We start from the raw sequence: 144,179 nt of genomic DNA, 5'->3' as shown, positions 1-144,179 counted from the left end.
TTTGTGTGTTTCTTTTTATAGCTGTATTACACACGTGTAATCAATTTTGCATGTTTTTAGACATCCTGTGGAATTGGATTACATGTCTTCTTTCATGACTTCCTCTTTCAATATTACACTCCAGTGATTCACCCGTGTTATTCCTTGTCGCCGTATTTCATTGATTTTCGTTGCAGAATATAATCTATTATATGAATGCACCATTAATTTCTAATATCCAGTTTACTATTGATAGGCATTTGGGTTGTTTCCATTATTTATTACTAACAATGCTGCTATGAACACTGTCTGTTTGTTGCTGGTTTGCGGAAATTTAATTTTGACTTGGTTTGCTAATTTAAGGAATGTTTCTATTCGTATTTGAGTGTATTTTGCCTGTAATTTTTCTATTTTGCGATGACATTTTAAAGTTGCTATCAAGATTATTCTTGCTTCATAAACTGAGTTAGAGAGTGTGCCCCTTCTCATTTTTTTCTTTTCAATAATCTGGAATAGATTATGTAGGAATGGAATACTTGCATCTTTGATATTTGGGAGAGTTGCCTATAAAACCATCTTGGCTTGGTATTCTTTTTGAGGGAAGATTTCAAACTACTGAGTTTTCTAGAAATCAATCTATTTTGTTTATATTTTAAAATGTAGTGACATAAAGTTATGCATAATATCCTCTTATTTTTAACCATATATTCATGATGCCCCTTTTCTCTGTAGCATCTGTAATTGTTCCCTCTTTATTTCTAATATTGTTTTTTGGTAGCTACTCTCTGTTTTTCTTGGTCATTCTTACTAGAAGTTTGTCAATTTTGCAAACTTTTTCTAAGAACCAAACTTGAGCTTTGCAGATTATTGCATATTTGTTTTCTATTATGCTGATGTCTGGTGTTACCCCTTTAATTGCCTATCATCTCTTTCCTTGGGCTTTATTTTGCTGGGTTTTCCCCCTCACCTCTTAAGGTAGCTGGGAAGCCAGCTGTTGATTAGTACATTTTCAACCCAGGTCATCGGACTCCAATGCCCATGCTCTGTGGAACTCACTGTACCATGTGACCTCTCAATCAGCAAGTGCTTATTAAGTACCTACTGCGTACCCATTATTTGACTAACTGCTGTTAAAAAAAAAAAATTGATCCAATTCCTTATTCGGGCCAGATGATTTGAGGTTAGTCACTTCTTATTGAACTTGACACCCAAGTTAACTTCATAATATCTGTCTAGAAGGGAAGTCAGCTGCTGCACATTTGTTGATATTCAGGTGGCACTTGAGATACAGAAGTGAAGTTTTTTCCTCTGCTGTGAAACATGAAGTTGTGCCTTAACCCAGATGGGTGTTCCCATGGTAAACTGTGAACTATAAAAATGCTCTCCAAAGTCAGATTTTTTTTTACTTATGTAAATATACAGCTGAGAATAATTTTATGGGGTATGTTATAGAGGTGAGATTGTAAATTCATGGTACTTATGTATTACCACCTTCTTATGTTTATGTACATAGCCCTCAGTATTATTTTTTTTTCCTCCAGCATTTTCAAATGCTGAGTGGAGTCCTGTGCTGGCTATTGCTGAGGAAAGGGAGGGGGGGGGGTGATGGAGGGGAAAGGGAGGGGGAGTTCTGACTTGACCTGATTTTTTGGTGGAGACCACAAATTACACTTCGAGTGACCACCATCTGGCTGTTAGTAGGACCTTCCTATTTTAAGGGACTTAGAAAGGGAGGTGAAAAGAGAAGGAAGTTGGAGGGGAGCAATGACATCATCACATCTTCTTCCAGACCAAGCTGTTCCCTACCAAGTTCCCTCTCTGCTGGGAGATCAGGGCATGGTCTATGCATTAAAAAGAAAGCTAAGAAAAGAACCGAAACTTCTCTTCATTTGTACTTCCTGTTCCTTTCCCAGCTTTCCATAGAAAGTAGAGAACTGCCCCAAAGCCTAGATTGGTGATAATCATTTTTCTTCCAGTTTTGTGTATATATGTGATGGATAAATGACCTTAAGTGACAAGGTAGGCAAACATGGAACAAAAGAAACTTTATTTTTGTTTTGTTTTGTTAATCCTCACCCAAGGATATTTTTCCATTGATTTTTAGGGAGAGTGGAAGAGAGAGGGAAAGACAGAGAGAAACATTGATGTGAGAGAAACATATTGGTTGGTTGCCTCCTGCATGCACCCTGATCAGGGTTGTGGCCGGGGAGGAGCCTGCAACCAAGGTACGTGCCCTTGACCGGAATTGAACCCAGGACCCTTTGTCCACAGGCTGATGCTCTATCCATTGAGCCAAACCGGCTAGGGCCAAAAGAACCTTTATTCAGTGTCTGTCGTATCCAGAACATTGTCTTAGATGCTAGGTGAAGGGGAAGAAACTAAAAATGTGTAGCCACTACTGGTAAACAAGACTCAGTTGTAAGGGTCACCTATTCAATTGGGAATGGGAAGCTTTGGAATTATTTTCTCCTGGCTTTCAAGGAGAGGTGGCATAAAAGAACTGGAATGGAGGCCAGGAACATCATCTCACCTCATTCCATCTCACTTCAAGTTGGCTCTTGCCCAACCTGAAGTGGCTGTTCCAGGGAACATGGAGAGTCAGGCTGGATACCCTCTGTGACACATCAAGTCCCTTCCTCCTTCAGTTCCTGGGAGATAGGTAATAGCTGAGGTCTTCCCTCTCCTTTCCTTTTTTTCTTTAAGACACCAGATGGGATATTGTCATGCTCTGAGAGTCATAAGCCATTCCACGAAGTTATAGACCCCTGTGGCAATAGTCATGACTCATTCTTGCCAAGAATGTCAGTAGTTTGCATCTGTCTAGTACTTCTGACATACACTGAGCGATCTGCACTTCCTGGCATTAGGTGCCCTAGTCACAAACCACACAATTTTGCAACAAGACCATTCAGTAGGGGCATTCAACTGGGCCACTTTCAATATGTGTATGGTGTGTGCCTATGCGCGTGCATGTGTGTTGTGTTGTGTGTGATGGGGGCTACACCCCCAGCTTCCTCGTGGGCCTTAGTGATGCCCTTGCATTAATACAGGTGTGCACTTCATATCTTTTGTGCACATACAGTCCATCATATTCAGTTTTTTACTTTGAAATGAACCAATTTCCCCACATGTGTACTGATGAATGAGCACTAACAGGAGGGAAGAGAAATATTGAATTCTGGCTGGCTGAAACAAGTGCAGAACTTCCAGTATTTCTTCTCTAAGTAAATTGCAAACAAAAGCTTCTTAAGATTGTCTGAAAGTTCTAAATCTCATTGATTTTGAGATAGGTTGGTTGACATTTATGGTTGGGTTTGGTTGTGATGAAGTCTAGAGAAATACCGACATAGATGAGTGTGTTGCCGTTAAACAGAAGAGGTTGCCTAAAATTTTTCTATCTCTAGTTTCTCTTCTGATTTCTAGTTTCATGTTTGGTCATTTTAAATGAACACGGTACTATTCTATTGATACCATTTGTCTTTTACCAGGTCAGAAATCTAAGTCATTTATGGTCTAATTACTATGTTCCTAGAAATGTGAATTTAATAACTGGAGAGAAGGGAGCAGTCTTGAAATAGAGATATTATAAGAGGGAGCTAATAATTGGGGTTCAATAGACTATTACACGTTATAATGTTGAGATTATATTTCTTGTCTTCTTAAGTTTCCTCCAAAGAACACATCCTAGAATTACACTATTTTCACTTCCTTTTGCTTCTTTCTGCCTTAGAAGTAAATCCTGGGCCAGTAGCTCAGTCGGGTTCCTTAGTTTGATTTTTCTGAAGGCCTTATTATACATGATTAACCCTGGAAAGCCTTCCTTAATCTAGATAGCTTTTCTTCCAGGGCTAGATGAAAGCTCCTCTGATTTTCTTCTTTCTATCTGTCCATTCATCTGTCTTTCCTTCTTTCCTCCCTGTTCTTACTTCCATCACAGTACTAACCACATTATATTGTCATTGACTGCTTGCTCATCTAACTCCTAAAACTAGCAACTCTTAGAGGCAGGGCCAATGCCCACCCACTATTGCATCTCAGCCCCTGTCAGCAGGCCTGTGGTATAATAAGCATGCCCTCATTTTATTTTATTGCTGTGATTGAATGAAGGATAGTAGGGTGGAGGTCACTATTTGAAGACGCATCTGAGAATGATATGGATAGTTAATAAAGCTATCCAGGTGATTTAGAAGAAGGGTCCATTTGACAGCAAAGGCGATTTCCTTGGAAGATTCCGCTTTCTTCCTCAACTATACATGGAGTTATTTGCTTATTTTCCATTTCTCCAAAGGTGCATCAACTTTGCAACGTTTTCTCGTAATTGCCCATCATTTCTGTTTAGGCTTTCTTCTTGATACAAAAATGGAAATTTTGGCTTAATTTTTGGATGGTTTGTGAAAATCAAACTTACCAATCAGATTTCTGGCTACAGAGACTGGCTAGGCAAAGGAAAGTTTGTTGCATTATGGTTTATTTAAATTAACTGTTTTTGCTGTCTGTGCTCCATTAAACATTCCTTCCTTTTATTTAAACATTTATTATTATTTTTAAAAAATATTTTTATTGATTTCAGAGAGGAAGGGAGAGGTAAAAAGAGGTAGAAACATCAATGATGAGAGGGAATCATTGATTGGCTGCCTCCTGCATGCTCCACCCTGGGGATTGGGCCCACAACCTGGGCATGTGTCCTGACCGGGAATCAAACAGTGACCTCCTGGTTCATAGGTCAATGCTCAACCACTGAGGCAGGCCAGTCAGGCTCTTGATTATTTTTTTACATGTTTTCATTTTACACATATTTATTTACAGCCACATAGGTAACTTGACTGCCACTTTGGAATAAGTAATTTAACAAAAGGAGAATGCAAACAATATTTCTTCTCTTCCTCAGACTTTTCCTCTTACATTGAACTGACTTCTGAAACTCTACCTACCCCCTTTATGAAGCTTTACTGGAACAATATAAGGAAGATAAGATCTTCTTCCAATCCCACCCTATTCAAACATGCAAATCACATCTGTTCACTAAAATAATACCTGTATAACATGTTTGTTTGTTATTATATAGCTCATAGAAAAAGAAAATGGAGGTGAAATGGTTGGTACATTGTAGTTTGTCGGATATTTAAGATTGCAAATTGTAATGGATAAATATTGGTTAATATTGGCTACTGCTTATTGAGCACTTGCTCTGTGCCGAGCATTGTGCTGACAGTTATCAAGTGATGGACTCAGAATTCAGTCCTGAACCTTTGCCTGCAAAGCCCATGTTCCTAACTGCTGTGTGTTAAAGAGCTCAGCACCGGAGGAATTATATTTAGTTTTCCCTGCCACGTTTCCAGAGAGGTTTTGAAAAGTAATAATACTAGCATTCAATTACTGAATGTCTACTATGCCAGTTAATGTATTGGGATCTTGTTACATGCTCTTTTTTTGTGGTGAGGAGGTGAGACAATACTAAGGAGAATTCATCGTTAGCCCCATTTTGCAGGTGCAGAAATTGAGACGACTCATGGAAATGAAAAAATTTGTTCAAAGTCACAAGGCGATTAGATAGCTCCGCCTGATTCATACACAGGTTGTGTTCTTGCTGCTGCAATATACTAGAGATGTTCAGAGAGGTGTTGAATGTATGAGGTCAGGAAACTAGGTTGTGTACTGAGAAGACTGGGTATGGGTGCTCTCAATGATTGATGAGAAGAAAAACCTTCAAATACCTTTTGTCACGTAGAAGAAGGATCAGGCATCTTGTTTTGCTCTGAAAGACGAACGTGTCTCTTATAAATGACCCAGATTCTGAAATCACAACCGCAGTTGCTTGCACCTCGGAGTTTTATTTAATTAAAAGTAGAAACTGACTCTATAATTTAAAACTACTAAAAACTAAATTTGAGCTTTGTTAAAGCCCAAGTGTCTTCTATTACATGCATCTTCTATATATGCATTTTTGTTGTATTAGAAGGAATGACACTTTCAGAAAAACAGAGGTAAAGCCTGGAGTTTGTTCCATGCCTGCCTCAATGAAAACAAAAATAATCTCATCGTTCTGCTGTTTGTCCCTCTAGGAACAAGGTGTCCATATTTCCAAAGGACCTGGTGGGTGGGAGAGGAGAATCGCCTTAGAGTTCCAAGTCTTCATAAGGCAGAGGACATTGGTTAAGGCACCCCTCGCACCTACCGCAATATTGTGGCGAGGAGGTGAGAGTCAAGTGCTAGACAGGACGTTCTCGGAGCTTCTTAGAGGGGGCATGTAATGTTTAACGAATGAAACCTCGTGAGAGATTGAGCACCAGCTAGGAAGTGATGTGAGGAGGATCGAGACCTAGACAGTGGGCTGGTCACTTCCCACCGCAGTGCTGTGGCTGCTGTTACCCGGGCAGGGGGAGCTCTTCAGGATAGACAGGCAGCGCCCAGGGCAGGTCTGCAGGTGGTTTTCTAATATGGACTTTGGCATGGTCTGATATTGACTGGGTGCAAGGGAAAGACCAGGTGAATCTTACTGTGGGTGCCCTGGCACCTGTGGAGGAAGGGTAGAAAATTTGTTTCCCCTTACATAAAAGGACTTTGCGCCCTTTGGTTCTTATTGGCACTGTAAGACGGCACAAGGCTAGTCATGAAGGTGCTCTGGAAGGCTCTTTCTGGAGCCCACTGATTCCATCCAGAACGCAGAACCAGGTGAAGCATGAGGAACTGCCACCCTCCCTCCTTTCCTTCTGCCAACACATACTCATTGAGTGCCTTTTGTATAGCAAGTACTTGACAGGTGCTGGGAATCCAGTGGTGTATAAAACAGATACAGTCCCTGCCATCTGAGAGGTTACAAACTAGTAATAATAAAGAAATTTAGCCAGGCCAGCGTGGCTCAGGGGTTGAGCGTTGACCCGTGAACCAAGAGGCCACTGGTTCGATTCCCGGTCAGGTCAGGGTACATGCCCAGGTTATGGGCTCAGTCCCCAGTAGCGGGTGAGCAGGAGGCAGCTGAATGATGATTTTTCTCTCTCATTGATGTTTCTATCACTCTATCCCTCTCCCTTCCTCTCTCTCTAAAAATCAATAAAAACATTTGAAAAAAGAAATTTAATTAAAAATTGAGATGTGTATATAAAGGATACATAAAAAATTTATAACAGAAGGGCTATATTTAGATTGGTTCGAAGGAAAGATTATGTGAAGGAGTCCCATGGCAAATTAGCTCTGAAGAACGTATGATCTAGAGCAAAAGTTGGCAAAGTAAGGTCTTATAGGCCAAACCTGTTTTTACGTGAAACACGGCCACACCACTCAGCTGGGTCGCCTATGGCTTCTTTTGCTACACTATGGCTGATTTGAGTAATTGCAGCAGAACTTAGAATATTTACTTTTTTGTATTTTCTATAAGAAGTTTGCTGATCTTGGTCTTGGAAATACTTGAAAATAAAGAGCTACAGTACTTAGTTTGACACAGACATTTTCAGGCTCTGTGGGCCATAGACTACATGACCGAAGCACAAAGTATTTAGACAGAGTAGAGTAGGTCTCTTCATGAAGTAGGCTGTAAGTAGACAAGAAACTTCCTCTGAAATTTGGAATTGCATATTTCAAATGGCTTTTCTGTTTGTGGAGAGTGTTACGTTATGGTAGTCACCAGCTTTGTATTTGGATTCAAGTTATTTTGGATTCAAATTCTGACTTCACTACTTAGAAGCCATGTTACCTTCATTACTCTTCAGTTTCCTCATCGGTGAGACAGAAATACTCTGAAAATAAACCCAAGAACTGTGGTGTTGGGTGGGGTTGGAATTAAAGCTATAGGATTAATCTATTTATTTTGTAAAAATACATTTCTTATGAAAATTATAGGAGTCCTTAGGGCAATGACTGACATACAGTAAATGTATAATACATAACACATATTTTAACTATTTTTAAAATATATATATTTTATTGATTTTTTACAGAGAGGAAGGGAGAGGGATAGAGAGTTAGAAACATTGATTAGCTGCCTCCTGCACACCCCCTATTGGGAATGTGCCCGAAACCAAGGTACATGCCCTTGACTGGAATCGAACCCAGGACCCTTCAGTCCGCCGGCTGACACTCTATCCACTGAGCCAAACCGGTCAGGGCTTGACTATTTTTAAGATACAAAACTATTTTGCCCTGGCTGGGTAGCTCAGTTGGTTAGAGCACCGTCCTGATATTCCAAGATACAAAACTATTTTCATAAAATCACATCAATTTTGTAATGTCATCCCATAAACAGTGTATGTAGTCTTTCTTTGTTTTATGTTAAAGCAATTTTTTTGAGTAGGGAAGTAATTTATTATTAATTATCCTTAGAATGACAAGTGTATGTATAAATTACAATTATCAAAGTATACAAATGTAAGGAAATCAGCACAGGTTTGATTATTCTCCTCAACTATAAGTTGTAAATGGGATATGGAGGGAGCCACCACTTGGTGTAAGATATTTTTATGATGCCTGAGGATAAATAAAAGTAGTGACTCCTAAGTTACAATTTAAAAACTTATTATGAAACTGATTTTACAATACTTTGAAATTTTTAGCATATTTACAAAATTAAATTCCTTTTACTCTGGAAATTTAAGGAATTTGCCCACAATGCCTCCCCACCTCCTTCCCCCAGTGACATATATATTAGGGGGTGGAGGTGTGTACTTCTTATGGAACTCCCATCCTCACCTCCAACTGCCTACAGCTTTGCATATCTCTAAATGCCCACCAGTGCATAGCTTCCTCAGTCTACAACCTTGACCTATATTAATCCTATAGCTTTAATTCCAACCCCACCCAACACCACAGTTCTTGGGTTTCTTTTCTACTGGTAATGAGAGGGCCTATTCTTCCAGTCTTTTCTTATTTTTCCTCTCTCTGTGAAGTCTACAGTCCTTGTACTGACCCATCCACTCCCACCACCTCACCCTAGCCCGTTCTGCCCTGAAGTTCTGGCCTTGGTTCCAATTTCCTCTGGCTCTGCTGTGCAGGAGCACATGGGTGCTGAATGAATATCATCTGAAAAGCTGGGACGTGAAACGGTGGCAAGGGTGAAAGCTGACTGCCTTCCACCCATCCTGCTCAGCTGTGCCCTTCCCTGTTCCAGGTCTCAGTTCCCTGTTGAGCAAGGGTGTTCTCACCACGCTGATCATGAAACTGGCACCCAGCCTTCCCTTCAAATGACTATTTAGTGGCCAGCAGTTACCCCACAGCAATGTAGTGAGCATTGCAGACTCGCCAGCAATGCACGGCGAGTGAGTGTGTTTGCACCACGGTGATGGCCTCACAGCATCATCCTACATAATAAAAAGGTAATATGCAAATTGCATTACTCCGCTACGCCCATGATTGGGCCGGCTGGAGGTGCGGGGGGCGGGACTCAGGGTGGCCGATTGGCTGGCAGTAGGAGCGGGGGGCGGGGACTCGCGAGTCCCCGACCTCCGCTCCTCCCGCCGGCCATTTAGGCCGGCGCTGCAGAAGGACCCATGGGGCCGGTGGAAGATGCTGGTGGCGGAACTCGGGATGGCCGATTACGTGGCTGCCGGCACCAGTTTTCCGCCAGCAGCAGTTTTCCTCTGGCCACCCGCCGATCGGAGCGCCTCCCGATCAGAGTTCCTCTCGGGGTGGCTGGAGGCGCTCCAATTGATCGATCGATCGGGTGGCCAGAGGAAAACTGCTGCTGGCGGAAAACTGGTGCCGGCAGCCAGGTGAAGGAAAAGTCTATTGCACGAAACTTCGTGCAACAGGCTTCTAGTGAGAATCATGACTGGCCTGATTTAGTGCCACTGGGATTTAATTTTGTGTGAATCAATGCTCTTTGCCAATTTTCATTTATGCATTCTTTTGTTCTTATAAGAACTCTGTGAAAATTTAGATATTAACTCCTTTCTCTTCATTAGAAACATTTTTCTCGCCCTAGCTGGTTTGCTCAGTGGTTAGAGTATCGGCCCAGTTGAGGCACATACAAGAGGCAACGATGTGTCTCTCACATTGATGTTTCTCTCTCTCTGTCTCTCCCCCTCCCTTCCACTCTCTCTAAAAAAAAAATCAATGAGAAAAATGTCCTCGGCAAGGATTAACACACACACAAAAAAAAAAACCCACAAAGCAAAAAAACCCCCACATTTTTCTCAAATTCATTATTTGTCTATTATTACCAACTAATTATGTTGTCATTAATTATGATATATTTTGTCGTGCAAAGATCTCTCATTTGTATACAGTCATATATGGTCATCTTTTTTTAAAGGCCTCTGGATTTCTTGCGTTTGTTAAGATTTCCCTGCTTCTAGATCATTTTTGTAATTTCCTTTATTTTCCTTGTAGTTTTTATATTGCTTTATCTTTAATAATTATTTCTCTAGTCTGCCTGGAAGTCATGTCTATATACATATGTCAGTGGTCTAAAATGTACCCTTTTTAAAGAATAAACAATTAAGCCAGCACTGTTTATTAATTATAACCTCCCCTATTGAATTAAGCTACTGTCTTTGCTATTATATTATATATATAATATGTAATATTATATGTTATCTTGAGGTTGTCCACACATTCTCTTTTCTTTTTCATTGATCTACTTATTCCCATGTTAATGCAATTTTGATTCTATTACAGTAAATTTTTGTTGTATGTTCTTATATCTGATAAGATAAATTCCCCATATAATTCATTCATATAATACTTTTTTTTTACTATTTTAAGCCATATGTTCTTATTTGTGAATTTACATTCATGGTAGCTAATTATTCCCAAGTGCCCGCTGGGATTCTAATTGCAATCGCATTAATTTATAAAGTATTTTAGAAAATATTATTAGCATATTACACGTTCTGTTCAGTGAAGGACCAGACTCACACTGATAGTCTAAATGTCGTAATGTGCGTTTTCACCGCCCGAACTAAGCTCAAGCCTGCGGTTAGGACACTGAGTGAAGGAGAGGAAGGAATGTCACTAACAGCCGCAGAGAACCTACTGAGCGCCAGGCTCTGGGTCATGGCGTCTCACGTAACAGCATCCAGCTCACAGTCAGAAGGACGCTAGGCCCCTTGAACTCCAGAGCCCCCTGGCTTGCACTCTGTCTGAAGTTTTCACAACCACACAACTTTATATTTGCACCCAACATAAGTGAAACACTGTTGCTGCAGGTTGGTTTGAAATTTCAGAGCTTGGCTGTTTAAAAACAGGAAATGCTGTTGGATGAGGACAGGCCATGTGTGCTCTGTGTGGTTTGCCTCTGTGCTTTGGGTCAGGTTCTCCCTTTTGCCTTGAACACCTGCCTCCTCCTGTAATCCAACCTACCCTGTTGGCTTAGCTCCCTGTTCCAGGAAAATGTCCCCATTCCAAACCAGCGAGACCCCGCCTCTTCTGAACTCCCACAGGCCTGTGCTTTCTCAGGTAGCATTTATCACATTCTTTATTATACTATGGATAATTATGTATTTTTTTACCAAACTTTTACCAAACTGAGCATCTGCCTTGTGGTTGTTTGGGGGTGCTGGAGATACAATGGTGAGCAGGTGGTGGATTTATCATTGCTTCCCACAAGGAACGTCACGCCATGAACCGAATCTTGTTCCCTTGTATTTAGAGCATGCCTCACAGTGACTCATACGTAGAATGTGTTCAACCGCTGTTTGGTGAGTGAGTGAATATATGATAGAGATTGGCCATGAGAACAATAATTCTGGTTAAAATATGATTTTCTCAGTTCTGTATCAATTAATTATCATGTTTCCCTTAGCTTTTATTTTTATTTTTATTTTTATTTTTAAAAAATATTTTTAGCCGAAACCAGTTTGGCTCAGTGGATAGAGCGTCAGCCTGCGGACTGAAAGGTCCCAGGTTTGATTCCAGTCAAGGGCACGAACCTTGGTTGCAGGCACATCCCCAGTGGGAGGTGTGCAGGAGGCAGCTGATCGATGTTTCTCTCTCATCAATGTTTATAACTCTCTATCCCTCTCCCTTCCTCTCTTTAAAAAAATCAATAAAATATATTTTAAAAATATTTTCAATTGATTTCAGAGAGGAAGAGAAAGATATAGGTAGAAACATCAATGATGAGAGAGAATCATTGATTTGCTGCCTCCTGCACACCCATCGGGGATCAAGCTCACAACCCTGGCATGTGTCCTGACTGGGAATTGAACCGTGACCTTCTGGTTCATGGATCGATCTGCAACCACTGAGCCACACTGGCCAGGCTCCACTGAGCCACACTGCCCAATATACTTTTAAATGTTCACCCTTGTTGTGAATATACTGTATTTGTTGTTTTTCCCCTTCAATTGTCCTTGGTCAAATTTTCCCAAGTTTGCCAGAATTAGTTTTTCATTAAATAAACATTTGTAGTGCCCTACTATATTTCATGATGTCATTGTGATAAGAATTGGGGATAAAATGGAGATTAAAATTAAACCCATGTCAATAGGATTTTAAAAAATGAAAGTTGGGTCAGTTTTTTCCAGGTGGCATGTGGGCACAATATTTTAAAATATAAAATCAGGAGATCTATATATATAAAAGCTTAAGTGACCGGCCGACCGGCCAATAGCTATAACGCACACTGACCACAGGGGGCAGACACTTAACACAGGAGCTGCCGAGCTGTGATTCTCAGGTGACGCACCCGAAACCAGTGAGGAGGGAGCCCGATTCCGGGGTGCGTCACCCGAGAACAACCCTCTCGCAATTCGGGATCCCTTGAGGAATGTCGAAGAGCCAGTTTCAGCCTGATCCTCACAGGCCAGGCCGAGGGACCCCACAGGTGCATGAATCCATGCACCGGGCCTCTAGTATACTATAAAATAGGTAAAGATATCAGTCGGGAGCCTAAAATAAATTTAATATTTGATTCCTATACTTAAATTGGGAAATGAACGAGTGTAATTCTGAACATTGTAGACTTGTGGATGCAATATTTATTATTAACAAAATATGGGAATAAATCAGAAATAATCACTACTCCCAATTCTTTATTCTTAAGAAACAAACTTTTAAAAGAATGAATATTACCAGGATAACTCAGGTTTTTTTCCTATATTGTAATAACATAAATGTTTATTTTAAATTTAGACACTTAATTTTGTCTTGCCCAATATACTTATCAATCCAATAGAAACATGGGTCCGTATGGATACTTATGTGTTAGTTTAATTAGAAACTGTGGGTATTTACACTGATAAGATCGACATTAATTTAGTCAACAAATATTTATTGAGCATATACTATGTGCCATGCAGGCTTCTAGGCACTCAGGACACAGCAGTGAACAAAACAAAGATCCCTGTTCTTGTGACACTTATATTCTAGTGAGAAACCCATGATGGAGTCAGAAAATAAATCAGAAACATCACAAATAAGCAAATTATGTAAGACGATAGGCAGCAAGAAGTGCTATGGGAAAATAGTAGACTAGACTGAAGGAGTTCAAGAGGGCTGGGGGCGGTGGGTGAGGGCAGGCTGCAGTATAAAAGAAAGTTATTGTAAACATGCACAGAATTAAGCAAGGAGAACTATGCCCCACTGAAAATATAAGAAAAGTGGAGTTGTAGAGTGTTATCAGAGGAGATCCAAAAAATGAAGGCATGGGGCTGAAAAATAAAAACTGTAAGCACTGTTAGAGATACATGTGTTACTCAGCTTGAAATGAATGGGGATGGGGGCGGATAGGGAGGCCGGGGGGAGGTCAGTGGGGGGAAAAAAGAGACATATGTACTACTATTTGTAATACCTTAAACGATAAAATAAAATAAAATAATAAAAATAAATAAATAAAAACAAACCAAATTGCAAGAAAGAAAGGAAGAAAGAAAGAAAGAAAGAAAGAAAGAAAGAAAGAAAGAAAGAAAGAAAGAAAGAAAGAAAGAAAGAAAGAATCTGGGAGACACCATGACTTTGCAATGGTCCCTCTAACTCCACTGAAGACACGACTTGCAAAAATGCCCTTAACTGTAACATGAGAAGTATAGGTTACCCATGAGAGGGAACTGCCTGGTAATGAGAACTCTTGTGTGTTAACGTGATATATGGAGAGATTAAGGGAATGTCTTCGGAAGGACTTAAACTTGATGAATTTAAACTTCTAAACCCACATGGAATGCACTTAATAAATATCTGCTTTTACAATTTTTAATAATGATTATAGTTCCGGAATTATTTGTATGCTGTTTCAGTTACTTAATAAACAAATGCTGCCCTATTAGTAGAGAAATGGAGTAGACCTTAAAAGTCCCTTCAGTTTGTATGGTTCCATCATGTCTTTCTTAATGGTAAAAATTTCTATTAAAAACTGTGAACACTCAAAAGGCATTTTCTTATAACTAACACATCATCATGGCAGATGTACATATACATCCTCCTTGTCTCTCCCCCTCCCCCATGCGCCCTCTATCCCTCCCCCCACCCTGTCATACTTTCAGAAGCTTTGGGACTTCCAACACAGGAATTGAGGTTTTGTTTTCATTTCCTCTTTCTCTGATTTACCATAAGGGAATTAGATCACTGGGCCAATTCTTCCAAATAGTTTCTTGGAATAAATTAATGACATCATGTATGAGTCTATAGCAACCAACTATAGCAGGAGCAGGAGGCATCTAAACCCATCAAGGATTTTAGCTTTCTTTTTGGTGAAGGGATGAACAATTTGTTACAATCAATATAGCAGATTGTTGTAAGGCTGTATCCTGTTTGGAAATGATCTCATCTAATATGTCTGCTGGTGGTTAGCAGTTTTCTGCCAAACAGGACTATTATGATATAGCATTATTGTTAGAGCGCCCTCAAAGTCCACGCCACAGGATTCCTCCCTGCCCATAATGCAGGGTTTATGAGTGAGACGTACTTGTCAAGGCTCTTAAACTCTAAGCCTAATCCATACAGGGACTTGTTACAAGTCATCTAATTTCTTATGTTTGTGCATTCTTTTGACCCTGGGATTGTTCTATTAGATGGACTGCTGTGTGTATAATGATAAATTAGAGAGAAAGTCATATTTTTTCCCTTCTTTATGGATTTAGAGTAGAAGCATGTCTGAAAAGATCCACTTTGTAATGATGCTGTTTGAATACAGTTCAAGTGTCGACTCTAGAGGCATGCCTGCTTTTATGGCCTCCCTCCGCTGTCCCCATAAACAGATAAACAATCTAACTCTGAAGTCATGCGCATTTAGAAGCTGTGCTTCCCATACGGTGGCCACGAACCACACGTGGCTACTGATCACTCGCAATGTGCCTCGTTCGAAATGAAGAATGCCACAGTGTAGAATACACACGAGATTTCTAAAACCCAGTTCTAAAAAAGATTGTAAGGTACCTCATTAATAATTTTATAGTGCTTGCATTTTGGGGGTATATTGGTATAAATAGAACATATTATTAAAATTAATCTTAACCATTTTTCTTAATTTTTCTGATATAGTTACTATACCATTTAAAATTGCATATGTGGCTTTTATTCTATTTCTATGGGACAGCACTCCCAGCTCCCTTCCATTACCCTGGAGTAGGCCTTTGAGACCAGTATTGATTACTGTCTGCAGCCCAGGGAAAGATTTGTGTCTGTGTGTGTACGTGCCTGTGTAGGGGGCAGGAGTGGAGACCAGAGAATGCTCAGAGGGAAAAAGAAGGAACAAAGGAAGGGAAGAGAAGTGAGCAGTTTCGATCAATTTCCGTCTGAGATGCCATCCACTCTTACTTAAAGAAGGAGGAGGAGCTGGGCCAAGTTAGTTCCCCTCAGGGCAGCTTCGTTCTGTGTTTTGGAATAGAGTGAATCACTGGGACATCAGACTCATCTGAATTCAAATGTAAACACAGGCAAAGCCTCCGTAACTTCAGCTCAGCACACGTCACGTTTTGAGAACCACTGTCATCGCTTTCCTTATTAGCAAAGATCACCGAGACCTGGTCTGTAATCCAAACTGATCATTCTGATTTGGACAAAGGGTGTAATGTGTTCTGTGCTGCAACATTTCATAAGAGAGAAATTTCTGGCTGCGATAGAACCTTTTAATGGCTTTAGAGTGTGTAGACTCGAATAAACACCTGAAATAATATGGTGGTTTTTCTGGAGAACTAGAAGATTTTGTAAATCACAGTGCATTTGTGAAATGTTAAATTAAGAGCTAGCAGGCAGGTTCAACTTGTTCAAGAGGAAAAAAAATGGGTATTGTAGAGATTAAGCCCAGGTGACCCTCTAAGTTAATGATTTAGTGTTTAATCTGAGACAAATCAGTTTTACTACACTCTTGTCATAGACCATGAAACAGCAAATTTGAATCATTTCACTGTTTTATTAGCTTAATTAATGAAATAGCCCGTGTGGGTGAGCCCAGTGGAAATAACCATGAATCGAACTGTCATTCAGGTTAATGGAAAGGGAAAACGGGAGGACAAAGAGGCTCAGATCCGATAGAAATATAATGAAAGCCACATATGGAATTCAGTGTTTTCTAGTGGCCACATTGATTCTGCAGCCCAGAGAAAGATGCATATTTGAGTGAGAAAGTTTCGCAGAGAGAAAAGGGTAAGGTGGTCCTACAGCTGGAACTTTATAGCCCCATGTTGATAAACTAACTGTACTCGTAGCTTATCATAGAATTACGTCATCTCCTAGGTGGAAAAGGAGACCTGACCATCCGTCTCTCATTTCAAATGAGATCAATCAGGGCCGGAGACGCAAAGCAGCTCACGGCAAGCCCCGTAGCCAAAGTGGCGGAGGTAGAACCAGCACCCAGTTTTGATGCCCACTAGGCGGTTGTCCTTGTCCCCGCTACTGTGTGGTGCCTCCATATTATTAAGTCATGCGTTTCTTTGTTCCCTGCTCTCTCAAAAGAACATTTGGTATCAGGCATCGTGCTGTGCGTGGCCTTAGGGTACAGTGATGAGGACGACAGTCCTTGTCCTCATGGACGTGATAGCGTAGGGCGCACAAGCCATCCAGTGGTGCCACAGATGGACCTCCAGCTTCTGATGCGTGTCACCCCCTGCCTTTGCTCCGTTTTCCTGGCCAGCAGAGGATAGTGAGACTGCTTTCAAGGACATGTGTCACAAGCCCAGAAGCGCTTCAAGGGGTAAGGGTGTTGTTCCCTGCGTTCATGGAAAGAAAACACTCGCAGGAGGCAGCGGAGACCTAGTCTGAGGAAACCACCTTAAACTGTATCTTGAAGGAGAAGAAAAACGAATGACCTCCTCAGTTGAAATCACACTGGAAACTGCTGGGTGACTGAGTGAGGAGCCAGACTCGAGCTCCACCGTCCTGGGGGAAGAGAGGCTGTTGCACTCACGTCTGTGCATTTGCTGACGAACCCCTCCGTGTGGACCCTGGAGCAGGCCACGTCTGGCAGCCACGGTGCTCGGGGAGCTCCCTGAGGCTCCGGGAGGCTCGCTGCTCCAGGACTGTTTTGACTCCGGAAAGGCAACTATTGCTCCTGAGAAGACTGATTTTGAACAATCAAGTCATTAGATCAGCACAGATCTCCCGAAGGATAATAGTATGACATTTCATAAAGTTGGAGCCACAAATACAGAAATCCCCCGTAACTCACTTTTCATTTTTCATGCATTCCCTTTCCATCGTTGCTCAGAAAGGTGAACATTTGACATTGCCAAATCAGGATGTATGTCTGGTGTCTGCAATGAGAATGCTCTGCATCCCTGGCCGGGTGGCTCAGTTGGCTGGAGCATTGTCCTGTACACCAAAAGGTTTCGGGTTCCATTCCCAGTCAGTGCACATACCTAGGTTGTGGGTTTGGTCCCCAGTCAGGACCTAGACATGAGGTAACTGATCCATGTTTCTCTCTCACATCCATGTTTCTTTCTCTCTCTCTCTTAAAAAATAAAAAATCCAATAAAACCTATCGTGGGGTGAGGATTAAAAAGAAAAGATCTCCGCACTACTTTTCCATGATGAGTCTAAGTCATCATAATTGTTATTTTAGTGACTGGGTAATCCTATCATGATTTACTTAAACTTGTTATTAAACAAGATGTTTCTTGCACTTCACTGAAAATAACTGTGAATGCTTATCAGTTCACAATAAATTTGCGTATTAGCTTTAGGTGTAAAGGCACTTTCAGTGGACCCCTGAGGGAGACAACATATGCTGATGCGGAATCATGGGTCCTCAACCACCCAAGTGTCTTTTGGCTTAAAGCAATCATGCAAAACTGGTACACACTGTGGGCCCAGCCAATCCAGAAACTAACAGGAACGCTGTTGGCAGGCAGCGCTGCCATTTCTGTAATAGGTCAGGAATGCAGACACTGTTTTTATTGGTACGTGACTGATCAAGTTCTGTGTTTTAAAAAAATGATCTGGTCCCTAAGAACCTGAGGACTGAGTTGTATACTGCCCTCTGCCCCTGAGGAGGGGACCATGAAACTAACCAGTGTCACCTGCCCCATCAGGACGAGGTCATGGGTTTCCACCCAGGCCACCCAGGCCTCTTTGGAAGGGAATGGAGCACAGGTCAATTTGATTTTCAGGTCTTTTCAGGTGAAAAGTTACAAAATAAGGAAACCAAGACAGTTTGTCCTAGAATCTAGGACCTAGATTAAGGCAGTTACAACTTCTGCTGTAGTTGGAAGTTTTAAGTAAGGTTAGGTCCTTTTTGAAATTAAATCTGTGTGGGGCCAGGAATTTATTTTATCCTATTATTTTCACTCTCATTTGATGGCCCAGTAAGGTGCGTTATATATTTACTACTATATGACACTGGGCAATGACTTAAACTTCTTTGATTTTCAGGGGTGTTGTTTCTATTTTCTACCTGGGAATGATTACTTCTGGCTTACCTGTCTCATGAGATTGCCGTGAGAATCCAATGGGAAATAAACTGTAAAATCTTCTCACAAGTGCAAGGTGGATGCTACTCTTAATCACTGGTAATGACGATGGGCGGAAAGTCCCCCAATAGCAGCATCAGATAGTGCGATGCTCTGTGGGTGTGTCAGGCTAGGGTATGATGGTGCCAGTTAACAGCAGTGATTTGTTCTGCAATGTAAACCTGGCCAAGTCATTCCACTGTCTGCCTTTACTTGTGGAAAACATGTTCCCGTAGATGCGGATAAGACTAGGCAAGGTGTTCTGAACTCACAAGATGAAGGTCACCCATAGATCCATTGGGGGGAAAATATTCCCTAATATTTTTGTGTGTTCCAGTAACTAATTGTACCAAGACCCGAGAGAAAGTGTCATCAAAAATAAAGGACGTCTCTGTGGCTAGAGGGGCATCTCTCTATTTACTTGAAAACCCAAGCTTGCTTCTGATTGTGTCCAGGCTTTGTGGTAAATGTTTGCCTGCAGGGAGTCAGCCACACAACTCCCCACAATGTCAGCGAGAGGCACATGACCCAGTTTCTGTGGTCTGAGCTGAAAGAGCGCCTGAGTGTGTGCAGTCCCACCGCTGCCTGTACAATTACATAGTGAACGCCTTTTCAAATTCACATTTTAAAGAGGAGATTAGATCGTTTTCATTTGTTTTGCTTAGGTTTTATGGTGTAATTTATTTTCCCCCCTGAGGTCATTTCAAGCACCATCTCCACAAATAGTTATCAGGGGATTGAGATTGGTCTTAGAATACAAATCTCACCCATATAAAGCCATATATTTGACCTGGGATGAGAGGAAATGATTGGTCCTGTCCTTATTCTCTCGGTCTGACTCTGCCAGGTACACAGGGAGACAGATGAACACTTTCAGGCTGATTGATGGAAGGCATATTTGACCAACACAGCTTCATGGTGTTTGGAAAGAAGCAAATATTCTCTCATCCCTTATCTGAAGTCTGAGAACACCATCCTTACTTTGGGAAGAGATGGGAGCATGGGTCATTGTCATTTTTGTAAGGCTTTGAAAAAAACTTTAGGTGAAGGAACCTGCTAGAGAAAAGAAGGCTGCCACAGAGGAAATACAGTCCACATATCCACTGAGGACCCAAAAAGGGAAGGTGAGACCCACCAGGGTTACCTCTGAGGCTTTAGGTCCGGACAATGACGATCGCTTCTGAAGTGAGTGGGGAGAGTTCTGCTTGTTTGGGATAATGTCCTTAGGAACCTGCCCGAGGTGTTGTCTCCTTATCCACATGCCTCTTGATAAAGCGCCATCATGGTACTATTTTCATATACCACTTGGAGTAAGTACAAGGGTTCGTTTGTGTTAAGTGGGTGAGCAGTCAGAGGGGACATTTCTTAACCTGATAGTGAGGGAATGAGGTCATTAACACCCTAAGCATTCAAGGGCCATGGTCTTCTATTGTATCTTTTCTACCTGTTTTTTTTTTTTGTTTCTTCTCAAAATGTGGTCTGTAAATCACCTGCAACCGAATCACCTAATGGGCTTGTTTAAATGTATATAGTCTTTGGTCCAGTCCTAGACCTGCTGAATCGGAATGTCTAGGGCAAGGTCAAGAATCACAGTTTTAACAAGCATCATCGTTCTGATAAGCATTTCCTCTCCCCCTCCAGAAGGGGAGTGGGGTGGACTTTTGACATCCTATTAGAGCCCTTTCCACTCAATATTGAGTCAAAATCTGCCACACGCTACTTTGTTTGTTTGTTTTGCTTTTTTAACCATTATTTATTGATTGTTAACCATTATTTATAATGATAACTAACATATTTTTTCTTATTTCTCCCCTGTATTTTTATTTTTTAAATTAAAAAAAAATTTCAGTTACAGTTAACATTCAATATTATATTGGTTTCAGGTATATAACACAGTGATTAGGTATTTATATAACTTATGAAGTTATTCCCCCCAATTAGTCTAGTTGATACCCATCTGACACCATACATAGTTATTACAATATTGCTGACTATATTCCCTGTGCTGCTCTTTACATCCCTGTGACTATTTTGTAACTTGTACTTCTTAATCCTTCCCCCTTTTTCAAGCAATCCCGACTCTAGTATCTGAATCTACAGGGAACAAATCCAGTCCTCTTTTACATTGCACATCTTCCCACCCATGAAGATCTCCTGCCTCCAGGCTGTGAGATTCCTCGTTCCCTTGATTTTCTTCCGAAGTACTCTGCCTTCTTTTTTCTTTATTTAAATTTTTTTTTGTGTGTAAAATATTCTGCTGCTTAGCATGAGAAGAAATGATAAGCTCAGAGGAGCGTATCTCAGAATCCATCTATGCCTGTCCTTGTCCTTGTTATTTACACTCCCTTTCCCGTGGCTCATCCTCACCTGCTTTGTGTACAACTGCATCACGCCACTGACTCACACTGAGCTCACAGTTCAGTGAAACCCCGGAGTCATGTTTGTCTGTTTATTACATTTTCCAAGCAATTGAAAATGTTTGAGGGCAGTGCCCTAGAGATTTTCCTTTGGGAAAGCAGTAACCTCGGCCCTTTAACCAGCACCTACCATTTAGGTTGTTTAACCCTCTGATTTTGCTTATTTCCGTTTTCAACCACTCTACATTTTTTCAGCATGTCAATCAAAATCATGCAAGACTTTAATAACTGCCCTGCTAAAATCTAGATACAGGATGTCTCCAACAGCCTTCTATTCTACCAATCTGGTATATCTACCTAGAGGAAATGAGGTTAGTCTGCCTTCACCTGTTCTAGTAAACACCACTTCCTTTTCTCTGTTGACAAACAGTCTTTGACTGTTTATGGACAAGTCAAGAATTCATGAGGTGCACTGTCTTAGCTGGCTGAGGTGTGCAGCATTTTCCTGTGTGGTCGAAAATTTCTATCAAAGCAATATGTTCACTAGAAACCTCCATTTACTTGTGACGTCTTTTCTATTCTCTGCATTGAGTTCTTGTTTCTTTGTATTTTCACCTAGAGCAATACCATTATAATCCATCCTAGGGTCCGTGTATCTCCATGAGGTATATGTTTGTTTGTTTTTTTCTTGGCTTATGCCCTTTCTCTTTGTGGTAGGTCTGTGTCCACTAACACAGATATGATTTGGTCAGGAGATGAATACTTTAGTAGTTTACAAAATGCAATTTGGGGACTTCTAAGTAATCCTGGGCCTTGTTCTCATAAGGGTTATCATTTATAAATGGCAATAAATATTTGCTTAGGTGGGTCATGAATAAATAAGATTTTTAATAAAAACCAAAACTTGTATTACCATTTCATTAAAATGGACACCATCCATTTTTAATTCCAGCGAGGGAGTTTTGTTTTATTTTTAATAATGTCATGTCACAATCCATTTGGCCTTCAATCTACTCACTCATGAAGTGAGTGGTTTGAACTAGATGATTCCTATGGTATACTCAGATTCTAGAATTATATGATTCTAAGCTTTAAGAAGAAAAGGAAAGTTAAAGCAATTTAAAAACCAACACACACACACACACACACACACACACACACACACACACACACACAGATGTGCCTGTGCTTGCATGGAAAACATGAAATCTGAATAAGGTGGTTAGATTGCAACCATGTTAGTTTCTTGGTTAATGCTATTATACTGTAGTTTTGCAAGATAATCCCACTAGGAGAAACTGGGTGAAAGCACTAGAATATCTGTATTATTTCTTACAAAAACATGTGAATCTACAGTTTTCTCAAAATAAAAAGTTTAAAAATAATTAAACCATAGAGTGTTATAACAGGACTTTGGAAGTAAGTAGGCCTTACTTGATCCTCACACTAGCTTAAACAAGTTATTTAACCTTTCTGAAACTCGGCTGCTTTGTCAGCCTTAAAGTGGAAATAATAATTCCTACCCAATGGATTGTTGGAAGGATTCTATGAGACAGTGTGTGTGTGTAAGCATCTCATTCGGCTCATACTCCATGACCCTCTTCAATAAATGTTAGTTACTCTCCCCTGTGCTTCTGATCCTTTGTTTTAGGGAAGAAACTAGGACAGGCAGCCTTGCGGTAGCTCTCCTAACAAAGGCACATGACCTGAAGCGAAAGGTAGTTCAGAAGCATACATTAGTGAGATGAACCCCATAGCCGTGCAGTGAGTAACGCTGTTACATAACTTTTGCAAATCACCAGGCAGATCAGCTAACATGGTTTGGCGTGGCTGACCGATAAAATAACAAGGCAGCTTCCAAACCCAGCTTGAGTCGGGGAGTCCTGACAAAGCAGCCAGTCAAAATCCAGGATGAATACATGGCCCTTGGAGCGCTGGTGTTTCATCTGACTCAGACATGTTGTAAATCTGCTTCAGTGGAAAAAACAAAAGCGATTTCTCTCTGGCTGGTCCCCCTAAATAACGGTCCCCGTGGGGCCTAGAGCAGCTTTCCTTCCCTCAAAAAATCCTTAATCATGTCTCCCGAATATGAGTTTTCCAGGCAGCTGCACAGATGAGAAGCAGGGAGAGACAAGGGAGAGATGAAGGAGAACAGACGTGTGCTGGTCCTGAGGATGTGATTGTTGAATGCATGGCCAAGATGTGTCTCCCACATGTTTCCTAAAACGTTCAGACTTTCCCAGGGCTCTGTCCTTGCCCCTGCCCTGATGAACGTTTCTATCAGTGAGATGGCGAGGAACACAGAAGGCAACCCTACCAAATTTTTTTTATGATACCAAGGTGAAAGGGAGTTTGGGGACAGAATTACAATTTTTAAATTATTTTGTCAGGTTCTGAGCTGACCACAGCAAGCTGTAATTTAATAGAGGTGATGTTAAAACCTGTACTTCAAAATCAAAAGCAAAGTACAGGTTAGGGAAGGTTTAGATTGAGAAGGTTTTGTTTTTTTTTAATGAAAAAAAGGCATAAGGATTTTATTTGACTACAGAAAGGTATGATTCAACAGTACGATGTGGTTGTAAAAAAGAGGTTAGGGACCTGAAAAAAGAGAATAATCTTTCTACCTTATATAATTTGCATTAGCAAGACAATACTTGGTGTGCTGTATTCATGTTGGGGCCAAATTTAAGGAAGATATTGATAAATTGGAATTGGTCACGAAGGGAAAGAAGGAAAAAGAAGGATCAAATTCAAAAAATCCAAAAACTGAATTCTTTCAAGAATGGTCGAAGGAAAATAAGGCTATTTAGCTGTCTTTTACAGTTACCATATGGAAGAGGAATAAACATCTATTTTGCTCTGAAAGACAGAAATGGGATTAATGAGAGAGAGTTCATGGAAACAGATTTTGGCTCCGTAGAAGGAAAACTTTTCAAATAATTAGAGCAGTTCAGTGAAAAAGGACTATTTCATTTAAATTGTGAGCTTCCTGTCACTGGAAATATTCAAGCTAAGGCCGGATGAGTGTCTGTCTGGAATTCTGAAGGCTCCTAGCATTGAACAAGAGCTTGGGGTTGGTGATCTTTAAGATCATTTCTAACTCCCAGGGTCTATAATTTAAGTAAGCATGAATGCCAAGGTCACTTATGACACGCCAGAGCCACTTTTTCAACTCTTGGCTCCGATTCTGACCAGCTGTGTGACCTTCTGCTAAGAACGGAACCATTTCTTCTTCCAGTTTCCTCATCCATAACATGAGGGAGCTGGGTCGAACGACGTCTGAGTTCTCCCCGGCACATCTGTCCCCTGAAGCATCCTCATAATTACAGTGTGTTGGGAAAGTGGAGTTGGAGCTGATACATGCCATTTGTTGAAGTCCATTTGCAGGGAGAAGGCTTTTAAAGACCCAAAACCATTGTTGACTGTGGGGCCACGGAACTGACGTCTCAATTGCCTGTTGGCAGGAGAGTGGGTGATTGTGATCCTAGAATTTATTCCCGTGAGATCTGTGGCAGGAAGTCGATCAAATAACTGATAATCTGGTTCCTCTCTAGCACCTGTACTTTCTGGCCGAGTTCAGCAATGCCTTTGCAAACAACTTGAGAGAAATGAAGATCGTATTACCATCGCAATATAGTTCTATTTCGCAAAGCAAACCTTTGTTCTTTATTTTCTCAATGATCTGGCTGTTGCTATTGAGCTTTGTTTATAATCATAAGAGCCAGTATCCATAAAGCAACTTACCATGTGGCAGAGACTGTTCTTAAAGTTTTATATAAATTAATTTAGTCAGTTCATAAACTGAAAATCTAATGACAAAGCAGTAGATTAGATCCTTTCCCCTATGGTAAAGGAGTAGCTAAGGTCCATTAAAGTCTGTCTTCATGGTAAAGAGTCCAGAATTCAGATCCACACCCTCATTCTTTTAAGCTTCAGTCCTGATGTTCAATTACTATAATTTCCTCTGTGGTCCATTTGATGAACAATACTTCCCTTCTCTGGCTATAGTAAGGTGTCCTAGCGTCCACTGCTGCTACATTCTAGCTCTTCCATCTATTCTTTGACTATTCTTTGACTTTCACATTATTGCCTCAAATCCCATTTCTTCCGTTATTTTCCCCCCAAAGATCTTTAAAAATGGGAGTGTCATCATTTGCTCTGACGTAGATATAAAAAGTATGGACAGGCCCTGGACAGGTAGTGAACTTGGTAAGAGTGTCATCCCACCAAGGTTGTGGGTTCAATTCCTAGTCAGGATACATACAGGAGACAACCAATGAATGCATAAATGGGAGAAACAACAAATCTCTCTCTCTCTCTCTCTCTCTCTCTCTCTCTCTCTCTCTCGCTCAAATCAAGAAATTAAAAAAAAAACTTTTTAAGTATGGACAGGATTTCAAATACCTCCTCCTCTTACTGAGATCAGCAGGAGAAGAAATAAGTAAATTTATGTTTTTTTGTAAGGATGGAAGAATTTAAAACTCTATTCCCAGGCTCTCGGGTCTGGCAATACTCACTCCATCCAAGTACCACATTTTGTTCCATCTTTTTGTTTCCTTAGGTTGGAAATGAAAACAGCTGTTAGAAATAAGAGCACATGAGTCAATCTTGAATCTCAATGTGATAATTACAGTTTCCATCTCAGTTGGTAGAGCCCCTCCCAGTGTACTGAGCCCGTATCACAGCCCCCTTGCTGTCAGTTTTATACCAAGACCTTAATTGTTGTTTTCCAAGCCTTTAAGATTAAACACTAAATCAGTTGCCAAACCAGAAAAAATAACAAGGAAGAAAATACTTCAATTTAAAAACTTGATTCTTAGGACATGGCTTCCACCCCCCGCTGCCCCGATTTAGATTTTGACCAAAATCTCTATGTTGATATTAAAAATGTCAGTTACTGGTTCACATTTTTGAAGTGGAGCTTCTGGTCTTCTTGGTACCCTCACTGTGAAGAATTTTTCTTGGAATCTTTTCTTTCCTTTCCTTTTCTTTCCTTTTCTTTTCTTTTCTTTTCTTTTCTTTTCTTTTCTTTTCTTTTCTTTTCTTTTCTTTTCCCTTCCTTCCTTTCTCTCTCTCTCTCTCTCTCTCTCTCTCTCTCTCTCTCTCTCTCTCTCTTTTCTTTCTTTCTTTCTTTCTTTCTTTCTTTCTTTCTTTCTTTCTTTCTCCCTTTCTTTCTTTCTTTCTTTCTTTCTTTCTTTCTTTCTTTCTTTCTTTCTTTCTTTCTTTCTCTCTTTCTCCCTTTCTTTCTTTCTTTCTTTCTTTCTTTCTTTCTTTCTTTCTTTCTTTCTTTCTTTCTTTCTTTCTTTCTTTCTTCCTCACCCAAGGATATGTTGTTGGCTTTTTATTGATTTTAAAATGAGAGAGACCAAGGCAGAGAGAGAGAGAGAAACATGGATCTGGATGATGCTCTAACCAACTGAGCCACCCAGCCAGGGCCTGCTTGGACTCTTTATAGAGGCGATGCCTTGAATTTTATTTTCTCTTTCCCACATTCCTGAGGCATAGAACCTAATAAGCCAATCTCAAAAGAGACATCCACAACCTATTAATTGATTGTCACCTTTCAGAGCAGATGGGTCCTCTTTTAGTTCTGTTCAGTCCCCATATCAGCCACTCAGTCCTTGACTGCCTAAGGCTCGGAAAGTCCCCCATGAATCAGCTGACCAATCTAAGATTGCCCTGCAGATGCAGAACACATTGTGACCTACACAGAGGGAAGAAGCAGGAGGCAAGAAAGTAGGCCCTTTGAATTGCTTCACTTTGCCCACTTTATTTCTCCTTCTACAATTTGATTTCTTTGTTGTGAGATGATATTATTTTTATAATTCATGTCCCTGCTAAGATATCTATAATTCTGTTATCATTGTGGACAAGAGCTGGTTTTATGTGTTGAAAATTGTTTTGGTCAGTTTGGAGTGCTGTAACAAAAATACCATAGTCTTGGAAGTCCAAGATATGGTGTTGAGGTGGGTAGTGTACAGCGTACAGCCAGCAGGTGCCCAGGTGCCTGAGACAGGGAAGCAATGAGCACGAGAGAGAGAGAGAGAGAGAGAGAGAGAGAGAGAGCTCAGTAATTGATAGAATTAATCAGCTAGTCTGCTGAGCAAGTAACGTGATCTGTACCTGCAAATGAACTTTGAATTCAGTACTTGCTTAATTTTTCTGTGTCCCATAATTCTGCTCCTTATAATATTCAGGTAGTGCTGGGTTTCTGAACCATTACGCTTGAAGAACCACGGACAGATGTAAAATACTTTTCTTTGCTCAATGCTCTTACCTCTTTCTTTTAGATTACATGAAGCAGACGACGTTCGAAGCCCAAGCCTTTTTAGAAGCCGTGCAGTTCTTCCGACAGGAGAAAGGTCACTATGGCTCCTGGGAAATGATGACTGGGGATGAGATCCAGGTAACACGGAGCTCAGAATTTTGAATCTGGTTCTCTGTCTGGGAGGTGGGAGGCCAGGGTCATAATGAACAGTCAAACGAAGAAAGTTGTAAGAATGGGAAGATGTGGAACCAAAGACCATTTCTCTCATTGTCTGGAAGCTTTTGGTCAGCACCCAAAAGCTTCCAACAGACCAACAGACCAGACATGAGCTGGGGCAATTGGAAGAACTGCTTCTATTTTTTTCTATAAAATGATTATTCTTTTTAAAAAATATATATATATATTATTGATTTTTTACAGAGAGGAAGGGAGAAAGAGAGTTAGAAACATCGATTAGCTGCCTCCTGCACACCCCCTACTGGGGATGTGCCCAAAACCAAGGTACATACCCTTGACCGGAATCGAACCTGGGACCCTTCACTCCGCAGGCCTACGCTCTATCCACCAAGCCAAACCGGCTAGGGCTAACATGATTATTCTTTCAGATGACCTTCTGCTTCCAGAGTAGAAGCAAACGTGAACAGCATGGTTGAGTGCAAAGTGTGTGGTGGGGATTTCGGGCAGCAGACTTGGGTTGGTTAAATCTTGCCCAGTTCTTTAACCTCTTTCCGTCTCAGGTGACTCTTCTGAAAGAAAGATAATGTTTGCCTTTCAGGGTTGTAAGAATTAAATGAGATGCTTTGGGAAAGTATTTGGCACGCAGTTGTCTTTATCTTTTAAATGACTTATAAATGAAGTAATTCAAGGAGACACGTTTTAAAAGCATGAGACAGTTTTCTGTATGTTTCTAGCTTGCCATTCTCTGTGGTCCAGTATAATTTTCCATGACTTTAATTAAATGCCAGTCATGGGCTAAGCACCATGACTTGGTCCCTGGGGCATTGTTACAGATCTCCAAGGCAACCATGCTTCATGATGGGAGCCCATCCTCCATGAGGACGCCAATCACAGGGCTGATTCGGCAGGAAGAGGATGCTGGGTCTGGGCCTTATTTAACTAGAGGCACACAGAGTCCATGAATGGTTTTCTTTAATTTCCCCTCGTCTCCCAGAGGTGCCTCTTTTGGGAGCCAGTAAAATTTGTTATTAGGGAACGATATTTGGAAGATGCCAGATGGTGCCCTGCCTTTGTATAGTCATGAAACATCCAAAGCTGAAAACTCTTTCACATGAAGATGGAACTGTCTTTATTGTTTTACCATGTGACTCCGAATCTTCTCCTCTTCCCTCTACTTCTTCTTCTGGTGGATTCTAAATTTTTTTAAATGTATTTTTTTCATTGACTTCAGAGAGGAAGGGAGAGGGAGAGATAGAAACATCATTGATGAGAGAGAATCATTGATCAGCTGCCTCCTGTATGCTCCCTACTGGGGATTGAGCCCACAACCAGGGCATGTGCCCTGACTGGGAATTAAACCATGAACCTCCTGGTTCATAGGTCAATACTCAACCATTGAGCCACACTGGCCGGGCTACATTTTTTATTCCCCACCCTGAGATTATTCAAGAACTTTCACCAATTCTTAGTTTCTGACATTTTGGGGAAGCACATCCTTTATAAATCTGAGAGGATTAAGGACCAACCATACTTATGCCTAAAAGGAAATAAAAGCAAAAGGGGAGGCTGAAGTATTTGACCCTGATTGGTCTGTCATATGAACAAACATATTGAGTAGATGCACCAATGTTAAAGTGCCCCTGTGCAATACTTTTTTATGTTCACATCCTAATTCTATCTGTTCATCTTACCAATCTCATGAGGTGGGTAGAGCAGTTACTATTATTTTCATTTTGTAAATGAGAAAATTGAGGGAGGCCTATAGCAATTAAGTGACTTGCCCAGTTTTATTCATTCAACAACTGTTTGTGGAGCTACCATATGCCAGGTGCTCTGCTGGGTGCCAGTGATCCAGAGATGGGCAAAGCAGAACGGGCCCTGTCCTGTCCTGGGGAGCTGATGGATTCGGGGTCACCTGCTAAGGGGACAATGGCCAAGGAAACGACAGCTTCTGACTCCTAAGCCAGCGAAAGATCAGCACCAGCCCTGGGAATATACTAACTCACACAATTACTGAGCTCCTTGCATCAGGCTGTGCCACTTGCTTCATTTTTTTCTTTCATTTGCAATCTCATGTCCGTTCACATTCCTTCCCCATGCCATTGAGGGCAGGCACTTCATAAGTCCTTCCTGTGGGTTGAATATTGAGTCTGTTGTGTCTGCTTTTGTTGACTTTCAGCTTTTTGCTTTGGGCCGATATGTGCAAAGTGCTCTAGGGTGTGAGGGAGCTAAATGACTCATCCCCTGCCCTCTCAGTGAGGCAAGACCTACCTAGAAACATCCAGAGAGCGAGGCAGCCTTAGAAGTGTGGGTGGGTACACATGTGGGGCTGTACATATATGGGCATCTTAAAGCATCCGCAGAGAGCAGTCATAGGAAGGTGCTAATGTGGAAGTATAAAAATACCCTAAGTGGAAAAACCAAACCAATGAAAAACCCGAGAAGAGGTCAGTAAAAGCTGGAGTTAATCGAGTGACCCAAGAAGTTTTGCTCCCCCAAGAATCTGAGCATCTTGGGTGAAGTCATAGACTCATAAAACGTGAGTGTTGGAGGGGAATTTCCAGATCATTTGTCCCGGACCCTCCAGGAGAGAGAAAGAACCTCCGGAGATGATAGTTGGCGGGAGTCACAAAGCCACTCTGTGACAGAAATGCCTTTTGAGCCATGTCAGGCTATCCCCAGAGAAGCCGGTGAAAGGTAATGGCTTCCAGAACTTTCCTGGGTGGGGCCTGCTGAGGGCAAGCTGCACTGTAAGCTCTTCTACACAGAGCTGGAGCAGTGCCTGTCCTCAGACGCACAGAAGAAAGAGGTCGGGGGCCCAAAGCAGCTGCCCAGTAGTTGAAGGATGTGGTGTGGCGTTACTGGGTTGGAGAATATGACATCTTTTGTTTAAAGCACTGGGCTTATTCGCGTTGTTTCTACTAAGAACTTAATCATAAAATTGTTCTAACCCCCTCTACCCTAGGGGCCTGTATTCGTAGTTCCATCATTGTTACACTATTATCTTCACAGTCATGACTCACACAACAAGTTTGGCAGGTCCTCATGGCCATGGTTATTTTAGGCAAGTGTCCAGGCAAAGCAGATCTCTCAGAATAACTTGCCTGACAGACTATTAATACAGAATATTAATATAGACAAAAATACAACAGTTCCCCCTTATCTGTGGTTTTGTTTTCCAAAGTTTCAGATACCTGTGGTCAACCATGGTCTGATACTGAATGGAAAGTTCCAGAAATAAACAGTTCAGCCAGTGTGGCTCAGTGGTTGAGCACGGACGGATGCATCAGGAGGTCAGGGTCAATTCCCGGTCAAGGCAGTCAGGGCACATGCCCGGGTTGCAGGCTTGATCCCCAGTAGGGTTTGTGCAGGAGGCAGCCAATCAATGATTCTCTCTCCTCATTAAAGTTTCTATCTCTCTCTCCTTATCCCTTCCTCTCTGAAATCAGTTAATAAAACATACTTGAAAGAAAGAAAGAAAGAAAGAAAGAAAGAAAGAAAGAAAGAAAGAAGAAATAAACAATTCATAAGTTTTAAGTTGTGCACCATTCTGAGTAGCATGATAAAATCTCTCACAGCCCTGCTTCTTTCTGCTTGGGATGTGAGTCATCCTTTTGTCCACCGTATCCACACGGTGCATGCCACGCGCCCATTAGTCACGTAGTACCCACCTCCGTTATCGGATCAGTTATCAGAGAGAAAGATAAGAGAGAGAGAGACCACATTCACATAAACTTTTGTTAGAGTATATTATAATAATTGTTCTATTGTATTATTAGTGATCGTTATTAATTTCTTACCATGCCTAATTTGTAAATTAACTCGATCACTGCTATGTATGCATTGGAAAAGACCTACTGTATCCAGGGTTGGGTGCTACCTGCGGTTTCAGGCATCCACTAGGGGTCCTGGAATGTATCCCTCCGAAAAGGAGGGACCACTCTATCTGTACACCAGTAAATATATTTTCTACTTGTCAGCATCAGTGTATCAAATGAGGTCATGAGGGAAAGCATTTTGCAGAATGTAAGGATTTTGTTATTTGGGGTATTTATTATTTACCTTTAAATGATCAGTGGGCCTGAGAAAGCAGCATTGCCACAGGATAGGGCGACTAAAATACAAGAAAACTACCTACATTTTTTAGGCCTTCTCCATAGTTTCAGGGTTAGAGGAAGAGATACAGCTGGGCTCCGCACCCAGAGGCTCTGCCCTGCCCTGTGGCCATCCCCTCGGCCCCTGCCCTGGCGACTCCCATACCTTCCTTTTTTTCCCTAGATACACTTCCTTTTCAAGTGCTGAAGTTATAAAATAGAACCAAATTTCTTGGAACATTACACGGGAAAGACGAAAACTCTAAGCCCACCCCAATGGGACATTCTTTTACCTTGTAACATTTCCCCTTTCATGCTGATGTGCAGATTGAAATCTCTGCAGAATTTTGCAATCTGTGCAAAGGGATGAATCAGGGCAATTAATATCGTTAGGGCAATTATCTTGCAGTTAACGCTTCTCAGCTGAGGTAATAGTTCCCACTGATTTTAAGTTCTGGCTTTAGTCTCCTCATGCTCTTAGCTCACTCGCCCCATGCCACACTGTCATCACTCTTGGGCAGATGTGTTCCAAACAAGAACTGCCTCCATTGAGCAGGTGAGGGCCGGGTGAGGGGGAGGTCCATGGATCATGAATTACCGACTTGAATCTGACGGTTGGATCTGCTGGCTTCCATGGAGTTTGCACAAGGTTAAGTTCCTAAAGATGCTGGTTCACCTTTTGAACTCCCCAAGAGAATGGTTAAGAAAGGTATAAACATCCCCCCCTCCCCCAATGAATTACCAGGACTAGTGGAAATCCTGTCTCCATCATGCTCTTTGTCACCCCACGGAGTTCCACATCTCAGATGAGGGGCCCCCACTTGCTGCATTGACCCAGGAAACCCACAGGTGCGGGGGGGCTGACGGATGGCTTGCCCACCTCCACGCTGGGAGTGCTCCTCCTTCGTTCAGCTGGACCATCACACCCCACTGTAGCGGCCCTGGTGAAAGGCAACGTCCAGTGAGCTCATGAGTGTTTCCACCAGCATGAGGCTGGGCGATGACCTCAGAGAAAATCTTAATAATTCCCCAAGTTTAATTTTAATTTCTATGAGGTCGATTATTTTGGAAAAATATTATTTTAAATTCATAGTGCAGATGTCAAATGATTCTGTACTTTTGTGCCTGCCTCCATTCCCCAAATGACTTGTTTTGTTTTTTTGTGAATCTTGGTCTGCAGCCGGGTGAAGTATTGAAAGCTGAAAGCTGAGCTGTGAGCCCTGAAAGACACAGGGCAACGTGAATCTGAACAATAAGACAGCTCGGAGGGGGGGGGGGGGGGGGGGCGGGTGTATGGGCATGTAAAGAAGAGGGGCCAGTGTACTTGGAGTATGATGTGGGGACCCGTGGAATCCCGCTCAGATTCAGAAGAAACAATTTCACTGAACCAAGCAAAATTCTCGAAGAGACTTGGGAACACTTTCAAAAATCACCTTGAAAATGTTAGGACTCCCCACCCCCCACAACACACACTTATACGCTGCTCATCCCACAAATGTCTCGTTATTCCTAAGTGTTGTTACTCCCTTCTTTTTCTAAACTTGAAAGAGAATGGAGGTGGGGTTCAGGGGACAGTGAAGTCAAAGAGCATGAAGACACTTAGAACCTGTGGGCGTCTGAGGAGGAACAGTGGTCTCGGGGGGGATACAGACAAGGGCTCAAGCCACCATGACCAAGACTGGCCCCTTCACAGTTTTCCTCAGGACGCCCTTATCCAGAACTGAAGGGTCCCCTCTTTTCCCAAATGCATGAGCTTCCTCTGGTTCTCGACAGGAGAAGTTTGATTTGAGGAATCTGTCCTTTCGGATGGGGAAGCATTAGCAGGCGTTCTAGTTCCTTGTGGATGTTCACGAACGTTTGCCCTCTGAGGTTGTCTTCACTGACCCAGAATGAACCTATTAACCCAGCAGGTGTCATGTCGCTCGGGGCACCCCCCTCTGCAGCTGCAATGGGGATGGCCAGTTGGCGTGATGCTCAGTTTTTGCCGTTACCCACTCACAGGCGGGGGGGCTGTCCCCCTCTTCTGCTCGGCAGATCCTGAGCCACATGGTGATGGAGGAGCTGCTGCCAACCCTTCAGGCAGACCTTCTGCCTAAAATGAAGGGGAAGAAGAATGACAGGAAGCGGGCCTGGCTCGGGGTAAGTGATGGCATCGCTCCGCCTCGGTGCTACTCAAAATGCACCTTCCTGTCCCTTCTCCTTTTAGGGCGCCTTTTTCTTGTTTAAAAACGAGTTCCTTCCCTGGCCTACGTCGAGTCTGCTCGGTCTCCCTGAAATGAGGACTAACCCGAGCAGACTCTGTTTCTTGGAAAGAAACATTCGAAGGAACGCGTGTGCCGTTTCGTTGACGTTGTGGTCATCTGTGATTAGCCCTCCTCCCTGTACTTGACTCCGTCGAGCTCTTACTCACCACAGAGCCCCGATTTGTGTGTTGACCCCTGTCGCAGCTCCTCGAGGAGGCCTACAACCTGGTTCAGCAGCAAGTTTCAGAGGGATTAAGTGCCTTGAAGGAGGAATGCAGAGCTCTGACCAAGGGCCTGGAAGGAACCATCCGCTCAGACATGGATCAGATTGTCAACTCAAAGAACTTCTTAACTGGGAAGATCAAAGGTCAGTGGAGACATCCACGTTCCTACTAAAGGAAATAAGCTGTTCATGGAGGGTTGCGTCACATGGTTAGGAGTCATGGTTTCAGAGGAGAATTAAGCTGAGGGAATGGGGAAGAAGTGATAAGGGCTGTCATAGGAGCCTGCTTAGAGGTGCTGTTAAGGGCCTGGCCCTCCCCATGGAAACTTCAGTGAAACCAGCGGGAGGAAACTTTGCGTCCTGCCTTGGGGGTGGAGAGGGGGGGGGGGCTGTGTATTCTGATACCACCTGCACCTCCCCTGTGGTGGCACTTCTTGGCTTATGACCCATGCTCATGATCATTCTGAAATTTCCATTGCATGCATTATATGTCTTCTCTCAAAGTTAATTGATAAAGAAATCGTTATTCTCCTGGCAAACAAAGTTGCATTTGGGTATCAAGCAAGTCATTTTTATTTTATTTTTAAAATTATATCCGTATTGATTTCACAGAGGAAGTGGGGGAGAAAGAGAGAGAGAGAGAGAAACATCAATGATGAGGGAGAATCATTGATCAGCTGCCTACTGCACGCCCCCTACTGGTGATGGAGTCCACAGGTGCCCTGACCAGTAATCAAACCTTGACTTCCTGGTTCATAGGTTGACGCTCAACCACTGAGCCACACCAGCTGGGCGCAAGTCATTTTTAGAAATCATAGATTGTTTGATATTTGAATCATGCCATTGGGGTGAAAGGGTTTTTTCCCCCTAGTAATTCTATGACCTGCTTAATATTTCATATACCAAATATTTACGCGTTATACACAATATTAATAGTATTGGTCATCTTAGATTCTCAGAAAAAAGAGGCAGTATGACCCTCCATACCTCTGTGAACTAGTTCTGAGAATTGAAATAAGAATGTGACCATTATTGGCACATAACTTGTAAGCAAGTTATGTGCCAATAAAAACTTAATAGACTTGAAGTTCTGTTTCTGCACATGAGGACGTGACCTTGGTCAAGCCATCTAATATCTTCAGGCCTCTATTTTTCCATCTGTAAAATGGAGGATTGGCCATTCAGATGAGTGAGTACTTCCTTCTTCAGTTCGATGGTGCAATGACAAGGTCATGTGACTAGCTCCTCAGAGCTAGCATCCCAGTCCATGGAGCGATTTCAGGCCTCTTCCAGCTCAGGGTTCCTTCACGGGATCGCTGCTTCCAAACCTGGCCAACCATGAGAATCACCTTAGCCCTTAGCAACAACAACAACAAATAATAATAATACAGGTCTCCATGGCCCAGCCAGACTTCCTAAAGCAGAATCGTTACTATGTTCTTCCTCGTCTAAATCAAAGGGCAGCATTTGCCTCTGGGAAGTGGGAGCATGGTTATATTTTTTCCATCCATCTTTCTCTGTGTGTTTTTTTTTTAATATATTTTTATTGATTTCAGAGAGGAAGGGGGAGAGAGAGATAGAAACATCAATGATGAGAGAGAATCACTGAGATAGAAACATCAATGATGAGAAAGAATCACTGATCCGTTGCCTCCTGCACATCCCCCACTGGGGATCGAGCCCACAACCCGGACATATGCCCTGACCGGGAATCAACTGTGACCTGGTTCATAGGCCGACGCTCAACCACTGAACCACACCGGCTGGGTTTCCCATCCCTCTTACTGATTTTCTGTGCTCTCTACATTTTTGTCACTGCACATGTTGTCCTCGATTATCAGAACAAAAAAGAATGCTTTTTAAAAAATTGGGGGTGGGAATGGGATGTGGGGGTGACAAACTGAAAGGAATTTGCTTCCATTTGCCCAAGAAACGACTGTACTTGAGTTTTTAAAAGTCTCTGGAGAAGGCAAGAGGGGAATTGAATTATATTATATTGATTGACTCTTAGAGAAATTAATTAAAACAATAAATTGTTGTACACAAATAATTAATCATTATGGTGTACACCTGAAACTAATATAATGTTATATGTCAATTATACCTCAATTTTTAAAAAAAACTTAATAAATTTTGATTTTAGAAGGAAACTATGTATACGGGGTGGGCAAAAGTAGGTGTACAGTTGTGAGTACGAGAAACACACAGTTTGTTTTTGTATAATTATTTACTCTTGTATTATATATTTTTTCCATACGAGCAACTGCACACCTACTTTTGCCCACCCCTGTATATAATGACAATGACGGATGTCTGGCATTTTTTGTATTAGACACTGCATGCTTATAGGGACCAAGCAGAAAAATGCATTTCATCCCAGGGCAGAGGAAAGCTTGGGGAGGGGGGACATTCTGTCTGTTTCCATTTTCAAACCACCTACTGGTTTTCTATTCTGCTGAATGCTGGCGGCTCAGGGCTCGCTGTGCTGGCCTGTCTTGCCCTTTGAGCTTGCCTTGGCTGTTCAATGGCTCTGTGGGGCAGCTACCCAGCCCTGGCCTGGCTCAAGTGCCTTTGCATCCACTTTTGCCCTAAGTCACGGTTTCCTGGCTATCTCCTTCCGCAGCGATGGTGGCCCAGCCCGCGGAGAAAAGCTGTGCGGAGAGCGTGCAGCCATTCCTGGCGTCCATTCTGGAGGAGCTCATGGGACCGGTGAGCTCAGGATTCAGTGAAGTGCGCTCACTCTTTGAAAAAGAAGTGGATGAACTTAGCCAGAACTTTCAGACCAGCGAAGGCAATGCCCAGCTGAAGGAGGTAGGACGTGAAGCCCAGGAGTTCTGAGTGAATGGTCTGCCTGGGTCTGCCTCTTCCCTGGGGCTTTATCTGCATTCATCTAGTCTTTTCTTCCTTCCCATCCTTCCTTCCTTCATTCATCTGTCCTTCCAGCCATTCATCTAGTCTGTCTTCCATTCATCCAACAGCCCATTCATCCATCCATCTACCTGATTTCCTTTAATGATGGTTTCAAGATGCAAAAATAACAATGGATCACCCATACCCACCCAATCCTAGCCCACCCCTCACTCCTAGACCACCTCTCCTTCCAACTCCCTGAATTAACTAATACAAGTAGCTCAGAATGTGTTTACACATACTTTTCCCTTGTCCATACAAATATATATGCATTTAGCCTCATTTGTATAAATTTTTTGTTCGTTGATTTGTTTGTTGCTAAAAATATAGATTCATGACAAAAACCAGTGTTTCTCAAAGGGTGGTCCCTACAGCAGCAGCAGCAGCAGCAGCTGGCTGTTAATATGCAAATTCTCAGGCCTTCACCAAAGATCTACCAAGTCAGAAACTCTGGGCAGTGTGTTCTAGGCGACCTCAGAGGATCTGGTGCACCCTAAAGGGTGACAATCGCTGACAGACATGACTTGTCAACTTGGTTTTACACTTGACACATGATGGACATCCCTACAAGTCAGTGGATAAGATCAGATATGACTCTTCCTTTTCTTATTTCTCTGCGCATACATACACGTCATTGTACACAAACAAGATCGTTTTGTATATATTTTGAGGTTTCTTATCGCAGCCTTCTTTTTTTTTTTCCAAATATATTTTATTGATTTTTTACAGAGAGGAAGGGAGAGGGACAGAGAGCTAGAACGTCGATGAGAGAGAAACATCGACCAGCTGCCTCCTGCACACCCCCTACCGGGGATGTGCCCACAACCAATGCACATGCCCTTGACCAGAATTGAACCTGGGACCCTTCAGTCCGCAGACCGACGCTCTATCCACTGAGCCAAACCGGTTTCGGCCGCAGCCTTCTTTTTAAACTTGCCTTTACTTTCCCATCCTCCTCCCACAGCTCCCACCTCCCCCTCCCCCCTTCAAGTAAATAGTGTCAACACCTTAGCATGTGCCATTCTGTAATTTTCCCATGCTTATATAGCATATTAGAGGCCTGGTGCATGAAATTTGTGCACTCTGGGGGTGGTGGTGAGGGGGCTGTCTCCTCAGCCCAGCCTGTGCCTTCTCAAAGTCCAGAAGCCCCATGATTGATCGCAGCCCCCCGGTCAGTCTCCTGGGCCTCCCTCTGCGGGGCAATCGTGGGGCTATGGCGGGGCCCCCAGACCAATCTCATCAGCACCTGCCTTGGCTGGCCTGGCCCCAGTGCGTGTCATAGCGGGGTCGTTCTGCTGTTCAGCCATTCAGTTGATTTACATATTACGCCTTTATTGTTATAGACAAAACACACACATTCATGGGCTATTTGTTTAGATTGCTTGGTCTTAGAAAAATGGGATTATATTATATAGACTGCTTATCAGTATTCTCATTCAAAAATGCCTCAAGAAACTATTTCCAAGTTAACTGTTCTAGCGCTAAGTCATTCATTATAATGGCTGCATAATATGTCATGCGTGATTTATTCAACCATCCAGATGTTGCTGGCATGGAACAAAGCTATGATAAATAACCTTATTAACCTATTCTTACATGTCGATGCTTTCCTTTCTATGGGATAGATTCCTAGGACAGGATTGCTAGGTCGAAAGGGTAGGTTCATTCCTCAGGTTAAGATGTTGCCATTTGCGTTCCCCCAAAAGGATTTAAAATTTACATTGCCACCCTTGTGTAGGGCAGAGGACTTTCTTCCTCGTATTCCCATCAGAGATAGGTGTTATCACTTGTTTAAACTTTCGCCAACCTGCTAGGTCCTAGCAGCTAGGAGCAAAGTGTGACCCATTTTTCCTTTCTTGTCTGCCTAATCGATGTGTCTTAAAAATAGTCACATTGCATAGTGTATGACGAGGGGCAAGTTTTACAGTGTGGTTTTGATAATTAATTCCACGTTAGTGGAGCTCTCTGTAACTCCCTTCTCAAAGGGAGTAATATTTTCCCATTACAAACACAAGGAGAATGGGCTTTATTTATTTATTTATTTATTTATTTATTTATTTATTTATTTATTCCTCGCCTGAGGATATGTTTTTATTGCTTTTAAAGAGAGAAAGAGAAATCGATGTGAGAGAGAAATATCAATCAGTTGCCTCCAACATGCACTCTGAACCCATAACCCTTTGGTGCAAGGGACAACACTCCAACTGAGCCATCAGGCCAGAGCTTGGCTGTCTTTAAATTTCTGCTTAGAGAAATCTCAAAATCTAGATTTTTCCTCTTTTCTGTGACCTGAAAATGAGACAGTATATCCTGTATAATTTACACTCCCTCCCAAATCTCTTTAGGTGTCCATTTTCAGCATCTTTCTATCTGTCTTGTTTATTCTAGGTCTCCAATATTCAATTTTTAAAAATTAATGTTAAATAAGCTTGGGAATTAAAATGCATTCTGTTGGCAACAACAGTCATAGTGTGTGAGTGCGTTGGTAACCCTTGGGGTGTCTAGGAGATGGGGTCTGTTGCCGTCCTCTTGCTGGAAGCCTCATTGGCCAAGTCATACCTTGTGCAAACTAGAGGAGGAACCCCAGTTTTTACAACTGGATACCTCTCCCCGGCCAGGCCTCTTCCTACCACCCACGCCCTATCCACTAGCACCATGGAGAACCTACGGCACAGGGAAGTCCCGTGTGCACTGACAGAGCCTCAGAAAACTGTGGGGACCCTGGCTTCACATCCAGGAGTCCAGGGGGCACCCTGACCTGCCTGGGATTGTGTGAGAGGGATGTCACTCATTAAAGAAGGCTGTGGGGGCTTATGAGCCCAGGAACAATTCCACGTGCAAAAGGGCCTACTTGCCTCGCTCTGGAATTGTGGGAGTGGGAGTTGGGAGCTAGTCCATCAAGAGTTTAAGAAGATTGGAGCTCTGAGTGCACCCCGGGGCCTCCTATCGTCCAGTTGGTTCTTCTCCCAGCCTCTTCCTAGCAACAGAGCTGCCCCAGGGACCCACTGGAGGAAGACGATTGAAGATGTCACAGATGTAGTGATCTGAGAAGTGGTTCACTCTAAAAACATACATTTGATTGTTTAGAATTTAGAGAATACTAGAGTCCCCAACATCCCCCAAGGGGTCCCGGATTGCAAGAGGGCGCAGGCCAGGCCGAGGGACCCCACCGGTGCAAGATAGGGGCCGGGGAGAGATCGCGGGAGGGCTCCAGGGTGCATCTGGCCCCGTCTCATCCAGTCCCAATCAGCCGACCCCAGCAGCAAGCTAACCTACCGGTCGGAACGTCTGCCCCCTGGTGGTCGAACAGTGGAACAAACGGTTAGGATATTAGGCTTTTGTTATATAGGATGTGTGTAATATTGTTCCTAAGTCTGGATGGGTTAATTTTTTCCTTCACCCGAATGCAGCATCTGGACCGGCTTCTGAATCTCCCACTGGATTCTGTGAAGATGGAACCTTGTTATATCAAAGTCAACCTGCTCCAGGAGCGCTTGCAGGATCTCAAGAGCCGCTTCAGATTCCCCCACGTGGACCTGGTGGTGCAGCGGACACAGAACTACATGCAGGAGGTGGGTGCCCACAGGGGCCTGCTGGGAAGGAGGACGGAGCCAGCGGGGAAGCAAGCTCAGGCAGATGGGACTGGCGTGCTTGCAGCCAGGAAGCGTGGCCATGGCCTTTGTCATCGTATCTGTCCTTCTAGCTGGCTTCATCTTCCCTCCATGTCATAGAGTAGAAACATCATAGAGTAGAACATCATGGAGTAGAAGCATCCAAGGAAATAAAGCGGCATTAGTTAATAATTACTTGGTTTGTCAACCCCCTGGCAATGGGCACGGAGACACCTGATTGGTGGTGTTGCTCTTATATCACTCAGGGGCAAAGCAGACGTACAGTCCTTAGTTCATCCTAGCTTGATGCCTGTGTTGGTGGCCAGAGCTGTTTCATGCCTGAGGCACATCATAAAAAAAATTACTTGGTTTCTCAAATCAGTGCTTCTAACCGTGGCTGCACATTAGAATCACCCAGGGAGCTTTTAAGAAATACTGATGCCTAGGCCCCACCTCCAGTGATTCTGATTATATATATTTTAAATTGTTTTCTAATTATTGAAAGTGTATCAATCTATAATTCAATAATTTTTTAAAATTTTAATATTTTAGAATAATGTTAAAAATAATTTAATAATTTTTAAACATACATTTTTATTGATTTTTAGAGAGGGAGAGAGAGAAACATCAATCCATGTGAGAGAGAAACATGGATCGGCTGCCTCCTGCATGCCCCCTACTGAGGATGGAGCCTGCAGCCTGGGCATGTGCCCTGACAGGGAATTGAACCAGCAACCTTTCGATGCATGGGACGACACCCAACCAACTGAGCCAAACTGGCCAGGGCTATATTTTAATAATTTTTAAAAATATATATTTCTTTATTGATTTCAGAGAGGAAGGGAGAGGGAGAGAGAGATAGAAACATCAATGAGGAGAGAGAATCATTGACCGGCTGCCTCCTGCACATCCCCTACTGGGGATTGAGCCTGCAACCCAGGCATGTGCCCTTGGATGGAATCGAACCCGGGACCCTTCAGTCCGCAGGCTGATGCTCTATCCACTGAGCCAAACCAGCTAGGGCTATTTTAATAATTTTTAAATTTCTAATATGTGTCCAGGATTGAGATCCACTAGCTTCAATCAATCCCCTAACCTAGAATCAATCAGTCACTCAGAGCTTCCTATTTGGATGTCTTGTGTTTATTTGATCGGTTCCTCGTTTCCCTACGAGGAACAGGAATGAATAGCACAGACTCTTTCCATAGTCTAGTGATTCATCAATGAAGAGAGGGTGTGCTCATTGAAGCTGTAAGAGCACAATTCTGTTTTACAGATTTTCCAGGGCAGCTTACGGGGCTGAACACTGTGCCCGATCCCACTTTAGGGAACCGATAGGGAGACAGCGTCTTAGATAAATTCACTACCATGTTGAGAATGCGCTGAGAAAGATATGTGTTGAATTCCCTGGGAATTACAGGCTTGGAAAAGAAAGGAGCTTTTTATTTATTTTTTTTCCTTAAAAGTTATAGGCGGGATTAAGTGACACACCTTATTACCTAACCTCTGCGTTGTGAGGGATTAAAAAGGGACAAGGAACAAAACTGGGCAATCGTTTGACGGAGTCCCTGTGATAACACCGAACCCGGGTGGAGCTTACAGGGGCACGAGTGCAGAGAATACGAAATCTGAGCTGCTTCTGTTTCCTAACCCGTAACCGTGTCAGCCACTGTCTGCCCCTCGCCCTCACCCCGCCCCCCTTCCCATCCTGGCGGAGGTGTGAGGAGATGGATGGGAGGTGGAGAGAGAGAGATGCTGGGTAGCTTACATCCACCTGAAAGTGCATGTGCAGAGTTAAAGCAGCCAAAAATAATTGGAGGCGACTCCCACCTCATCTCGGTAAGCCCGGGCTGCAGGTATCAGGGGTGAGAAGGGGGTGACCACAGGAGATGGAGGTAATTTTAATCCCACAGTCTTGGGGTTTCCAGTTTAGGGTAGAAAGAGATGAGAAGAAAGGATGCATACATGTATATAGATACATGCCAGTGTGTGTGTGTGTGTGTGTATGTGTGTGTTTCCGGTCTCTTAGTGATCCCACTGTGGCCATGTGCCTATTTATTTCACAGTTCGGACAGTGGGGTGAGGACTCACCCCCTGGAAAATCTGTAAAGTAAGAGATGGTCACCCCCTCCCTCCTCTCCAGCTGACTTAGGCAGACCTGTGGTGGTGACCCCGCCTCTGACCGTGATGTTTCTGTGTTGCCTTGGTTTCTAGCTCATGGAGAACGCAGTATTCACTTTTGAGCAATTGCTTTCCCCGCATCTCCAAGGAGAGGCCTCTAAAACGGCCATCGCCATTGAGAAGGTGAAGCTCCGAGTCTTAAAGGTAAAACCACTTTTTCATGTGGGAAGCATACAGCAAGACTGTGGCCCCTGTTTCTCTTTCGATGGGAAATGCCGAGTTCTTTTACTCGCCCCCTTTTCTTTCGCATCTTTCCTTCCTGGGGTTCCCGTGACTATGAGGTCCCAGCAGTTCCCCCAGCATGACTTTCATGCCTCTCCTGCCATCTAGTGGCTATTTTAGAGATCACAGGTCCTCACCGTTGTTACCCATCAGCTGGAAACATGTCCGGGTTTACTTTTAAAGCCATTGGATTTGATATTTACTGGCTGTCCACTATAAGCAAAACATTGTGATGGGTATTGCATGGAATATAAAACTATTTAAATGTAAATAGTTTGCACTTAAATTAGCCAGCATATTTTAGAAAAATCGGCACCTCATGGCAAAGGAAATATACTCCAAGAAAAAGATACCTGCCAGAGAAAGAGAGAGAGGGGGGGAGAGGGAGAAAGAGAGAGAGATTGGCACATTAAATTGTTCCATTTTTAATGTGTTTAATGTTTAAGTATGTATCAAAATAGTTGTAATAATAGTTTACATATATGTGCTATATTTTTAACCTTTTGCACTCGGATGTCGAGTGTGACTCGACACGGTTAGCATTAGAATAAAGGAATCGAGAAAAAAGCAAGCGAGTGCAAAGGGTTAAAGCTTGTTTGAACCTATCATGTTTCATTTGATCTTCACTAGAACTTGTGAGATAATTAGAATATGTTCCCATTGTAGAGATGAAGAAACTGACTCTCTAAGAGCTAACGTGACTGACTTAAGCTCAACAGGCTAGTCCATGGTGACCCTAGAGCTTAAATTATCCTTAGAACTAATGCATTAATTTTTTTCCTTCCTCCTTCCCCTACACCAGTGATTTTCAACAGGTGAGCCACAAGAATTTTTCAAACATGCACTACCTGACCATTTAATCAGGGGCACTGACCTCTTTTCCCTGAAATTGTCAAATAAAAAAATGACAACAACCAACACAACAATAGCCATCTGGCAGGAATTAATCAGTTATATCTATGTTTCAGATCAGCAAAAATATTTTTTTTTTGGCGTGCCACAGAATTTTAGTAATTCGTTTATGTGTGCCACGAGATGAAAAAAAAAGTTGGAATTGTTGCCCTAAACAGTGCTTGGAGCAGCTGATCAAAGTTCCTCAGGACCTGGGAGGGGTCCCTGAATTTCAGACCTGATGTTGAGGTGCCACAGGCAGTAGGCAACTCTGGCAACCACATTATCGAAATTAAAAGCAATATTTATCATGGGAACACAAATAATAATGAACTTGAAGTTGAGAAAGAAAAGATATCAATGTCAGTATCACCTCCAGTGTCAGGACACTTTATACCTCTCCGCACAGTCCCTTTCTTCTCCGGACTCGCTTAAGGGCAAGAACATGCTTCCTGATATAAAGTCCAAGTTCTCAGCGGCTGTCCATCGAGTTCTACCCTCTTTGCTAAGTTCCTTCTTCCACCTGGTAGCATTTCCTTGTTTGAATAGAGCTGTCATTTAGCCCCAAGTCACTACCTCCGGTATAAATGCCTTCATCTCCTTCACCATTCCTTCTTTGGCCTGACCATTCTGCTCACATGCCTGTGACTATGCTCCAGTTTGCCTGTGATCCCCTAAAAGGGACATCTAAAACCAAGCTCCGGTCTCTCGGTTTGGATGATCCATGCTGCACGACGTGAATGGTCACCTTTCTTGTTCTAGATTCTAAACTTCTCTGGTTAACATGTCACGGTGTTCGTGTAGCTATGAGCCAGGCTCTCTCTTCCCTTGCGGAAACCATTATAACCCACAAACCCTGCTTTTGGGATGTAGAATGAAAGAAGTAGATGACCATCACTCCCAAGGACCCACCCAGGATAGGGGTGACAAAACACAAATTCACCCCACCCTGGTTCTATCCCCAACTTCTTTATACGGCAGGAGTTGCTGTTTAGATCTTGCCTCAGTTTCCATATCTGTAAGAGGGGAGGGCAAGGTGGGTCATTATCAGTCATGACCTCCACCTGGAGTGTGAGAGAATTGCATGGAAAGGTCTCTGAGACCTTGGAAATGCCACAGGTCCTTAGACGTTAGGGGAGGGGAGAAGGAGAGGAAGTGGTGGCTGAGGTTTTTGTTGAAGGGAAAGCTAACAGATTGCCGTGTTGCTGTTTAGCATATGTTTCTCTCTGTGTATTGACAGCAATATGATTATGACAGCAGCACCATCCGGAAGAGGATATTTCAAGAGGCACTCGTTCAAATCACACTTCCCACCGTGCAGAAGGCCCTGGCGTCCACCTGCAAACCAGTAAGGGCTGGGGTCCTCCGCAGAGCCTGCTCTTATTGCCTGTGAACTTCAAGCACGGCTCGTGTATTTACTTATTTATTCTGGCCATGGTGTGCTTGCAAACGGTAGGAGGGGGTTGGCAAACCTTTTCTGTCAATGGTCCAACGGTAAATACGTTGGGTTTCATGGGCCATACGATTTCTGTTGCAACTACCCAGCTCTGCCCCAAAGCAGCCACAGACTCGACGTAGACACATGGGCACATCTGTGTTTCAGCATAACTTCATCTACAAAACCTAGCAGCAGGCAGGATTTGCCAAGCCCTGGACCAGGCAAAAAATCTCGAAGGGTAATGATCTGAGTTTGAGCCAAGCTAAGGGTTGCCGGAGAACACCTGAGAATACCAGATGTTCCTCATTATAGAATGACTCCCAGGTCCAACGTGTCCTCTGGAACTTGGCCACTACCACGAGGAAAAGATCCGAAGTAACATGATTGATTACAGGAGGATATTTGCTCTGTTGAATCCAGTAACGTTTGTTTAGTGAAATCCATTAAATAAATCATTGAAAGCTGTTAGGAGCCCCAGGCAACCAGTGACAGCCATGATCGTGGCATGTGACTTAGTCCGCAGAGCAGAGTAATGGGAGAGCCGGCTCTGGAAGCTGGGGCAAGACCTGGGTTCAAGTCCTGGCTCATCCAGGTATCGGCTCTCGAGCCTTGGGCAAGTCACCTTTCCTCTCTCTTGGCCAAGATTTTATCTTGTAAAAAATGGAGCTAGCAATATCTTGCAGTAGTCTTCTTAAAAATTGAGAAGACTTGCCCGGCCAATGTGGCTCAGTGGTTGATCGTCAACCTATGAGCCAGAGGACTCATAGGTTCTATTTCCTGTCAGGGCACATACCCAGGTTACAGGCTCAATCTCCAGTGGGGGGCGAGAAGGAGGGAGTCAGTTGATGATGCTCTCTCATCATTGATGTTTCTCTCTCTCTCCCTTCCTCTCTGAAATCAATGAAAAACTATTTTTTAAAAAAATAAAAATACATTTTTAAAAAGATTGAGAAGACTGGCATGAGGCAATGCACATTTGATGAGTACTTACCACGTGTGCAAGGCACTTTGCGTGGATTAGCTCAGTGATTCCTAGGACAACGCTATGAGGAGGTGCTATTTATATCCTGGCTGTAGCGATGCGGAGGCCTGAGGGTTAAGGAGAGGGCCCCAAATCACAGAGCTGGCCACCAGCAGAGTCTGCAACCCAGCTCACACGCCCTGGTCACATGTGATGCCCTGGGAAAACGGGAAATACTGCCATCACTACTTGGCCATTTCAGAAATGATCTACGAGCCTGGACATCGTCAAGGCCTGCTGCCTCTTGGAGCAGATGATAAGGAGCGTTTCGCATTTAAAAAGGGCCTTTTGGCAGCTTAGAGAGTCTCCAAGCATTGGAGCATTAGACCCCTTTCCATGAGTTATTTGACTGTAGCAATTTCTTCAGTCATTTTTATGTTCTCTACATGCTGTTTTTCTTCAGAGTGTCATCAGCATGTCTAGTCCCTGGCATTCCTTTGTGGGGGTGTATTTCATTCACAGAAAGGGATTTGCTGAGGAGTGAAGAATCTGTCCGGATGACTGTCCCTCGGCCCACGTGGGTGGACAGTGCGGCCGTCCGCAGGGTGACTCAGTCCGCCTGGGGACGTGTCTGCACACCGACTTCCTGCTTCGGGTGTTTTCCTTTTCTAATCCCAAAGGCGGTCTGGGGGCCTCGGAGCCCCCAGAAAAGGTGAAAAGTGAAGGGTAAGGCAAGTCTCCCTTCCATCTGCCCCCCTCTTTCCAAACATCAGCCCAGTGGAACCCAATTTGTAACAGGCTCTTGTGATTTTCAATCAAGAGAGACTGGTTTCCAAAGAACCTGTCACCCGCAGTTTCTGTGATGAAGGATATGGTATCGGTGTGGAGAGATTTTTAAAAATCTGGATTTGCAGAACAGATAAATCAGGGAGAGTCAGCTTCAGAGAAGATTTCTTTATCTTATTAAAGTGTTTCCTTTAGCTCTTGAAGTCGCAGCTTCCCAGATCTGTGGTACTAACGTCAAGACGCATGTTGGGATGGCCTGGGAAGCTTTAAAAAAGTGCTGGTTTGCCGAAACCGGTTTGGCTCAGTGGATAGAGCTTCGGCCTGCGGACTGAAAGGTCCCAGGTTCGGTTCCGGCCAAGGGCATGTACCTTGGTTGCAGGCACATCCCCAATGGGGGTTGTGCAAGAGGCAGCTGATCGATGTTTCTCTATCATCGATGTTTCTAACTCTCTATCCCTCTCTCTTCCTCTCTGTAAAAAATCAATAAAATATATTTAAAAATAAAAAAATAAAAAAAAGTAAAAAAGTGCTGGTTCCCCAAGTCCCACCTGCAGGGATTCAATTTGATTGACCCAGGGAATTAGACGGATGTCACAGTTCAATCTATTTAATAGGGAAGATCTAGTCCCTGTTTTGTAAAGCTAGACACGTCATGGCAGATTGTCATGACAGTATAAATGTTCCTTTCCACAGAATTATTTAGCTGGTTGAAATTTTAAAGGTCTCCTCTTTATTCAGCAAACATGTATTAAATATGTATCAGATATGATCCGGGCACTGGTCCAGGCCAGCATCCCTGCTGTCCTGAGGTTCATAGCCTACAGGCAGGAGGCAGACACATGGTATGCCGTGTGATGGGCACAGCAGTAGCCTCATAGGAAGAGTTCCTCATGGCTGGAGTTCTGAGGAGCTTGCCCTATTTTGCTTGTGGGGTCAAGGAGGGCTGCAGAGTCCTGCTTTCGCCCAGTCCCGAGGGATGAGTAACAATAGGGGAATGAGGAGTGGGAGACCATGCGGGGACATGAGAGGGTGTTGCAGACATGAGCCCAGACCCCTCATTTCACAGAGGAAGAGAGAGGTGCAGAGTGGTGATGATGCTTGCCCAGGGTCCCACAGCCAGTCCAGGGCAGCGTCCGGGCTCCTGGGGAATGCTCCTACTATCCAGCCTTGTCTGTGTGTCTCACAGACCCTCTCGGAGTCACAGAAGCTCCTGTCTCTCAATCCTTTGTCTTTCCTCTGGGGTACATATACAGGGACCCCATGAGAGCCCGCTATGAGCTGGTCCTGGGCTACTCCAGACCCCCAAGTCCTAGCACCGAGAGCTGTCTGAATGTGGTAACTCCTGACCACCTGCTGTAAATCCTGCCCCCTGAGGCAAAAGATGTCAAATCCCGCTCTTAGTCTCTGTCTCTCCAAAGCCACACGTCGGGAGCCCTTTTCCAGCACCACTGGGTGCAAGGATCTGAGTTAATCACTAGGATGCAATTGGTGCTCTTTGATCCCTGCTCCGTCCTCAAGGTGGTCACAGGCAAGCCATTTGGAGACCCTTGGGAAGCAGAAGGGTTCAAGGACTTTGCGTCCTGCCTGGGTTGTCTCATGGGAATAGGTGAGTGTCAGGCCAGGGAGGGAAAGAGGAGCCTTGACTTGAGATCCCAACGACGTGAGAAGGGGCCCCGTTCTAATGAAGTGAAACACACATCTACTCCAGGACCTGCAGTCTCACTTCCAAGACGAGTAGGTCCTTAAATCTACAAAAATCATGCGCGAGAATGTTCACAGCATTTATAGTCCTCACAGTCAACAAATGGGAGGAAAATCTCAGTATCCATCAACAGCAGTATGGATAAACCACTTTAGTTTATTCATATGATGAATGTCCTATCAATAAAAGGGAACAAGCTACAGATACACGCGGCAACCTGGATGAATCTCAGAAACAAACCCAAAAGAATGGACAGTTCCACTCACATAAAGTTCAAGAACAAGAAGAACTGAGCTCTTGTCATGGATATCAGATCAGTGCTTATCTCTGGAGGATTAGACTAGGAAAGGGCATGGGAGTGATCGCCTCTGTCTTGATTTGGCTTATGGTTTCATGTATTTAAAATAATTGAGCTGAGCATTTTAAAAATATATATTTTTAATGATTTCAGAGAGGAAGGGAGAGGGAGAGAAAGATAGAAACATCAATGATGAGAGAGAATCATTGATTGGCTGCCTCCTGCATGCCCCCTACTGGGAATCGAGTCCACAACCTGGGCATGTATCCTTGACCAGAATCGAACCCAGGACCCTTCAGTCCACAGGCTGATGCTCTATCCACTGAGCCAAACCGGGTAGGACTGAGCTGTACTTTTAACATGTTTGCATTGTATTGTGTGCGGCATATACCTTGGAAAGTACTGCTGGTATATTTTTTAAAAAGGAAGAAGAAAATACTTTGGTTGTGGAAAAAAGGAGGCCCCCCAGATTCAGTGACACCCCTTGAGATGATCAAATCTCTGGGTCTACCCCCTGTGTGCACCCAGCATAAGGAGTGGTGCCACAGGGGGTCGGGAGTGGGACACGTTTTTTGTTGTTGTTATTGTTGTTTTGTTGTTGTTACTTCTCACCCTAAGATATTTTTCCATTGATTCTTAAAGAGAATGGAAGGGAGGGAGAGGGGTAGGAAGAGAGAGAGAGAACGAGAAAGACATGGATATGAAAGCCATATCTCCTCCATGAACTGGCATCTCATGCCTTGCCCTCTGTCTCTTGCTCTCCAGGAACTTCAGAAATACGAGCAGTTCATCTTCGCTGATCACACCAACATGATCCATGTTGAGAACGTGTACGAGGAGATTTTACATCAGATGCTCCTTGATGAAACCCTGAAAGGTGAGGGAGGTTCACCTGGTGCTAGAGGGAACTCTGGGAAGAAGGGAGCACCCCAGAAATGAGGCCCAGTATGGCCAGCTAGGTTTGCTCAACAGGTGTGAAAAGGGAAGGGGAAATCAATGTTGCTGGGGAGACAGAGAAGGGACACTGACCCTGACTGAGCAAGCACACCCTATACCAGCCCATTAGATATTCTTTCTCTGTCGTTACAAATAAGAACTCTGTGAGATGGACGTCTTAAACTCCGTTTTCGGATTAGAAAAACTGGGCTTGGGAGTGATTAAACTTATGAACAGCTGTCTTCCTCCAGCTGTTCCAGACAGAACAGAGGAAAAAGGGCTCTTCTTAGTCACAGGCTCAGGACCCCGCCCAGAGCGGGAGGAGGTGATCCCAGGAGCAGCTACTCTCCCAGCACATTCCTCACCTCCTCTCAGCGGGACAGAAAAGGACACAGCATGCTGGGAGACTTGCCAGGACTCCAGTGCCCACCGTGGAGGCAGGCCTTGCTCGGGACAGGAGTGTGGCTAGGAAAACTTTGATGGAGAGATGGAGGGTCATCCATAAAACTGTAGGCCCGAAACACATCTGATCTCCATGGGGAGGATGTTAAGCATCGCAAAACCCCTCCACAAAGAATGCTGGCCAAGCACAGGCCCCGGGTCGCAGTAACCCCTCGAATGAGATAGGAATGTAAAGGGAAGGACTCGCTGGGAAGGGCACAGTCAAGGCCATTGCCAGCCCACTAAGGCACCTAGGGGTGAGTTAGAAAAAGGCTACCTTCCCCTGAAACCTATATAATTTTATTAACCAATGTCACCCTCAATAAATTCAATTAAAAAAACACACAAACTGGTAATTACAAAATAGTCACAGGGATGTAAAGTACAGCATAGGAAATATAGTCAATAATATTGTAATAACTATATATGGGGCCAGGTGGGTGCTGGAAATATTGGGGGGTCACAGTGAAATACAGGCTATGTCTAAGCACTATGCTGTATACCTAAAACAAATACAAAATAATACTGAATGTAAACTATAATTGAAAAATAAAATTTAAATTATGAAAAAGAAAAATAATTTGTCTAAGCTAGGGAGGAAAATGGTAACAACGGCAATAAAGTAAGTCCTTATTTACAAAAAGAAAAGAAAAAGGCTCCAGACCCTTGACTGCTCTCTGTCCAAATATTGCCATGATAGGCTGATTTTATGAGAGCAGGACACTCTCCTGCTAGCTGCTGGGAAATTATTATGCTGACTACGCAGACCTAGGCTGTCTCTCATGTCAGCGGCACCTGCTCGGAGGCGATACGGTTGGGCATAGCACAGCCTGCACAGCCATAAGCAAAGGCCTAGTGTCAAAAATGCCAGCTGCCGTCGTCATCATTGTTCTTCCTCCTTGGAGGCCTCTGAGACAGAGCTGGGTGTGCAGAGCCTCATTTTGGAATGCCTGGTTAGTTTTGCCCTAGCATCTTAGCTGCAAGCATTTTTGCCACAAACATTTTTCCCCCCTCATAACTAATTGGCCGTAAGGCAATTTTGTTGTAAAAAAAAGATAAAATTATGACAAATAAAAGAAGTACATTAAAACTGAATTACCAAATTAGAAAGACTTCATTGCAAAATACAAAATATTTGAATTTGTTACAAATGTGCATAGATTCACGGCAATCCTGTGAAAATAGCTGATTTTGTTTTGTAGAACCAGGACATAAGGTCTTGTCCTGGTTCTACAGGAAATGTGGGTTCAACTCTGTGCCCTCAGAGGCCCCTGGTGCCTCTCTTTCTCTCCCCAATTTAGTGTTTCAAGATAAGCAACCAGCTAACTCTTGGGGCAAGAATCATCACCACCCGGAAAAAATGCTAACTATTTTAAGACCACCACTATTTATTTTCTCCACTTCTCTGTCAATGGAGAAATGAAACCAAACTGACAAAAAATAAAAACAAAGCAACACAAAACCCCACACTTTCAACCAGTTTTTTTATCTTTTTTTTTTAAACAGCAAAATTGCCTTACAGCCATTTAGTTATGCATCGAAAATGTTTTCGCTAAAAATGCTTGTGGCATCCGGCTGCGGTGGCTCAATGGTTGAGTGTAGACCTATGAACCAGGAGGTCACGGTTCGATTCCTGGTCAAGACACACACTGGGTTGTGTGCTCAATCCCCAGTGGGGGGCATGCATGAGGCAGCCGATCAATGATTCTCTCTCATCGTTGATGTTTCTATCTCTCCCTCTCCCTTCCTCTCTGAAATCAATACTATATATATATATATATATATATATATATATATATATATATATATATATGTTTTAATGCTTGTGGCAAAGATACTAGGACAAAAGTACCCAAATCCATTTTGGAGACAACAGGCCAACAGGCCTCTCACTACATGTTCAGTACTGAGAACCTGTCACACATTCAGGCCTGGACTGTGGGAAAAAGTAGAGAAATATAAGTCATGTTCCTTAATGTCCTGGAGGCATGTCAGTCACGGTGGATAGACTGGAACGGCACAGATAAGAGCTAATAAAATGTGATGGAGGCCTTGTGAGTGATCCAGGTGACACCATTAAGGATCGTGAGCTCCTTGCTAGCAAAGGCCGTATTTTATTCCTCTTTGGATTCCCAGAGCCTGTCCCATAGTCTGTGTCCAGTGTTTGCTGCTTGAGTAAATGAAATACGTGAAGGTATGAACACCACAGAGGTCCGGAGTTCGGAATGAGGCTGTGTTCATCAGGGAGGGCTGGATGTGAGCTGGAAGAGGGTGGATGGGAGCTGGAATTTGAACTTGAGAAATCTGGACAGCCAGAAAAGCTGCGAGGGGAGTTTGGCTTCTGGTTAAAAAACAAATCAAGAAAAGCCGATTGGCCAGGGCAGGGCGCTAACGTCCTGTTTTGTGTTCTGGTGTCTCAGTGATAAAGGAAGCTGCTATCCTGAAGAAACACAACCTATTTGAAGACAACATGGCCTTGCCCAGTGAGAGCGTGTCCAGCTTGACCGACCTAAAGACGCCCGTGGGGTCAAACCAGGCCAGCCCCGCCCGGAGAGCCTCGGCCATCCTGCTAGGAGCTGCCGATGGTGAGACCCCGAGCAATGACGTGTTCCCGGAACCAGAGGAAAAGCAGCAGCCTGGGGTCCCTAGTCCGGTGGCCCAAGGAGAAAGCCTTTCTCTCCCAGGTGGGGATGCGCAGGGGGTTGGTTCAGGCACGGGTGACCCTGTTGTGAACCCCGTGGCTGCAGAGGACACAGCAGGAGCCCGGGGCACCCCCTCATCGGAGCAGGAGTTTGCAGGGACTCCTGCGGACAGAGAAGCCGCCACCCACCAAGAGCCACAATCCATCTCTGCCTCATGCTCCTTGAAGGAGCTCAGAAATCTGTTGACGGTGACCGTCGAAGTACCCATGGTGTCCGCCACCCTCGAGACTGAAAAAGATACACATCAGGAGACCCTTGTTCCCCAAGAAATTGAAAAAGAGGAGGAAACGACCCAAATCCACACGGAGGCCACTCAAGCAGCTGCCTCCAGTCAGGACGACAGTGAAGACGGTGGAGTCAGGGAGAGGGAGGCCCTTTCTCCAGCTGCCCAGGCCGGGGCCGAGGCAGGGGCTGGTGGGGTGGAGTCGGGGGGATGTGCAGAGGCTCAGCCAGCCTGCGGAGGGCTCAGCCAGGGCCCCAGCGGCCCAGGCCCCACAGAGGAGCAGGCAGAGGCTGGGGAGCCCACGGGGAGGGACGCCCATGAAGGAGGTAAGGCCATGCCACAGGGAGGCTGCATTTTAAATTCTGACCCCCTGGGCCCCAGTGGGAGCCAGGTCTCCGTGGAAGAAGCGGTGGGAGGGAAAAGTGGCCCAGCCCAGGCTGTTGCCGGCGTGGGTGCAGAGGAGATTAAGGGTCCCCGTGTTTACGAGTGTCAGTGGGTGGTGGAGAATGCTCCAAACACCGACATCCTAGGTCCACAGAAAGAGGACGCGGGGGAGAGTCCCCCAGAGCAGCCGTCGGAGGAGTGAAAGGGACAATTTGGCAGAAGTATCCCTATGAACAAACCCAGCCAATGGGTTAAGTATGGGTACACTTAGGGGGTGCATGGGACTGTTAAAAAAAAGTATTACATACTTCCTTAATTTGTAGAATGAAATCAGAGGGGATGCACACAGGGCGTGAGCTCTGAGGCAAACCCTGTGGAACTGAGCTGTTCCGCCATGAAATTACTGCTTTAGCGTTTTCATAGGAATCACAAAGGTAATGGGGGGTGTGGGGTGAGAGGCAGCTGAGGGTGTCCCGGGGAGGGAGTGGGGGTCGCATTGAGGACAGAGAAAAGAGTAGGAGCATGGTTTTCAACACACTCTGCAGTTTCTTCTAATGCACTTTAAGGCTTTTCCATTCTTCGTAAGAATGCAAATCGATGCTGTAAACCCCACTTCACCGTCTACTATCCGGACCTCACTGTCTCTTACGGACTCGGCCTTTGCCCCCGGTCAGGCTGCAGGGAAGGGTAGGTGGTGGACACAGGCGCCACTGCTGTGGGCAGCCCCATGGGGCCTGAGAGCGCGGGGAAGGTGAGCAGAAACGGGGGAAGGCTGCGGTCTGTGCAACTGTCTGGGCCCGTTACTAAATCTGCTCTCGGCGTCTCGTGAATTGGTTTGTTAATTCTTATTCATTATTCACCTTTTGGGGAAATTCAGGTGAAAATTTCCCTGGCATGTTTAAGCATTCCAAATTAGCTTTAAATTGTGCAGAGAAAGAGCTTAGATAAATTATTGGGCATAAAGTCTACCAATTAAACACATGTTATTGAAACAGATACTCTATGCCACATGCTGTGTTAGGCATCATAGAGAGAGAGAGAGAGAGAGAGAGAGAGAGAGAGAGAGAGAGAGAGAGAGAGAGAGAAGAAGAAGAAGAAGAAGAAGAAGAAGAAGAAGAAGAAGAAGAAGGAGGAGGAGGAGGAGGAGGAGGAGGAGGAGGAGGAGGAGGAGGAGGAGGGGGAGGAGGAGGAGGAAATATAAGGTGCCTTGTTCAGTATACATTAAAACAGTCCTGCTTCACTCCCAGAAGGAAATAAAGTGAATAAGAAAGATGGGGGAAAAAGTAGAAATCATTTGTTCAGTCATTTAGCAAGTTGAGGTCGTTACGTCCCAGGTGCTGGAGATCCGTGGTTAAAAAGATCTGTCCCAGAACTTACACTTTAGCGGAAATAGACACAAGGACATCTTCTAAATCGATTGTGACCTACAGTTTTAATGTTCAAGGTGGACTGGACCTCCAAAAGATTGAATAAAGGAGTGTCCTATTGTCCTTAAAAAAATACCAGTTTATTTCCTGAAAGCTTCAGTCCTAGTACCACATCTTCATACTTCCTTCCACAGATTTCAATATCAGATCCCAACATATTGTCCCAAGAGCTCGTTTTGATCATCATCAGCTTGTAAGTTTATATCAGTTCTTTAGAGGATTTGTCCCAGAGCTTAACCATTTAAGCAGGAATTCCAATACCTCCCTCTCCAGCGCCCCATGAAGAATTTCTTGGATTTCTTGGTCTTTAAGGATGAAAGAGAATCAGTATGAACATAGTCTCTCCTATTACAACGTTCTTCACGTGCTTAGACCCTCACGGCTAGGAAGGATCTCCCAAACTTTTTAAACAGGGGGCCAGTTCACTGTCCCTCAGACCGTTGGAGGGCCGGACCATAGTTTAAAAAAAACTATGAACAAATTCCTATGCACACTGCACATATCCTATTTTGAAGTAAAAAAACAAAACGGCAAAAACACCCGCATGTGGCCCGCGGGCCGTAGTTTGAGGACGCCTGCCTTACAGATACAGAAGGTCCCTGGTCCCTGTAACACCCAGCACTCGCTCATATCCTTGCAGTTAGCATGGGATATGGAAGTTATGTCTCTTCCAGGGGCTCTTCTCTTCGAGGACAGAAACTAGGGCTTAGTCAGCATCCTGCTAGAGACACGCAGCCTGGACTCCTGGCTCTCTGCCTCTTCAAGTCACGGGAAGTGCCTCACCAGCAACTGGCCGGTGGCAGGCTGCTCTGGACATGTGAGCACCCGACACCCGCCGCTCCGCTGCGCTGGGGCTTTTTGGCGCTTGCTGTCAGCCAGGGAGACTTTTTTTTTTTTTTTTTTTTAATTGGGCTTTCTGCCCTTGGGGAGTCTTCCCTTCAGTCAAGTCCAAAGGGCAGATGGCCACCTGGTCAGATGCTCTGCCCAGCCAGGCAAGGAGCCAAAGGAGCAGCGCCCGGCCCTGCCAAGGACGGCCTTCTCTCCAGGGGAACTGTGGCGAGGGAGGAGGTCACAGCCCAGGCCGGCCACGGCCACGCAGGGGCTTCCCGGCTTCCTCCCTTTTCTCTCATCAGGGCTTCTTGAACCCTTGGAAAGCGGAGAACTTTTCCCCAACCCTAGAGGCGGGTCCACTTCACTGCATTGGATGGATGAGCATCAGTGCCCCCCTGCCTTACCCGTTCCGTGGGCCCCAGGGGACCGGGCCCTGAGTGGGAGGACGCGCTTGAGAACACAGTCAAAGGATGTTTCTGTACACGTTTCACAAAAGACAGATTCACGGGGCTATGCAGGGTGACTGTTCCATTTTTAGACGGAACCGGAAACTGAAGTGCATTTAAAATATTCCTTATTCGTTTTAACACGCTGGATGGAATAACTTCCGATGACCACGAGTTTGCTGCTTTCGGTACGGACTTCTTTGTATTGCTGCAGGGGTTTCCGGGTTGGAGCGAGGTCACCGTGATTTCTGTGAGCAGCAGGAGAGCCTCTCTCTGCAGGCTGCACTGGGGATCCCTCCCAGGGGCAAATCTGTTAGACATGCATCAAACCTCAGGACACGGGTTTTGGCAAAAATTCTGTAACTTTAAACTAGGTACGTTGCTATTGACCTTTCCCAAGGAAATAATATTTTTCCTTGAAAAAAATTAGCTCGTCATTTTCTCCTTTGCAATTTGGAGCTGAGACAGTAGCGCCTTGCATTATGGAGAGTAAATTCTCTTTAAAAAAAATTGGGGCCCTAACCGGTTTGGCTCAGTGGATAGAGCATTCGCCTGTGGACTCAAGGGTCCGAGGTTCGATTCCTGTCAAGGGCTTGTACCTTGGTTGTGGGCACATCCCCAGTGTGGGGTGTGCAGGAGGCAGCTGATCCGATGTTTCTCTCTCCACAATGTTTCTAACCCTCTATCCCTCACCCTTCCTCTCTGTAAAAAATAAATAAAATATATTTTTAAAAAAATTTTGGGGGGAACCACAGGGATAAGGTTCCAATTTGTCTAAAAGCTTTATAAAGAGGCTGAGTGTGAAACACTGCAGGTCATTAGGCTTGATCTCCTACATTTGATTAAGAAGATTCTCAAGTCTGCTTCTGTAACCTCCAGGTTGCAGTCAGTGATTTCTAGGGGGTTCACAATTCTCCCAGACAGGTGACTTTATTTCTTTACTAGAGGCCCAGTGCACACAATTCATGCACTGGTAGGGTCCCTAGCGGCTGCCGGCTGCCAGCTGCTGGCAGGGGCCTCCCTCCCTCCCCCCACCCCTACCCCGCACCCAGCCAGCCCTGCCCCGGACAACTCCCGGCGGAGGGGACAATTTGCATACTACGCTTTTATTATATAGGATAAGTGCTAAATGACATGTGCTACACAGCAGTTAACACGGGGAAGGGAAGGACGTCACTGACTAAAACAATAATACCGTTTCGCTCGGTAGAAAGAGTGGCTGCCTGTGCCTTCTCTTCACCATAAGCAAACAGGGTTGGGATTTGCCTTCTGAAGCCTGCAACTTCAAGAAAAAAAAAAATCGACACCGTGGATTGATTATTTTGTTTTGTTTTGGTTTTGGTCACTATACAAAGCAAATAAACTTAAAACACTTTGTAACCATGTATTTACTCTGCCAAGTGCCCCTATTCCAATAAAATGTCCATCCTTGGAGAGGGCTCCATATGTCATAGTTCTTTGGATTGGGGCTGGTTTCGTCTTTTCAGCAAATGCCATCACCTGAGCTGGGAGGAGCAGCCCTTGGAGACGGAAGGTGAGTCCCTGTCCCTGTATTACGGAACTTTTCATTTTCCGTCGTTGGGAAGAAATCCGCAGGGAAGTCACTTAATGTCAGATGTAATTATTGCTTTGAAACTGCATATGCTTATTTCTTTAGGAATTAGATTATGTCTAAATACAATGGGCAATTACTCTTGACGTAATTGAACTGCTGTTCAAACACATTTATTTTCCGCGGGTAACCCTGAGTGAAACATCCATTCTCTCTGTACTGATAAGCAAAGCAATGTTCGCTCACCAGTGTTGACAGTTGCTCATTCATCCATGAATCCACTCCGCCCTAAATAGGATGATGGTGTGTCTATCAGATGCAGGCACTCTAGTGGGTGCTGGACAAACAGAGGTGTGAACGTGGCGGGTGTGATCGCTACACCTCAAATTTGCAGGGTGACCGTGGCGAGGGGGAGCCCCAAAAGGAATTTGCTTCCTTGCCTGGTATGAACCTTGTCTATAGTCTCAGCTCTTATTCTATCTACACCAACAGCTTCAGACGAGAGAGGGAGGAACACTGGAGAAATCAAGTCCAGGGGAGACGGGGCACTCGGTGTGGCATAAACCTCGCCACGCCTCTCCTCCTTCCACACCAAGCGTCCAGGGGGCAGGAACCATTCCCAGAGCGCCTCCTCCACAACTTCTGTTTAGGGCCAATAATCAGATTGGGACCGGAGGTGAGTGGGTTGATTTGAAACTACTTCAGCGTGGTTTTTCTCAGAGTATATGTTTATGTGGGATGGCTGGGATGGGACTGATGGAGGTCCTGAGAGGAGCCAACTAAACCTGTATGCCTGTGTCTATAGTTGCCGTGTTAATAATTGTCAAAAACTAGAAAACAACCCATATGTCCCGTGGTACATCCATATCCTAGATTACTACTCAACAATAAAAAGGAATGCTCTGCTGACATATAGGGTAACATGGATGAGTCTCAAAATAATTAGGCAGAGTGGAAAAGGCCAGACCAAAAAAAAAAAAAAAAAAAAAAAAAAAAAAGATGCCTACTATACTAGTGTGCTTCCTTTTATATGACATTCTGGGAAAGGACAAATTTAGAGATAAAAATAGATCACCAGTTGCCTGCAGCTGGGGGTCAGTAGTTGGGGGCACTGGTTGTGGAGTGGCATGTAAGGGAATTTGGGGAGGGGGGTGAACTGTTCTAGATCTTGATGATGGTGGTTGCTCTGTGACTATATGCATTTGTTAATACATAACTGTATCCTGAAAAGGGATTCGTTGGGTGCATTTACTCCTGTCTTGAGGCCCGTATAGAATTGAGAGGGATACAAAGCCCCAAGGCAAAAGCCGCTAGAAATGGTTGCCAAGGCAAAATTGGTTCCCTAAAATAACCAGTTGAGGGGTACTGTTCTGAACGGCTCTGCCGCTTCTTTGACGTTCTGATCTGGACTCAAATCTTCATCCCCAGAATTCCGATGATGATGCCTTGGCATCTGCCAGACTATCTTGCTGGCACCGTCTTCCCACCGTGGAGAGCCAGGCACCTGGGCATGGCAAGTGCTGGCAGACTGCCCCGTGGGGAGTTAGGAACCCCTAGGCTCTGCTTTCAGTCATGTGCTACTGAGGAAGCCCCCAGGAGGTGAACATGAAAGACAACTTCATTTATTTACGGCCATTACCGCTTGCTTGACATGCCTTAAGAAATTATAACTATGAGAGAGGTCACACTCATTAAAGCATAGCATGACATGTGGGGGAAAACACAACATCTGCTTATTTGAAGTCTGAAAAGCCTAACTTTTACATTTTTCTTCTGAACATCCTTTGGTGGATAAGCCTTTTATTATTTTGATTCTTTGAAAAATAGTGGTTTCCAGATCAAAACCACAGATAGAAACTTTCTCTAGGTGGGTAAAAATCACCTGAAAATTGCTAGGCTCTGTTAAGGGGGTGAGATTAAACACATTGACACAAAGCATTTTATTATATTTTAAATTATTTTTAAAAAAATATTTTTATTGCTTTCAGAGAAGAAGGGAGAGGGAGAGATAGAAACATCAATGATGAGAGAGAATCACCGACTGGCTGCCTCCTGCACGCCTCCTGCTGAGAATCAAGCCTGCAACCCCAGCATGTGCACTTGATCGGAATTGAACCTAGAACCCTTCAGTCCGCAGTCCGGCACTATATCCACTGAGCCAAACTGGCTACAGCGACACAAAGCATTTTAAATAAATCTCCGTGAACAAGACAATCTCATAATTACTCTTTAAAATTTAGTAAACCCATAAAAATTGGAGGGACACTCCTTTAAATGAAATATTTTTCATTCTTAGTTATATAACAATTATCATAAAAGCAATAACTTTGTTCCACTTAATTAAAACAGATACTGATGCCCCTCCTGGTGCATGGGCCGACACTTAACCACTGAGCTATATAGGCCAGGCAAAACCACTTCTGTTTGACTAGTAGATAGTCGCACTTCCTTGGGTGACCTTGTCTCTTAATTTCCCTGCTTTCTCACCAGAACCTAATATTAAGTAAATTGAATAACTTGGCAAACCATTAAGTTTTTTTTAAAACTTCTAACAGACTTCACCTGTCCAAAAGTGGACCAGTAAATAACAACCCTGCGTACTTTTAATCATATTTAGATTTTTTTTTTTATCCCAGGAGCAACTGCAGTTACTAGTGTTACAGCCTTTACTGTTTACTAGCTGTGTCTTTCATCGCCAGGAGATTTAAGTACTCTCAAGGGAAGCTGCCTTGCAGTATTGACAGTAACACATTATTCCTGTGCATCTTAGAGGAGAAAGGGAAGGAAAGTCCCAAAGATAAGCTGGCACAACCTCTGCAATTGTGAAATTTACTCAAGACAAAAGAAGGATTTTTTAAAAACACCTCTCTAAGGAGATCCTATTATTTGTTGACAGTACTTAGGGATTTGATAGATAAACTATACATGATAAGCAAAAGTAAAAGTAAAATGGGACAGATTTTTCACAGTTAACCAGTTTTAGGAATCGAGGAACCTATATAAAAGTCATATTTGCATCTTCACTGTTAAGTATAACGATGATTGTAAAAACACCAAAGCAAGACTTCGGCATAGAATGACAAGTGTCTCCTAATATTTGCTATCCTCTGCTCCTTTCTGGTTATAGAATCTCCTGGGTTTGAACTGGGCATGTATCTGCCCAGTTGAAGGCTAAAAATCTCAGTCTTCCTTGTAGCTAAGTGTGACCAATTGAGTAACTCTTTTCCAATGAGAAGTGAGCACTGGACATGATGTGTGGACCTTCTTGGTCACATCCTTCATTTTAAAAAAAAGATACACACACACACACACACACACACACACCTGGTCACATCCTTTATTTTAAAAAAAAGATACACACACACATACACACACACACCTGGTCACATCCTTTATTTAAAAAAAGATACACACACATATATGTGTGTGTGTGTGTATATATATATATATATATATATTTTAATTGATTTCAGAGAGGAAGGGAAAGGGAGAGAGAGCTAGAAACATCAATGATGAGAATCATTGATTGGCTGCCTTCTGCATGCCCCCTACTGGGGATCAAGCCCACAACCCAGGCATGTGCCCTTGACCGGAATCAAACCTGGGACCCTTCAGTCCGCAGGCCGACGCTCTATCCACTGAGCCAAACTGGCCAGGGTTGGTCACATCCTTTATAAAGGAAGCTGCTTGTCCTTTTCTCTCTCCCTTCTAGTCTAGCTGAAAGGTTTATGTGATGCTGGTGAAGCAGCTTCTACAATAGAGATGCCTACCAGCGGACAGCATAGCAACCTGAGTTCCTGGATGGCTTTGTGGAATAGAATTGCCTACCAGCCCTGAAACACCCACCTGTTTCTGAATATTATGTGGGAGAGAAACCACTTCCTTTCTTGTATAAATGATTATATTGGGGATTTCTTTCTTGTAGCACCTGGGCTCGTACCATAACTAATGAAAGGGTTTAGCATTATCGTCACTATCATTTGTACTGGGTTCAAACTTTTTGACTATCTCTGTAGAAGATATAGGAACTTTATTTTTTAAGTTATCAGAAAGACTTATATGACTACTTGCTTAGGGGGATTGTTAGTATTAAACGATACAATACAGTGTTTATGAAATCTTTGTAAACTAAAAAGGGTTTCAAACAACAAGTCATTATGTTAATATCAAGCTAACAATCCATGATAGCAGAGGGGTTAATGGTTTTTCTGCAAACATTTTAGCCATCTAATGCGGCCCACCTCCCAGGTAACAATCCAGTGGACATGTGCGTGCTTCCAGAATAATTGGTGTTCTAGGCATTATAATATAGCAGAAGGAGGGGTACTGAACTACGTAGAGACATTATCTTTTTTAAAAATATATATATATTTTATTGATTTTTTACATAGAGGAAGGGAGAGGGATAGAGAGTTAGAAACATTGATGAGAGAGAAACATCTATCAGCTGCCTCCTGCACACCTCCTAGTGGGAATGTGCCAGCAACCAAGGTACATGCCCTTGACCTGAATCGAACCTGGGACCCTTCAGTTTGCAGGCCATCATCACCGAGCCAAACCGGCTAGGGCGAGTCATTACCTTTTTGATTACTTCATGGAAGTGGCAGCCTACTTTATTGTGTATGAAGCTGGCTCCAGTTACTCGGGAGACTGACGTAGTTCACCACTTAACAGACTTTAGAAAGAGGCCTCATTGGTGCTGTCTAATTTCATGTTTCATGCTTTAATGTAAAAGCAAATCTAATTAATCCTTCTATTGCCGTATCATTTATACTTCACTCCCCTCGAATTGTTTATTGGATTCATTATCCTGGCAACATTTGCTGAGTATTCACTGCTCACAGAACCCACCATGAGGGAATTTGCAAGTAAAATAAAGACCTTTGTGTCCTTATCTCATTTGAACTTCCTGCAGCCTGGGATACCATTGGCCACTCCCTCGTGACACTTGCTCTTCCTTTGATTTCTGTGACTCTTTTCTCTGGTTTGCTTCCAGACTTTCTGATCTTCTTTCCTTTGATATTCTTCCACTTCTTAAATGTTGGCGATCCCCTGTGTTCCTTTCTGAACCTTCTCTTTTTTTCACCCGTTATTCTTAGACTTTTTGGAGTCACGAACCTCTTGGAGATTATAATGAAATACACTCTGAGGGGAGGGCTTGTTGCATGCAATTTTAGGATTACATGAACATCCTGAAGCAACTAGTGACTCCCTAAGTGTTCTTATCCCTCAGGTTAAGAACTACTGTTCCATGACTTTTAACTACCTCCTATTCAGAATCTCTCTCTCTCTCTCTCTGTCTCTCTCTCTCTCTCCTCTCTCCTCTCTCCTCTCTCCTCTCTCCTCTCTCTCCTTCTCAGATACATCCAGTTGCTTATTGTATTCCTTCACTTGGATGTCAAACATGGACCTTAAACTCAAACTCACCATGTCCCAGTTGAACTCATCATATAGCCTCCTCTCCCCAACTGCTCTTCATCCTGTGGTTTCTACTTTGCTGAGTGGCATCACCATCCAATAAATTGCTCAAATTATAAAGAAGTTTCAGGGCCGAATGTAAAATCAAGGACCCTGAGGGCTGTGGAAGAGCTACATTCACCCAAGAATCTTACTCTCAGCCATAACTTTCTACCCCATAATAATGAGAGTATCAATAACTACTCTTTATTGAGCTCTTTCAAATCACGCTAGATATTTTACACACATCATCTTATCATCTTTATAACACTCCTGTAAGGAAGATATTCCAACAATTAAACTGTTTAAACCTCCTAAAAAATGCTGAGTTGGGTACTACACTTGTCCCTTGATATGGCTCCAGGATCCCCTGGGATACTGAAATCTGCAGATGCTTAAGTCCCCTCTATAAAATGGCATAGTATTTGCATATAACCTATATGATAGGGCAGAGACTCCATTTTTATGCTCCTTCACCCATCAGGAGGTAGCAGGGCATAGCTCAGACCCAGGAATGTGTTAATCATTTCATGTCCTTTGTGCTGTAAGAACCTGCTGTAAAGCCCTGGTGTAAGTCCCTGCTGTAAAACCCTGGAATAAAACCCTGACCTGGAACTGACCAATCGGGGTCAGCCAACTCAGGGGTACAACCCTCCCTTGACCCCAGACCCCTATAAAACCTTTGTCCTGTTGAAGCTCGCTCTCTCTCTCCACCTCGCCACTGCACCGGTGGGTGGGTGTGGGACTGAGCTCGAGCTAGCTCGAATAAAGGCTCTTTGCTTTTGCATCGGACTCGGCTCTCTCTGGTGGTTTTTGGGGATCACGAAATCTGGGCATAACACTATGCACATCCTCCTGTGTGCTTAAATCATCTCTAGGTTAGTTATAATATCCAGTACAAAGTAAATGCTATATAAATAGTTGTCTTTTGTTGTTTAGGGAATAATGACAAGAAAAAAAAATCTGTACATGTTCACTACAGATGCAACCATCATAGGCCTAACTACATACTATACATTAACAACAATGTAAGCTTTTCGGGGGAATATTTTCTATCCGTGGTTGGTTGAATCCCGGATGCGGAACCCACAGATATGGAGGCCTCACTGTATTCTTATTCCTGTTTACAAATGAGAAAACGAAGGCACAAAGAAATTTAGTCATTTGCTTAAGATAATATAGCTAATAAATAGCACAACTGGCTCAGAGCTATTGTTCTTGGCCACCTATACTTCCTTTGCTACCTGTGTGGAATGATGTTGAATGATGCTTAAATGAATGATGCCTTAAAACCTATGTGTCCCAACTGAAATGTCCAGTAAAAACTATGTTAGTCGTGCAAATGGGGATTTAGGCACTAGCTTGTGAAGAGCCATGGACTTGCCTTTTTTTCCTGATACATTAAGTAAATGGCTGCTAAATGAGATACTCAGCCACATGCACGAGCTTAACATTAAACATGACGTGCCTGTGAGAACTGGTGCAGGTGTCACTGAGAGAAGTGGAATAATAGCCCGAGGTTGAAGTGATTTTGAAGATCTTAAGTCATGACTGACAGGTAGAAAAAGCCCTGGGAACTTCATGGGGGGTATAAAATCATCCACGTTTCCTATTCTCTTCCTTGGAATTTGGAGAAGTCAGGCAGACAGCCAAGCTTAGAGTCAGTCCACAACACTCACTGGCTACCTTTTCCGTGAAGTACTCTTCCCAGGGTCTTCAAGTCTCTAGTTGTGAACGCAGAGTGAGTACTGTCCTTGTTTGTGTTTGCAAGATTGGGTTCTCAAGAAGAAAAGTGTTCTGTAAATGCCACACACTACCAGAGCACAGGGACCGTGATTTGAAGAATGCCAAAAGCACCACTCCCAAATTCCACACCAGAGTTTTAGGAGTATTTAGATCTGTCATATTAAATAATTCGAGTCATTTAGGGACAACTGCTGCTATCTAGCCAGTGTCACACAAGCTGGTCCTAGCCTCCTGGGACTGTATCTGAGCCATAAGATTCTAACCAGGACTCCTCCCTTTCCCTAACTCCTGATCCATCCCGGCAAGTAAATAAAGAGAATGCCAGGTGAGCACACCTGTTTACGTAAGTCACAAGGCTGTGCAAACAAACTCTTAACTGGTTAAAGGGCATCTTATAAATGGGTCTTATTTCTTGTCACTTTGAATGGGCGTTACACATCCAAAATCTGGTCCATGTTCTTTAAAAATCCTTCTCCTTCTCCTGAATTCTTCCCACTAGTGTTTCTCCCCCCCCAGTAGAACAGGCCAAGGTCTCTCTTGTTTAACTCCTATGTCATTTTCGTCACTAAGGTTCTAAAATAACATGTGTAGGTTTTAAAATGATGAATATAAATTTTCCCCAGTGTCCATAAACTGCCAATTGACTGTGAAATTCTGTTGTTTCCATTAAAGGGTCAAAATGAGTTCTCTTTTGAAATGCACCGTGTGAACATATTTTTCTTTCACTTCCAGGGGCTCCACCTTGAATATGATAAAAAGTTCCAATGCTTTTTAGGCTCCACAAACCTTTCTACTTAGGGTTTGGCGAGTTAATGAAAAAATGGACTCAATCATTGGCTAGAAATTGAATTTCAGCCAGAAAGAAAAAGATGCTTATTATTTAGCAAGTTAACAAAGAACATATTTTAGGTTCTCATTATACACTTTTAAAATGCAGAGTTAATTTGAAAACAAACAAATAAGCCAAGGAAGGAAAAATAACCCAGAAAATCCTACACATTAAAAGTCAGTACTGAAGGTCACTGACTATTTTTCTGTTTTCTTTGTTCTTAGTTTTCAAATACTGGATGATGGGTGTTGACCTTTAACTCGCCGTGTTCTCTGTGCCAGGGCCCAGAACAATTCACAGGTATTATTTATTTAGCTAACTTCATCAGTAAAGCTGCCAAAGCGGATCCAGGATGGCGCCAATATAGGGTTGCAGGTCCATTAAAAAGGATAAAATCAAATATTGTGCAGAAATGACCTCATGTGTTTTCACAACCTCCATGTAAGTAGATAAAAGGACTATAGTACTCCTATTTTATAGATAAGGAAACTGAAGGAATAAGGAAACAAGTGTATCCAACAATTTTTGAGCATCTGTAACAGGAGAGGCATGGTCCTGAGGTTTTGAACATACATATAAATAAACTAATGTCAATATCCTCTAAGCAGTCATAATATAGTGGACATGGCTGACTGTGAAAAGCACAATAATAAAACACAGAACACAATGGAAGAAGAGGGGGGAGGATAACTTATAATGATCAGAAGGTTTGGGGAGGGGGAGGCGGAGGGTTCTACAGACAAAGATGGTGGGGTACATGAGGGGACAGTAAGAGCAAAGACATAGAGAGTATATAGCACAGGAAGTTCATGAGAATCTGTTACCATGTAGGGTTTGAGGGCAGGGCAGGGTAGAAGGGAGACGAAGTGTTTAGAGGGTTTACAGATGTCGTTGAATGCCAACTCTGGTAGCAATGAACAGAAAAGTAGGTTGGCAGGAAAATAATCTAGGAGGGCATTGCAATGGTTCAGGAAACAGGTAATGGAGCCTGGAACTGAGGCAGAAGTAGGAGTAAAAAGAAAGATAGTGATAGCAGCAGTAGAACCTATATAATTTGGCAACTGATTGGGCACGAACCATGAAGGAGGAGGATGGGTTGAAGATGATTCTGATGCATTAATTTGAACCAGTGAACATCTGACATTTGTCTGTGCCCTTGGGCCAGACAAAAGGGAATTTCTACCAGGTAGCTGGAAATGTGTGTCTAGAGATCAGGACAGATATTGACGGAGAAATCAACCACAGGGAAATGGTTGAATGCATATGAGTGGAAGAAATCACCAAGAAATAGAGTATAAAGAGAGAGAGAGAGAGAAAAAAAAAGACAGAAAGAAAACCTTAACATACAGGGAAGAGAGGCAGTGAAGGAAGAGGAGTCACTGGTGTCACCTAAATGGTCAGTCTGAGAGGGAGGTGGATGATGCAAGGTGATAGAAATCAAGGAGGAAAAATTTCCAGGCAGAGAGCCGAATGCTGCGGAGGGGATGAGTAAGCCATTTCCTGTGGTCTTAGAGATCACGTCCAAGCTCCTAAACGCTGCTCCTACCCACTGAATTATCACACAAGAATAACAACGTGGTTTTGCAAAAGGAACCCTAGCCTCACTTTACCAGTGGTTAACCTGGGACAACGTTATCAAAAATAAATGTCAAGTTCCAACCTCCTGCATTAAACGTTGTCTGCAACTCACACTTTTTAGATAACTTTTTAGATAACTATTATTAATCAAGTATGAGGCCTCAGGTGCTCTCCTTCACCCTCGTGGTATTCGGCAGTGGTTACATGCAAGGGGTTCCAGAGTCATAAGGGTGGTTGGACTCTTACCTAATCCAGCAGTGTGACAAGGGCTTGTTCCCTAACTAACTTCTCTAGCCTGAGTTTTCTCTTGCAAATTGGTTGGGAAGAGTGCATGGGAGAGTGCCAGTAAAACTCGCAGCATACCGCTTTCGAAGGCTCAATTCATTATTGCTGTTAGTGTTTTGCAATCTCCCTGAGGACAGAGGATTACTCCAAACAACACTGTTCTCTAAAGAGTGTGGCACCGAGCTAGGGACCTGTGAGCCTCATTCTGCCGGCCTTCAGGGAAATGTCATTCGCGGCAAGAGGGGTAAAGAGCTGGCCAGCTGTCGGGAGGAAGGGCTGGCTCCACCAAGGGAGGGCTGGCCACTGGGAGCCAGGGAAAGCGGGATCCGAGGAACCCGCCCGGGACCCTCGGAGGACTACAAGTCCCAGGGTGCCGCGCGCCCACCCGGAGTGGAAACTCCGGCAGGTGGAGTCGAGTTGCGGGACAGCCAGGGAGGAAGCAGTGCATGCTGGGACCGGTAGTCTTCAGGTCGCAAGTTCACCGGTCGGAGGCGGGCCTAAGAGCCAGGTTCCCTCCTTAGTCCCGCCTTTTGTCCACGTCTCATTTCTCCGGGCCAATGCTGTCTCCTATCCTCGGAGCCAGCCCCTCTCCGATCCGGTCCCCATTGGTCCTGGGGCTCTACGTCTGGAGCCCTACCCGGAAGTAGCGCCGGGGGAGGTCGTTTCCTAGACTACGACACCGGAAAGCTGGGGGAGGCGCTCAGGCTGCCGAGGGCGGAGGCCGGCGGCAGCGGTGGCAGCGCTGGCGCTGGAGACCGGCTCGGTGGCTTCGCGAAACAGCTCGGCGACGGCGGCCGCTCGCTTGACTCCGCATCCCGCCCTCGGCACGGCTCGCAGCCCCCTCGCCACGCGCGTCCGGCAATGTGTCCCACGGCCCGGGCGTAGCCGCTGCGCGTGCGCGGAACCGCGGGGCCATGAGCGAAGCCGGAGGCGGCCGGGGCTGTGGGTCCCCGGCCCCCCAGCGAGCGCCATGGAGCCTGGTGGCGACGGCGGCCGCGCTCTGCCTGGTGACGGCCACGTCCGTGTGGACGGCGGGGGCCGCGCCCATGACTAGGGAGGAGAAACAGAGGCTCGGGTAAGGGTGCTTGGCAGGTGGGTGGGTTTCCTCGTGGGGCTGACCCCGGGCCAGGTGCCTGTCATTGGCGACCCGGCGGCGTTGCAGCGGCCTCTCTCCGGTCGCGGTGGGACGCCTGTGGCCTGGCGAGAAGCCTAGCGGGGTGGACAGGTTCCGGGAAGGTGGGGGCCGCCGCCCGCCTGGTGACCTCCGGGGACTGTCGGGGCGTCGCCGCCGTGGCCGTCGGGGACAGTGCAGGCGCTACGAGGCCAGCGCGGGGGGTCAGCGCGGCTGCCCTGTCCGTGGCCCGGGAAGGGGGCCGCGGCCCGCGTGTCGCTGCGCGGGAGAGGCCCGCGGTGTGTATTTTTTTCCTGGGAGATGTGAGGAGGTGTCTCGCACAAGTGCGCTCCCGCTGGGGAAATGTTGCTGATCTCACAGTAGTTAAGGAAATAAGGTTTACACCTGTTACAGCCAAAGGGGGCGTTCGTTGGAACTTGAACTTGACACGTCTTACCATTTCTGGCACCCCATTTGCATAATAGAACAATAGTCGATGGTGTTTTTTCAAAAGCCCCGATTAAGTATACCTGTTCACTTGACTCAGTTTTATCAGTCTTGAAAGGGGCATAAAGTTATCAGGTATACTGAACAGCATTTAATTCAGAGTCAGTATTCCTGATACACTTTAGGTCCCAGAAATGAATTAAGAAAAAAAAAAAAAAGCCAAGAACAATAGAAAATGGGCAAAGGGCTTGAAGAGGTCATTTCAATGCAAGGAGAGGTGCAAATGGTCAGTAAACATGAAAAGGAACTCGGCCTCATGAATGTGAGAGATGCCTCTTAAAGCAAGGGGACAGCTGTTTTTCATCATTAGGTTAGTAAATACAAAACATATGGAGAGAGCATTGGCTAGCTGAGGTGTGAGAAATCGACCTTGATGGGAGTGACATTGCTCTGCCTCCTGAAATTTAAGTCGTATGTGCCCCGTTTCATTGATCCCACCTCCAGGAATCTATCCTACAGAAATAAAAGCTCTGTCAAGGTTGAGATAACTGTTCAGACGTGTGCATGTTGAAAGAACAGAATTGTTCCTTGGAGCATCCATACTATGGAATAATATTCAGACATTAAGGAGGAGGTAGATCATTGGAAGGCTATCCAGGATGTATGTATTCTCAAGATTTTTTTTTTTTAAAGCAAGTTGTAGAATAATATGTATAGTACCATCCCGTGTGTGTGTGTGTTTAAAGAAAAGAAGTCTAAGCTCAGAAAAAGATGGAAAGCTTATTACTTTTTGGGGTTAGAAAGTGAGGTGAAACCATCAGGTTTTATTTTATATACTTCCTTATTGTTTATGTTGTTGCAAGAGTCTTGTATTTTTATTTTTTAAATATATTTTTATTGATTTCAGAAAGGAAGGGAGAGGGAGAGAGAGAAACGTCAATGATGAGAGAGAACCATTGATCGGCTGCCTCATGCACGCCCCCTACGGGGGATTGAGCCCAGAACCTGGGCATGTGCCCTTGACTGGAATAGAACCCAGGACCCTACTGTCCGCAGGCAGATGCTCTATCCACTGACCCAAACTGGCTAAGGCAAGAGTTTTGTATTTTTAAATAAAATAGTAATGAAAGAGCTTGATGAAAAAAAAAAAAAGAGAGAGAGAGAAAATATCAGCTATGAAAAAAAATCACCAGTAAATTAATAAGCACCTTACATTTTTTCTTTATGAATTGAATGTATCATCGATAACTGTTTTACTGAAAAATCCTACTCTGTCCCAGGCACTTTACATGCTATCTCTATTACCCTCCCTGTTTCTTAAAGAGGTGGGTGTGATGCCCACTTTGCAGATTTGGAAACTGAGACTCAAGGTTGATTTGTTCAAAGTCACTAAGATACTAGATAGTGGAGCCAGTATTCAAACCCAGGTCTGTATGACCTCAGAGCCCATGCTCTCTCCACTATCCTGCGCTTCCATAAGACTTAGAAAAAGAAGCTTCAAGCCTCTTATTTGACCACCAGTGAAATTTGCTGATCACTCCCCTTTCTCCCTTTTTTATTAAAAACTTCTAATTGAAGAATAGTCATTTTTGACCAAAGTTAAATTTTAACTGGAAAAGTCCAACCAATTCACATCAAATTTTAAGATCATTTATGCAAGTGAAGTTACAGGAATTAGGCCTGTTGATTTAGATTTCCTTACTCTGGAGTAAGTGTAGAACAAGAGTCCAGAGCTATAAACCTCAAATACACAATTTCTTGACTGTTTTACCCTCTGGAAATTTTCAGGAAAATGAACTTTTGACTCATGAGGTTTATCTTGACTCATGAGATTGTTTTTAAGCTCAAATATGATTTATGCTAAACAGAATGCCCTACCTCTTTTCCTCTCCTCCCAAACCAAACTGATGATAAAGACTGGAATTGTCCCGAATAGTAAGCAATTACTCAGTCACTTACAATATATAGTTTTTGGAATTATTCACCTAGTCTTCCTGGAATAAGATTTTTTTTGCTTTTGTGTTTTAAATGTTGCAGCAGTTGTTAATATCACATTTTCATTAAAAAGAAGTATAAAACAATCTCTGTAGCGTGTTGGCAGGCAATGTGAATTAACTAGAAAAAGCTGACTTGTAGAAATTATTTTGAAATGAAGAGACATAATTTTTAAACTGTGAATTTGATTTCCAACACATTTTAATCCAATTTGTTCAATAGATATAAAACTTTATAGAAACATTTTTTGTTTAATATAGTAATTATCCTACCATTCTGTATTTAAATATGACTTTGTTGGGACTTCTATGTTAAAGTGAGAGAGAGACAGTTAATGGGACATCAAATAAACTCCACTTTGAAGTATGTGTTGTGAAATTTGCTGATCATGTGCTGTGTAAGTGTAAGGATTGGAAAAGAATGTGTCCTTGTATGCATTCATAATTTATTTATATTCTTAAAAATTGAATGCTTGCAAAGTTGGATTAAAAATAAGTTAAAGCTTGTGTTATCTGTGATACACATGGGTAGGCACTAACATTGACACAGGAATTTCTACTTCTTGGCAATAATCTTGTATTAATTTTATTTCAGGGGAAGGAAAAAGAATTCTCATATTCCATTTATTGATATCATTGCTTGAAAGGGAAATTTTAACTTCTTATTTATTTGATTTATTAGCTAATTTGAGAGGTCTTTATCACCTGCATATAATGAATGTCTAGAAGGATTCTGAGATAACTTGATCCATATCTTATGATACATATAGCACAAAGATTTAATGTTTTAGCGAAGTGATAAGATCTTGTTTTTAGTGGTCAGGTGTTTTTAAATGATTAATTTAAAAAGTTGTCAGGACTTACTTTATTCAGTTCACTAGTTGGAATGTACTTGATTTTGCTGGTCATTATAGCCAGGATCTGGAAATTAGTCAGTTTCTGTTTGCTAGCTTTATTATTACCATTATTTCATCCATCCATGATTACAATTTTTAAACTGGCAAGTGCAATATAGCAAGAGGCAAAATAAAATTACACCCAGCCATTTTTTGAAAATTAGGAACTTAGAAATAATATTAAGAGTTAATAAAAGATTACTAAACTATTTTCCCTTGCTAATTATTGAGATTTTAGCCATGACATTAACTTTCATAGTTTTTCCTGTAGCTCTCAATCACCCAAACTTGAGAGCATTTAATTGACGGACTGATTCCTTGGCCCCAACCTTGCAGATTTTAATTTAGTAAATCTGGTGTGGGGATCAGAAATCTCCATTTCACAGTCAATTTGGGGATTTTGAGAAACAGTCCAAACACACAAATCTCTTTTTGAGGATTAGTTTTCTCATTTTAGAGGTAAATATTGTTTATTTGACTTTTGACAGGTGTTTTTTTTTTTTTAAGGAGCTAAGAGTACACCATAAAATCATCAAATCTATCTTCATGAAAATGTGACAAACATATTAATAAATATATATTAAACTATGCATTAGTGATTTTATTCAGTTTAAGGGGCGAGGTAGAGGCTTGAAAGAGTATTGTTATTTCATATCAATATATACACCGTGCCTCTCTTTTAGTAGACTATAATAGTATAAGTAATAGGATTTCTTTTGGGGTTCTTCAACAATATTCCCCTTTTAAGACAGATGTTAAATAATTTTGTTAAGAGGTAATTTTTTCAACATCACATTTCCTTTTCTGCATGGCATGTATCATTCATCAGTTTTCTTTGGAAAAATGATAAGATGAATTTTACATGAGTTGTTAGGAAGGAATACTAAAACTTTGGCCCAGCTCTGTGTGGTTCATGAAAGCTTGTTGACTAACACTGGTGTATTTCCTGACTCTGCTTATGTCCTCTTCCAAGTAAATGTTTTTTGTTTGTTTTTTATTGGTATATGTTTATGAAGGAACATTTACTTTTTGGAAAACAATAAATGAAATATACTTTTTTTCTTTTTATGCTCTTTTAAAATTAGGAATCAAGTACTGGAAATGTTTGATCATGCTTATGGCAACTATATGGTAAGTAGAAAGCTTATTTTTATATACCATTCATGTGAACAAATTATTTTGTGAGCATAGTTATGGGAACTTTGAAACCTGAATTAGTAGCACACTAAAAAAAAAGTTTTTAAATATCAGTGCAAATGTAAGCTAACAGAGTATTCCTGGTAGTGGTTCTTAGAGAACCAACTTATTGAATAGGTAAGAATAAGTTGAATTACATTATGAAACTGTATTTAAACTGTTTTCTTTGATGCTATCAACGATGTTTATTGAGTGCTTTGTATAGCTATGTATTGTGGACGTAAACATGAATAAGACGTTATTTCTGGCCTTAAAGGAAATTACTTTTTAAAATAAATAAATAACCTATTTTCAGTAATACTTGTAGTCTCTGTCCAAATTATGTCCTCATGGTGGGCTTCGATTTGAATATGTTTTGCTTTCTTATACACTGACCCATAATGTTTTAAAATGTCTTGGTGCTCACTTGAGATGAAATAGCAGTTTCAGTTTTTCAAGATCAAAAAGTTCTAGAGATCTTTTGCATAACAGAGCAAATTTTAGAGCTCAAAAGAAAATTGTATGTGTAATTTTATAGAGTTCAATCAAGTTATTCTGAGAATTACTGCTTATGACCTTGTTTTTACACTTTAAAAAGTAGATCTTCTTTGATAAGGCCAATAAAAATGTAGTTGGGAAAAGTTTGATAGAGAACTAACTTTAGTTCATTCTGCTTTTAAATATTTTTCATAGGATCCTATGAATCCATTTTTCATTATATATTACTCAGATATCTTCATATAGAAATATTATAACATCTAAGTACATATACTTTTTCATTTTTGTATTTTGAAACATTTTCACTTTTGTATTTTTAAATATGTATTGTATTTGATGATCCTTGCTCCCTTTTATATTGAATATTTTTAAGAGTACATACTGAGTTCTTAATGTTTTTAGAATATGTTGATGAAGTTATGTATACTCATTAAATTCATTTCTTAAGATCTTAGTCATTATTTATTTAAAAAACACACAATGGTGTTCCTGTTAGAGTGGCACACACAGGGCAGCGTGATCGCTCTACATGCAGAATTGACATCAAGAGATTTTGGAAGCATAATATTTTGGTAACTGGGCAGCTGGTGACTGTTGGTCCTGGAAATCTGTGTGGGGGGAGGGGAGAAGGGATCATTTATCCCTGATTAATTCCGTTTGGGCAAAGCATAATTTAACAAATCTAGGCTAATGGTTTTGAGGTGGTCAAGTGGATCCATGCTACACTCTCAAACCTTAGCCATCTCATAAATGCATACTTTTGGATCCCAAGTTAAGTAAAATGGCATGTAGCTGCATCCATTCAATATGTCTCACTATGAAGAGTATCCTCTCTTTATAAAGCACAGTATCTTTAATATCTTGTCACTTATGTAAATGGCAGAAAGTTTTATCAGCATACTTTCCTTATTATAGAATGCACTTAAGTGGGTTTGTGACAGAGCAGGTATTGAGGGCAGCTATTGGACCCTAACTGGGTTTCTGTTACAATTACCCACCTACAAGATATAAAGGAGAGGAATTTCAGCTCCAAAGACGGAACTACTGCAATTAACATTCCCCTCCATTTTTCTGGTAGAGGCCCACCCATCTGCAGTCTGTGCAATGCTTATTTTTAAACTAGGAGCCCAGCACGTGATTTGAAATCGCGCAGCACCACCCACCCTCGAGTCGCCGTCCGGCCCTGCCTCGCTCCCCGGGCCCCGCAGCAGCCTTGGCCCTGCCGGTCCCGTCCTGCCTTCCTCTCCGGCCTTTGAAGCAGCCACGGCCGCTGCTATCAAGCCCTCCCCCAGCACAGGATCCTGGAGGCCCCTGCTGCCCCGCCCCCGACCCTGCGTGTGCAACCTCCTCCTGTCCGGTTGACCAGTTACAGCATCCCGGTTAATTAGCATATTTCTCTATCAGATAGATAGATAGATAGATGATAGATAGATGTTCAACTGTTTACTGCATGAGTGAATCTTACAGTGTACCTGTGTTATACTCACTCAATTTATGTGAGTTTTGTAACCCAGAATTTAGTCTAGAATTTACACTTCCCCTTTTCAGGTTCTCAACGAACATGAAAGAGTCCTAAAATATTAAACAGAGAGCAGGAGCTCTGTGTTTGTTATGAAATCAGTTGAAGTTTTTTCCTAGTTCTTACACTCAGAAGCACTGTCAGCTTGCTGTAGAGGAAAAAGGAAGGGTTTTGGAGTGAGGTGGGTTTGAGTTCACATCCCCTCTCAGCTGTTTAATAGCTTGGACCTACACAGATCATTTTCACCCTTCTGAGCAGTGTCTTCCTATGTGGAATGGGGAGAATTGCAAAGGGTATAAGATTATAGAGGATAAAATTTTTGAAAACGGTCCATTTTTAATAAATTCATCTTTTATATGTTCTGTGTCTAGCATGATGCCTGGTATGTAAATGCTTATTACTTTTTTTTTTTTAAAAGAACTGAGTTGAATTCTTGTGAAGATGCAATGAAAAGTACTTAATTTTTACAGTTGGTTATTGTGATATATCTTTGCCTTTTAAATTCAAATATACATTTAATAAACTTCATTAAAATACACGTTTATGGTGAATTTGGGGGTATTTAAGTCTTTATATTTAATTTACTTTATAGTAGTCAGTTGCCTACTGTGCCAAAATATAAAATTGGCTGGCACATGGTGGGCTTTTAATAAATGTTGAAAGCTTTGCATTTTCCACTCATTCTTTTTAATATTACTCTCCAGTGTAGTCTATAATTAGAGCAGTTCCTTTTTACTTTCTTGATTCCCAGGTAAACAGTGGTATTTTCCAAAGGCAGGTAATAGAATATGGTAAGAGTGAGAACTCTGGAAATGGAGCAGGACACCCTGACGTGGCTCTGCCACCGACCAGCTGGGCTCTGATCTTCCTGAGGCTGTTTCCTCATCTCTCTGAAATGGTTTGCTTGCCTCACAATGTTGTAAGGATTAAACAACTTAATACAAGTGCTTAGAACTAGTGTCCGGCAAACAGGAAGCACTGTATAAGTTTACTGCTGCTACCAACACTACTGCTGTCATTACTCATTCTCTGCCTGAGATTGGACTTGCCCTCCGAAAATTCCTCTAGGCTCTAACTCATAACTTGTTCCCTGGATTTACGTAGAACTTTCTTAGAACATATACATTATTTCCTATTTAGGCATGTACCTTTTGAGGGCATTTTTTCCCTTTCCTTTTCTGTTAATACTTTTTTTCTGTGACCGTGCTCTGCCAGCTTTAGATAGATTACTACATCTCTGCTATCCCTTGGTGTTACATCCAGGAATTTTCTGATTTTATCAGTTATGGGCATAAATATTAATATTATACCAGCTATGTTTGACAAATCTATAGCCCCAGTCGAACTGTAGTTTATCCACAGTGAATTGCACAGCTGGCTTTCTCTTTTCCCTAAATAACATGAAATTTGATTGTTTTGGCAGTTCTTGTGTACCCTTATTTAACCCCAGACTACAGCGACTTTAGGGCTTCTGTTAGCATGTTTTCAGTATTTGTGCTGAGGTCAGTTTGCAGATTAATTTAGATGACAAAATGACATGTATTTAGGCCACCAAATGCAGAACCGTTTTGGACCTGTGCTCTGATCTGATCCTTGTCTTCCAGTATTTTTCCTGTCTACCGTAGACAACTCAATTAAACTGTTATAAGCAAAAACTGTACTTTGGTGGAGCTCTAAACATTGCAAATAGACTCTAAAAGAGTTGGTAAGCACATTTCAATTGGTAGAATCATACCTAATAACTACTTCTATGCTTGATTTTGTGAGAGCACAGTTCAAAGAAACATCATCTTTTAAAAAAAAATATATATTTCTTTATTGATTTCAGAGAGGAAGAGAGAGAGAGATAGAAACATCAATGATGAGAGAGAATCATTGATTGGCTGCCTCCTGCACACCCCCTACTGGGGATCGAGCCCGCAACCCAGGCATGTGCCCTTGGTCAGAATCGAACCTGGGACCCTTCAGTCCGCAGGCCGGCGCTCTATCCACTGGGCCAAACTGGCTAGGGCGAAACATCATCTTTTTTATTGTTCAAACCAAAAGGAACTGTTTTAGAATGTAACTTCTTTATGGGTTTATGTGAGTTTTCTTAGAATTATTTTCCCCCTAATTTTTAAAAAATGTTTTATTTTCATTAAATATGTTTTTATTGATTTTAGAGAGAGGAAGGGAGAAGGGGGAGGGGGGGAGAGCAAAAGAAACATTGATGTGAAAAACATTGGCTGCCTCTTGCTCACCCCCTACCAGGGATTGAGGATCAGACCTTGATTGGGAATTGAACCTCTGATCTTTTGGTGCAAGGGACTACACTCAACCAACTGAGTCACATTGGCCAGGGCTTCCTAATTAAAAAAAAAAAAAATTTTATTGTGGTAAAATAAACATAACGAAATTTACCATTTTTAAGTGTACAGTGTGGCATTAAGTACATTTGCATTATGCAACCATCACTATCGCCAGATTTTTTTCATATTACCCATTTGAAAATCTGCCTAATGTTTCTTTTTGGTAGTTTGCTCATCAAAATGAGTAATTCTTTAAATAAGGTAGTCTAGAAGTGGTACTAATGAATTGGAGGAGGCAAGATAAAAATTATCACATATACAGGGGTGGGCAAAAATAGGTTAATACATAATACAATAATTCATAAATAAGTAATAATACAGGAGTAAACTTTCACATACATCTCTAAACCTATGTTTGCCCACCCCTGTATGTTTTGCAGATATTTTCTCCCAGTTTATACTTTTTTTTGCCTTTTTTAATTTTATTTTTTCTTTCTTTTTTAAAAATAAATCTTTATTGTTGAGAGTATTACAGATGTTGCTCTTTTTTCTCCCCATTGCCCCCCTCCACCTGGTTCTTGCCCCAGGCCTTCACCACTCTTATTGTCTGTGTCCATCGTTAATACATATATGCATACAAGTTCTTTGGTTAATCTCTTTCTGCCCCTTCTACCCTCTTTCCTCTGAGATTTGTCAGTCTGTTCCATGTTTTCATGCCTCTGGTTCTATTTTATTCACCAGTTTATTTTGTTCATTAGATTTTTTGCTCATTTATTTTGATTGTTAGATTTAATTGTTGATAAGTATGTATTTATTGCCATTTTATTGTTCATATTTTTAATCTTTTTTTTTCTTCTTCTTCTTCCTCTTCTTAAAGAATACCCTTCAACATTTCATGTAATACTAGTTTGGAGGTGATGAACTCCTTTGACTTTCTTGTCTGTGAAGCTCTTTATCTGAGCTTCAGTTCTAAATGATAGCTTTGCTGGGTAGAGTAATCTTGGTTGTAGGTCCTTACTATTCATTACTTTGAATATTTCTTGCCACTCCCTTCTGTCCTGCAAAGTTTCTGGTGAGAATTCAGTATGGGTGCTCCCTTGTAGCTAACTAACTGCTTTTCTCTTGCTGCTTTGTCTTTAACCCTTGTCATTTTAATTATGATATGTCTTGGTGTGGGCCTCTTTGAGTTTCTCTTGTTTGAGACACCCTGTGCTTTCTGGACTTGTAAGGTTATTTCTTTCACCAGGTAAGGAAACTTTTCTATCATTATTTCTTCAACTAGGTTTTCAGTATCTTGCTCTCTCTCTCCTTCTGGCACCCCCATTATGTAAAGATTGGTATACTTAAAGTTGTCCCAGATGCTCCCTACATTATCTTCATATTTTTGGATTTTTTTTCTTTTTCTTCTAATTGGGTGTTTTTTGCTTCCTCATATTTCAGATCGTTGATTTGATTTTCAGAATTCTCTACTGTTGAATCCCTGTAAATTATTCTTTTTAAAAAAATTTGTTGTTGTTTTTTACTTAGGAGTAGGATAGTCTTTTTTTAAAAAATATATTTTTATTCATTTCAGAGAGGAAGGGAGAGGGAGAGAGAGATAGAAACATCAATGATGAGAGAGAATCATTGACCAGCTGCCTCCTGCACGCCGCCTACTGAGGATCAAGCCTGAAACCCAGGCATATGCCCTTGACTGGAATCGAACCCACAATCCTTCAGTCTGCAGGCCGACACTCTATCCATTCTATCCAAGCCTGCTAAGGTCCCTGTAAATTATTCTTTATTTCAGTTAGTGTATAATTAATTTCTGACTGCTCCTTTTTCATGTCTTTGACATTCTCACTAATACCCTTGAAAATCTCACTTAAGTCCCTAGAAGCTTTCATAAAGATCCTCGAGTAAAAACTGTGCTTTTAAACTCTGTATCTAGTAGTTTGCTTGTTTCCATTTCTTTCATTTGTGATATGTTTGTCTCCCCATTTTGGCTGCTTCCCTGTGATTGTTTCTGTTAGGTAGAGCTGCTTTATCTCCTTGAGTTGGTAGAATGGCTTTGTGTAGTAGGTGTCCTATAGGGCCCAGAGACTCAGCCTCCCTATTCACCTAAGCTGGGCACTCTAGGTGCATCCCTGTGTGGGCTGTGTGCACAGTCTTCTTGTAGTTGAGTCTTGATTGCTGTTGGCGTCAGTGGGAGGAATTGACTTCCAGGCCAATTGGCTGTGAGGACCAGCTGCGACTACTGTGGGAGAGCTGCTGTGCAGGAGACACCACTATGGTGCAGGGCTTGCTTCAGTGGGACTTTGGTGCTCACTGAGTCTGCCCCTTGAATGTGTCACAGTGGATGTGTAGAGTTGTAATCTGGCATGGTCTGAAGCTGTCCACCAGGTGCACTGGCTTTATGGCCTGCAGGGAGGTGCAAAGTCAGCCACTGCCTGGGACCACCTGGCAGGAGCTACGGAGACATCTGTAGATGCCTGCTGTTTGTATTGGTTTGGAAGTGCCCAGGCAAGGCACAGCTGTGAAGCAAGGCAGGCTGGTGCTAATGCTGCATCTTGGGCCTTTTATTGGTAGGTTTGGGGCATGCTGTCACCAGCTACAGCTTGTTTGAGAGATTTTAGCAAAGTCTGAAGCCTGAGCCAGAACAGGCCCTTCATATGGAAAAGCTGCTGCAAATAACTTGGGTGGGACTACAAATTGGATGGGGCGGGGCCTCTGGGAATATAAGGGCCGAGCGAACTGTGTGGGCCATGCTGATGGAAACTCAGATATGGCTCCCAGTCAGCCCTGCGACAGGGGAGGTCCCAGCACAGGAACAATGATCCCTGGGAGCACCCCTCTGTGGGAGAACGCTGCCCCCGAGTTCCTGCCCCGATGCCAGACAATTCAGTTCCTCCCTGTATGTGTCTGGGTCCTGCAAAACCCACCTGGTGCTGGAGCTCAGAGGGGTTGAGTCTGAGTAAGTTCGCTTGCTGACCCTTTAAAAGGAACACCTGAGTCTCCAGTAGCCTCTGAGACACTCAGCCACACTCCCCACTGGTTTTTACCACTCGCAGTTACAGGGACTTCTCTTCCCAGCTCTGGAACCCTAGGCTGGGGTCTGGTGTGGGGCTGGGACCCCTTGCTCCTCACGGGTGGCCTCTGCAGGGATGATCTCCCTCCAGATTAAATAAACGGCACACGTGGGTGTCACACCAGCCTGTTCTGTGCCTCAGTTTCTCCTACCAGTCTCAGTGTGCTTTCTTCTTCTCTAGTTGTAGGACTTCCATTCAGCCAGCTTTCAGGCAGTTCTGAATGATGGTTGTTCTGTATTTTAGTTGTAATTTTGATGTGGTTGTGGGAGGCAGTGAGTACCGTGTTTATCTGTGCCACCATCTTCTAGCTTTTTCTAATTTTCTTAACAATGTCTTTTGAAGTGCAAATGTTTTAAATTGTAACCAAGTCCAATTTACCATTTTTTCTTCTATGGTTCATGTCTTTTATATCCTACCTAAATAATATTTCCCAGCCCCTGGTCACAAAGATTTTCTTGTTTTTTTCTAGGTGTTTATAACTTTAGCTTGTTTCTTTAGATCTATTACTCATTTTAAGTTAATGTTTCTATATGGTGAAAGGTAAAGGGTGATTTATATGTATAGTTTTTCTACTTGGATATCTAATTGTTCCAGCATAGTTTGTTGAATAGAATACCCTTTCTCTACTGAATTACTTTGGCACCTGTGTAAAATCAGTTACCCTTAAATGCATGGGTCTCTTGCCAGATCCTGTATTTTTCCCCCATTGATCTAAATATTTATTTGCACACCAATTTCATAAATCTCTTGAGTGTGATATTAAGTCTTTTAGCTTTGTTTTTCGAATTTGTTTTAAATATTTTAGGTTCTTTGAATTTCCATGTTAATTTTAGAATCATGTTATCAGTTTTACAAAAAAAAAAAAAAGCCTGTTGAGCCATTGATTAAGATTATGTTGACTCTAGATCAATTTGGGGGAATTGACTTAACAGTTTTCAGTCTTCCAATCCAATATGGTGTCTCTGTCCACTTATTTAGATCTTATTTAACGTCAGTGATGTATTATAGTTTTCATAACATTGGTCTTGCACATCTTTTGCTATATTCATAAATCATATTTTTGATGCTGTTGTAAATTGTAGTTTTTCAAGTTTTAATTTCCAATTGTCCATCGATATTATACAGAAATACAAAAACCTTTTTGTCTGTCAACCTTATATTCTGCAACCTTGTTAAACTCATGTATTATTTCTAATAGCTTTTTGAGGTTGATTGCTTAGCGTTTTCCACATGGTCAGTCATGTCATTTACAAACAAAGAGATTTTTCCTTCTTTTCACTCTTTGTACCTTTTATTTCTTCTTATTGCAGTGGCTAGAACTTTTAACATTACGTTGAAAAGGCATTATGAGATCCTTGCCTTGCTCCTAATCTTAGGGAAAAAAACAGTTTTCTTTACTGTTAAGTGTGATGCTAGCTGTTGGGTTTTCATAGATGCCTTACATTAGATTAAGTTCCTTTCTAGTTTGCTGAAAATTTGCATCATTACAGGGTACTGAATTTTCTCAAGTGCTTTTTCTACATCTATTGAGATAATCTTTTGAAAAAAAATCTGTTAGTAGTAGGACTTATTGTAACAATATTATATAGTCATTTATTTCATATAACATTTCATGAGGTCGTTTAATTTTATCATTGATCAAATTCAAATAAGTGCAATCCTAAATGCTTGAAAAATGATTTGCTAAGTGAATATAAATAGTGAACAGAAGGGAATAGGAAAATTTAACTTAGCATGAAGAGAGAACTGATAAATTATGCAAATTCAATAATTAATTAACATATTCTATCAGTATGGTATAGATGGTTTAATAAATATCATTAGTTTTTATTTTAGGAAGGAATATCTTCCTCAAGGAGGGAGGTCGTTAATATTTCTAAAATATTTAGAAATGAACAAAACATTTAAAAATGTACATAATTTTATTGGAAATTAAATAGATTGGATATTTTTAATAACTCACTTTTATAAATAACACTTTTATTTTATTATTGTGTTTAGTAGAATAAAGTCTCTTTCTTTTGCCTAGTTCTTGGGATTGGTTTTATGAAAAGTTAGTTTTTGATGTTGCTTTGAGTTGAGTGTTTTTAGACAGAGTTTTATCACTTCAAAGCTCTAGTAAGTTTAGAATCTCATGTGGAGAGTCTAATATGTTTTGTTTTGTTTTGTTTTCCCTCTTTAGTTAGGCACACGTACTGTTTAATTCATACTGAACTGTTTCATCCCCTAAGCTTTCTTTCTCAGAGATCATTATTAATTTTGGTCATGGCTCTGAGTCATAGCAATGTGAATTACGTATCCTTAGTTCTGGCAATACATTGTGAAGAGCAAGTATTACTGTACTGCAAGTAGCCAGGATGTTTGTGTGCCACGTATCCCTTATTCTGGATTTATGCAAACCAACTGTAGCTCGCTTTGTGGTTAACCTGAAGAGAAGGCTGTGGTTTTGTTTTTATCCTTAATCTTGAAACAGGAGGACATGAAGTATTTTTACACCTGGTTCAAAACTCCCTTATTTGATTATTCTGGTTTGCAATTGCTATTAATATTTTTCTTATCTGGCTAAGCTTAGGGTTTGAGTTTCATATTTAATTTCAGACATCAGTGTTTGTCTCTGTGTGTGTGTGTGCATGTGTGTGTGTGTTGCAAAACCCTAAAAATAGCAGTATGAGGCCTTCTAAGTAACTCGATCTTAAAGGAACCTTTAAAAATCAAATTAATAGTTGAATGATACCTTTTGAAATACATCAGCAAATTTAAAAAATATTACTTTGAGTTACTTCTGTTTTTATATGTGTTAATATGAAACTGTAAAGCAATAAAAATAGTGTGCCTTCTGTGAAATTACATTTCTATTGGAATTAACACTGAAAAAGTAGTTAGGAACTTATCATGTAAAAGACACATTAAAATACTTAGGAATTTATACTAAAAATTACATATAATATTAAAATTACAAAATATTCAATTCAGAATTTAGTAGCTGCACATGAAGTGTAATTATATCAAAACATTTGTTGTATTTTTAAAATACCTAAAGGGCTGCAGTCTTCAATGCTTTTTGTATTCTCTAGCCTACTTTAATTATTTGGGCCAGGGTGGGAGGGTCTTTCCCTTTCTGTTGACCATGTGTTTAGTGTTCCTGCCCTCTATTTTATTTTTCTGCTGCTAATGTGCTGTGAGTTTGGAATGACATAATTGAGTTTAGGATAGAGTTGGACTTGGAATCAGGAATATTGCTAAACTTCAAAAATTAAGAGTCGTATGGGCATACAAGTATAGGAGGAATAAGAAAGAGTATAAATTGATGTCTTCAGTTTGATAGTAGCTATCAAAAATTAAATATCCATACCTTTGGCCCATTGGGTCTCCTTCTAGGGATTTAATCCATAGCAATACAAACGTGTGCAAAAGATAAGGATTCATGCACCGATGGGATCCCTTGGCTAGCCTGCAGGGATTGGGCTGAAACCAGCTCTCCAACATTCCTCTAGGGGTCCCAGATTGCGAGAGGGCATAGGCCAGGCCGAGGGACCCCACTGGTGCACGATCGGGGCCGGGGAGAGGGACCACGGGAGGGCTCCAGGGCGTGTCTGACCCATTTTACCCAGTTCCCATTGATTGGACCCCAGCAGCAAGTTAACCTACCAGTCAGAGAGTCTGCCCTCTGGTGGTCAGTGTGTACCATAGTGCTGGTCGAACGAACAGTTGTACACTTAGCATATTAGGCTTTTATTATATAGGATTGTTGATTTAGTGAATAATCGAGTTCAACCTACTGTATTTTCCGGCGTATAAGACAACTTTTTAACCAAGGAAAATCTTCTCAAAAGCCAGGGTTTTATACGCCGGAAAATACAGTATCTGTATCCTCCGCAAGCCGCTGTCCCAGTGCTGGAGCTGAGAGTGAGTACCGTATTTTCCGGCGTATAAAACCCTAGCTTTTGAGAAGATTTTCCTGGGTTAAAAAGTCATCTTATACGCCGGAAAATATGGTATATGTTTATCAATAGAGGAATAAGTAAATTTCAGCATGTCTGTACTCTGGAATACTGTGAGCAGAGGGTACTATGAAGTGCGGAGGCTCTGGAGTCAGGTTGTCAGGTTTGAATTCTGAATCTATCATTTGCCAAATGCATGACATAGGGCCTCAGTTTTCTCATAGAATGGAGGTAATTGAATCTATTTGTGTGACAATTAAACCAAATTGTATAGATCAGTGCTTAAAATATAAATGCTCCATAACATTAGTCTATGTTAAAGTATGACTTTGCAGTTATTAAAAAGAATAAAAGACATTTATAAAATTCTAGCATGGAAAATCCCCACCATAATTTAAGTAAACTTATTCTAGAGCAATGTGTTCATATGACATAAGCACCTATTTGCAAATAAAAATTTTTAATGATATATGTTCATATATTTTAATATATGTAGATAAATCTGGAAGGATAAACTCCCATCTTAACAGTAGTTACCTCTTTTGAGTGAAGTTGGGTGGAGGGGAAGCAGATTATCATGTTTTTAAAGAAATGTTTTATTTTTTAAAGCATGTATTACATTTATAACTACATTTTAAATAAAGATTCCATAGACTGTAAGAATGGTAGCATTTTTTTGACTAGCCTTTATTTTACTTAAAAAACAAAACTGAAAAGGTTTTGTTCTCTAAATGATGTGTCTCACTAGTGACTCATTCAGATTTTCCTTGTAGGATCATGCTTACCCAGCTGATGAACTCATGCCTTTAACCTGCAGAGGTCGAATTAGAGGCGAGGAGCCAAGTCGGGGTGATGTTGACGATGCCTTGGGAAAGTGAGTATTAATACAGGGATGGCAGGCATCTCAATGTTCCTAAGTCTGAGGCTTCTTAGAGGCAGTGTACAGTTGTGTTTCTGGGGGTTGCTTGAATTTCAGTGACCGCTTTAAGTGTTACATTAAGTTTCTTTATTTCCTCTGTTGTCTTTTGTAAAAAAATTAATTAATTTGCCTCTTAGATCAGTGAAAAGTCGAGTTTTTTAAGAAGGATGTCACTTTTAACGTGTATAAAGTCATTGACATAATGTGTTGATGCTTTAATATTTTTATTTGCATTAAAAAGAGCTAGTGAATATTTCTATTCATTTTGAAGGATGTGGAGCTGAAAAGGAATATAATGTTAAGGCTTTTACAGTTCTTCCAGTGCCTTATAGGTTAAATTGTACTACAGATGCATGCGGTACTAGTTAATAGAAACTGCCAGTCAGTAGGATATAGATCCATCTGCTTATACATCCATGGCTAAAATAATCAGAATTCTAATGTTTTGTATCTCATTATACTTGTTTCTTAGATTTTCCCTGACACTGATTGATTCTTTGGACACTCTTGTGGTAGGTTTGATTCTTTCTTGAATTTACTTATGTTATAAATTTCATAATATGCACACAGTAAGTCTGAAATAGAAGTCTTTAGAATTCCATATATATTGATCTTCGCTTCTAAATAAATCTTTTACACTATTGAGTTACTAATATCACATGAATGTCAGATAAAATTCTGTAAAATCATGGAGATACTCAGCTAATTTATAAGTATGTCAGCTTATATGATGGCACCTTCCTTAGAAAGGTTGTTGCTGCAGAATTTACATGGATTTTGAGAATGAGAAGGGAAAGTAGTCAATTTAAAATCAGGTTTTATATTATATTTTACTCAGTCCTTACCCTGAATTTTACTTTTACTTGAATTTCAATCAGGTATTCTTATGGAATATTTTACGTCTAAGTTAGAATTTTTAGTGAGAGTATCAAATCAAGTAAAAAAGCATTACAAAATATTATCAAATGAAAAGATTAAACAGTCAAGCAAACAAAAACTACTTTAAAATTTTTTATTTATTGATTTGAGAAAGAGAAACATTGATTTGTTGTTCCACTTATTTGTGCATTCACTGGTTGATTCTTGTATGTGCCCTGAATAAGAATTGAACCTGCAACCTTGGCATATGAGGATGATGTTCTAACCAACTGAGCTACCTAGCCAGGATCAGAAAACTACTTTTAATGGATCTAGGATCTAAATAACATCTAATTGTGCCATCTTAATTTAGACTGAAAAATCAATGCAGCCTGTGTAGGGACAGTGACCCCTTCATGGAGCTCACTGTAAGAATCCATGGAGTTCTTAGCTTAATCAGGATTCTAGACCCTCGTGGTGGTGGTAATAATCCTATCTAATAAAAGAGTAATATGCAAATTGACCACCACTCCAAGACACAAGATGACCACCCCCATGTGGACACAAGATGGCCGCTACAAGATGGCCTGGAGGGAAGGGCAGTTGTGGGCAGTTGGAGATGACCAGGCCGGCAGAGGAGAGCAGTTGGGGGAGACCAGGCCAGCAAGGGAGGGCAGTTGGGGGGAACCCAGGCCAGCAGGGGAGGGCAGTTGGGGAGGGGGGAATAGGCCTGCAGGGGAGGGCACTTGAGGGGGACCAGGACAGCAGGGGAGGGCTGTTGGGGGAGACTAGGCCTGCAGGGGAGGGCAGTTGGGGGGACCAGACCTGCAGGGGAAGGCAGTTGAGGGGGACCAGGCCTGCAGGGGAGGGCAGTTGGGGGTATCAGGCCTGCAGGGGAGGGCAGTTGGGGACTAGGCCTGCAGGGGAGAGCAGTTTTGGGGGGACCAAGCCTGCAGGGGAGGGCAATTGTGGGGGACCAGGCCAGCAGGGGATGGCAGTTGGGAGGACCCAGGCCTGCAGGGGAGGGCAGTTGGGGGGAACCAGGCCTGCAGGGGAGGACAGTTGGGAGGGACCCAGACCTGCAGGGGAGGGCAATTGGGGACCAGGCCTGCAGGGGAGAGCAGTTTTGGGGAGACCAAGCCTTCAGGGGAGGGCAGTTGTGGGTGATCAGGCCAGCAGGGAGGGCAGTTAGAGGTGACGGGGCCAGCAGGGAGGGCAGTTAGGGGTGACCGGGCCATCAGAGGAGGGCAGTTGTGGGGGGACCAGGCCTACAGGGGAGAGCAGTTGTGGGGGACAAGGCCTGCAGGGGAGGGCAGTTGAGGGGACCAGGACTGCAGGGGAGGGTAGTTTGGGGGACCAGTCCTTCGGGGTGGACAGGGGTGACCAGACTGGCAGGGGAGGGCAGTTAGGGGTGACCAGGCTGGCAGGGAAGGGCAATTAGGGGCAATCAGGCTGGCCGGGGAGCAGTTGGGGGTGATCAGGCTGGCAGGCAGAAGTGGTTAGGGGCAATCAGTCAGAGGCAGGCAAGCGGTTGGGAACCAGCAGTCCTGGATTTTGAGAGGGATGTCCGACTGCCCATTTAGGCCCGGTCCCACCCACCGGGATCAGGCCTAAATGGGCGATCGGACATCCCTCAAGGGGTCTCAGATTGGAGAGGGTGCAGGTTTGGCTGAGGGACACCCCCCCCCCCGTGCATGAATTTCGTGCACCGGGCCACTAGTAATAAGCACTTAAGTCAGACACTCTACTAGAAGTACTTCACATACATTACTTCATTTAAGAAAACAATCCTATGAGAGTAGGTATTCCGTCTTTGTGTATATGTAGGAACTGACTCAGAGATGGAAGTTACTGTGATTAGACAGGTAATGAGAAGGAACCAAAATTCAAATCAGAGCTAACTCTTGACCTCATATTGTACTGCCTTCTTAGTTAAGAGTTGGGGCATCCATGTGGTGAAGGTGGCAGGTGGTGTATGGTTTAGGGTCAGTTGATCATCCCCTGAAGAATGTGCTTTCTTTTAGGAAGCAACTTTTAAATTGATGTTTAGTGCCAAGGATGTTTTTTTTGTTTAGACTTGGAAACCACATCCCTGTGGAGCTCACTTCAGGTAGCTGTAGGTCATGGGTTATATATATTAAGAAACCAGTTAGCAGTTCTGATGATGATTGATTAAAGTCCTAATAATATTTCAGTGTCTTAAAAAGAAGTTTATAAAGATTTCTTATAATTAAGCACTTGTTTGTTTTTTATTTTTTTAAATTTCTTTATTGATTAAGATATCACATATTTGTCCTCATTCCCCCATTCCCATCCCACACCCCTGTTGTCCTTAACCACTGGTTCGGCTCATATGCATGCACACAAGTCCTTTGGTTGATCTCTCCCCTTTACCCCCACCCTCCCCAACCCTCCCTCTGAGTCCCGACAGTCTGATCCATGCCTACTTGTTTCTGGGTCTGTTCTTGTTCATCAGTCTATGTTGTTCATTATTTCCCCTAGATGAGTGAGATCATGTGCTATTAGAAATACACTTATAAGAACCGAAAATGAGAAAAGCAATAATGGTTATGCTAACAGGCAAATGAATCAGTCTGTAGTGAGTTTCTTTCTGGGCCAACAGTTCTTTTGAGACCCAATTTCAGTGTCAAACAGTTCCTTATGTGTACATGTCAGCAATGACATTTCAGTTCTGGATGGTGGACAAATGGTGGTAATGCAGGTCCGACTCTCTGGTTTGGTCCTGGGCAACCTGCAGTGACGCACAGCTGCTGCTAGTATGGCAAGGCGACGTCGGTGTCTTCCATCTCTGGACTGCTTCTCTTCTGTCTTCATGGCTGGAGTAGTCCTGTCAATTCCTCTCTGTTGCTGGAATCCACATGGTTTCGGAGTTGTTTTCTGAAAATATACAATCATATTCTCGACCAAAAGTTAATAAAGGAATATTTTCTATAAATTTGACTTGGGATCCTATTTCATTTTTTGCCCAAATAATTTTCCTCTGGCTTGTTTTGACACCTTGTGTGTTTTTCATGGGTGTCTTGCTTTTAGCCTTACAATTAATTTTCTAAAGTATTAATTTTCTAGATGTAATTTACTTACAGGTTATTTTTCCTTACATGATATTCTTCTACTATTCCCCCCTTTCTTGATTTAAATATTAGGAGGCTTTTGAAAATTTTATAATGTAGTCTTGATGGCTTTTAAATTTTAATTTTTTGCACTATAATATTACTGTTTTAGGTTCATTACATGGTGCACAATTTTATCATGAGATGAAGTACCAATAAAAATTTTAGTTAACACTTTAGGAACACCTTTTTGTCCAGTACAATTAATTTTTCTAGAATATTCGCTTGTTTCAACTAGCCAATTTAAATTTGCCTGAAAACTTGACTACTATTTTACTGTCAAATTTATTACTCTAACAACAATCTTATTTTACCCTGTAAATATTAGTGGGAAGGATTATTTGCCTTCTTGAGTAGGTCCTGAGCATTCCTGGTGGTAGGCTGGATTTAGATATCGTAAACCCATTTCCCCACACCATGGGTACAAGACAACTCATACAATTCTTGTTGGAGTGAGAGGGCAGCTGCTGTCGGCCAAGTCTCTGTTGGTTACCTGGGTCCTGATCTGAGCTGGGCATGGGAAGCACGAAGCAGGCATGGGGGCAGGAGACCTTCCTCAGAAGGGGCTAGGGTTCAGGCCCCTGCAATGTTGGGGGGGTGAGGTTCTGTGCCCCACCTCTGTTGACCCCCAAGTTCTCTCCTGATGGCCCGACTGCGACTGTGCCTGTCTTAGGTTGTTCCTTCCCTGAGGAATATTACCTGTCTCTGGCTAACCAGCCATCCTCCGGGGCCAAGCAGGGTGACGTGAGATTCAGTTCTGTCTCCTTGGTAGCCTATGCCCACATGGCCTCCATGCCCAGCACCTGCCTTGGGATCCCCTCGCCTGCTGGCGGGGCCCCAGCACTGATCACATATCTTGGGGAACCCGGGTTTCTTCTCCAGGGAAGGCTCAGTTTGCCCCACTGGGCGAGAGACAGATCCATGGCACCAGTCATCACGAGACTTCAGCCTCAACATGAACAGAGAGCTCATGCAACAGCTGTGACCAATTGAATTGTGAGAAGAGGGTCCCTCTTGGCCTAAAGGGTAAGAGGGACCAATATAGAATGCTCAGGTGCCTTCCAAGGAGGCCCTCTACACAATGAAAGGGATTAAATCCTTACATGTCATTTTTAAATTGCTGCCAGACATTCAAAGAATCAGTTAGTAAGTTTGCTTGGGATAATTGTATATTATGCTGTTGTAATTCTAAAATATCAAGAGATGTGTTACATTTGTCTCCAAGCACCAAACAGATGATTTTTAAAAATTATTTATTTATTTATTTATTTATTTATTATCCCGAAGGGTGTGAGGAACTATTATAAGTACTGGGGGTGATCCAAATCTGGGAAAAATTTTAATGACAGTGTAGAATAATATCATGTAAGGATATTCTTTGTTCTAGTCCATGGCAATTCCCTTTCAAACTGGCTATTTCTTTCTTTCTTTTTTTTTTTAATCTTTATTGTTCAGATTATTACAATTGTTTCTCCTTTTTTTCCCCCTCATATTTCCCCATCACCCGGTTCCCTCCCCCCCGTTTCTATTTCTTTTTATATAGACAAGGTCTTAGTTACATTTTCTGTACCTCTACCGGGGGCAAGTAGTGATAGTAGTGACACCCTTTCTTTGGTGTCCTCACAAGCCAGAAACCTCTTTTTAATTGTACATCCAAAGGGGCATTGTTTTGATTTTGTGTCATACAAAAGGGAAGCTGGGTGGAGACCCCTGTGTATTTATACTTTCTTGCCCCACCCATGGACCTCCTGGATGACCAAGGTGTTTGGTATTATTGGTCACTACATTAGTCAGGGGATCAGCCCGCGTAATGGGTCTTACCCATGAAGGGTCAGGAGCATAAGTCCAAAATACTTACCCTCTTGTCCCAGGTAAAATTACCGTACATCTGATGATTGCTAGCGTGGCTAGAAAGGCGTTCTTAGGCATTCTTGGGTTTCTGGTTACCTCACAATTTCTTCCCTGAGGTTTGATGTTCTGATTGATATTTCTCTGTTTCTGGATCTATTTTTCCCCCCATCAGTTTATGTTGTTCATTATATTCCACAAATGAGTGAGATCATGTGATATTTATCTTTCTCTGCCTGGCTTATTTCACTAAGCATAATGTTCTCCATCTCCATCCATATTGTTGCAAATGGTAAGAGCGCCTTTTTTTTTACCGCAGCGTAGTATTCCATTGTATAGATGTACCACAGTTTTTTTAATCTGTTTGTTTTCATTTTAGATATGACATTTTTATTATATGTTTAAGTGAAATATTTTGTTTCACTTTTTAGAGTCATAAGATGTTAATTTGCTTTTAGTACCTCATTCTGAGGATACTTTTCTTTGACTTTGTAGTAAATAACTTGATTTTTATACTTTTATTCTAGGTATTAAATAAAACTAAAGAATTTGAAGATGCAGTGAAAAAAGTTTTAAGAGATGTTAATTTAGATAATGATGTAGTTGTATCAGTCTTTGAAACAAACATCAGAGTTCTTGGGTAAGTATGTAAGACACTAAACCTATAATTTTAATAACAGAAAAGCTTAAGGTATACTATTTATTTCTTAATGGTAGTAAAGCAAGACATTTCTTATGCTTAAAAGATAAAAGTTGGGGTATTATGAAACAGGCTGTGAGAGGACTGTGCATTGAATCAGGCTCAGGTAGCAGCAGGTTTTGGAAATAGTTGCAAACTCAGTATACATCCTGTATATTGTTTAAAAGACTCAGTTGAATGTTTGCCTATTAGCTACATCACAGGTTTTTCACTAGCAATATAGTTTGCTAACCTTTGCCAGCACTTCTTCAAGCCAAATGAAACTAAATTTATAGGATTACCTTTCAACTACACAATTTGAAATACTCTTGGAACATTTAAAAATATGAATTAAAATATTAATTCAGATTTCAACACTATTCATTTGTATATTTAATGGTTACTTTTGTGTTGAACTCATTTTCTTTTGTCAAAGTAAGTCTGTTCAATTAAATTTAAGAAATAATTTTTAAAAGTTAAAAACAAATAGTTATGTACTAGCTTTTCTGACTTTATTAATCTGTTACATTTAATACAGAGTGGGGAGTTGTTTTTAATTTTTTTAATGTTATACTTAAGAGAGATAAAGATTTAATAATGATATAATTAAATTAGTTTAATTTTTTTTAAATTAAATTTGTCAAGCTTGTTAAAATAAGTGACTTCTTTGATGTTCTGTAAGAAAATTTTAGGCTTTTAAGAATGCCAAACACTTTACAACAGGTAGAACATCTGAATTTTTTTAATACTGGCTTCATAATTATAAAGGTTTGCCATAAATGAGTAGCTAGAGTTAGGTAAGAAATTAAGTTCTTTTGTGGTCTTTCCTTTTGTGTACAAAGTTGTTGATAACAAGACACCCACATCTTTTTTATTTTTTTTTAAAATATATTTTTATTGATTTCAGAGAGGAAGGGAGAGAGAAACATCAGTGATGAGAGAGAGAATCATTGACTGGCTGCCTCTTGCACGCTCCCTACTGGGGATTGAGCCTGCAACCCAGGCACGTGCCCTTGCCCAAAATGAAACTCTGGACCCTTCAGTCGACAGGCCAACTCTCTATCCACTGAGCCAAACTGGCTAGGGCAGCACCTATATCTTTTTAGGTGGTGACGTTCAAGTACCTGTAAGATGTGGGTTATGTTTCACCTCTGTGATTGCAGGGGTCTTCTGGGTGGACACTCATTGGCAATCATGCTGAAAGAAAAGGGCGAGTACATGCAATGGTACAATGATGAACTTCTGCAAATGGCAAAGCAATTGGGTTACAAGCTTTTACCAGCTTTTAATACTACCAGTGGCCTTCCTTATCCAAGAGTAAGTAATTCTGAAAAATATATACTTTATATTTTTTATATATAAAGTCTTTATATGCTACTGCCTTTGCTATTTAAAACAACAACAGTGATTTTTTGTGATTGGAGCCATTGTTTCTCTCCTGCTTGAGACGAGACAAGTGCTTTATAGCTAAATAACAAATTTATATTGACATTTCAGTTAATTTGGACTTGAGTGGTGTGAAAATTTAGATGATTTTAAACCTTTTATGTGTCACTGCATAACAGATTAGATTATGCTGCAGAGGGAAAAAACAGATGCCAGATTCAAATTTGGGTACTGAATGGGTGGTGCAGAAGATGCAGTAGAAGCAGTGAGAGTAGGTGAACTGTCCAGAGAGTTTAGAGAGAGGAGGGGAATAGGGAGCAAGTGGAGCGTTGAGGAGCGGAGTGTGCAGGGACATAGGGAGGAGAAGTACAAAGTAGTGTATGGCATCATAAAATCTTAAATAGAAAGCTTCAAAAGGAGATGTTCTAGAAAACATTAGAACTATGTGCAAAGAGCGCCTTAAAGATGTAACATGGTAGAATAAATGGAAAGAAGGATTCAGTCGATGAAAGTATAGGACCATTCATTTTGAAATTTCTTCTCCATTGGTTAAAGAGTCATTTGATGGTAGAGTCATTTGAAGGAGTTTCATGCCGCTCCCCTCCAAGAAAAAAGGTTATATTTAAAGCAAAGGGTTAGAAGCCTTCAAAGATAGAAAAACCTCTCTCTTCTGATTTATTTCATTCTTTATTAACACCATTACTCTCCCTCTTATCCAAATCAGACACCTCAGCCATTACCAAGCTCTGTTCAATTTTTTCTTATTGCTACTACTATAGTTGAAACCAATATCATTTCATTGTGAAGCTATTGTAAATACCTGTCTTACTCTTTTCTCTCTGGTTTATGCTTTAGAGACTTAAAAATTAATATTACTATAAAAACATTTTTATCAGATTATCCTCAGAAGTTTTATTGACTCTGTCTGTTGTACTAAATGCCTTAACTTTCAGAATTCCTTATGGTGTGGCAATAAACTTCCTTTCTAATGGTCTCTCGTACCCCGAACCTCAGTGAAATGAGTATTTCATTTCAAAACAATCTATTAGTGTTCCCTAAACTACCTGGGGTTTTACTTATTTATATTTTTCATTGCCATGCCGTTAAGCCTGCTATTCTATAACCTGGAATAACCCCTTTATCAATATAAATCAAATAAGACTAATTTCTTCCATCAAGAAGTCGATGACTAGAGATACAGCATGATACAGAGCAATGCTTTTCAAATTAGAGATGATAGCCCATTGATTTTACACACCCATATAGTGGATTGTAACCAACACTCCCCCCCCCCCCCCCCTTGAAACAAACTAGTATTAAATCTCTTATTTAAATTTCTAGTTTTTGATATTTTAAATAGCTTTTCTTTATACATGTCTTTATACTTATTTCTTCCTTAGAATAAATTACTAGAATAGGAAATAATAAGCCACAGAAATAGAGAATGCTTTTTAAGATTTTGGGCACTTATTGTCAATTGTTCTTCAGAAAGTTTCCACTTTTATAGTTCCTCAGTGTTGTATAAAAGTATATGTGTTATTGTACTGTTGCCATTAGTGTATATTATCATTCTTTTGTCAATTTAATGAGAGAAAAAATTGTAATCATCATTTTTTTGCAGTACTGAAGCCAACATAGCAACCCACTCCCCGTGTCTCACCTACATTCACTTTTGTTTTGTTGATATTGCCTGTCTCCTTGCTCAGATAGTCCTAGAGTCTGTTGATTGGCATTGTTAAGTTAATAGGCATCCCCAATGATTGGTTTCTGCAGTTTGGGAACATACTCGTGATGTTTTATATTTGATTTTTTGTTTTTATGCTAAATCATTGGCATATACTTACTTTTTGGTTATTTATTTGGACTATCGTAAAACATCCTATTTTTAATCAATTTCTGGTCAATTTAGATCTGGTTAATCCAGGTTTATACTGTAGTATCATAAAAAGACAGTATGGCTGTTTTTGAATTATAAAAAAGTACTCCTTTGAAAAAAAAGGTTTGTACTATTTGTTAGTCTGTTAGCAAAGTAGCGTACTCTATATTTCAAAACTTTTAAAACCTGAAAACAAAATTTTAATTTACTTTTAAATACATACCATGACTTAATCAGTGTTTTCTTTATGAAGAACTATTTAATATGGTACTGGTTTTTCACAGATTCTCAAATAAACCTAATTCTAGGGTTGGTCTAGTTCCCTATTCTTGTATTAATTAGTTCAAATGTCCCGCAAACAAAATTGTTACAGAAGTTATTTTCTCTGTGTAATTTTTACAGTGATATTAAGTTTCATTATCGTTGAGGAAGGAACTAAATGAAAACTTATTAACTCCATGAATATACTTCCCTAGATGTTAATTGTAAAGTCACAAAGATCAACAGATGGAATTTCAATGTTTAGTTGTTTGTGAATTATTTTCATATTTTGATAAGAAGTGTTGATTGAAAAATTTTGTCTTATCTAGGAATCATTGTCTTTTGATAATTGGTAATAATCACCTTATGATTTTATTTAGATTAATTTAAAGTTTGGTATCAGAAAACCAGAAGCTCGGACAGGAACTGAGACCGATACCTGTACAGCATGTGCAGGTACCTTGATCCTTGAGTTTGCTGCTTTAAGTCGATTCACAGGAGCAACAATATTTGAGGTTTGCTTTTCATAGTCTTTGCTCTCCTGGGTATTGGGCATAACTAATTTTATATCTTTTCTTCATTGGCCAACTATTAGGATTATCAATCAAAAAATTACTGTTATTTTAGTGAACTTTTGTCTAAATTTTATCACAGTCTTTGTCAGAAAATATAGAAGTCATTGTGAGGTAAATGTATTAAACACAATTTTTCATATGAACACTAGTTGATTTATTGACTTCTCTCACAAAGTTACATGCTATTTAAAAAGTGGAGCTGAGCCCTGACCGGTTTGGCTCAGTGGATAGAACGTCGCCTGCGGACTCAAGGGTCCCAGGTTCAATTCCGGTCAAGGGCATGTACCTTGGCTGCGGGCACATACCCAGTGGGGAGTGTGCAGGAGGCAGCTGATCGATGTTTCTCTCTCATCGATGTTTCTGGCTCTCTATCCCTCTCCTTTCCTCTCTGTAAAAAATCAATAAAATATATTAAAAAAAAAGTGGATCTGAAATGCTTGTTTGTTTCAAAGATGGTGTACAAACTTGTCTCCTCCAATTTTCTAAATAAGAGATTCTAAGGAGATTTTCACTTTGAATTTAAGTGACAGAAATTATTTTATCAAATGCATTTAATTATGCAGGAAATTAATACACTTCAATAATACATGTGTGTGAATGTGAACTTGTACTACAAGAGTAAATGAATCTGGATGGTTTCAAAGTGAGATCACTGCCACTAAATAGCATTTTTAGAACCATTCTTTTTAACTAGATTTGATTGGCGGAAAAAGAGCCAACATTTGGCTTGGAAGGAAATTTAACATATATTATTAATTGTTATCTTGGGAATTTTAGGTAATCCTTAAAGTATGCTATGGGCCTTTGATTTTTGTTTCTTTGTTTCCTGTTTTCCAGAGACATGAAGTTATTCAAGTATGCTTTTCCTCTTTTTAATTACAGGAATATGCAAGAAAAGCTCTTGATTTTCTCTGGGAAAAAAGACAGCGAAGTAGTAATTTAGTAGGTGTGACCATAAATATCCATACAGGAGATTGGGTTCGAAAAGGTATGTAAGTTGGCTTTTTCAAATCAAGCTTCTACATCAGTGATTCCCAATGTGGGGTACAACCCCACAGGGGAGCAATTTGGTTTTTAAGGGGGACAACTCGAGAATGAGTTATTAACAGTAATTTTTTTTTTGCATTTCTTTTGGTTCTAAGGGCCTCATACTAGTATACAGTATATAAATATATATTGTGACATATTTATGCATTTCAGTTCTCTATTATATGTTTTGGAACTTTATTTGCTACTAGTAGCCCATTTGCAGGAAAAATCCTGCAAGCGGCCGCTGCGGCCGCCGCGCCTGCACCTGCGCGCCGCTGCCACCCGCCCCGCTCTGCCCCACTCCGCCCTGCCCCGCCCCGCCCGGGCTTTCCCTCTGGCAGCCATCTTGCTTTCTGCTTTTCCTCCGTCTTCCTTCTAAGTTGTCTTCAGTCTTCACTCCTCCCTCCCTCAGCATATGCAAATTAACCGCCATCTTTGTTGGGTAATTTGCATACTCACCCTGATTGGCTGGTGGGCGTGGCTTCGGATGGTGGGCGTGGCTTGGGTGTAGCGAAGGTGCAGTCAATTTGCATATTACTATTTTATTAGGTAGGATTTTTTCATATCACTTCATTACTATCTTTTTAACAATTTCTTAGTGATTTCTTCCTCAGTACTTCAACTATCCTTTCGTTCTTTTATTTTTCTCTGTCATGGATACCATGTTCTTTGGAAGCTTGTTTAGACCGAGTTAATGGCCTTTTAGGCTCCCTCCACGTGAATAGGAGTTCACTTTTTGAATAATAAGAATTATATGTCACAGAGGGGGCATCAGGATTTTAGAGATGCTTAGGTGGGGCATGGCCAAAAAAAGGTTGGGAACCACGGCTCAATATCCTTAGAATGGTTGAGAAATAAAGGATTTTCATTTGTTAAGTTCTTTGGGACAGTATAAAGCAGTGTTTCTCACAAGAATCCTGGAATTTTCACTAATTAGACTGATTTTCTTCTTTGGTGTGCCAAATAATAGCACACATTTTCTAGGTGATTTAGTGTTCTATTTCATACCTTAATGGATTTAGCATTAAAGATAGAGAGTATAGTTGAAACAGTAGAACTAATTTGAGAACCTTAGCCATCAGAATACCTTAGCCATCTCACATGAAGGTATAGTTAAGTGGAAATCTGTATTTAACAATGTTTTTAATTCTTATAAAATTATTTTGAATTATGAGACAAAGCATATAACAATGTTATATGAGCAAACAGGATATAGGAATGTATAAAGAATATGATTTTATCTTTATATGACACCTTGATAAAATAAACATAGATGAATGGAAATATATTAGAATATTCCTAATAAGGTTATCTTGTTTACATATTTTTCTATTTCCCAAAAGGATTATGTTGTTACATCTAAAATAAAAAATATTCCTAACCGGTTTGGCTCAGTGGATGGAGCGTCGGCCTGCAGATGGAAGGGTCTCAGGTTCAATTCCGGTCAAGGGCATGTACCTTGGTTGTGGGCACATCCCCAGTGAGGAGTGTGCCGGAGGCAGCTGATCGATGTTTCTCTCTCATCGATGTTTCTAATTCTCTATCCCTCTCCCTTCCTCTCTGTAAAAAAATCAATAAAATAAAAAAATAACTGCCTATAATTAAATAAAAATAGAATTATTAATTAGAACATATTAAAATTATTCACTCTATTCAGTATTGTATAAAATTTTTCTAAGTTTTATCTAAATGGTTTCTGAAACAAATCTGAATCCTGGCTTTAGAATTCTGCAATTTCTTTTTATTCTTTTACTTGCCTTGTAACGCAGGTGCAAATTAATCATTAATCATTAAATAATTTTAAATTAGTTTTAATTATTGGCTTATGACACTCTCATCATTGGTCTATGCATGGCCCATTTTATTTAGTCATTTTTTAATATGTAACAAGCACCCACAAATGGATCATTGATTACAAAAGCAACTTGCTTGACAACCTGTTACTTCTGCATATGATCCTTGACTCTTCATACCTCTGCAATATATTTGGACTTATTTATACTATCTTTATTATTTCAGTGTGTCCCACCTTTTGTTTCTCTTTAATTCTTTTGTTTTTTTAATTGAACCCTATAATTGTCTCCCAGTAAGACATGAACTTTAGTATGCTCTCCTATCCCTTTGTCTCCTCCCAACTCCACTCCATAATCCCTCTTTATGTTGATATCATACAGATAATGCATTCTTATTCATTATGAATGAATACCTTTACTCTTTTCTCTTTGGTCTGACTCCCTCTTTCTCTAAAGATAAACTTTATTAAGATATTTGGTCACTTATACTTTGAGCTTTTTTTTTTTTTATCCTCACCCGAGGATATTTTTTTCATTGACTTTTAGGGAGAGGGGGAAGAGAGAGGGAAAGACAGAGAGAAACATCAATGTGAGAAAAAAACATTGATTGGTTGTCTCCTACATGAGCCCCAACCAGGCCCCAGGCTGAGGAGGAGCCTGCAAGCAAGGTATGTGCCCTTGACCAGAATTGAACCCGGGACCCTTTGGTCCACAGGCCTATGCTCTATCCACTGAGCCAAACCGGCTAGGGCTGGTCACTTGTACTTTGTATATTACTTGCAATATCTCTTAGATCTGTCTCTATTTTTTTTTTTCTGATATTTATCCTACTGTTTTCAGTAGCTTTAAATAACTTCTGAGGCCTTATATGCCTAACAGTAATTTTATGCTTTCACATTTGAGTGACAGTTGAGCTGGATATAATTTTCTGTTTAAGTTCTTTTCTTTCAAAGAAGTCTTTGAAAATACACCTCTATTGTCTTCTTATATCCTGTTAACAATCTGATATTATTCTGATTTTTATGCCCTTTTATATGATCTATTCTTTCTGAAAGAGGAAGAGTATCAAACCAAAGAGAAATTTCTAAAAATGTTGTTATAATTTTAGATGTAGAATTTTCTCATTTTGGTATTCTGTGGACCCTTTCTATTTAAAATCTTTGTTTTTAATTTATGAAAAATTGATGCTTATTTTTTAGATATTTTATCCTTTTCATTTTTACTTATCTCTTTTTGTAGTTCCTGTTATCAAAATCACTTCTATTTGTATCCTCCATATATCTTAGCATATGTGTATATGTATATTTTTTATGTTTATCAGTTTTATGTCCCATCTATTACATTATTTTAACCGCTTTGTATGTATTTTAAAGTGTCTATTTTTTTATTGATTTCAGAGAGGAAGGGAGAGGGAGATAGAGATAGAAACATTAATGATGAGAGAGAATCATTGATTGGTTGCCTGCTGCATGCCCCCTACTGGGGATCGAGCCTGCAACCCGGGCAAGTGAACTCACCGGGAATTAAACCATGACCTCCTGGTTCATAGGTCAGTACTCAACCACTGAGCAATACTGACCGGGCAACTGTTATATATTTTATTTCATATATTTCTGCTCAATTAAAAATTTTTTCTTATTTTGTATTGTTAATATCTTCCCTATCACTTTTAGATGTTTATTAGGCTAATTTAAATTTTTTGGTTTGCTATTCTATTTTTTTTTCTGACATACTCTTACTCTAGTATTCTCTTGTTCTTTTTAAGGTCATGTTTCTTAAATGTTTTGGACCTATAAGTTCATATTTCCTTCTCCCCTACTTTGAGGCAAGGTCAAATCCCAATTTCTATCTAGCTCAGTGGTTTTAGGCTTGAATTCTAAGAAGCTTTTAGAAATACCGATGCCTGGAACCATAGAGATTGTGATTCAATTGCCCTGGAGTGTGCCCTGGGTATAGGGATTTCCAAGATTGTAAATATAATTTAGATTTTAATTCACTTGCCTTAGGAGTTTGGAGGGGAAAGGTAGGGAAGAGAATGTCTAAAGTTATTTTCTGCCTCATTTGTTCAGCTCCTTCTGCAGGGCTTCTGTGCTGCCCTGGTTTTACCCCTGAGGATACCTGGAGCATAGATCTGACTCGCAGCAGGTGTGGGAGGAGACATTGTGTCTTAAGGCCATGGTAGGAGAGAAGCAAGAGCGAAGCTCCAACAGTGTCCCTCCTCTTTGATCCTTCCGTAGCCATGCCTGGCTGCCTCCACTCCAAGCCAAAGCCACCCCCGCCCCTCTTCCCCATCCCCACCCCTTGCCACCAGGTTTCATACTTTTCTTGTTACTTTTCCTTTTTGAATCTCTATGAAATTCTTGGAGGAAGAAGCCAACAATCAGTACTAATTTTAGCAATTAGGATGGATACATCCAAACAGTAGCTTTGTTTACGTACCTATTATAACTGTAAACATTGGTCTTCCTGATTAAGGGTCTGATAAAAAAATACATAATTAGTGATTCCTCTTTGGAGTTCCTCACTGAGAAAATGAGCTTAAAATGTTCTTAAAACTAGTGTTTCCTGCTTTTCAGTAAGAATTTTGTAAACCATTTTGCAAAGTAGCATTTTTTAACATATAAACTATGAACAAAAGAACAATTATTCATATAATAGGGTTAATATTTCTGTAAATGTGTAATTTTTACTTTAAACAGTTTCATGTTTAGATTAATTTTTCATTCTGAGTGTACTAGTACCCTCAGTGGTACTATATAAATAATTTTTTACTAGTTTAATGAAGAATTATATATGTGTTTTCCATAGATAGTGGAGTTGGAGCTGGCATTGATTCCTATTATGAATATCTGTTGAAAGCTTATGTCTTGCTTGGAGATGACAGTTTTCTGGAAAGATTTAATACAGTAAGTTGATCCAATTTTGTATTAATTTTAGAGCCAAGTTAATTTGAGTGCCAGATTTTGATAGAAACTCAATTATTTGAGTTATATTCTGAAAAATAATTATTTCTAAATGTGTTGTAGTAGGTTTTTTGCCAGTATTCCCTGATGATATTGGTCAGGTACAGGGTAAAAGCTATACATTCAAAAATTAGTTTACAAAGTAGTTTTATTTTCATCTCTTATCAGAAGATTTCAAGACCTGCCAGTAAGTAATATCTAATATTTTATGCAAGGAAGAGAATTTATTGGAATAAATTACTTGTTAGCTTCTTCCTTCTTTTTTTTTTTTTTTTGAAATTTTGGAAATTTGGCATAGTCCTTGATCACACCAAGCATGCAGGTTTTTGGAAACTTAGAGAAATTAGTAAGTATTCATTTCAAAAGCAGGTCTGTAAGTCTCAAGTCTAGATCAGAGCCACAGGCTTATTTTTAGGGGAGAAGGAGCGTATTATTGAACCTGATTGGATCACCTTTGTCTGTAATTGAAGGAAACTGAAATTAGTACAGCAAACTCATCAATTTTATCACTGTATTCTTTTTGAAATAATTTACCAGTTCTTTGCCCACCCATCAGTTTATTCACATTGTTGTGAGACAGTATGATATAGTAGTTAAAAGTATGGCAGTTTTCCTTCCTGGGTTTAAATCCTGGTCGTACAACTGGTTTTGTGACTTTGGGAAAATAACTTTCCATGCTTTGTCTCTGTTCCTCACCCACAAAATGTGAGTACGATCACTATTTATAGAGTTTTGGGTAGGATTGAATGAGTTGATGCATATGGTGTGATTAAATAGTAGATGAGTTAGGGTAAAAAACACTGGTAAGTGTCCCAAATAAGTCTTTATTTGGATTATAACAGCATTCTCTTGAGGTAAATGAGGACAGATCATTTTTTTTTTGGCTCATTGTCATTCATTGACCCTTAACAGTTCAAATTGTTATTACAGCTGAGAAATGACTAGCAGAAAATAGAAGCCAAAGAGTTTTTAAGAGCCTAAGAGACATAGTAGACCGTAAGAGCAGCAACGGTGATTAGATTCATTAATTTGGGTAGTGGTGGGCACTAGAATATTATTTTAGCTGAGAAGGGCCCAAACTTTCTAGACACAGGAGAAAACAAAACTAATTCTATTAATCTAGAAGCCTGTAACTATATTTCAAGAGGATGTAAGAGCATGCTTGGGCCACAAGAGTACTAACCCTGGGCTAATCCCTCAGGATAGCCATGTTCAGATCTACTTCCCAGAGGGTCCCATATTGACTATAGTCTTTAATGTTCTGCATCAGAGTTAAAGAACACAGGGGAGTATATACAATATATTTTAGAAAGATTCCCATCTAAAATAATTTAAATATTTACATAATGATGTCATATGTTTATTTATGAATCCAGGTTTAATTCCATTACAGTACTATTTAATGAAATGCTGTGTTTAGAATAGCTCATCTCTTTTCATCTCCTTTCCTGAACACATTGTGATCTTTTAGCACTATGATGCCATCATGCGGTACATCAGCCAGCCCCCTTTGCTACTCGATGTGCATATCCATAAGCCAATGCTGAATGCTCGGACTTGGATGGATGCTTTGCTTGCCTTTTTTCCAGGTCTGCAGGTAAAAAAAGCCCAGTAACTCTGTTTTCCTAATATAAAAGTAAAATGATTATAACTAAGTGCATTTTTAATCTCTAAATTTGAATTACCAAACAGACTCACATTTCAAAATTGTATTAATCTACATTTTCCAGTTTATAAAATGATTGTAAATTAAAAAATCAACTCATGTTTTATTAGGCAATTTTGTTGTTATGTTTATTTCTAGGTCTTAAAAGGAGATATTAGACCTGCTATTGAAACTCATGAAATGTTATATCAAGTGATTAAAAAACACAATTTTCTACCAGAGGTAAGCAAATAATCTTTGGAATTCTAATTCACATATACTATAAATTGCTAATTTAAAGGTAGAAAATGTCATCTTCAAGGTTGACTATTCTTTCCTGTTATATTTTCCTGTTTAAAAAAGAGGAATTTAAATATATTTATTTAATTTCTTTTTAGTCTACACAGTATTTTGTATGTTTATGCTTCATGTATTCAGAGAAGTCTAGTTTATAGTAATTCTGACATTTTATTGATTTTATGTTAAGAAAAATACTCCAAATTAGTAGTTCTCAACCTTTGCTAATCCATGACATTCCGTATTATTACATTCTAACTTTTACACATACCCACCAGGGAAACCTTTTTACTTTTTATTTTCTAAAGCTTATATTATAGAAATGATATACATTGAATATACTTTTGCTGATCACACATGCTTCCTGGAAATATAGGGAATCACAACTCTTACTCATACAGATTGACAGTTATTCTGCATGGCTTTTATACATTGTATCAGTAATATTCTTTTTAAAAATATATATATTTTATTGATTTTTTACAGAGAGGAAGGGAGAGGGGTAGAGAGTTAGAAACATCAATGAGAGAGAAACATCCATCAGCTGCCTCCTGCACACCCCCTACTGGGGATGTGCCTGCAACCAAGGTACATGCCCTTGACCGGAATTGAACCTGGGACCCTTCAGTCCACAGGCCGACGCTCTATCCACTGAGCCAAACCAGTTAGGGCAGTAATATTCTTGCTAGCTTCTTGTGGCAGGATTTTAATAACATACTTTTTGGCTTTCCTGAAATTTACCATTGAAAACTTCCAAATTCATCTATGGCCTTGTTCATGCCCCTGCTTATTCATTGCCCTCTGTGAGATTATCTAAGCATTCCAACAATTTAGAATGCTTTCTAAAGTGTTTGTTTTATAAAGTAGAGTTTTATTAGCCTTCAGGTGAGTAGGACTGAGTACTATATTGTAGAAAATTCATATTCACTCAGAATAAGCTAAGGTTTCAACTAAATACATGCTATCACAAAAGAAATTTTACTTGGTTCTCGTAAGGGTTTTTGTTTTCCTCTAAGTCAGTTGGCTTTGTTATTGAATACATTTCAAGTGAGACTAGTTTTATTTTTAAATAATGCCTTTCTTATTCCACAGAGGATTTGAGGTTGTTATAAAAGAAAGCATATGCTAAAATAGAAATATGAGAACTAAAGACTTAATAACTAAGAGAAAAAGCGGAAATAAGGAAAAAGAAAAAAACACAATAATGTGGTACCACCAGGACCGATGTAGTGTCATTACTAGTTTCATAGTTTTTTCTAAGCTTCCTAGTAGCCAAAATGATAATTTTAAAAATAATTTCATTTAATTGGTAAAAATAGGAGCTTAGCAAAAACAAATTGTGATTTTAAGCAATGAAAAATTTCATTTTATAAATGAAAATTGTTATCAGTATTTCAATTCTTTTTACTTGCTTATGATCTAATTTATATATCTAAACCCACTTGTTTATTATTTTTTAATCACATTTTTTTTCTTGTCTATTTGAATTTGTTGTGTTCAGGCATTTACCACAGATTTTAGGGTACATTGGGCTCAACATCCTTTAAGACCGGAATTTGCAGAAAGTACCTACTTCTTGTATAAAGTAAGCTAATTTACATTCCTTTTTGCTGTTTAAAAACCGCCCCCTGCTGTTATATATCTTACTATCTTATAATAGTAATTGGGTTTTCAAAGACCTTTTTAAATATTATAGTGGTTGGATATATCATGGTTCTTAATCATCTAGCTCATAGAGTTATTAAAAGATGCAAGAATCAACACCTAAGTTTTTTATGCCTTTTAATGATATTTATGTAAACATTTCTTTAAAGAGAAATTTATATTCTAGAGCTGCTTTCTAAAGCATATCTCTTGCCTTCTTTTAATCAGGAAAACTTTGAGGGCATTAGAAATTTAAAGGCTAAGATATACAGTTGGATGGCTTTCCAATTGTGTGTTTAATAATTCTGTAAAGCATAGTCTATGGCTTATTTTCAGAGCGAGGTTCTGTGTAACGTGTGTTCTAGTGCCTGACACCTAGTAGGTGCTCAATAAATAGGTGATGAATGTATGGTAATATATAAGCTACATACGTGTGTATGCATCTGTCTATCTATCTATCTATCTATCTATCTATCTATCTATTCATTCTCCTTTTTAATAGGCTACAGGAGACCCTTACTACCTTGAAGTAGGGAAAACACTTATTGAAAACTTAAATAAATATGCTCGAGTGCCTTGCGGATTCGCTGCCATGAAGGATGTTCGCACTGGAAGTCACGAGGACAGGTAAAACAATTCCTAAAAATACGACTACTAGTTAGAATTCAGATACACTTAATGCTTTTACAAAGAGTATTTGAAGATGCAAACCTTACTTTGTTGTGTTTAATTTAAAACTCGAATAGGCTCAGTTCTAATTGTTTGAAAAGTTTGTATTTTTATCATAGTGCCTGACATGTGGGTGCTCAAAGTATTTTTTAAAAGATGAATAAATGTTGTTAAATATCAGAACCTTGATATTAGGAGTATTAGGAATATTGAGGTTTTAGTTTCCTTTGTTAATAGTTTTTTTATATTATATAAACTGTTAGAAATTATCAAGGTGATACTGAATGATCTGGATTATTTTTCTTCAGACAAGAATTGCACAAAAAACCAATATCATGGTTAATGTGTGTATTCTTATTGGTTGCTGATTTGGAGGGCTGGGAAAGACCATTGGCAGTTTCTATTCATTGGATACTTAGATAGATGTAGATGGCACGAAGTACTCAGGATATAAAAAGCACGCTTTGGTTAATGTGACATTCCCTGGCATTCCAGTTATTCCAAGCTCACTTATTTGTTTTTTGTTTTTAAATATATTTTTATTGACTTCAGAAAGAGAGACAGCGAAACATCAATGATGAGAGGATCATTGATTGGCTGCTCCTGGATGCCCCACCCTGGGGACTGAACCTGCAACCCATGCATGTGCCTGGACTGGGAATGGAACCATGACCTCTTGGTTCATAGGTCGACACTCAACCAGTGAATCACACTGGCTGGGCTATCTGGTTACTTTAACTGTTCAGAACACATCTCTGAAAGAATAGTAAAGCTTGTTTGCTCATTTGTTTAGCAAATACTCATTCCAGAAATATTTATCAAGGTGTCTTATGCACCAATTATACTGGTTTTTGAGGATTACTGATATAGAAACATTTACTTCCTGTCATGAATCACTGAGGACAGGCAGATAAACAGGCTTTAAAACATTGGGTAAGTGCTACAGAACATATTAAAGGGACATGAAATATAACTTGGGGTGTGATAGTCACTGAAAGGTTTCTGTGTCATGAAGGATGAGCAAGAAGTAGAGAGAAGAGAGCGGTAGAAGGAGTTTCGGGCACTGATACTGGAGGTAGATGAAAATAGACTCAGCATCTACTCAGAGTTGTCCCTTAGTCCTTTACTCAAAGTATTTAGGTAATAGTTACTAGTAATTAGGTCTGGGACCTCCTTCCTGAGCATAGCTGATGGATGAAGAATGGATAGGTTTCTGTGAAAGCAGGCATATAGATAACAAACAGCAAGTAATGAAAGCAGATAGTCTATGTATTTATCTGTAGCATTTATTGACTGCTTCCTACAGTCCAAGAAAGCAGATAGTCTATGTATTTATCTGTAGCATTTATTGACTGCTTCCTACAGTCCAAGCACTCTCCTAACTAAGAACTTTGGATGTTTAACTCATTTGATGTTTACAACAACCTTCTGATGTGTAATTTCTATTATAATCTTCATTTTATAGCTTAAGAAATGAAGGCACAGAAAAGCTAGGGAACTTGCCCTAGGTCATACAGTTAGTAAGCTTAAGTTAATTCTAGTCAAGGCAGGTTGGCTTTTTAATTAATCACTGCCTGCCTGCCAGGCACTGCACTTAAACTTGAGGATGGAAAGATTTATCAGAATCAGTGAAGAAAGTAGTGTGTACAGAATTAATCACAACCATGTGATAGGTGCTACAGTAGAAGGAGGTTGAGGAATTACAGAGAATTACATGGCATTGTTTCTGGACCTCTCATCACTGCCTTTACTCCTTTTTGATTGTATTCCAGTATATAAGTGTCTATTAAAAATCACGTCCAGAATTAACCAAACTCAACAGGTGCCTGGCACAACAGCACTGTTACCATCTGAATTCAGGCAGGAGATTGTTCATTTTCTAAGGGGCTGAAGGGCTTACACTTCCTATGCAATTGAGGATCACTGCTTTTTCTTTGACTCACTCATGGCAGTATGTACCTCTCTGATGCATTGGCCTAACAAAAGGTTGAAAACTACTAATCTTAATGTTTTATTATTAGATGTGCTTTAGGGTTTTTTTGTTTTGTTTTTTTTTTTAGCAACTTTATCATGTTCAACTCACCGTGAACTTGTGGCTAGTTGACCTCAGACACTTAACTATGACCTGGTGACAAATGGGTGTTCTCCACCCTGCTCTTGAGCAAATGACTTTTTTTTTTTTTTTAGTGTAAACTTAGAACTTTATACTCATCCCAGCAAAAGTTTATATTTGTTGAAAGAGAGCTTGAATCTCATCTCAGTCATCTAATGTATTAGCTAATCTACCTGTATTTAGTGATCTGCAGTGTCGATGAACATGCCTTAAAAATTTGGGGGGCAGAATGTTGGATAGGACCACGACTTCATGGCATGGCATTTGAGAGCTTTTCATTACACGCTCTTTGCATTTGGCTGCCTCCTCACTGCATATCTCTCAGTGCTGTTGTCTGGCTCACCAGTGTCCACACGTCCACAGTTTTCCAAATGGAAAGATCTATATTTTACTAATATTACATGATCACTGGAAAGAATTTAAGTGGCAAAAAAAAGAAAAAGAAAAAAAAAGAAAATCTTTCCTAAGACACTTTCCCTCCTTGCCCACCCTAAGATACCACTGTTGGCAATTTGATAAACAGTCTTCCAGAAATTTTTTAAAATTTTTATTTATTGATTTTTAGAGACAGGAAGGGCAGGGGGAGGGAGAAAGAGACAGAGAAACATCGATTTGTTGTTCCACTTATTTATGCATTCATTGACTCTTATATGTGCCCTGACCAGGGATAGAACCCACAACCTTGGCATATAGGGACAATGCTCCAACCAACTGAGCTACCCACCAGGGCAAGACATTTTAATGCCTGTGTGTTATGCATTTGTGTACATGTTTATTGTTTTTAATATAGGTTAGATATATAAGATACCCAACTTGCTAGCTTTATGCAACTCATACCTAGTGATCTTACCATGTCTCTATTCTTTTCCAAGTATTTCAAATGTTTCTGTTTCGTAGACAGTTCTAGAATTTGTCAAAAACCAACATCCTGCTCATGAGTCTATAGTTCTCAAGCTAGCATTTGCTTGTGATAATAATTGTCAGTCCTTCAGAAAATATTAAGTTATGACAGGTGTACTCAGGTTGACAGGGAACTATTTTATCTGTTCTTTAAAGATTAACATCTAAAATGTTCAAAAAGGTTTTGACAGGTGACAGATGAGTTATTATTCCAAAGTAAAACGTCATTTGTAGGTAGGAAAAAGAATAATTGCTCTATTTCTGAGCTCATATTTATGCCAGGTGCTATGCTAAACAATGGACATAAAATCTCTTATTTAGTCTTTACCCCAGTGCTAGGTGTTAATGATTATTATGTTCTTTACAGAAGAACAAACTGAAGCTCACAGTCCTTGTATAATGTCCCCGTGGTTACACAGCTAGTCCGTGGATGCTCTTTTCTGTTTCCAAAGCCCATGTTCTTGACCACTATGTCCCATGGCCTCTCCACTTCATTCTTTAGTAATGCTGGTAAACTTGATTTCAGTTTATTAGATGTTTATTGAGTGCATTCTGTGTGCCAGGAATTGCGCTTGGCCAGAGGTCTGAAACTATGCATTCTGTCCAGTATGGTACAAGTTATTTATTATTGTCAAAAATTAGATGCTTTGTGAGGTGGTAAATTGATTAAATTTCATGTTACTATAACTCCATCTAACAGCTATGTTCTTTTGCTCTTTTTCTGCCACTTTTAATTTTATTACAACTTTTAAAAATTGCTTATTAAAACATTACAACATTAAATAGTAAAGTCACATATGTCTGTCCCCTTTATTTTTCATATTCTCTTCCTGACAGGTATGTAAATATTTACAAAGTTATACTCCATGAGATTTTGTGTTGTAACTTTTTTCATGAAACTTTTTGTAAATGATTCCTTTACCTTTAATGCCTTTTTAAATTATCACTTAAATGGATGCAGAGTAAACTCTATCAAAATTGTATTACTTCATCCCCTTCAATTAATATAAATTAAGGATTATATCAGGCGTCCTCAAACTTTTTAAACAGGAGGCCAGTTCACTGTCCCTCAGAGCGTTGGAGGGCCGGACTATAGTTTAAAAAAAACTATGAACAAATTCCTTATGCACACTGCACATATCTTATTTTGAAGTAAAAAAACAAAACGGCAAAAACACCCGCATGTGGCCCGCGGGCCATAGTTTGAGGACGCCTGGATTATATGGTTCTCAGCAGTAAAGTTTACCTGCATTACCTCCTGACTGTTGGTTCTCTATAGAAGAAATGGAAAACCCTCGCTCCTTGGAAGGCCAGTAGGAAGGTTTTGTGTGCAGTATTGGCAAGATCTAGTGTACCTCTGTGGTAGGCAGGCACACTGGTCTTTTCGTTTCTTTGGAAAATGCTTGGCGAGTCAATGCCATTACCACCAGGGGATAGATGTAGTCTATAGTTCCTTGGACATCTAAGTTAGTGTAATATATCTGTTGACCTGGACTCTGACTTTCAGATAGTTGGTATTAGGATATTTTTATATTCTTAGATTTATTTGTAACCTCTTATTTTAGAATGGATTCTTTCTTCTTGGCTGAAATGTTTAAATATCTTTACCTGTTATTTGCGGATAAAGAAGATATTATTTTTGACATAGAAGATTACATATTCACAACAGAAGCTCATCTGTTACCTCTCTGGCTCTCTACTACAAATCAAAGCATCTCTAAGAAGAGTACAGTAGGTTATGTTTTTTAATCAAATGTCTTACTCTCTTACTTACTTTCCTGTGTTTGTTTTATTTTTCCCAAGTGAAAAGTAATCCATGACTAGAATTCAGTAAATGTAGTATGGGAGGAGGAAAAGTACACTTGATGTTTTCTTATTTTGTTTTTTTTTTATGACATCCTATATACTTACATTTTATTTAAATTTTTCTTTGAACAAACTATAATGCTAAGTAAAAAAAATACTTTTATTCACATAACATTCTTTTACATTGTAGACTTCAGAATATATAGAACTGGATGACAGTAATTTTGATTGGACTTGTCCAAATACTCAGATTCTCTTCCCTAATGATCCATTGTATGCTCAGAGCATTCGTGAACCCTTGAAAAATGTGGTGGATAAGAGCTGTCCAAGAGGCGTCATCAGAGTGTAAGATATCTTATTTTATATTTGTTAATATCAGACTTATTCTTAATAAAGGAAAGAGAACATAAGGGACATATAACAGTAGACATTCACTTAGACCAAAAATATTGTAGTTATTGCTGATTAAAATAAAATAAAAATTATTAGTAAAGTTAGATAGCAAATTTTATTCTGTGATGCCTTATTATTATGGAAATTTTCTATTTTTTGTTTAATGAACTGAATAATAGTAGTCAATGGGCAGTTTTCAACTTGTGTAGCTCATTTATGGAATAGTTTCATCAAATATTTCCATATGTCTTATATATGTAGAAAGTATTTTTCCTTTTACATGCAGTGTGTGTAGTGCAAATATATGTTTTGTTTTTTGATGTACTTATTCTTGGTTGTTAAATTTTTGCCTTAATTAATTCATTTTCTTATAAGTACTTAAATTAGAAAGGCCATTACTAGGAAATAAAAAATTTAAGTGAATGTTATAATTCACTGATATAACTATTGTTTTGCTTTTAAAATGCAGACAGAGAAATCTGGTTTTTGAGAAAGAAATCAGTAGTAACAAATCTCAACCCAACCTATTCTGTATTTTCAAATGGTTATAATTTTGTTGACTAATACTAACTTATTGATAATATACATGATTTTATAACTGTAAAATATTATTTGAAACCTATACCACTTACTAGTAACCTAAATTATATGGAGGAAAATACCTATTTCCAGTTACTCCATTTTCACTAGTTCTAAATCTAGCAGTTTTGCAAGTATCTAACATTATTTCTATTTGCTTTATGTTTCTCTCCCATTCTGACTTAAGTTTTTTAAGCCTTGCTTATAATTACTTTTAGCAGAGAGGAGAGTTTCAGGAGTGGAGCTAAACCCCCGCTGAGAGCCAGAGATTTCATGGCCACTAACCCTGAGCATTTAGAAATCTTGAAGAAGATGGGGGTGAGTTTGATTCACCTCAAAGATGGGAGAGTCCAGTTGGTTCAACATGCAATCCAAGTAAGACATTGCTGTATTAATTAGATGCAACTCTGCTCTTTTTAGTCTTATAAGCTTTCATAAGATAATGACATTGGGCTTTTTAAAAACTTTTAATGTATGGTTTAAAGTTAGGGAGTCAAAATTTAAGGACTTGAAAATACGTTGGTAAGCCAACTAATTCAACCCTTCATAGTATAGATCAATTAAATCATGAATAGGCTGGGCAATTTGCTTAAGGTAATAAAGGTAAATACAGGACTCAAGTCTAAGTTTTCTGTTTCTCAGTCCCTTGTCTTTCCACTGTTTTTATTTAGAGCATAATCTTAAATGGTAATAATTAGTTTTAATATTTATATTTTACATTATTTTATTTTCCAAAGAGCTACTGAATCTAAGTATTTTATTCACTGTAGAAATCAAAATTTACATTTATCTGTCTACTCCTAGAAAACATAACATGTCTTTTGGGGAAATTTTTATTGATTTTTGCTTTAAAAGTTTTCATAACATGAGGTCTTTAAATTATTTCAACCTAGACTCATAATCAGGTATCCCTAAATCTCAAATTTAAACTTCCCACCACCTTACCTCCCTCTCAGATTTCTGTTTCATTTCTGTTCTTTCCACATCCATTCTTCCTTAAAGAATATTCTGCCTGTTTCCTTATGTTTCATTACCCTCACTCCTCAGTAGTGGGAGTGGCATCTCTAATGGCATTGCTAACATAAGTGTCACTCAGTGGCCTCCTAATCCTCATGTGATTGAATTTTTCTCTCTAACAGTTGACTGCCCCCTATTTATTTTTTAAAAATATTTTTAAAATTGACTTTTAGAGAGAGAAACATCAATGTGAGAGCAAGACATTGATTCGTTGTCTCCTGCAACACCCACCAGGGGACTGAACCCACAACCCAGGCATGTGTCCTGACCGGGAATTGAACTGGCAACCTTTTGGTACATAGACAACGGCCAGTCAACTGAGCCACACTGGCCAGGGTTTGACAGCCCTGTTTTTAAATATATTTTTATTGATTTCAGAGAGGAAGGGAAAGGGAAAGAGAAACATCAATGAGAGAGAATCATTGATTGGCTGCCTCCTGCATGCCCCACACTGGGGATCAAACCCGCAACCAGGGAATGGGTCCTGACTGGGAATTGAACTGTGACCTCCTGGTTCATAGGTCGACACTCAGCCATTGAGCCACACTGATTGGGCATGGCCCTGTTTTTAAAATGTATCCTTTTCTTGGCTTCCAGCATACATCTTTTCACTTCCCTGTTCATGCCTTTATAGCTCTCTTTCTTGGCAGAACCGCTCAGTGTAGGCTCTACCAAAGGATCTGGTTCATTCCCTTTTCTCTCTCTACTTCTTCAGCAGTCTCATCTGTTTCTACAAGCTCAGCTATCATCTTTGTACACTTGATTTCTTATCTATACATATGTAACCCTGATTCCTAACTTTACTCTTAAACCCAGCTTTGATATACCTGTCATACATTTCTACATCTCAGCCTCAATCTGTGCAAGTCTGAATTCTCTCCCTGCCTCCTCCTTATTCCAGCTCTCCTCCTCCTCCTCCATCTCAGTAAACCCTGTCATCATTCTTGAAGTCACCAAAACAAAGCCACCATAATTTCAGGATAGGCTTGAACTTCTATCTCCCAAATCCTCTCTGTCCTCTATTCTCTTCACTCCCATCAAGTCCCGTTGACTTTTCCTGTAAAGTGTCAGGAATCCATTTTTTTTTCTACTCTTGTGAGGCATTCTTCAGCTTTTCCTCTCTAAAGACTCAATTCAGATGTCATTCTATTTTCCAGATCCACACTGGCAGAATTGTCATTTCCTTGTCCACATTCCCACTTGAAAAATATAATTATAGATAATTTCACACATCTCTCTCCTCTAGATACAAACTTCTTAAAGTAAAAAGTCTGTCTCCTCAGTGTTTAGTCAAGTGCTGGAATATAAAAGTTACCTAAATATGTTTTGAAATTAATCTGATTGTTGGTTCATAATTTCAAAGAAAGGAAGTATGGATCAGGTATGGTGTTTATTTCTTAAAAGGGGAAACAGTGGAGAAAACAAGCAAAATGAGCATTTGATCATTGGGTGGAAGTTCAATTCTCAACTTGTATCAAAAATGGTTTATAGAACAGTGAAGGAGCTATTGGTAAAAACTACAGATGTAATTTTCAGAAGTAGTATTTTTTTTTAAGAAAAATCAGGCTATAAATATTTGGTAGGGACCAAAACTCAAAGGAGGAAATTTAGAGTGGAAGACCAGTGCAATAGTATTAAAGTTCAATATTAAAAAAGAAAAGAAAGTTAAATGTTTCCAGAAGGGATAAAATATCTGTTTCTTTCCTAGGCTGCTAGTTCAATTGATGCTGAAGATGGGTTGAGGTTTATGCAGGAGATGATTGAATTGTCAAGTCAGCAACAGAAAGAACAGCAGCTACCGCCCCGAGCTGTACAAATTGTTTCCCACCCATTTTTTGGCAGGGTAGTATTGACTGCTGGACCAGCTCAGTTTGGGCTAGATCTGTCTAAACATAAAGAGGTGTGTACGCTTACCATGTGCTTGCTGAAACTGAGTTAAAAATATTGTTTAAGTATTATCTAATTTCTTAGTTTCTATTTAGATTTAGTCTATTTTCTAATTAAAAAGTGACCTTTTTTTTTTTTTTTTTAAACCATTGAAACCTGTAAAGAATTTTAGTGAGTTTATTTGAGCCAAACTGTCGACATATGCCGGGAACCAGAACCTCAATGAATTGAGATAATGCTCCCATGACCTATTTTTAAATATTTATTTAAAAAACCTAAATATTCACTTTCTCAGAATAAAAGTTAAAAGTATATCTTGTAAATGATGAGTCATAATGTACATCTATAATATGTTTATAAAATTTTACTTAAAATATTGGTCATTTACTGTCCAATTTTTGGTCTCTAAATTAGTACCTTTATCTGAAATGATTTTCAGACTTTGTTTTGTTTTGTTAATCCTCACCTGAAGATATTTTTCAACTGATTTTTAGGGAGAGTGGAAGAGAGAGGGCAAGACAAGAGAGAAACATTGATGTGAGAGAAACACATTGATTGGTTGCCTCCTGTACGAGCCCCGACCAGGGCCGGGGCCTGGGTGAAGTCTGCAACCAAGGTACATGCCCTTGATCGGAATCAAACTCGGGACTCTTTGATCCACAGGCCACTGCTCTATCCACTGAGCCAACCCAGCTAGGGCAGTTTTCAGACTTTTTTAACAACTGCTAGACCCTTTTTTTGAACCAAAATCTGACTTGGAGGCTAAAAGCTGAAGTGCCCAAGTGGCTGTGGAGAGCTGATGCTGAGGTTGCACTGAGCAGACATGGAATATGACTGGGCTAGTTTTTCTTCTTAGTTTTGACATAGGAAACAAAGACCTGCACAGTTGAACAGTTCACAAGTTCATCAAACTTAATTGGTGGCAGAGCTGGAACCAGAACCTAAGTATCCTGATAGAACTGCTTGCAGATTCATGTAGACTAAATCTTTTTTTTTCCTCTTTCAAAGAATTTTTCTGGTTACCAATGATTGTGTTATAGTGGTCCCAGCTGCTGTAAGTGTGGATATGGGTGTGTCGTAAATCTGGCTACCAGGCTCCAACTTGACTACTTATTAACATTGTGTCTTAGAGCAAATTACGTAACGTCTCAGTTTCCTTATATATAAAATGAATTATTATCTGTGTTATATCATTCAAGGCAGTTATAAAGATCAGGCTTAGTAAGTTAATGTAAAAATGCTTTATAAACTGCAAAGCAAAATAGAAATATTGGTTGTGTACTATGACATGCAAAATGTTCAAAACAAAATTTATTCCAAATATATATACTGGATGTGTTACCATTAGTAAAGAAATGAGGTCTACCTAAAGATTTATATATCGAATTTTATTTAATGACTAGATAGTTATTTGAGAAGATAAAAGAATATTGAAGTCACTTTTATTTCTGACAGACAAGAGGATTTGTTGCAAGCAGTAAACCATACAATGGTTGTTCAGAGCTTACTAACCCCGAGGCAGTGATGGGAAAAATTGCTTTGCTACAAAGAGGACAGTGCATGTTTGCAGAAAAGGCACGCAACATCCAGAATGCTGGAGCCATCGGTGGCATTGTCATTGGTAAGTCATCCTCCACCTCAGCATCATTCTGTTGACTAGAAGGAGGTAATTTTGGGATTTTTTTCCCCCTTTGTTTTCCAAAATGATATAAAAATGTTTGTTTTGTTTTTATTTCACTAGACAGCATAATGAGTAGGTAATCCAATGGCTCTCAATAATTTCTGTAGGTCTCATATCTTTTTTGAAAGTCTAGAGATGGGTTTCTGTATATTAATGCCAGTAAAAGTACTTGCCGACAGGTATGAAGGTGGGTAGAGGGGAGAGGTAAAATCACCCAACACCATGAATAAGAAAATGTGCCCATAAGAGCCAAAGCTCTGTAAGGGCAAGACTTGCATCCTGCCACCTCCAGTGGGAGCCATTGAAAATACCCATTCTGCCTCAAACATTCAGGCTTTGGAATCAGACACATGGGGGCGCACTTCTTGGCTCTGCCACAAAATCATGGTGTAATGTGGCCCAGCTTTAGTTTATCTGTTTATTCAGTAGAATATTTTATTAGCTTCAGTGAACGTGGTAATAAATATCTTTTAGGTGATTATAAAGTTTGAAAATAATATATATAAAATTTCTTAGCATAATAGCTGACATATCATAGGTATAAGCATTAGTTGCTAGTAAATTTTTATCTCCTTAGGTCTCTCCCCTCTGAAATTACAAACTTTAAATAATTTCACTCGTGCATTTCAACCAGTGTGCTTTTATTTTTCATTTTTTTGTGGGAAATCATATCATGACAAGCAGACCATGACTACCAGGAAAAATATAAATTTTTCTATGCTTCAAGTAGGAAGGAATTTACATTTAGAAAGAACTAAAAGACCTGAGGTCACATCCTAATTGCATAGTTCTTCTGCATAGCTTCTCTCACGGGGAAAATCCAGTTTGAATTTTTTCTTTCTAATTAGGAAAGATTTCCTTTTTGAATTTAGGGTAAATAAAAGTAAGGTATTTAAAATATTAGGGTTTATTTCAGTGAAAAAGTATTCTTTTTTTTAATCTTTATTGTTCAGATTATTACAATTGTTCTTTTTTCCCCCCATCGCTCCCCTCCACCCGGTTCCCACCCCACCCTCTCCCCTTACCTCCCCCCACACTGTCCTCATCCATAGGTGTATGATTTTTGTCCAGTCTCTTCCCGCACCCCTCATACCACTTTCCCCCCGAGAATTGTCAGTCCACTCTCTTTCTACGCCCCTGATTCTATTATATTCACGAGTTTATTCTGTTCATCAGATTTTTTTATTCACTTGATTTTTAGATTCACTTGTTGATAGACATGTATTTGTTCAGAATTTTTATCTTGACCTTTTTCTTCTTCTTCCTCTTCTTCACCCTTTGCACTCGCTTTTTTCTCGATTCCTTTATTCTACTCGGGATTTAATTTTTTAAATACCCCAGTTTTACAAAGCGCAGCAATAGAATAAAAAACTGGAGTTTCTTTTCATACAAACTTATTTATTTGGATTTTTTTATATTTCAAATTATTGATACATTCAAAGAGTAATTTTAATCTCTATAATTTTTCATGGTGTGATATTTTTTGAAACATTCACCCACATGAAGACCTGGTTTACATTCACATGTTTCGCAAATATAAATCGTCTTTCTTCTTCCTCCTTTGATTTTTCTGTTAGAACAAACAACACAGTCTTTGTGTTTTTTGTTAGGGTGAAGTGTGATTATATGGAGCTTTCCATCTAAACGTTGCTCTAAGTTAGTGGATAATAATCTACCCCTGGAAGTTAGTGTACCATCTCTGAATTCTCCAACAAGATCATGTACTAGTTTCCTAATAAATTTCAGGTTCGTTATCGGTTTTTCATTTTTTCTTTTTTGGCATCAGTTGAGATGGCATTTACATTTTACTTGTCCTTTCATGCTAATGAAAACAAGAAAAGATACTGGAAAAATAGACAAAAATCCCCCTTCCCCCCGTGGTGAAACTACATGTCGAGTGTGGCTCGACATACGAGCTGCTACCGATGCTAACCGTGTCGAGTCACACTCGACATCTGAGTGCAAAAGGTTAAAGACTGCCTTTCAGCATTTCATATAATACTGGTTTGGTGGTGATGAACTCCTTTAGCTTTTTCTTATCTGTGAAGCTCTTTATCTGCCCTTCAATTCTGAATGATAGCTTTGCTGGATAGAGTAATCTTGGTTGTAGATTCTTGCTATTCATCACTTTGAATATTTCTTGCCACTCCCGTCTAGCCTGCATAGTTTCTGTTGTAGGTAACTGTTTTTCTCTTGCTGCTTTTAATATTCTCTCTTTGTCTTTTGCTCTTGGCACTTTAATTATGATGTGTCTTGGTGTGGTCCTCTTTGGATTCCTTTTGTTTGGGGTTCTGTGCACTTCCTGGACTTGTAAGTCTATTTCACCAGGTGGGGGAAGTTTTCAGTCATTATTTCTTCAAATAGGTTTTCAGTATCTTGCTCTCTCTCTTCTTCTGGCACCCCCATAATTTGGATGTTGCTACGCTTGAAGTTGTCCCAGGGGCTCCTTACACTATCTTCATATTTTGGGATTATTTTTGCTTTTTGCTTTTCCAGTTGGGTGTTTTTTGCTTCTTTGTATTTCAGATCTTTGACTTGATTCTTGCGATCCTCTAGTCTGCTGTTGGATCTCTGTATATTATTTTTTATTTCAGTCAGTGTATGCTTAATTTCTAGTTGGTCCTTTTTCATATCCTCGAGGGTCTCACTAAATTTATCGGCCTTTTCCAGAAAATTCTTGAAAAACTTTATAACCGTGGTTTTGAACTCTATATCCAGTCATTTGTTTTCCTCCATTTCTTTCGTTTGTGACCTGTTTCTTTGTCTCTATACTTTGGCTGCTTCCCTGAGTTGATAGAGTGGCTTTGTGTCCTATAGGGCCCAGTGGCTCAGCATCCCCAGTTACCACTCTTGGTGCACCCCTTTGTGGACTGTGTGCATAGTCTTGTAGTTAAGCCTTGATTGTTGTTGGTATCACTGGGAGGAATTGACCTCCAGGCCAATTGACTGTGAGGATCAGCTGTGTCTATGCTGTGAGAACTTATGTGCTGGAGACCCCCTTATGAAGCAAGACTTGCTTCAGTGGGGCTTTGGTGCTCACTGAGTATGCCTCCTGAGTGTGTCCCTTATGGATCTGAGGAGTTGTAATCTGGATGGTCCTACTCTGACCCCTGGGTACACTGGCTCTTGGATCTCCAAGGAGGTGCTAATTTAGCCTCTGCCTGAGGCCACCAGCAGGAGCTATGGAGAGATCTGCAGATTCCTCTTCTTCTTTTGGGTTTTGGAGGTGCCCAGATGGGGCCCAGCTCTGAAGCAATGCAAGCTACTGTGGGGCCTTGGGCCTTCTTTTGGATGTTCTGGGTCTCTGACTCAGCTGCAGTTTGTTAGGCAAGTTTAAATTTCAAAGGACCAAGCCATTCATATGCAAAAGCCTCTGCGGACATCTTGGATGGGGCAGAGTTTCAGGGCGGAGCAAACAGCAATGGCTTCCCATCAGCCCTGCCCTAAGAGGCCCCAGGTCTCATTGTCCCTTGGTAATGGCTGCAAGCACCTCTGAGAGAAAGCCGCCCTCGAGTTCCGCCCACTGCCAGACCAGTTTCTCCCCGTATGAGTCTGGGTCCCCAGAGTCTCGCCCAGAACTGGAGTTCAGAGCAGTCGGGGGCTTGTGTATCCCTGTGGGCTGAAAAAGCCAGCTGTGCACACACGCCTCCGGACCTCTGCCTTTACTTCCGCAGCTCCTCTGTGTCTCAGTGTGCTTTTCTCTTCCCTTCTGCTTGTAGAATTTCCACTCAGCCAGCCTTCCTGTGGTTCTGGGTGTTGTCTGTTTTGTCTTTTAGTTTTAGTTTTGAATTGTTGTGCGAGGCAGCAAGTTCAGGTGTTTACCTATGCTGCCATCTTGGTTTTTCCTCAAAAGTATTCTTTTTGTTTATCCCTTATGAGCACTCCAATGTTGATTTAATTAGTGTATAAATTCCATTAGTTAAGTAGTAGTAGGAGAATGCTGCTTCATAACTTAAATCAGTAGGTGGCAAATGATAGCCTGCAGGCCCACTCCAGCTCCACGCCTATTTCTGTAAAGCAGTTTTATTAGCACCCACCATGCCAGTATGTTTACATATTATCTGTGATTGCTTTCAATCTACAGTGGTGGAGTGAGTTGTTGCAACAGAGAACTGAAAAGCCTAAAATATTCACTATCTCACCAATTACTTGAAAAGTTGGTGATGACTGACTGACATCTTTTTATCCTTGGTTATTTTTATTATTTTTTAAAAAAATATATTTTACAGATTTTTTACAGAGAGGAAGGGAGAGGGAGAGGAATAGAGAGTTAGAAACATCGATTCAGCTGCCTCCTGCACACTCCCCACTGAGGATGTGCCCGCAACCAAGGTACATGCCCTTGACCGGAATCGAACCTGGGACCTTTCAGTCCGCAGGTCAACGCTCTATCCACTGGGCCAAACCGGTTAGGGCATATCCTTGGTTATTTTCTACAATGAGTTTCTTTTTATTTTTTGAAGAATTTAATACCTTGGCATCACTATCATTTTGAACATATCTTACGGAGACTAAAAATATAAAATAGTGAAAATAAAGTCTGGAACATATGCAGAGTATTTTAGAGTTTCCCTATTTTGTGATGTAGTCTCTCATTCCCATGTGCTCTCTACTCTGCAAAGTTTGTCAAGGCTGACATTTTCTATTTGTTACAAAATTCTATATTGAGTTCTGTGGGTAAATAAATTAAGAGGCAAATGATTCTTATTCTCAGAAAATTTAATTTTGAAGGGAAACTTTCTTGTGTTGTAACTTCTTCCCCTAAAGTATTTTTTTATTTCTGATGAGACATTTTGTTTGTTTTTTCTACTGGTTTTAATTACATATAAATGATCAAATTAAGGCTTAGTTGTTTTTATTGCAAGTACTAGGAGTACAGATTATCTTAGAAATCATTTGGCTGCAGAGACAATTTATTTAAGCTAGTTTAAGAAGAGAGGTTTGTTTACTACATGGAAATGGATTATATATTTTCATTGAACCCAAGAGTAAGAAATGGAACTGAACATTCTGAAGAAGTGGAAGTGGGAGCTGAAAATCATCAGGAGCTTGATAGCTCACGTTTTTCACATCTCTGTCTCTATCTCGAGGTCCTGGAGACACGGCAGAACTCTGCATTTCTTTGCAATTCTGCTTCATGCTCCAGGTTCTCACCAGCCTGCTTCCTCTTTGCTCATCAGTACTCAAGTGGCCATTCCCACTGCTAACTGAGACAATCTTTCTGTGTGCCACTTCCCCCAGAGACACTGAGGGTCAGGAAGCTGTCCTTTGTATAATCAGTTGTTGCAAAGGGGATGGGTCCTGCATGGTATTCTCCACTTAGCAGGGCCTATCAGAGCGAGTCCTCAGAGCAGGGACAGGCAGGTTCCTAGGCAGACGGGCATGTGAGATTAGCGGTGCGCAGTACTGGCATCGCCAGTAAAACAGTATTTAGCAGTCCTACAACTACTATTTAACCAATGTAAAATGACACCAGTGCTTAATCCTACTTATAGAGGAAAAACCACTACAGTCATAATTATGCTTTGTGACTAGTACATAAAAAAGAACTACGAATTTGTAATTTTGTAAAGGAAGATTATGCCATTAGAGGAATTCTAAAGCACAATAAAATTTTATTTATAGTTTTATTTTTGTCATCCAACCAGGTCTTTGAATTTTTCCATTTCTAGGCTTTTTCATAAGCATATAAAATTTTTACTGTCCTAATCATAGACTTTTATATTATACTCTCTTCTTGTAATATTTTGGTTTTCTGTGTGTTCCATTAAGTAGTTCACTATAATTTTCTAATAGTTTAGAGTTCACAATTATAGATAGCAAGCAGATCAGTGAACTTCTTTGGGCATAGATCATTTTGCTTCTTTTTTTTTTTTTTAAATTACTTTATTGATTAAGGTATCACATATTTGTCATCAACCCCCCCATCATTCCCATCCCAAACCCCCCCACACGCATGTCCCCATCCCATATGCAAGCACACAAGTCCTTTGGTTGATCTATCTCCCTTGTCCCCACCCTCCCCTACCTTCCCTCTGAGGTCCGACAGTCTGACCGATGCTGTTCTTGTTCTTCAGTCTGTGTTGTTCATCATTTCCCCTAGATGAGTGAGCTCATGTGATACTAGGAATACACTTATAGGAACCGAAAATGAGACAAGCAATAATGGTTATGCTGAGAGGCAAACATTTTGTTTCTTTTGAATTATTTCCCAGGATAAATTTCTAGGAATAGAATTAGTGGGTCCAAAAGGTATGTTTATTGTTTTTATGGTTCTTGGTGCATAAAATCATTGCGACCAACAGGTACAAAACAGTAGCATTTGCTAGATAAACCTTTTTGATTGATAAATTTGTGTTTGTGTCTAGATGACAATGAGGGAAGCAGCAGTGATACTGCCCCTCTGTTCCAGATGGCAGGTGACGGAAAGGACACAGATGACATCAAGATCCCCATGCTGTTCCTATTCAGTAAAGAAGGAAGTATCATATTGGACGCTATCCGGGAATACGAGGAGGTGGAAGTGCTCCTTTCTGACAAAGCAAAAGACCGAGGTCAGGATAAAATCATTTGTTTTAATGCAGCTCAGCACTAATTTTACTGGTTTTATAACAAAAGTGAGTGACAAAAATTTATTTTTGTGTTACCGGTAAAATAAGTACAATTTTTAAAAGATTTCCAGATATATTTTTCATTTGGAAATAAGAGTAGTAAAACATTTATTTGGCTTTGTTTGCCAAGTTAGGATGTTTTTAGAATTGAATATGTAATTTATAATTTCTGCTTTGATTCTGCCCAGTGATGATAATACAAGAGATTACATCCAGAGAGTCATTTTAATATCCACAGATGTTCACCATTTAATTTCACTGATATTGCATCTTATATTTCTTTTATAAGGAGTACAAAGAGATTGTGTAGAATGGTGTTGTATACAACATAATAGTAATTGGGTTTCACCAGGCCACCTATAATCACATGACCACAATTGTAGTGAAGGCAGTAGAAATCCAGCAACTTCTCTCCACTGAGATCTGTTTATAGGTTACAAGAATTGCAAATGGTGATGTCTGAAGAACAAGACATTCCCATGTGCCTTACTACTTCATGAGAGTATCTCTTCCTCTCTAGGCCAAAATGTTTGTAATTTGAAAGATCTTTGAAACCCAAATTACTGTATAAATGCAATGTCTTACTATTATTGTTTTATAGTTTCACACCCAGGAATAGGGGGGAAATGAGGGAAAGTGAACCGTCCAACATAGACTGTGATCCTATTTTGGTAGCAGTTTTTCTTATCCACCAGAGACACTACAGAGAGAGCTATACTCCCCCCACCCTTTTTAAATGGATAAAGTTGTGTAGTTTCTATAGGGTTATTGAATCCCCTGGGATGCTTGTTTGATATATATACTGGTTTAATTCATTATAACTTCCAAGTGGAGCAGTGAAAAAAAAAGTTTAGCAATAATCTACTGCTAGCCAAATCAGTGTTCTGTCTTGTCCTTTTGTATTTCTTTATTCTTCTTTGAGGTTCTTTCACATGTCTGCTCTTTAAGAGCAGTGGAGTGAGTATCTTGCATGTAAGGATGTAATAGATGGAAACAGAGCAGAATAGAAAGGATTTCTAATCTTCTGTGATCCTCCTATTACCTCATGTTTTTATGAGCCCTTTTTATAAACTCAGATCTTTCTTCCTACATTTATGCATTTAGGCACATCAAACAGGCAAATTTTTACTCCATGTAACTCTTTAATACCTTTGCTTTTTCCCCCTATTTTTTGCTACCATTGGAATTTCAGCAGCAATATTAAAAGGTAAAATGATTCCAAGCTACATTATTAATAGTAGTAAGTATCTTCATTTAATAGGCCTCAAATTATCTATATATGTGTGTGTATGTGTAGATATACACATATATATGTGCACATACATGTACATATATATATAAATTTGGTTGAGTGGATACCACAATAGCATCTGATTTAATGTGATTAGATTATTTCATGTCTAGTCAGCTGTCCCATATAATTCTTTATTGATCCTATTATAACAAATTCTATAAATTAAATATCCCATAGAATAAGAATTCACCAGTTTGTGTCCGTGCAAGAGTCACAAACAAAGACACTGTTGTTTTGGATGTATTACTTTTGATCAATTTTTATTTGAATATAGTAAAAACTCTTTAAAACACATATGTTTGTCAGGGTGCATGGGGTTAGGACTATGAGATTATTTAAAAGCATGTGCTTCCCATAACAGAGAATAGGATATAAGAAAAGATAAGTTCTACTACTACCAAAAAAATTTACCTGAACAGTATTCCCTTAAGAACCTTGTAGTAAAGGGGCTTTATTTAAACTATACTGTAGTATGTATTTTAAAATTTTGATAGTCTATACATTTATTGAACTGTGATTCTGTAAGAGTGACCTTTTGCCCAAAAGTCTTAAGAAATCTCCCCATTGTGTAGCTCTTTCAAGAACTGTACAGCTAAATCAGCAGCAAGTTGCAGTATAATTTATATTTATCAATGTAAAAAAATCAGTGATAATAGTTCTTTGAAATCAATTACTTTATTAGGGAAACATCCTAAGAAGTTAATGTTGGTAGTGGTTATTGTTCATTTGTCCTGGGCCTTTACTACTTATGTCATGCTTGTCTTCCACATCAGAATCAGCCACTGTATTGTTAAAAGTGTAGATTCCTGAGTTCTACAGAATATTGAATCAGACTCTCTGAAGGCAGAGGATCAGAATCTGAAATTTTAAATAAGCATCCCAGGTAGTTGTACACTTGGAGAAACACTGAACAAGACCAACAAGACCAAGAAGGTGCCCCTTTTTAATTGCCAGATATGTATCTGGACATATTGTACCATCGAGGGATTATATCAGGACACCAAATAATAGCATCCTCAAAATCTGAGCAATAAAATGACCTTCAGATTGCTCTTTTTAAAAATCTCACTCCACAAATACGTATTTCCTTATAAAGTCACATAGTTTTGATGAAGCAGTTCTTCCCACATATTAATACAGAAATAGAAGACCCAGAACAAGCCCCCACTCCCACCCCCACCTTCTGATTCAGATGATAAGGCCCAGCCGTTAATACAGAACTATCTACAATAGTCCTATGTGCTAATAAGGATGTTCAGACACCTTACTACAGGAGTCCCCTCTGATCTGCAGTTTTGTTTTCCATGGTTTCAGTTACCCCTGGTCAACCACTATCCAAAAATATAAATGGAAAACTTCAGAGGTAAACAGCTTATAAGTTTTAAATGGCCTGCTGTTCTGAATGTGAATCACTTAGCGTATTGATGCTGTGTATACTCCCTGCCCTTTAGTCACTTAGTAGCCAGATCAGTTATCAGATATTTTGAAAGCGAGAGACACATTCACATAACTTTTATTACAGTATATTGTCATAACTGTTCTTTACTATTATTAGTTACTAGAAGCCCGATGCACGAAGATTCGTGCTAGAATGGGCTTTCCTTTCTCTGGCTGCCGGCACTGCCTTTCCACTCCGGCCCAGCCCCTTTCCGCTCAGACCCCGGAGCCGCCTCTTTCTGCTCCAGCCTGCCTTCCCACGCTGCCCAGAGGCCCTGAGAGACCCAGGGTGGGGTAGAATGCCTGCATTGTTGTCATGGTGACGACGCAAGCGTCCTGCCCACCCCAGTCACTCAGCGCCTGTGTATGCAAATTAACCGCCATCTTTGTTGTGTTAATTTGCATACCACTCCTGATTGGCTGGTGGTGTAGCAGAGGTACGGTCAGTTTACATGTTTGTCTATTATTAGGTAAGATTGTTGTTAATCTCTAACTGTGCCTAATTTATAAAGTAAACTTTTTCATAGATATGTATGTATAGAAAGAAAACACAGTACGTACAGGTTTTGGCACTCTCGGTGGTTTCGGGCACTCACTAGGGGTCTTGGAATGTATCTCCTGTAAATAAGAACTACTGTACACAGAGGTAAAGACTTAGTAATTTATCAGGGGGGAATGTTGTATCTACATAAGTTTTAATACTGTGTCTCTCAGGTGTCTCATCTTTCCAAAATGGGAAGTCTATTAATACTAATTCTAATCCTGTGCCCACAAACAAAAGACACTGTGTTTCTTGCCTTTAGCTCCAAGTTGAAACAGTTTACAGTTAAGAATCAGTTTCCGTTTGTCAAGGGAAAAAAGAGATCTGTATTTCAATACATTATTATGTTTGCAGTTTACAGGTAGGCCCACAGAGCCTTGACAGCTCAGGGCTACTCCTATATTTGTGTCTGTCTGAGAAAGAGGCAGCCAGAGAAAATGGGGAAAGAAAAGAAAGGTCCCTGCTTTGAACTGGCAGTGTTAGCAACTTTTCCTAAGCCTCTCCCCCCTGAAGTTGATTGGGTTAAACATGTGCTAAGGTTGGACTGTAGAAGCTGGGGTGCTGTGGGAAAGGAGTTGATTCTGAGGAGAAAAATCTAGTCTGAATGCAGATGGCCTCATTGCAGGAAAGTAGCGCCGAAATCATTCTTGTTAGCGGAATTGGTAGGTACCTACCCTCTGTCCAGCCATGTCATTTTTCTCATGCATTTTTAAATTTGCAAAGTTACTTCCCTCTTTCTAGAAATGCCTCTTAATCCCTAAAAGCCCGTTTTTTTTCTCTTTGAGAACATTTAGCCATGCTAAATACCCAGTTTAAATGGCATCTTCCTTATGAAATTTTCTTATTCTCATCAGCAAAATTGGAGGGCATCTTTTTAATATAGTTCTACGTTGACATTTATATTACATTGTGCTGCTTTACCTACTTCTCATCTCTGTAATCCTTGCTTTCAGTAAAGAGTCACTAGCTGGTTGTGAAGATGAATGAACAACTGTAGGACATCCAGTCTTTAAGTCTCTCCCCAAAATTCCCTTATCCTTTCATTATTAAAACTTAATAATTTTGTACCTGCAGGGGCCTCAATTGGTTGAACTATTATCCCATATACCACAAGGTTGCCAGTTTTATCTCCCATCAGGGTGGGGATGAGAGACAACAGATTGGTGTTTCTCACATTGATGTTTCTCTTGCTCTCTTTTCTTCTGTCTCTAAAAAAATTAATAACATATCCTTGGGTGAGGATTAAAAACATTTAATCATTCTTCTTTTGCTTCTGTGTTTCTGATACACCATTCCTAAACTCACATATAAATGGGAAAATTTCGTTAAATATTAAGACTTTCCATTCAGGAACTTAGCCTTACTTGTAAATTTAATCAAATCTTCTTTTATATTTTCATTAAGATTTTATAGTATTAAGCAATATGGGTCATGTATCTTTCATAATAAATTCAGTTCTATATTTTGTAGCTTTTATTTTTATTATGAAAAGTGTACTTAAATTTTATTTTTAACCAGTATTGCTACTATAGAAGGATCATTGGTATATATCCGTTTTATTTTTACCTTCCTTATCAAATTATGTTAATAGTATTTTTAAAAATTAAGAGTTGCTTTAAGTATACAACACAATCTAAAAACAATTTGACGTTTCCTTTTTCTGTATTTATAATGACTATTCTTTATCCTGTTGTGTTAGCTAGATTTCTAAAAGAATGTTGTATAGTAGGTAACCTAGGGTGATTTTTGTCTTACCTAAGTACAGTTTTGATTTCTAGATGGCATGGCACTACGCCTTTCCCTTTCCTTCTGCACTAGATTATTGCCAACTGGGAACAAACCTGAAGGCTTGTTGTTGTTGTTCTCCCTAGCACCTATGAGCTCTAAGCAGCCCTGCTTCCTCTTCCTCGGGCACCCCAATTCCCCTAATTGTCTCAGTTAAAATGCACCTTTTTCACAGCTTAGAAGAGAAAGAATGCTTGGGCCTCCTCCTCTCCCCCCTCCTCTCACCCCCACCAGCACATACACCCTGAGAATGTAAACGTCCCTAGTCAGGTAATCAATCCTACCTAATCAATTGGTGTATAAGTGCCACCCACCTATACCTGCCTGCATGCCTGTATTTCCTTCCGTTTTTTTGGTTTTGGAATTGGCCCATCTCCCCTCCCTTCTTTGACTAATTCCACTCATTTTATAAATCTCAACTCAAATGCCACTTTAAAAATAAAATTACCTTTCAAGTGTCACTTTTTGAAGGAAACATTCAAATCTCTTTTTCCCCTCTTTTTTAGAAATTAAGTCTGTATTGTTGAAAGTATTACATATGTCCCCCCTCTTTCTCCATTGACCCCCCTCTAGCCTGTCTCCATCACGTACCACCCCAGGCCGTCACACCCTGTTGTCTGTGTCCATGGGTTATGTATATATGCATACAAGTTTTTTTGATCTCTTTACACCCACCCTCCCCCACTTTTCCTCTGAGGTTCCAAAGTCTGTTCTATGCTTCTGTATCTCCAAATCTATTTTGTTCATCAGTTTATTTTGTTCATTAGATTACACATATGAGTGAGATCATGTGATACTTGTCTTTCTCTGACTGGCTTATTTTGCTTAGCATAATACTCTCCAGGTCCCTCCATGCTGTCTCAAAGGGTAAGAGATCCTTCTCTTTTACTGCTGCGTAGTATTCCATGTTGTAAATGTACCACACCGCGTTTTTATGCACTTGTCTATTGATGGGCACTTGAGCTGTTTCCAGATCTTAACTATTGTACATTGTGCTGCTTTGAACATAGGGGTGCATACATTCTGATTGGTATTTCGGGTTTCTTAGAATATATTCCTAGAAGTGGGATTACTGAGTCAAATGGCAGTTCCATATTTAATTTTTTGAGGAAACTCCATAATGGCTGTACCAGTCTGCATTCCAACCAGCAGTGTACTAGGGTTCCCTTTTCTCCACATCCTTGCCAAAACTTGCCATTTGTTGATGATAGCCATTCTGACAGATGTGAGGGGTGATACTTCATAATCATTTTAATTTGCACCTCTCTGATGATCAGTGACTTCGAGCATTTTTTCATATGTCTCTTGTCTGTATGCCCTTTTGGAGAAGTGGCTATTGAGGTCCTTCGCCCATTTTTTAATTGGATTATCTTCCTGTTGTATAAGTTCTTTAGATATTTTAGAAATTAACCCTTTATCAGATGTATCATTGCCAAATCTGTTCTGCTGTGCAGAAGTTTTTTATTTTGATGTAGTTTTATTTTCTTAGTTTCCTTTGCCCTAGGTCCACAGCGGTTTGCCGCTCTGTTGACTAATGAGTTTGCCGACCACTGACCTAGACTCTCGATTCCAATAATTACAGGCTGTTGTTGTTCCTTGTGATTTAGTCCCTATTCCAGTGGTCGGCAAACTCATTAGTCAACAGAGCGGCAAACCGCGGCTCGTGAGCCGCCGTTTGCCGACCACTGCCCTAGGAGATGTATATGTAAACATATTGCTGCCTATGGTTTCTTCTAGAATTTTTATGGTTTCAAAACTTACATTTAAGTCTTTTATCCATTTTGAGTTTATTCTTGTGTATGATGATAATTGGTGGTCTAGTTTTTTGGGTTTTTTTTTGCATGTATCTGTCCAATTTTCCCAACACCGTTTATTGAAGAGACTGTCTTGACTCAATTGTTGTTCTTGCCTCGTCAAATACTAATTGAGCGTAATGGCGTGGGTCGATTTCTGGGCTGTCTATTCTATTCCACTGATCTATATGCCTGTTCTTGTGCCAGTGCCAGGTTGTTTTGATTACAGTGGCACTAAGAACGTGTCAGAGTTCTCCATTTATTTTGTGATCCTTTGGAAATGTCATTTTCCCCAGCTGATAAGATCCATAGGGGCATATCTGGTGTTTGTTTTTGTCTGTTTTACCCTTAGCACCTTGCACAGTGAGGTATTTGCTGACCTACCGCAGAGGCGGGGTGGTGTCGCACTTGGGCGTGGATGCTATTTAGACACTTTCTTGTCAGAACCCTAAGTAAAATGCCTCTGGTGGTTCCATTATGTATTCATTATAAGAGGGTTTAACTTACTAGTCAGCCTTCCAGTGGATTTTAGTTTATAATTCTTAAACCAACAATAATGAAACATAACTCGTTATCTTTATGAAAATATTTTATTTAACCAGTCACATTAATGCCTTTAAATCATCCAAATTTTTGTATTATCTGCATTTTCATGGCTTACTGAGTGGGAATTTCACTTTCCAAAAGACTTTTATCTTAAAATATAGCAATGATATGTGCCGTTTAAAATTCTATTTAATATGTTCTCATGTGCAAGCTTCACAGACTTTAGATATTTAATAAATTTGAGAAACAATGCGAATATATACATTTTAATAGTATTATTTAGTGTATATCTTGGCATTTACTCATATCCATTGAAGTCAGTCTTACCTGTTATTTGGAAATACATTTATTTTCTTCTTGTCCCATTTTGCAAGATTAATGTACAGAAAATTTGGTTGCATTATTATAAGGCAATAATATTACTGTTTACTGTTCTGCATTAATATGTTTTTTAAAAACTTTATTTCTTCATTTGATTGTAATACCCTTTTTTAGGGGAAAAGTTTCATGGAACTCGTTTCTTTCATACACAGATCCTGAAACGGAAAGTGAGCCTCAGAGTGCTGATCAGACCACATCAGGCTCTCAGGAGGTGGATGGAGAGTCTCCGGAGGACAGCTCTCTGAACTCTCACTCAGAATCATCATCTCCAGCAACTACGGACAATGCTGCTGCAGGCGCTTCTCCTTCCCAGGAGAAAATTGGGCTTGCAGGCTTTGAGACTGAGTGTACATATTTCGATGAAGATGAAGAACAGTCAGAAACTGAGGAAGATTCCAATCCCAACGTCAGCTGGGATCAAGAGGACCAGCCCCTACATCCCATAGTAGCAGACTGGAATGAAGATATGAGAGCAATTAAAATGCTGAAGAAGGCATTGATGAAGAAGAAAATAGTGATTAAGAAGGGCGAACTATGACTCACTGAAGAATCCGGTGGTAGGTATTTAACAAGAGTAGGTAAACTGTGGTTAATGGACACCCTCATACTAAGCAGGCTCTCCAGTGGGAGGCTTTAGTATGTGACGAGAAACCGCGTTCTGACTGGGATAGTTGGTTATCATAGGAGCCTGGAGCTTGCTATGTTAGAATTGACCTTGTTTCAAACTGTCCCCTGAGAAATGGAAACTCAGTCCCCTCGTTGGCAGCACCGCACCACCCTGGGCCAGGAGAAGACTACTGGATGCGCCTCGGATCCAGGTTTCTGCAGGCTCTGGACAAACGAGAAGCAAATCTGGTTAGTAGTGGGGTGTGGAGTAGGAATTTGTATTGCTTCCTAATTAAAGGAAGCTTGACATTCTAGGTTTGGGGGTTAGAGTGTCTTTCGGGAAACACCTGGTTGTGCTGCCTTCACAGAAAAACTCAGTGGTTATGAAGCAAATGTGTTCACGATGAGAACAGTCTTGCTCATCACTTTCACTTGCTTCATTGTGTAACAGATGATCAAAATGACTTGATTTCCCCCCTCTTAACAATGTCCTTTTCATTTAAACCAAAGGTGAAGCCAGTGTACTTTCTCAGTGAGTTCTCTGCATAAGGACTAAACATTGGGACCAGGTAAAAAGGTCATCTGCTATATTGTGGAAATTGGTTATGTAATACTTTTGAAAAATGGAGCAAGGGAGAAACTATACTGTTGCAATACGAGCTTGCCATTGGGCCTTCCATAGGGAAAGCTGTGACTACTCTGAAGTGGAACTTAGTGCTAGATCCTTACAGGGTAAGTGATAAACCTTTTCCAGTTCATTTCTCTCAGAGGTGATCCCTCTAGTCCTCAGCCTTACTCCATCCCAGGTTTAGTATGCATTTTGAGCCACAAGGCCCAGGTGACTGATAGCTTAATACATTGTTCCATTTCTCTGTCTGAGGAAGCCATGGTCATGCTGTGGTAACTATGGTTTCTAAAGTTGTACCTAAGGAGCCTGTCACATTTTCTGTTGAATCATGGTTTTTAAATTTGCTTTTTCTTTTTAAAACAAATATTCCTTCTGATATGGACTTGAAAATTAGCGTATGGTAACCTGTGTAGAAAACTTACTTACACAGTACCAACTAACATGCAGCCATATAGCTTAATTTTTTATTTTTATTTTTTGGTGGCAGTCTGGTGCTGGCCATATTTTAATTTGTTGATAGCTGTAGACATTCCTGTAGTTGAAATCATGGCTTTTTTTTTTTTTTTTTAATTTACCTGAGTGTGTTCTAAAGGCATAGTTTTTGAGAGACTTAATTTTCTTTCTCCTTACCATGACATTACATATAACCTCCTAGGACAGTTTTGAGGTACTGACAAACTGAAACTGTGTATGAAGCTGTTAAAAAAACAGCAGTGCTGTGTTGTACTTGTGTATATACATGTACAGTGTGTCTTAGATCCAGGTAGATGTATTCTTTTATAAGAGAAAAAATCGCTGCTTTCAGAAACTCCAGCTAAACTTAATTGGGTCAGTGAACCATAAATCTAATAGAGAATTCACTTGGGGTGGGGGGTGTAGATTAATATATAAGATCTTTATTGGCCCTTAATTCAACCTGACACCAAAATGGGTATTTTTAGTCACTGCATGTGAAATTTGGCGTAAGAAGATAGAACTATAATACATAGAGTTCACGAAGGGATAGACATAGTGCTTTGTTCACCTTAATTGCAAAGCTGCCAAAATAGCTAAAGCTTAATTACTTGCCTTGATTTATAGGACTGGGGCTTGGCAAAAGGGAGCAGATGTTCCTCTAAGACTGATTCCAGAAGCCTTATATTTAGTGATTTGATTTGTTTGTAGCTCAGAGCCATTGTTGTTTAAATCTCACTTTTCTAAGTTATCAAAACATTTTTTCCCCCAGCAAATATTTTTGTGGCATACAAGGAAAAGCCAGCTTACTGCCACTCTACCTTCCTTTGGCCATTAGGGGGAGTTGTTGCCATTCATTGAGGTCTAGAAGCAAATTGCTTACTTGTTTAGAAAAGTGAATCCTTAACAAGACAGGAAAGAAAATAAAGAAAAAAAATTAAGTTATACTCAGCGCCCAGAAGGAATTATACCCTTTCTTAAATGGGGGAAAGTCAAGTATAACTCCAACATTGCAGTTGCCTCTACATTTCTTAATTGACATACTGCCATGAAGTTGTTTAAAAAATTCCAACAGCATTAGAGTTTTTTTTTTAAATACCTTCTATAGAGATTTTATTTACTTCTTAAAGATTCGGGGGATTCTAAGAAACCCTGAATTTTAGAAACATCTGGTCTACCTCAGTTAAATGTTGACTGCATAGAAAGAGAGCTGAAGTGATCACCACAGCCATAAAATTGTTTGACTAAGAAGGAGTTATACAATGTTTACAAACCTGGAATCAAGTAAGGCTTTTATCTGAAAGTTATTAGAGCAAGTATTTAATTCAGGTATTTAAGTTTAACTTGTTTACCAACTAAAAATAGCTGTAGTTTTTTTCTGCTTATCAGAGTCGATTGAAATGATATACCCTTAATTTGCATTACTTTATTTGCCATAAAGTTTTAGTTGTGAAAGAATTGTAATTTACTAGTTCGGCGTGGGATATTTTGTTGGGTAGGTTTTCTTTTTAACATTAATAGGCTTCCAACAAGAACATAGTTATTATTTCAGAACAAATAGTTTTTGACATTATATTTTTACTTCACAGTATTAAAGAGTAAAATGAAAAATTGTGCACACTCTGATATTCTAATTACTCCCTCGAGAATGTCTTAAATTACTGTCACACAGCCCTTTTCATAGTAAAACCAGCATTTGTTCTCTCACCAAACCCCATGCCAAATTCATCATAAAGAAAGCTCAGCATAAGTAATTCAAATAGTGCTTATAATTGTTTAGGTGGGGGCATTTAGTGAATATTCCAACCGGTCGTTTTCTGCACAAGGCTTTAGTCAGAACATAGAAAAAAAACATTCTGTGAATGAAATATTGTATGTTCAGATTTTATAAGAGACATTTTTAAAAGCCCAATTTACAGCCGTATATTTTCTTATGATGTAATTTATGAAAAAGATAAGATGTCTGTACTAACAGGTGCTGTAACACTACTGTTGTTGGATTTTATTGTTTGGTGATAAATGTATACACTATTTCTAAGGGAAACTGTACTGTGATGTAAAAGTCTGGGCAAAATGTATATAATCCTTGTATATAAATGTGTATCTGATTATAATAATTACTGATTGTAAAGATTTAATAAAACATGTAAATATTCTGGTCTAGTTTTAATGTGAACTTTTAATGTCACTGCATATGTTTATACTTTGATCTCTTTTAAAATGTTTTCATTACTTTTCAAGTCATCTTTCCTGTAATTTCTATTTTACCCCACGGGAATAAATTTAGGGGACAGCTTAGGGTAAAGAACACAAACGTACCTTCAGCAGCTCCGCCAAGGACCCTCCGAGGAGAGTTAGTGATTCAGTGTCAATATTGGCAACATGTTCCCTCACATTCAATCAGTTGTCCTGTCAATGTCGTCATCAAAAGTAGCACTCACCTCAGTTCCAGTGACATTTTCTGTTAGCAGCCACTTTCCGGTCCTGTGATACTGTGCTTTTACTCTGTACTACTTCAGGGCTTCTGAGGTCAGATATCTTGAAAGACCTAATAATAGTATTATTTATTGATCATTACTTTCTTTAAAGATGCGCAAACTAAAGTTCTAAGCGCCTTACTCCGAGCCCCACCTTTGGTGACTGGGCATTGGGAGCCCATGCTCCTTCCAGTGTGCTGTCCTCTCCCTTCCTTTGCCAGGCCTCACCCCTCTTCCCCCCTTCATTTCAGTTTCAGCTCACCTTTCTGTGCTCAGCGGGGACTGACATTTAGGAATGGTAGCATCCATTCTTAGGTTCTCTGGACATTCTTTCCGGTCCGTGTGCCTCCACTCCTATAGGACAAAGCACCAATATTTCAGGAAACAGCTAAAGGATCCATGGTACCTCTTGGAAGATTTCAAAGGTGAGGTTGCTTTTCTGAATAAAGCAAACTTAAAAGGTCTTTCTAAGAGAAGTAATGGTTAATTGAGAAGGATATGTCAGCACCTGGCTGCTAGTAAGGCTTGTATTTCTCAAAGCCTTCTAATCAGTCTGGAGGTCTATAATTTTTATCCACTCTCTTCCACAGAGCAAATGGGAGGCCGCTGACAGACCCTTGGGATCGTCTTAACACATTGCGGACGGATCATGAGCATTCTCGTGTTTTCTGTTCTAAGACGCATGGCCAATCACAAGAATACTTTAAAAACATACTAGCGTCTAAGAACATGTAATAACTTCAAAATGCAATGGATGTTTCATTTTAAAGCATGCCTTTAACATTTATGTAAAACATTTTTTGTACTCGTTCAGTAGAAACTTACCTGGCCACTGGGTAAAGCTAGCAACAAAACTACTGGTCCGCAATGTGTTAAGTCACAGAACGTACTCACCATCCCAGATGACAGGAAAAACATTTAAGTTTAAAAGTTCTACGGATCTGTTTTTGTTCGTCCAGAGACAGAGAAGCATCAATCATACCGTCAAACCTCAGAGGGAAGGTAGGGGAGGGTGGGGGTAAGGGGTAGAGATCAACCAAAGGACTTGTATGCATGCATATAAGCCTAACCAATGGCCACCGGAGTGGGGGGTGGGGGGGGGATAAGGACACATATGTAATACCTTAATCAATAAAGAAAAAAAAGTTCTGTACTTTAGAGAACATCTCTACCTAATACTCTTAATGTAATAGGATGAGATTTCTTAAAAACAATGAAACCCTCCCTCACATGGTCAAGAAGAGAATTAGTCCCTAAAAAGACTAATCCAAGGTAGAGGAAATTAATACTAAGGAACTGGGTGCTACTCTTCCCACCAACATCACCACCAACACCTGGTGCTGGAGTTTTGTAGCAACATGAGGCACATCTTACATAGGAATCCCCACCTTTATCTTTTTTGAACCTCTAAGAAAAGCCACTGATTGACCTTAGGCCCAAGAGGCAATCTGACAGTCACTGCAGGATAGCTTCTTGTACTCCCTTTCCTCATTCTCCCATTCTGCTGCTTCCCTTTGCAGAGTAAACCAAGTTTTGGAGTCAGTCCCAGCTGCTACCTTTAGAAGGGCTAACCTGCTTATTCAGCCACTCCTGCCTTACCGAGGCAGTAAGCCAGTGGTCGGCAAACGGCGGCTCGCCACATGCGGCTCTTTGGCCCCTTGAGTGTGACTCTTCCACAAAATACCACGTACAGTGCGATTGAAACTTCGTGGCCCATGCGCAGAAGTCGGTTTTCGGCCTGGGTGAGTCTATTTTGAAGAAGTGGCATTAGAACACTCAAGGGGCTAAAGAGCCAACCACTGCATTAAGCTAATTGACTTCCAGCCCCAATTGCCTTATTGTATCATTATAAAAAAATTTTAAAGCCCTGTGACCTTAGTCTCTAATCATTACTTCCTATTCTCTCAACTTGTCCAGTTGGATAATTCTTCAGGACCTCCGTCCAATCCATCACCCTTCACTTCCCAACCTACTCACCATTAGCCTCTCTTCCTGTTGAATTAACTTGGCAAAACTTTAAATCTTATTCATCCCAACTACTCACTGATTGTGTTAGAACTGGATGAAATCACTGCTAACTGGCCTCACTTTAAATTATGACCACATATCTCAAATGAGATTTAATACTTCCCCAAATTTCAACTACATTTCTCTAGCTAATTTCTTTTCCCACTCTGAGACAATTTTCATACCGCCTTTCTTTTCAAATATCCCATACTCCCTGCCTGTCCCTCATCTGGAGATCTCACCCCATAGTTCACTGAAAAAAAACAAAAAAAAACACCACACACACCCCAACAACAACAAAAACCCCGCAGATGAGAACAACCTTAACTACCAACCCATCTGCCTGCTGAATCCATATGACTTAAGGGAATAGAAGCAGTAATCAAAAAACTCCCAGCGAACAAAATCCCTGGTCCAGGTGACTTCACAAGGGAGTTTTACCAAACATTCAAAGAACAGCTAACATCTACCCTCCTCAAACTATTCCAAAAAATCTAGAAGGAAGGAACACTCCCAAGCTCTTTTTTACAAAGCCAGCATTATCCTAATTCCAAAACCAGATAAAAACACTACAAAGAATGAAAATTATAGGCAGTATTCCCGATGAACACAGGTGCTAAAATCTTCAACAAAATATTAGCAAATCGTCTAGTATCACATGAGCTCACTCATCTAGGGGAAATGATGAACAACATAGACTGATGAACCAGAACAGCATCGATCAGACTGTCGGACCTCAGAGGGAAGATAGGGGAGGGTGGGCATAAGGGAGAGAGATCAACCAAAGGACTTGTGTGCATGCATATGAGCCTAACCAGTGGTCACGGACAACAGGGGGATGGGGGATGTGTGGGGAGGGGTTTGGGATGAGGACAAATATGTGATACCTTAATCAATAAAGTAATTAAAAAAATATTAGCAAATCAGATCTGGCAATATATTAAAAAGATCATACACCATGACCAAGTGGGATTTATTCCAGGGATGCAAGGCTGGTACAGTATTCACAAATCAATAAATGTGATCCATCACATAAACAAAAGATAAAAACCGCCTAATCATATAAATAGATGCAGAAAAAGCATTTGACAAAATCCAGCCCTCACCGGTTTGGCTCAGTGGATAGAGTGTTGGCCTGCTGACTGAAGGGTCCCAGGTTCGATTCCAGACAAGGGCATGTACCTTGGTTGCGGGCACATCCCTAGGAGGGGGTGTGCAAGAGGCAGCTGATCGATGTTTCTCTCTCATCGATGTTTCTAACTCTCTACCCCTCTCCCTTCCTCTCTGTAAAAAAAAAAATCCAGCACCATTTTTTTTTTTTATTGAACTCTCAGTAAAGTGAGAATAGAGGGATCATACCTCAATATCATAAAGGCCATATGTGACAAACCTATAGCCAACATAATAGTCAATGGTCAAAAACTAAAAGTATTTCCCTGAAGAACAGGAACAAGACAAGTATGTCCGCTTTCGCGACTCTTATTCAACATAGTACCGGAAGTCCTAGCCTAGCCACAGCAATTAGACAAGAAGAAGCGATAAAAAGGCATCCAAATTGGGAAGGAGGAAGTAAAACCGTCACTATTCACAGATGGCATGATATTGTACATAGAAAAACCCTAAAGACGCCACCAGAAGAATACTAGACGTAATAAATGAATTCGGCAAGGTAGCAGGACACAAAACCAAACATCCAGAAATCGAGGGCATTTTTATATACCAATAATGAACTTTAAGAAAGAGAAACTATAAAAAGCATTGAAACAAAAAAAAAATAAGATACCTAGGAATAAACTTAAGTAAGGAAGTAAAATACCTGTACTTGGAAAACTATAGGACATTGAAAAAAGAAATAGAGGAAGAAACAAATGGAAGCATATACCATGTTACTGGATTGTTAGAGTTAATATCATTAAAATGTCTATACTACCCAAAGCAATAGATAGATTCAATGCAACCCCCATTTAAATACCAATGGCTAGAACAAATACTCCAAAAATGTATATGGAACCATAAAACACCCCAAATAGCTGCAGCAATCTTAAGAAAGAAGAGTAAAGTAGGAGGGATCACAATATCAGATATCAAACTAGACTACAAAGCCATTATAACCAAAACAGCCTGGTACTGGCACAAGAATAAGCATATAGATCAATGGAACAGAACACAGACCCCAGAAATGGACCCTCACCATTATAGTCACTTAATATGTGACAAAGGAGGCAAGAACATACAATGGAACAAAGACAGTCTCTTCAACAAATGGTGCTGGGAAAAATGGACAGACACACAGGCAGTAAAATCGCAGACATCTCTCGTAGCAATATGTTTACGGATACATCTCCTTGTGCAAAAGAAGCTAAGGAGAAAATAAACAAATGGGTCTACATCAAACTAAGAAGCTTTGCACAGCAGAAGAAACCATTAACAAAATGAAAAAGGAACACACTCTATGGGAGAACATATTTGCCAATTGATACACCTAATAAGGGGTTAATTAATATCCAAAAAATATAAAGGACTCATATAACTCAACAAAAGGAAGACGAACAACCCAATTAAAAAATGGGCAGAAGACCTGAATAGACATTTCTCCAAAGAAGGCATACAAATGGTCAAGAGACATGAAAAAATGCTCAAAGTCACTAATCATTAGAGAGATGCAAATGAAAACCACAGTAACGTATGACCTCACACCTGTCAGAATGGATATCATAAAAACAACAACAAACAAGTGCTGAGGAGGATGTGGAGAAAAGGGAACCCTAGTTCACTGCTGGTGGGAATGCAGATTGGTGCAGCCACTGTGGAAAACAGTATGGAGTTTCCTCAAAAAACTAAAAATGGAACTTTAATTTGACCCCAGTGACCCCACTTCTAGGAATATATCTTAAAAACCCCAAAACACCAATCGGAAAGAATATATGCACCCCTATGTTCATAGCAGCGTTATTTACAATAGCTCAGATTTGGAAACAGCCCAAGTGCCCATCAGTCTATGAATGGATATAAAAGCTGTGGGACATTTACACTGTGGAATACTGTGCAGCTGTAAAAAAAAAAAAAAAAAAAAAAAGAGGGATCTTTTACCCTTTGGGACAGCATGGATGGACCTGGAGAATATTATGCCCACTGAAATAAGCCAACCTGAGAAAGACAAATATCACATGATCTCACTTATTTGTGGAATCTAATGAACAGAATGAATTGACCAACAAAATAAGACCCGAAGCATGGAGGCATGGAACAGACTGACATCCTTCAATATGAGGTTAAGGGAATGGAAGAGATAAACCAAAGAACTTATATACTATAGGCATAGCCCTTGGACACGGGCAATAGGGTAGTGAAGACCTGGGCGGAGGGGTGGGTAGGGGCTGGGGAGAGGGGGATATAAGGGGGCAGGGGATGGGAGATATCTGTAATACTATCAGCAATAAAAAATATATTTTAAAAAGAAAAAAATGTATAGTTGGATATTTTAATACCTAACTCAAAAATAATTGTTAAAACAAACAAAATCCCAGAGAATCAGCAAATGTCTAGAAGGCCAGCACACCAGCAACCACCTTTACCTCGCTGACATTTATAGAGCTCTCCACCGGACAGCACACATTCTCTTCAAGAGCACACGGAACATTTTCCAAGATAGACCATATGCTAAGCCATAAAACAAATTTCCATAAGTGTAAAAGAACTGAAATTATTCCAGGCATGTTCTTCTCTGAACATAAGATAATTGAACTAAATGGAAACAAAAACACAGCATACCACAATGTATGCTACACAGTTTTTGGAGAGGTTTATAGCCCTAAATGGACACATCAAACATTCAGAACATTTCACATAAACAGCTTCAGTGTGCACCTTACGAAACTAGAAAAGGGAGAGCAAACAAAGCAAGCAAAAGTGAGGCAATAACAAAGATCAAAGCATAAAAGAAATAATAGAAAAACATAAAGAAAATCAATATAACCAAAGGTTGCTAGTTTAAAAAAACCTGAAAAATTGATAAACCGTTAGCTAGATTGACCAGTAGAAAAAATAAAAGAATGTGCAAGATTACCAAAATCAGAAATAAAAGAGGAGATATCCCTTTTGACCTTACAGAAATTAAAATGATTATAAGAATACGCTGAATAACTTTATGGAAACAATCTACTGTATTTTTCGGCGTATAAGATGACTGGGCGTATAAGATTTTCCTGGGTTAAAAAGTCGTCTTATATGCCGGAAAATACGGTAGTCCAATATATCTAATCCATTATATCTAATCCCATCAATATAGTCCAATATACCGCATTTTCTGGCGTATAAAATGACTTTTTAACCCAGGAAAATCTTATATGCCCAGTCGTTTTATACGCCGGAAAATACGGTAGATAACTTATATAAAATGATCAAAATACCAAAACTGACTCAAGAAGAGGTATAAAATCTGAATATACCAACCAAGAGGGAATAAATAAAATGAATTAGTACTAAAAAAAAATTCTCAATCTGGGCTTAGGCCCAGTCAGCTTCACTGGTAAATTCTATCAAATATTTTTAAAATATATAATACCAATCCTTCACAAACGTTTTCAGAAAGAACAGGCAGGAAGACTCCCCTTCTGTTCTATTAGTCGACCACTAAGACACCAAAACCATTCAAAGATAACAAGAAAACTGCAGAACAATCGCTCCTGTGAACACGGACACATAAACCCTTAATTAGACATCAGCATGCTGCATCCAGCAACATATAAAATTATTATTCTCAAATGAAAAAAACACAACGAGATACGCACTTCACATCAACTAATGTGACTATAATTTTTTTTAAAAAAAAGACACAATAACAAACACAGTGAAGATGTGAAGAAATTGGAACCCTCATACATACATGCTGGTGGGAATTTAAATGGTGCAGCTGCTTGGAAAGCAGTTGGACAGTTTCCATTACAATTCAATATAGTTTCTCTATAAACCAACAATTTTCATTTTAGGTATATGTATATATAAAATACATACCTACACACAAAACTTGTACACAAATGCTCACAGCAGCTTTACTTATAAATAGCCCAAAAGTAGAAACAACCATAATAACCATCAACTGATGAATTTCATACAATGGAATATTATTCAGCCATAAAAAAAGAATGAAGCCAGGACACATGCTACAATGGACGAATCCCAAAAACATAAGGCTAAGTTAAAGAAGCCAGTCACAAAAATCATATAAACACATTATGTGATTTTATTTGTATGAAATGTCCCTAACAGACACATCTATAGAGACAGAAAGTAGAATCATGCGGTGGGAGGATGAAGAGAGAAGGGATGGGAGTGACTGTCAATGGAATGAAATGAACGTCCTTAAACTAGGTTGTGGTGATGTTTGCACAGCTCTGAGACTATATTGAAACCACTGGAAAAAGATGGCGACCGGCAGGAAGGTAGGGAGAGAGAGAGTGTGAGTGAGGAACCCATAGAGGAGAGTGTAGATGTGTGTGGTGTGTGTGTGTGTGTGTATGAGATAGGGTCAGTTAGATTCTGCAGGTCTTCCAAGGGGCTCCCTAACAGGGCAGCCCTAGACGGCGGAGCCCCGCGCACAAAGCGGACACTTCTCGGCGGCTGGTGCGGACGCGGAGACCACGCCATCTTGAGAAACAGAGCTGTCTGAGACTCGGATCCTGGCTTCTGACACAAACCAGGACCCTGCAGCCACTGGGGACAGAGAACTGCTATCACAGCTTCAGACCAACAAACAACAAGAATCCAGACTTCCACGCAGATTTCCGTGAGTCAAAGAGCCTATCCCCCTCCTCACAGGCACGCTGATAGCGCCATAGTAACTGATAGACCCGCCCCTCCCCCAAGCTGCTGAGTGCCCACAGGTGCGTGGAAAGCGCCATAGTAACTGATAGACCCGCCCCTCGCCCAAGCTGCCGAGCTTTGCGCAGGGACGCGCTCCCCCGTAGGGAATTTGGCGCGCGCGGGACAGAAGCAGCTCCCCGTCAGGGAAATCTGTCAGTGCGCACAGAGGGCTCCCCTTCGGGGAATTTGGCTCGCGGGTCACAGTTCCCCCTTCGGGGATTCTTAGAGCGTGCACAGAGGGGCTTCCTTTGGGGAATTTGGCGCGCAGGACGGACTCCGCCCCCCTTCCGGGACTCTGGGAGAGTGCACTGAGCCAGCTCACCTTCAGGATTTTAAGAATGTGCGCTCTAGCCGGTTTGGCTCAGTAGAGAGAGCACACACAGGACGCAGCTCCACTTCAGGGAATTTGGCACGCCGGACACAGCTGCCTGGGATCCCTGACTCACAGCGCATTCACACTAAGAGCCAGCAACCCCAATTGTTGGTGCATGCACACACAGGGATCCTGATTCCCAACGAGAAACCGCACAAGGCAACAGAGACTTTGACACTCGAGTCTTGGTGCAGACACAGGGAAACTCTGACTCCTGGCACATGCTAAGGATCTCATTTTCGGCACATACCAACAGTGTGGTGCAGACAGGGCCCCTGATTCTAAATGTGCACACGAGACCACACGGAACACTGGGGACACTGATCCTGGGCAAGTCTGGTTCCCACCAACCAAAGGCAGCCACACGTCCTAGTGTCAGAGCACTTCAGTGAAACTAGGGTGGAGCGAAGTCCCCACAGCACACGGCCCAGGTCCACGCAAACGGAAGCTTGAGCTTTCTGGTAATAGCCAGAATGGGGAAACGAAATAACTCAAAGAGGAAAGAAAA

The 144,179-nt window shown here is 40.6% G+C and overlaps 2 protein-coding genes across 3 annotated transcripts in view; both read left to right on the top strand.

Annotated features, from left to right (window-relative positions):
• The window catches only part of NIBAN1 (niban apoptosis regulator 1), a 129,000-nt gene extending 74,132 nt beyond the window's left edge, over positions 1-54,868 (top strand). The window contains exons 6-14 of the mRNA XM_079761337.1: positions 27,439-27,554; positions 33,722-33,826; positions 34,135-34,297; positions 36,777-36,964; positions 40,474-40,635; positions 42,889-42,999; positions 45,209-45,316; positions 49,919-50,030; positions 52,951-54,868. Of these exons, the coding sequence (XP_079617463.1) occupies positions 27,439-27,554; positions 33,722-33,826; positions 34,135-34,297; positions 36,777-36,964; positions 40,474-40,635; positions 42,889-42,999; positions 45,209-45,316; positions 49,919-50,030; positions 52,951-54,041 (2,156 nt within the window). The 3' untranslated portion in view covers positions 54,042-54,868. The remainder of the gene's footprint in view (positions 1-27,438; positions 27,555-33,721; positions 33,827-34,134; positions 34,298-36,776; positions 36,965-40,473; positions 40,636-42,888; positions 43,000-45,208; positions 45,317-49,918; positions 50,031-52,950) is intronic.
• Positions 54,869-68,683: 13,815 nt separating this feature from the next.
• On the top strand, positions 68,684-135,105 carry EDEM3 (ER degradation enhancing alpha-mannosidase like protein 3). Of its 2 annotated transcripts, none has more exons than XM_079761336.1 (20): positions 68,684-69,065; positions 73,524-73,569; positions 85,702-85,802; positions 86,320-86,359; positions 92,212-92,324; positions 93,527-93,680; positions 96,267-96,401; positions 97,344-97,449; positions 102,092-102,189; positions 103,718-103,843; positions 104,051-104,134; positions 105,690-105,773; positions 106,335-106,459; positions 111,080-111,245; positions 111,511-111,665; positions 112,514-112,667; positions 115,018-115,209; positions 116,652-116,817; positions 123,246-123,431; positions 131,418-135,105. In XM_079761336.1, the coding sequence occupies exons 1-20, from the start codon at positions 68,905-68,907 to the stop codon at positions 131,801-131,803; spliced, it is 2,778 nt and encodes a 925-aa protein (XP_079617462.1). In that variant the 5' UTR covers positions 68,684-68,904; the 3' UTR covers positions 131,804-135,105. The 2 variants fall into 2 exon arrangements, with proteins under 2 accessions (XP_079617462.1, XP_079617461.1); XM_079761335.1 differs by having other exon boundaries at positions 112,511-112,667.
• The last annotated feature ends 9,074 nt before the right edge of the window (positions 135,106-144,179 follow it).

The sequence above is a fragment of the Cnephaeus nilssonii genome, assembly GCF_951640355.1.
Source record: "Cnephaeus nilssonii genome assembly, chromosome: 21".
Taxonomy (NCBI): domain Eukaryota; kingdom Metazoa; phylum Chordata; class Mammalia; order Chiroptera; family Vespertilionidae; genus Cnephaeus; species Cnephaeus nilssonii.
This window is presented reverse-complemented; position numbering and strand designations above follow the sequence as displayed.

Excerpts from the sequence above, each read along its gene's own strand:
- EDEM3 (XM_079761335.1), top strand. The coding sequence starts at position 68,905 with ATGAGCGAAGCCGGAGGCGGCCGGGGCTGTGGGTCCCCGGCCCCCCAG. Across the intron at positions 73,570-85,701 it reads ATGCTTATGGCAACTATATG|GATCATGCTTACCCAGCTGA; the intron begins GTAAGTAGAAAG and ends TTTTCCTTGTAG. Across the intron at positions 103,844-104,050 it reads CCTTTTTTCCAGGTCTGCAG|GTCTTAAAAGGAGATATTAG; the intron begins GTAAAAAAAGCC and ends GTTTATTTCTAG.